This window comes from Diospyros lotus, chromosome 11 (genome assembly GCF_014633365.1).
Source record: "Diospyros lotus cultivar Yz01 chromosome 11, ASM1463336v1, whole genome shotgun sequence".
Taxonomy (NCBI): Eukaryota; Viridiplantae; Streptophyta; class Magnoliopsida; order Ericales; family Ebenaceae; genus Diospyros; species Diospyros lotus.
The window spans coordinates 29,271,993-29,416,171 of NC_068348.1; the positions used below are offsets into that span (position 1 = coordinate 29,271,993).

Consider the following 144,179-nt stretch of genomic DNA (forward strand, 5'->3'; position numbering starts at 1 on the left):
AATCTACAAGGGTTAAGAATTCTTTATCAGAAGAAAATGATGAGAGATTTGCCCACAATAAATGACATCAAAGAAGTGTGTTGTGTTGATGTTGTTCATCTTGGCAAACAACATCAACAACTATTTCCAGTAGGAAAAGCATGGATAGCCAAAGATTTGTTGGATCTAGTACACACAAACGTCTGTGGACCAATGCGCAACAGATACTTTAGTCGTTTTATTAATGACTATACAAGAATGACATGGGTATTCTTTCTACGCGAAAGATCCTAAGTATTTGATATTTTCAAAAAATTCAAGAACTATATCGAGAAACAAAGTGGCTGCTTCATAAAGACAATAAGAAGCGATAAAGGTAAAGAATATACCTCCAAAGAATTTGACAAATTATGTGAAGATGAAGGAATTGAGCATCAACTCACAGTAGGATACGCTCCTGAACAAAATGTAGTATTGAACGGAAGAATAGAACAGTGATGGAAATAACAAAAACAATGCTAGCAGAGAAAGGTCTACCAAAGACATTCTGGGCCAAAGCAATATCTACAGTGGTCTATCTACTCAATAGATGCCCTACAAAGGTTGTACAAAACAAGACTCCAATTGAAGCCTGGAGTGGACAAATGCCATTAGCCAAGCATCTCAAAGTATTTGGAAGCATATGCTACATGCATACTCTGGAACAAAAAAGAATTAAACTAGATGAAAAATTTGAGAGATGAATCTTCTTGGACTACAGTTCTCAATCAAAAGGTTATCATGTCTACAAACTAAGAACAAAAGGTTGATTATAAGTCAAGACGTGATATTTGACGAGAATGCAACATATAATTGGGAGAAAGAAGAGGTCGAGAAGAAAAGTATTAGCATACCAGCATCATTTCAACCAAATGAAGACATGGATTCTCCAAGAGAAATAGAATCAACTCCAGCATCATCACCAAGACAACAAATTCAATCTTCTCCCGAAACAACACCAAGGAGAACCAGACTTCTCAACGATATATATGAGACATACAATCTAACTATTATCGAGCCAGAGAATTATGGAGAAACTTCAAAGCAAGAAGTCTGGGTGAAAGTAATGGAAGAAGAGATAAGAATGATTAAGAAAAATGAAACCTGGGAATTGGTGGAACTTCCAAAAGACAAAGAAGTCATTGGAGTAAAGTGGATCTATAAGACTAAACTCAATGCTGATGGGACAATACAAAAACAAAAGGCTAGACTAGTAGCAAAAGCCTACTCGCAACAATTCAAAGTTGACTACAATAAAATCTTTGCTCCAGTAGCACGCCATGACACAATAAGGGCACTATTAGCACTCATTGTTAAGAAAAAGTGGCATATTTTTCAATTTGATGTGAAATCAACATTTCTAAATGGAATCTTTAAGAAGAAATATATGTGGAGTAACCACAAGGATTTGTGATATATGGTCATGAAGACTAGAGGTGTCAAAAGGGCCGGGCGGCTCATGGGCCGCCCGGCCCAGCTCGTGACGGGCCGGGCTTTGGCCTGGCCCGTTACTGTTCAAACGGGCCAGGCTGGGCCAAAGAAATTAGGCCCACGACCCGGCCCGTGGCCTGTTGAGCCCTTCTGGGCCGGGCCCTTATTCATTTTTTTTTAATTTTGTTATTCTTTAATAATTATTGATATTGGATACTAAAAAATTTAATTTCGTAATATATATAAATAATAACCATCAATTTATTTAAAATTTTTAAGTTAATTTTTTTATATATTTAAATTATAAATAAACATTATCTTTTTTATATGTACATTATTTTTCATATCAATTCACAAGAAAAATTATAAGGCATATAGAATTTTGAAATATAAAATAATGAAATAATATTTAAAACTTAAGAATTAAGATAGAAAATATTTTAAAAAGAATAAAATTAATTTTTATATATGTATTATTTTAATATTTATATATATATTATATGTATTATTTTTAAAAAAAATATTTAAAAAAAAGAAAAAAAAAGGGCCGGGCCCGGGCCCGCTAGGCCTTGTGGGCTAACGGCCCGGCCCGGCCCTTTTAAAAAGCCTGTGGGCCAACTCGGGCCAGACCGGGCCGGCCCTTTTGACACCTATAATGAAGACAAAGTATTAAGGCTCAAGAAGACTTTATATGGATTAAAACAAACTCATTGAGCCTGTATATCAAAATTGATGACTACTTTATAAATCAAGGTTTCAGGAAAAGCAAGAGTGAACCTACACTCTATGGTAAGACCCAAGGACATGATGAAATTCTCATTGTCTCCTTCTTATATGTGGATGATCTCATCTTAGTCATCTACACAGGGAATGATGAGATGCTCAAAGAATTCAAGGAAGATATGATGAAGACATTTGAGATGATTGATTTGGGTTTAATGAAATATTTCTTGGGGATCAAGATAAAGTAAGAAGAAGAAGGAATCTTCATCTCTCAAAAGAAATATACTAAGAGCTTAATCAAGAGGTACAAGATGAATGGTTGCAAAATAGTGGCAACCCCACTAAACAACAACAAAGTATTCCAAAAAGAAATGGTGTTGAGTTAGCAGATAGCTCTCAATACAGAAGTCTCATTGGAAGCCTTCTATATCTAACAAACACAAGACCATATATCATATTTGCCACAAGTCTGCTATCAAGATACATGCAACACCCAAGTCAAGTACACTTTGGAGCAAGAAAACGGGTGCTTAGGTACTTGTAAGACATAAATGATTAAGGCATATGTTATCGACCCATTGATGACTCAAAATTAATTGGCTATATAGACAGTGATTGGGCAGGATCAACAGATGACATGAGAAGCACTTCTAGCTATCCATTCACTATGGGATTAAAAATATTTTCATGGGGATCAAAGAAACAAGTAACAGTAGCCCAATTATCAGTTGACGCAGGGTACATAGCAGCAATTGCTATAACAAGCCAAGCTATATGGCTAAAGCATATATTTGAAGACATGGGATAACTCTGAGGAACCAATCACAATCTATTGCGACAGTAAGTCAGCAATCGCAATGGGAAAGAATCCCATGTTCCACAATAAAATAAAGCACATTCGGATCAAGTATCACTTCATATGAGAAAGATCGGAGTTTTAAGAATGCATATCAAGAAGGAATGTTGAAAGTTGATGCACATTTTAGAAATTAAGAGAAGATAATTTTAAAGAGAAATCTAGAGACTTGGAGGAAACGATACAAAAGCAAAGAAAAGTCTATAAACTATTAGTTTTTTCCTCAAGTAGAAATTTAAAAATACTTAAGAAAATATCTAAGAAAAATAAAAAATTCTCTAGAAAGTTGGCGACGCAACCATTGAAACTTATAAATAGGCTTGGGGGGCCATATATAAGGCAAGCTAAAAACTACGAACCAATTCCCTCCCAAAACTTTCTACCGAAGTTCTCTACCATGTTTCTAATTTTGAAAACAAGGCTCCAACCCAACCACTGTAATATCACTTCGATCAATGCAATTAATTTTTCAATTCTAAGACCTTGAACTATTTCAATTCAATTTCTTTCCCTTCAAACATTCCCATCAATCAATAAAATTCCAATAAAATGAAAAAAAAAAAAGAAAACATATTGAAAAGCTGAACCAGTGATCTGTTTTTGGATGGTAAAATTAGTACTTAATTTGATATATTTGTTATTAGAGAGGAGAGTGATACGTAGGGGGAAGAGACTTTTTAAGGGACAGGAGGAGTGTTTAAGAGTTCGCAGGAATCAATGATCATGAACTACACTCTACTAATATGAATAAAGGGACATATTGAAGTGGCACACACGTACGTAAGTTCTAAACCAAACCAAGATACAGATCATGCATCTAGAAAATTCAAATGCCCCAAATTATTAATTTTCCCATTCCATATATACGGCCAGCTGCTTCCTTACGGTTTACGGCGCCGGCGCCTGCTCGGAGGTTCCAGCTGCAAGGGCGTCGTCCTCCATTTTCTTCGCCATAACCTGAAACCCACTTTCATACTTCTTAACCAAGTCCGCCATTTTCCACCCCGGTACCGGATCCACGGCGACAGACCACTCGATCACACACCCTTCTCCTTCTCCGGCCCCGGGCAACGGCAGGACCTTGATGGTGGAAACGTAAGACTTGAACCCAATATTGCCGTCGAGGATCTCATAGCTGATCAGCCGCTGAATGGGGTCGACGACGGTCAACCTCTCCTTGGACCAGCTGACGTCGCCGCCGTCAAAGGCGGGGATCTGGAAGCCGGCGTTGAAACGGACGCAGCCCACTTCGCCGTTGGTGCCATGGACGCCGTAGCCAGTTGGCACGCCGGGAAACCACTTGTGGATGTTGAAGAAGTCCTTCACCAGTGGCCATATTTGGCCTGCATTTGCTCGCATTAAGCTTGTTGACATCTTCCATGTCCATTTTGGTTCCATTGGAGGAGATTCCGGAGATTATTAAGCTGAGCGAGAATGGTTATTTATATATATAAACCCGTGGGTAGGATTAAAATAATAATAATAATAATAAAATAGAGACGTGTAACTTAAATATATATATATATATATATAAATAAATATAGATCATAGAGACGACTATTACACAGGAAGGGGAATCCCCAACAACAGTCTTGATCTTGTTGTCAGGTCGTGCATTTCTTATACGACCCCCGGTGTACCCCTCCCCCACCCCTTTGAACACATATTTCTAAAAGATATACATTAATTACTAAAAATATATATTTTAAACTTTATAAAAACTAAATATATATTATATTTCAAAAATATAGAGAACTACATATTTCTAACCATAAAGATATAGATAATAATATTTTCAAAAAATATACAGAAAAAATATTTTAAAATATATTTTCTTAACTTTATACATAAACTAAATACATATATATATAGTTTTTTCAAAAAAGTTATTTTTATTTATCACTATACAAATTAATAAAGAGTCGAATAAATTTTTTTTTCTCTTTTCTAGTTTTGGTAAATGAATGCTAAATATCGAAACTCTAGAAATAAAATGTAGATAAGTTTTGTGGGATGTAAAAGTTTGGTTAATTTGATGGATAATGTTATTTACACAATCATTTTGACAATCGATTGAATAATTTAATTTATTGAGATATTTTGACATCAAATATAGCGATAAATTGACCCAGACAATCAATAATTTGAATACCTACTCATTCATTCTCTCTCACTCTCTTGCACACAGTCTCCTCCCCCACGGCTGTCGCTGACATCCGCACCCATTGTTGTTGCCGGCTTCACCTTCGTTTGCCCTTTGCCTACTTTCTGTCTCTCACTTTCTCTCATAGTCTCGATACGTGCAATAGATTAAACTTGTCTTTTTTAAAATATTCTTAAAATGTAATTTATTTACAACATTACTTAATAAATAAAAATATGATATTAAAAGATATTATAGTAAAATTTAAAAAAATTATTAAATCATATTATCTATGTATGCGGGATAATTTGTGTACGGAAGGGCTAAAATATGGGGGGCATATAGGGGAGGAGATTGTATGAGAGAGAGAGAGAGAAAGAGTAGACGAGGGGTGGGTAAAGGTGAAGCCGGTGACAACAATGGGTGGAGATGTTGGCAACAATGACGGCGGAGGAGTGTGTGTGTGTGAGAGAGAGAGAGAGAGAGAATGAATAAGGAAGAATGAGAAAGGTGTAATACTCTATATTTTTGAAATATAATATATATTTAGTTTTCATAAAATAATATATATTTTTAGTAATTAGAATATATGTATATTTTTTAGAAATGTGTTGGTGGTAAGAGGAGTACTTTATATTATATATATGCTTAATAAGTCCGTATCAAACAAGATAAAAAAACATCCGAAACGAGCAAGAGATCAAGATTGTTTTCCAACAAACCAAAGTAGATATTGGCGTTCTCAAAAAAATAATGCATTAATTTAATACACTTTATCTTGTTACTTTAACAACATAATATTTTAACAACATAAGATTTAAGATAGAAGGTCTCACGACACAAGTCAAGTAATCGGATGAGTAATATGTCAGTATTAGTCTGATGAGTTACGAGTTCGATTCTCATCATGTGCAAAGACCAAAAACTTAATTTATAATTTATCTCTCTAACGTAATCGAGAGTATGATCATTAAGAGTAGCATAAGAATAACCCAAGATAGAAAAATGTTTAGGTTGCAATTAAGTGGCATCTGTCATTTGCTAAAGGTAAATATATATATATATATCTTAAAAAAATATAATTTTATTATTTTTATAATAACACAAAATAATAAAAGTACGCCACCAGAGGCAAAAGGTGTTGGTGGATATATAACATCGAAGACATAAAACGAAAAATTGTGAAGACCAACGCAAACTCAAATCGAGGGTAAAACATTTGAGACGTTGGTACACCATGCTTCATCCTTCCTCATTTGTCTTTGCCTTACCCTTAAGTGTGTTTTCAAACACAAACCAGCAGCAACCCATCAAAACACAGCACCAGTTGATTTTGGAGATTATAGAAAGCTGCTCTCACATCCATTTGCAAGAGCAAATATATATATATATATATATATATGAATATATATAGCTACAAAGTTCCCTTTTCACAGTATCCCCCACTTCATACATGCATCTTCTTTCAAGGGCGAGATTTAAAATCAAAGCCCAAGAAACAAATCATCTAATTAGTTAGATGCACCACAGCACCCCCTTCTTCAAACGCTAATAATAATAGTAATAATAATAATACCCAATTAGATGCCATGCTACCTAACATGATCTGTGCCGCAGAAAACAGAGTTTTACCACTGGCTATTAACGTTTTCAAGGTTTCCAGCATTCAATCTCTTCTCCATCCAATTAATGATGTCCTGTGCCACTTCCTCGCGCTCAGGCTCGAAGAGAAGGTCGTGCAGGAAGCCTTCGTAAAGCTTTATGTCCTTGAACTGAGAGGCGGCCTCGCTGTACAGATCCTGGGAGGCCAGTGGATCTGTTACTCTATCTGCAGTCCCATGGAGGACAAAGAATGGGATTGTCACGGACTTGAAGTTCCGCATCAGGTGGGAGGATATGCGCAAGATCTCATGCCCTGTTCGGATCCTCATCGGTCCAGTGTACACCAATGGATCAGAGTACTTGGCCAGGAGCGCTGCCGGATCCCTTGAAACTGGAATGCCCCTTTTGTTGGCACCTTTGAACTGGTACTTTGGGGCAACCAGTGAAAATAGAGGCGCCACAGCCTGCATGAACGAAGTAAACAACAGTTACTACAATGGCGCCCGTGTCAATTGTACTGATCCTAAGCAATGGAACGCAGATTTCATAAGAAAGAAAACACGCACAGATATTCTAATTGGTAATTAAAAAAAAATCAATTCCAAAACCCATGCAGGCAAATTCATTTCTCCCAGGAACCAGGATTACTGGTGACAATTGACAAATCAAATATCACTAGTGTTTTCCTTAGCATTCATACTCCAACAGGCACAATGGCACATAAACCCTAGGACAGGTGGATCCCACAACATTCAAAATTTTAACCAGCCAACACAACACGTGTGTGTGATAGAGAAAGAGATTAGCAGCGGGGATTTGAAGTGAACTTCTGAAATTAAGCTTAATATACCGAGCAAAAAAAAAAAAAAAGGAAGCTAAATATCATCAACAATACAAACTAGCTCCGAAGTCTTGTTTTGAAACTGAATTACGTCAACAGGTCAAAACAGTCCCAAGTAGAATTTCAGACAATCCTGTCATAACTCATACATGGTTTGGGGTATAAAAGACTTACACCAACTATTGGATGCGCTGGCTTAACGCGCAAAGCCGGAGATGTCAGTATGATCCCTTCAAGCATCTGGGCAATGTGTGGATAGGAAGCTGCCTGCATGAAGTAGCTCACTGTAAATATAATACCCCAATCAGAATGAATCAGTTGGAATGGTATGCATATCAGTGGATGCTCACTTTCAAAACAACAGCTCCTCCAGTTGAGTGACCAAAGAGAAAGGTTGGAATTCCAGGGTTTTCTGATTTAATCTTCTCCAAGAAAGCCCCCTGTTAAAAGAGGGAAAAACACAGAACTTATCTAACCATATAAAAAACAATAACTCATATTTAGCAGCACACAAAATCTCCAAGAAGCATATTGGGGGGTGAAAGTGTGCAGTGTGCTAGGATATGGTGTAGGAAAAAAAAGGGTCACTGAAAGAGGTAGACAAAAGGGTACTTGTGATACACAGCAGAAATAACTCAATAGAAATAGGGTAACAAACATTCTGCGCTTTTAGTTCTGCACTTTTAAGCAGGCAAGAGAAAGCTAACAAAACAAGAACTTACAGTGTCCGCAACAACATGATCAAGTGAAGGCACATATCCATGTAATCCATCACTCCCACCATGACCTACAAAAAGGGGAAGAATAATCCAATTACTAAAACATTAACTCATCCAAATGGAATGGCTGAACCACTAGCAGATGCAAAGGGAGGCTTTTTGAGTGGGGTGGGTGGCTCCCCTAGCTCTCCAATTTTTTTTATTACCTTCACTTAGCCACTCAAAAATAAATTTGTTTCAGGTTAGCCCCCCATTTTTTTTTATGTACAACCCCCAAAAAGAATTTGTTTCAGCTAATACAATTATCAAGGTTAAATATGTGTTATCATAGTTGGGAAATTGGTAGAATCACAATTTCATATTAGAATGTAAGCATATAAATCGCCCCCACCCCCAATAAGTATTTAACAATTCCAGAGTTTCCAACTAGCACAGCTTGCTGGAAATTGGATGTCTTAGTTGATATATGCAGCATAAACAGCAATACTTCCAACAAGATACCCCTAAGAGGAATGGCTGGATTGCTGATGGAACTACAATGTGGCCAAAACTTTGCATGCCTTAGTTCAAAAATTTATGCACATTTATCTTTGCATGGCCAGGGTACTAAAACTTCCCTAGCATAATTTAGTTGGTGGGCAGAACAAATAATTTTGAGTTGTTCATAACTGTACGTCCACAAGATGCAAGGTGGCATATCTCCTCAATGCTAATCAATGAGAAAGAAGTAGCTAATTTTAAACCTTTAAGGGGAGACTCAATAATGCAAATAGGTTAACCAGAAGGAGTTTAACATTGCAGCTAACACTGATAACAGCATCATACAAATATAATGATAACATAATACAAACTAAATGCAATCACATAGGGTAAAATACCTATCCAATCCATCGCATACACGCCAAAAGTGCATGAGTTTAGTTGCCTGGAAAAATCAGCATATCTTCCACTGAAAATGAACATTCACAAAACAATTGTAAGGCTCCTACATTTTACCTAAAAAAATACAAGGTTACAGAGCTTCAAATAGTAGCAGTTTGACTTCTACCATGTACTGCAGCTGCCATGTAGCTCAGTATAATAATAGGCTCAAATAAAATGAGGAAGTCAAACTGAAACCATCCATCTTACCTGTGCTCATTAAGCCCATGCATGATGACAATTATACCCCTGAAATAACAAGCACACTTTATATAAGTAGGAGTGTGACATAAAAAAAAAAAAAGTAAAAGAGGAGAAAACAAAGAAAATAAAAGGAGAACTCTTAGTTGTCTGCAAGCTGATGCATTCAAGTTATAACATAAAGAGATTATCTGAAACTTCTTCAGCCTTCAAGCATCGAAGTTTTGTGTTTGTGTGTGTGTAAAAAGAACCTCCCATAAAATTAAAGGCTCAACCTTTGACACTTCTGTTCAATTGGTATTTGAGGATTACAAACCATGGGAGAACTCCAAGACCTCCTATGCTAGCTATGGGTGTATACAGATACGTCCTCTATGTTCCTAGTTAACAATATCCTGCTTACCTAAAGAAGCAAAAATAAGCATCTTCCATCACATATTTTCTAGATAAAAGAGAAACACTAAGAAGTATCATTCTCAGTAAAAGAAGTAGCAGTTTACCTATGGGTGTCAGTACAACCAATCTTAACAAAAGCTTTACAGGATGGATTTTGCTGAAACATATGTACTCGTACTCCTCAGTGTACATCTTATTAGGTTTCTTATCAGCTCTACCTTTTCATGTCTACTTCTACATTAAAATCAAAATAGACATTCCACTTTGTTCTTTATTATCAAAGGCAAGTTATTGGTAATTGATAAGGCGTTATGATATTCCCAATGGAACAAATTGAAGCTCTTTTATGAGTACATTAGAAAATCATTTCTAAGACTATATAGTATAGAGATTGATATATACCCTGCCTCACTCCAAAAACAAATGAAATTAAGAGATGATGAAGCAAGGATGCAGACAAGAATAAGTGAACATAATAAGAGAAGAAGAAAGAACTGGGGAATAGAATAAGAAACAGAGAAAAAGTACAAGAGCAAAGAGGGAGGAAAAAATTAACAACAATCTCTGCACTTGATTGATAAATCATCCAAGTCTAAATAATTCCTACACTTGTGACGTATTACTAATTCTACATGCTCATAAATCTTTAGCAATCTAGGAATTCAAATTAAAATAGGACACAAAAACCAAAGATCCTAGCCTGCTAAATTCACAAATAAATTCAAACCTAAGATAACTAGAGCCCGCCATCTCTATTAGGTAGAGTCAATGAAATTATGAACAAGACCAGATGACTTTAAGATAGATGAAGAAAGAAATTTCTTAGGACCTGCTCAAGTTCGTTACTGTTTTCAGTTTTTTGTGTTAAATTTTCAAAATTTTGGAGCAAAAAGAAAGAGAAAATGCCAACGTTTTAAAACCAGACCACATATTGAATTGGCAAAAGGAGAGGGTCAATGGTTAATGGTAGGACCAGGGCCAAACCACAATATAATATTATTAAAGAAATAAAAATAAATAATTATATAATACTTAAATTTATTATCTAAAAATAAAAAATATATTGTAAAACAATGAAATTAATGAACATATATTTTATACCCTCCTATCAAGAGGCCCAAAAGAACCCATAATACAATGAATATACTATATGTGCATATAGAAACTCTCATTATCAGGTAATGAACCCATAACCAAAGAAAGGAGAAATGCAAATGATATATATACACATATATACATATATTTTATACCCTCCTATCAAGAGGTCCAAAAGCCAAAAGACCAGAACTGCCACCACTACTCTGCATTCCACTCTACCCTGCAACAAAAGATTTGAAATCTCTCTCTCCTCCAACAAAATTCTCTCTTAGCAATGCTTAAGGATTATCTCATGACTAGATAGGTTGTGGACACATAGGCTTGGCGGAAGGCTTGGCAAAGATGTTTACTGTTTGCTCTTTTTTGTGAAGCCCTTTGTTAAAAAAGTTTTTCTGGCCACCAGAAAGCAGAAAAAGTCAGGTAAACTAGTGCTCTCTCCATCTGGATAGTTGGCCTTGGAGCCATTCTTACCACTGACAACCCAAGAAATCAAAGGTAGGCTCTAGCAGGACTGGTGTTATAAATGCAGATGCCGCAGCAAAAGACCCCCCCTCCTCTCTGTTCTCTGCTCCACATCTACAGCAAACAGCCACCACTGCTCCTCTACAATTGTCTTCGTAGACCCTCTCTCTCTCTCCCGTAGATTGTTGTTCTCTTATTTATATAGCAGGAGGTCTTGGGTGTTTAGAGAAGTCGAAAGTTAACTGCTCCCAGATCAATTTAGCTCCTAATCATTTTGGGGTTTTAGTTGCTGGTCTGATAGATTAATGTCTTCAAGTCCACTTCCCATGAGCCAAAAAAACTAGAAGAACCTAGGATTGAAGGGGGAATCTGGTATTAATGCAGGACAGTTCATCTGGTTCACAGTTGAACCACCCAATTTTTAACAATTTGACTGGCAGTTTTTGTTTCAGGAAAAATTAACTCATTTTAAAAAAAAATGGCAAAACACAAAAACACTAACGAAAAGACCAGCATTTCCATGTTGTGCTTGTTTTAGTCTCCTCCATTTTCTGATTTTAGTTCCTTCAATAACTTTTCAAAATATATATTTTCACAAATAATTACAACTATTAAACAAAAAAAATTAATATATATAAAATAAAATTATATAAAGAAAAAATTAACATAAATAGATCTATAAAATGATATTTTGTGTTTTTAAGACAACAAAAAATATAAACAACAGGTTCAGTTTTCATTTTTTTCAACTGACAATGAAAACTAAACACAAAAATTTGAAATAATCCATAGGCTTCACGAAGACCACAAAATTGAAATAATTCATGAATGATTATTTGCCTTCATCAAGTGAAATAATTCATGAAGAGAACAATTACATATCAAACAACAAAGAAAACGGCAAATAGGCATAGAACATGGAGAATACCCAGAATCAGATGCTGTTGTCAGACAACAGTAGGGAAAATCACTGGAGTCCTAGAATAAAGAGCTCTTGACAGAAAGCAGCCAAAAGTTATGGCATGCAAAGTATATTATTTTAGACAACACTATGTGCAATTAACCACAGGACCAAGAATAATCATACTGATTACATTATTGCTATCTCAAAGTGGCCAATATAGGAAATCCAAACAGAACTGTTATAAGAATTGGCACAATGGAAACCTGATGTGAAATTATTACGGGATATCATATATGGAAGCAATTTCAATTTAAACAGAACAATTATAAATAGTTTGATTAAAATATTGAAAACTAGGATCATCATCTTCTAACCAATTAGTGGAATTAGCCAGAGTCATAATATTTACACAAATTAGATATAAAAAGCGTCTATTATTGTTGAAAAATAAGCTCCGGACCTGAAAAGATGGTAAGAAATACCAAAAATATATTTCTAAGAAGATTTTTAGTTTTTTCTTCCTTTTTTTTTTTTCCTCTAAACATTACTTGACAGTACTTGTGACTCTAAGAGAACTTCGAAACATTTTTTGCAGTTCCTTTTTTCAAAAGTTTAGATGAGCTTTTGTCTCCAAATTCGTTAATCAAAGAAAGTCTCCTTGCACATCACATCACAACAAGGCAAATGAGCCAGCGAAATATGAATAAAAAGCAGGTCTATGTTATCTGGTAAGTACGATTAAAACTAATTCAAGCAAACCATTAGGATTCAACTTAACAGATACAACAAGGAAACCAAACTCAATCACGGAAAATTTGGTATCATTTTCATTTCAACAAGCTTAGGAAAAGGTTTTACCAATTGCATCGTCCTGCTAACCGGTAGAAGAAAGGCATAAGTGAAAAAGAAGGAAACGAAAAATACTCCTAATCTACAGACTAATTCGGTTGAAGCCAAATTCAAAGGAAGTTCGTCATTATCAAGAAGCAACTAACATACACAAATTTGAACGTTTTCTTTTAAGAAAAAACTTCCTCAATTTTCCCTGGAACCAAATCAATCACAAAAAACCTACAACAATCAATTAAGTAAAGTCTCAGTCGCATCCATCGAAACCACAAGTAAATTACAGAAATTTACCAATTTGCAAAGGAAACTTACTTGACTTCACCGTTGACCGGGAACCACGAGCGGCAGAACAACGCGTTGCGCCTGACTCCATAGAAGAGCGAGGTGCTCCAATTGCACTCGGTGGCCCAATTGTCGGTCTCAGCCACCATCCGCAAACCCTCAGCGAGGGCTCGCCGCCTCAGAGTGTCCTCCTCCTCCCTCCGGACGGCAAACCTGCGCTTCACGGCGGAGGAAGGCGGCGACGGTGGCGGAGACGGAGAGGAGGTCGAGGAGAGGCGGCGGCGGGGGCGGAGGAGGAGGAGGAACCAGAGGAAGATCGATTGGATGAAGACGAGAGAGCGGCAGAGCGAGTCGTAGGAGAGGACCGATCGGCGCAGGTTCTTGAAGACGGGGATGATGCGGCCGCTGGCCCCCGAGGTCAGCTGCTCTTCCACCGGCACCGCTGCCATACGCCGCGGAGAAGGGCGGAGGACGACGACGGAGCGGGGGCGAGAGAATCTCAATTCAAAGAGAGAATACAGAGATGTAGAGGGCGAAAATGCCTAAAATATGGAAAGTAAAAGTAGACTTCGCTCTGCCCTCGGTTTCGCATTTATAGCGAGATCCGAGGGATCGTATCGTATTGTATTCTCTTATAACAGTATCAAATCAAATCACATTCCTACGTGGCCTCCTAAAATTTATTTATAAAATTCCATTCATTATTATTTATTATTAAATTACAGTTCTCACAGTAATACGAATAATATGTAGGAAGTGTGTGTTTATTTAAATTTTTTTTGTTGTTTTAATTATATTGTTAGATTTATATTTTTGAAATACTTTAACTTGTATACTTTTAATTTTTTATTATTTTAATTATATATTTATATTTAAAATTTTAAATTAATTTAATTGGTGTACTTTTCATTTCTGTTGACTCATCTTGTTTTATTTTTTTTATACATTAAAATTTAAGAATTAAATTAACTTAAAAATATAAATAAATTGAAATAATAAAAAATTTATATTATCACAAAAAAATAAGTTAAATTAATTTAAAAATAAAAATATTGAGGTGTAATAGAAATAATAAAAAATTCAAATAATCACATTAAAAAAATATAAAAATACATGAAAAAAATATGAGTTTAGCCAAATAAAAGGTAAACTCTTGTTCATCTTTCTAATTCTTCTTTATTTTTTATTACCTTGGTCACGTCTGTATAAAATCGAATTCATTCAATATTTAAAAAAATTAATAATTCTTAAATCTTTTGAGAAATCCTTCATCACTAGTCGTATCTATTTAATTAGTTCTCAATTATCATGAAATGATTATGTTAAAGTGTTTTTTTTTTTTTATCAAAAAACACCCTTATTATACCCATAATTTTTAAAAAATAATAATTAATTATGTGACATTTATATTAAAAATTCAAATATTTTACACATCATTAGTTTGATCTTTATAAAAAACTACCCCTGATAATGAACTTGTAAAATAAATTTATTTATCATAAATTTATCTACTCTACTCTTATGTGAATGATCATCTTATGTGATAAAAAACTATCCCTAATAATAATAAATTTATTTATCATAAAGTTTTGGGTGAAAATAGATTATCTTTAGTAACCTTCTCTACTCTTATGTGATAGATTACTTATAGAAATTTTATTTTAAAATTTATTTAGAATTAAATTATTTAAATTTAAATTCAAACTAACTTCAATTTGACTCTAAATTTTAAAAACAGAATAATTCATTTGTCATTTTTAAAATTTAATAATTAATTTAATTCTTAAATTAAATATAATAATTTATTTCACACATTACTTCTTATTATAATAATATATTTTATTTGAGTAACGTTTGATAAAATGAGTAAAATAAAATTATATTAAAATAAAATTAAAATATTTTTTCAATTAAGATATAAAATAGTAAAAATAAGGTTTGGAAACATTTTGAAATTTATTAAATTTTTTAAAATATATTAAAATACATAAGTGTTATTTTTTATTTATTTATAAGGAATACGATAGACTTATCTTAAGAGAGAAGAGATAAACATATATAGAAAATCTTAAATAAGAAGTTATGTAATTTTTTAAAAATATTTTTACATAAATTTAACAAATATATTAAAAATAATAAAAAAATTATAATATTTTATATATCTTATTTTTTTATCTATATTTTAATTAATAAATATATAATCGTCGTACTTAGTCCACGTGGAGAAAATAGACGAGAAGGGCGAAACTTGTTAGGGTGCGTTTGGATGGGACGTGCAATTTGGATGGATCCATCCAATCTTCGATCATATCCAGAGCCAAAGTCCCTAGTTTTTCACCAAGATTGGTCCACGTGTCAGTATACGAGCTTATCTACTTGACTTTAGAAACTGTGGCATCCCTTCCAGTCGCCCCCGGGCCCCCGTCTTGCACTTTAATGCAGAGTCCTTCCCCAATCTGTTTCTTAATTTTATATAGATTTTAGTGCATTTAAATCTGAATTAGAGGAGTGACTAGTGTCATGTATATTTAACAAATAAATAAAGAGTTACTAAATTTATTTATTTTAAAAAAAAATTCAATAAAAAAAATTAGCAAGGTTTAGCAGAAAACAGGGTTGCCTATGCCAGAGGAACTAGCATTGGGAGAAGCCAAGCCAGTGGCTACCTAAGGCAAGTTTGATTTGTTGTCTGGGAGAGTTAGGGTTTGGTCGAAAAAGGGCCTTTTGTGAAACCCATCCCCCCTTTCAAAGGAAGGAGAGCCCGAGGCAGTGCAGGCCACAGGTCTTCTTAAGTTTTTATTGGGAGCTTGGCTCGACTAAGTGGATTAGACTGGCCCCGAGAGTGATGTTGCGTGGTCCTTCAAGAGTATTGATTCCAAAGGACACTTTTAAGAAAACAATTTCTCCTTCTTTTCTATTAGAACTCTCTCTTTTCACTTCTTTCTAGTTTATATAATTTTTGAGTTAAGTAATTAGAGTGGATGTAATGAAACGTAGGTGCATGTACTTGTACAATTTTCAATTTTCAACAACCAATTGAGTGGTGCATTGCAGTTGTGTACTTTGGGGAGGACCACACGGCTAGCAACATAGATTTAATGCAATGCTGCACCAATTATTGAATTTGGCCATGCAGTGTATGTATCTATCTATGTATCCCGCAGCTTGCTGACTTGCTCTTCAAACTTGGATTTATCCCACACTCAGCAAACTTGGACCACAAGATTATAAATCACGACAAACGATATGGTTGTTCCTCTGTTGCCATTGTGAATTTTTGTAACAATTTCTATTGTTTAAAGACATACATGATTTGGTTGCTCCCATAGCATAGTTTTGCTAGCAAATGAAGTACAATCTGAATTATTATTTTTTGAACTCTCAGATTTAGTGTTCGAACCCTGATGATCATAAGAGGAAACTTACAATCCTGAAATTAAAAATCGCTTGCTGTCTTCATGTTTGTAGCGGAGTTAGGGATCGAATTGGTCGCTGAGTCATCTAATTTACATGTCCTACTGATATCATAAGGCCAAACAATTAGAACGTTTGTGACGGTGCATTAATAATATATATATATATATATATATACTTGGTTATTCTGATGAGAATAATTTGAAAGGGTCTAATCAAATGGGCTTTAAAATTCAATAGTTTGAAGTTGAGAACTAATGGAGAGGAGAGGAGAGGAGAGAAGGGCCGGCATCAGGCGTTGTTCATTGACAATAACAAGTCACTAATGGTGCGTGCAAGTTTCAGCCCCATAACACGCAATGGAAAATGACAACCCAAATAGACAGATGATGACTTCGATCGAAAGTCTAGTCTGCAGCTCATAACCAGAACGATGACTAAGTTGCAAGAAAACAAAATGCGAGACGGATATGGTACGACATGAAAATGAAAAATTAATATTTTTTTAAAAGAATAAAAAATAGAAATGCAGGAGAAATGTATATATAAAAAAATATAGAAATTTTTTTATAAATATAATTTTTAATATAAAAAATAGTTAGTTAACGAAGAAATATACATAAATTTCATAATGTATTTAAATAAATTATGAAAAAAATTAAAAATTTTAAGTTAGAGATATATTTGGTGTGTCTTAACCTCTTTATGGGTGTAAATGAGTTTCTTATATTTTTTTACTATTACGAAATAGTCTTGAAACGGTTATAAAATTATAAAAATATTTTTTTTTTGGTGTTTTTGATATTTCAGAATTGAAAACATTTTGAAAAAGTTGAAACGACACCTCCAAGACATTTCTGTGCAACATAACTTGAAAATAGTAAAAAGAGAATTTCCTAAAGGGATTGTTATTGTTTTTAGTTGATATTTAATTCTTTTGATTATTTATTGGACGGTGTAGATCGTATTTGATTAAGTTAAATTGTATTGAAGGAATTTTACAGGTGATTCATGATCACTTGAACCATGGTTAGGTGATCATGCCGGTAAGATAGCTTGGTGAGTGAACGGCGACTATCTTATATTTTCATTAATATATACGGTTGTAGGTAATGAAAATATTGATATTCTATTCGATAACCCGGCCCATTTTCACGTGGTTGGGCTTCTTTATTGCATAGTAGATGGGCCCAAGGGCCACTGTGATTAGGCCCATTTCTCTAAAAATCGTATTAGAGGTTGACATACAAATTTATCGAAAAATTGGTGGGCGGACCTGAACACACTGTGTGGGCCGTTCACTTCGAGCGGATTTGATGAAATCTATCTGTCCGAATTTTATTTAAACGCGCGTGCAGTATTTTCGAGGAGAGACGACAATTTCAAGATGAGGATATTTTTGACATTTGATATTTTTAGTCATCCCGTACGTCAACTAATTCGAACAAAGTAGAATAATCCTTTTCTCCAAAACTAATGCCAGTTATTCTCATTGAACCAATAATAATACTAAATATTATTTTAAGTCAATTGAATAGCGTTACACTTTAATTTCTCATTAAACAAACACCACTTATTCAATTTCCCTCCCTTCCTTCCTTCCAGGGCGGGAATGGGATGCCCGTGGGCCAAGTCTCTGCCCGTGACCCTTTATTCTTAAAAAGAAGCCCAATTGTCCCGATAAAGTATTTTATGCACGCGAGATATCGCGTAACTAATGTTTTAAATTAATTATACATGTTATTATATATTTGTAATTAAAAGTAAATTTAAAATATATTTAACAGAATTTATATTATTTTATAAATTTATCATGATAATAAATATGTGATAATATGTAATTAATTTAAAATATAGTGATGTAGTCTTAGGCTTGCTCAAATCCCAAACCCAACATGATTTGATTTAGGTTGTACAAAAAATGATACGAGGAAATAAAAAATAATATTTTATTAAAAAATAAAAAATATAAATGAGCAAAAACACTTAAATAAAAAAAAAATATCGAGTTAAATTTGAATTGAGCATAAAATCAAACCAATGGAGCCCATGCACATACACTCTTATATAATGAATTAAAAACGCAAAATACTTAAAATGATTGTCCTTACTTGGCTTTTGGTGCTCATGTACTCAATTATATCAGGGGAAGTAAATCGTAGATGTGAGATTTCGCCTCATTGTGTAGGGCGAAGATCGAATTCACGATCTATCGAATCAACATCGACATATTTCTTGCCTGATCGCTCGACCTAGGGACTTAAAAACACAAAATACTTTATTCATTTATGAATTGAGTAATGTTACTGTTACGAGTATTTCTCGCTCTACTCTTTATGGGTTAGACTCAATTCAATGGGCCGGCCCAATCACATAAGGTCCAGCAGACCTTGAGTTGAGCTTGTCTAAGCGAGCTCACACATTGCTGGAGCCCAAGCTCAGATCGCAGGGCCAAACAAGCTCTCAGAAATACCTCTAGCCTATTCGAGCGAACTCCCAACTATACTTCGAGCAAGCTCCTAGCGACTCCTGCAGTCCGTCGGCCTAGCCGATCAGCTCGCATAACGAGAGGGTCATATGCTAGAGAATATTAGTGGGCTAGGGGCCGCCCTGGCTGGGCCATTCAGGTCCAATTTGACCCTACCCCCTCGGCCTATTTGATCGACCCGCGTCAGTCCTGTCCTAGCCCCTTGCAACAACATCATTGCAACTGCGTCTGGATTTCTGTGCATTCACCTTACATCCCATCCTCATTAATGACAGATTCCATCCACATTAATGAGGGTCCCGTCGGCACCTTGTTGCTGCATGGGCATTTCCGCCAGCGCTGGATATTCTGTCCCACCACTTACAGATGTACAGCACGTGTTAGAGGACATCTCTCTTCCTCCCATATATCAACCAGCTTTTCCCAGAGCCTTGATATGCTTTTCCTGCCAACTTACTAATACTCTGTATTTTTATTTGCTCATGCACTTACTTGAGCATCGGAATACCTTGCAGGGATCGGCTGGCAGGTCAACAAATTGAACCAGATAGCCCATTCTCTCCCTCTCGGATTTATTACACCAGCGCGAACCGACAAATCACGGTCGACCAATTCCGAACGTCAAGAGTTACTTTGCACATCTATGTTTATACCTTATTAATCAATTACCAATATATTCCTCACTCAAATAAGAAGTGTATTAGTAAGCAATTGCTAAATTTAATTTAATGAGAAGTGTATTAAAAATTAATTAGTAGGGTATCAACTTAGGTCTCAATCTGAGTATGCAACTGGCACTACTCCTATGGATTATCCGTCTTCTTTGGGTGTGGCTGTGGCTTACATACTCGTGAATCCTGACATTAAATGCAGCGACAGTTTTCATGCAGGCCTAGAACAAGAACCCGGCCCCCATTCAATATAAGGAAGATGATATATATAAATATATATAAGTGAAGGAGAACTTAGGGTTAGGGTCATGCACCTTATCATCCTCTAAAGCTCGATCGAAACCCTAGTTCATTTCTGCAACTGAATTTCATCTGCTCATTATCATCTCTTTCGTTGACATGGCACCGAACAAGGAGAAGACTCGCACTGGTTCTCACGGCGCCGAGCCCTCAGTACTCCAGAGAACGAAATCCGAAGTCTCCCTCCAGATCGCCATGTTCGACAAGGAACCGAAGCAGAAGCAGGCGGCGGCCGTGGCCGAGGTCGAGGACGGCAAGTGCGAGTGCTGCGGCATGTCGGAGGAGTGCACTCCCGGCTACATCAGAAAGGTCCGCGGCAAGTTCTCCGGCAATATGATCTGCGGGCTGTGCGCAGAGGCTGTGACGGAGGAGATGGAGAAGAATGGCGGGAAGAGAGAAGACGCCGTGAGCAAGCATATGAATGCTTGCGCTAGGTTTAATCGGATCGGGCGGACTTGTCCGGTGCTGTTGCAGGCGGAGGGCATGAGGGAGCTCTTGAAGAAGAAGAAGAAGAGCCTCATCGGGTTGGGTGGAGATGGAGATAAAAGTGGTTTCCAGAGGAAGGGCGGCGGCATTCAGAGAAGCTCAAGCTGTATTCCGGCGATGACCAGGGGGATTACTGATTTGAAATTAGTGAACCAATAAAGCTGCATCATCATCATCATCAATTAGTGTTTAATTATTTTACTTTCGAGAGCAGTTAAGGATTGTACATACATATATATATATATATATATAATATTACGTTTGGTTTTCATGTTTAAACTTAATTGCAGGCTGGCTCCTCATTAAAATCTTGATGCTTTGTGCAAATGAATATTAAATTATTCTACTCCTTTTTCTAATAAGATTAACATTAATTAGTTTCTTAATTAATTCCCCATGAATGAAAAGAATATGCATGATTATCTACAGCTTAATTAAGCAGATGAATTGCTGATAAAATTGACACACATATATATGTCTAAATAAAATTTTTTTTTCTGAACAAAGGGTTAAAAAAAAATGCACATAAAAAGAATCTTTTACTTATAGTAAAGCTAATTTTAAATTATAAAGTATAAAAACAAAAATAAAAACATTAAAAATGACAAACGTGACATTTATCACATAGATTTGATACTAGATAAACATTTGTATCATATATATCTAGGGTTCTAATTGAATCAAGTCGAATTGAGTTTCACTAAGTTCATCCTCAATTTGATTTAGCAAAAGGTTGACAAGTTGAGCTCAAATGCTTGTTGATGAGCGGTGTGTAGACAGTTGAAAAAGGCAAATGGTAGCGGGGGGGTCATAGGTGATGGAGAAGACAAATGATTGCAAGTATCGTTTCGATCGGAGAAGGCAAATGGTCGCAACCTTAGACGGACGGCTGTAGACACAAAGCACATGTCGTCTTTGGAGAAGATAGATAGTCGCAACTGTCACCAGCTTTTCCTTTCGGCCCTTCATTGCTGACAAGTCCCTAGCATTTCTTTGATGGATTCAGTGGCGAAGCCACATGTTGGCCAGTTGGGGCCTTAGCCCTAGCTAGTTTTTTTAATTTTTTATATATATTAGTATGAATAATTATAATTTTTATAATTTGTTCAGGGCTAAAATTAGCTCTTGGGTCGGACTAAAATTCTTTCTTGGCTCCGCCACTAGATGGATTCTTTTCTTACAATTGTCCATTTTCTTACACATAGTTGTATATACTAGTTTATATTTTATATATGTACATATATATGTTGCAATAGATATGTTAAGTGTTCTCATATATATATATATATATATGTATGTGTGTGTACTTGTCATATGTCAACTCAGCAGGTAGTATTGGATTTGAATTTGGGTCGAGTTGACCTAGCATCTCAAAAAGTTTCAATCATTCAACATAGACAATGAGATATGGGACAATGACACAAATAGAGTTAAATAGTATTAAATATATTTAATTTAATTATATTATTATAATAAATTAAAATTTGGTAATTATATGTTAAATAATATATTTATAAAATTATAAATAAATATATTGATATAAACGAGTTTGTTCATAAATCACTTGCGAATTTTTAATTGATTATATTTACAAGTCTTTAATTGAGTTGATTAGTATTCACGAGATTATAAACGAATATATTCGTGAGTTTTCTCGAGTCGAGCTTTATTGAGTTCAATCTCAACTCATTTACAAATCAAGTTTTAAAGTTAGACTCAAGTTCAACTTGTTTATCTTAATGAATGAATTCGAACTAGTTTTTATCGAATTCACGAGATTATAAACGAATATATTCGTGAGTTTTCTCGAGTCGAGCTTTATTGAGTTCAATCTCAACTCATTTACAAATCAAGTTTTAAAGTTAGACTCAAGTTCAACTTGTTTATCTTAATGAATGAATTCGAACTAGTTTTTATCGAACCGAATACTGAACAGCTCGTGAACGGTTCAACTCATTTACGACTCTAAACAAATTAGTTGATAATTGAAAACATTTTCTTAATCACTGACGATGACCAATAACCGTGTAACAATACAAAATTATTTTTCAAATGATTTGATTAGACATTAACTATGTCACGAAATAAGTTATATGATAATAAAAATGTAACGGTAATGCCAAACCAAAACTTGAGATGGAGAAGCATTAATTGTTCAAACTTATGGCGAGTCTCGTACTCGTAGATTAAAATGCGTTCAAAAATGGCGGCCTTTGAATTGAAGCCACCAAGCCCAAATATCAAGTTAGAAATCTTCCATAGAGCCCAATTTGGAGATTTATTGGGCTTGGGCTGGCCTTTGCCTGATGAACGAAGCCCATTCTTGGGATTACACTCAACAACAGAGTTAATATATAGGCCCAATTTCATAACTTTAATTAATCCCTAAACAGCTGAGGCATGGAAGGTGACAGATTTGGCTCAATCGTTTGTGTTGTGTTATAATATGGTTTCTTAGATAATTTCAAGAACTTTTAGGTTAGCAGAGTTACTAGAATCATTTTTTTTTTAATTAACTTTTGTGGGCTTTGTGGTAAATTTTGCAAAAATAGTGTCTTTATAAGATAAAGATAATTAATGAATATCATATACAAAAACCACATCTAGTCAATAATAAGATAACATTTTAATTTTATTAGAATAAAAACACGTCAATACCCTTGAACTTACCTCATTTAACCATTTCTGTCCTTTAATTTGAGAGGGACTTATTGTACCTCTCAAGTTGTAAAAGAGACCTATTATACCCCTTGTTGTTCAATCAACACCACGCGTTAAATCACACCTGACTGAGAAGAGTGAGTGATTAAATGAGTCTCTCATCTATCTCCAAACCCATCCCCAACTTCTCCGTCGTCGTCATTCGTCGTCCGCACCTCTATGACCGGCTTCCATCTCATCATTGTGTATATATATATATATATATATATATGTTGTGTTAAATTGATTTTTCAAATAATTGTGTACTATATATATTTATGTATTCCTCAAAATCATATGTTAATCAAAATCATATGCACATTTAAATCAAATTTTCAAATAATTTATTATATATATGTTACTTTGTATTATATATATATATGTGTGTGTTATAATTAATCAGGTTTGTAGCAGCCCCATCTCCATCGTCGCCATAAATGTGGCTTCTTCATAGTCACCACCTTTATGTACTAATATAAAATTTTGATAAATAATTATATATAATTTATCAACATCTAATGATAAAATAATTGTATATAATGAATTTCAAGCACATGTATGTCAAGAGCAAAATTTTGAAATTTAAGAAATATAATAGATTCATTTTTACAACTTGAAGGGTACAACAGGTCCCCCCTCAAGTTGAATGACATAAATGGTTAAACGATGAGAGCTCAATCGCAAAAATATGTTTTAGCCATTTTATTATTATTCTATTATTGATGACTTGTAGGATCCATCATCCATGCATGTTTTCCATTAATGGTGATGCATGCCTGCATGATTAATGCTTTTATTTGATAGATAGGGGACCCTACAATATACACTATATATATATATAGGGTTCTCCTCCTTCCTTTGCATGATCTACACCAGCTTCATCTTTATCCCACAACATATATAAATATAAATGCCAAATGGATAGGATGTATGATAGTTTGGCTCGTGAATCTTCACAAGTCACCAACAATTACAAAAAAACAGAACCTATAAATAGCATATGTTAGTCACCAACATACATAAATATTGCGAGATATGGGAGCAAACAAGCTTATTATAGACAGTAGTGGTTCGGAAACTATACATATATATCTTCTCCAACAGTGAAGATCAGATGCAAATTGGCCAAATTACAAGTGGTGGTGCAATTGGGTCATTCATTAATTAATGGCAAGCAAAAGCAATACCACAAGCAAATATCGGTATCTGCAGGAAAGGAAGAAAACTTTAGCCTGTAAAGGGGTTCCATCGTCGGGATGGAAAGAAGTTTTCTGGGAAAAATGCACTGGTTTTCTCACCTTTTCTATTCATTTATTACTGCTTATCTATCAAGCTCACATTCTTCTCATTGAAAACCCATGCATGCATGCATGCTTATTCACCCCCCCCCCGTATAAATAGTTGCTGCGCCAGTGTGTACAGTTCCACTTTCAACCCCCAAACTGCTTCTTTCTTCTTCTTCTTCTTCCTCTTCCTCTGCACCTGAAAATGATATGCAGACCCCTTACTGAAAAAGAAAACCATCTTATTCCTCTCATGGTATGTCCTCCTTGAACTTCTCTCTCTCTCTCTCTCAATCAACTAGCTACATCTGATGTATATTAAACTCAACCCATGACTATTACTAAGTGCATCCAAGGTAAGGTGTTTTGAGACTAACGTACGTATGTTAGAATGATGATATATGAGTTTTTGCTGTTGTGAGAATATATACCAACAATCAAAAGAAAAGAGTTCAACTTAATCCTACATGCATCAATAAATGTGTGTTTGATTGCATTACCTAAAATTAAATTATAGGTAATATTACCTAGAAAACAAAAACCACATTATTCCCTTAAAAAATGAATTCCGTATAAATAAATTTTAAATACTTGTACCATGAATATTTTTTCATAGAAAAATTAAGAGTGTTTGATTGTTTTCCATAGAAAAAGTGTAATAATTACATGTTTTCTAAGAAAAATATGTACAATCAAACACACTCTAAGATCAAAGAGGTTTCGAGTCCTTCACTAAATGTGTATGGGTAAGAAAAAGTGTTTAAAAGATAAATTTTGATTAGATTAAAATATAAGACTTCAACTTCAACAAGAATATCAGGCGATAATAGAAGAAGAGTGTCATCTCTCCATCATTAGTAATTTACTTAAAAATAGCCCTGGATTCATTAGTTAGTACATGAATCCAAAGTCACCGACTTTTAAGTGAAGTACACTCTTAAAGCGTGCATACGACCTCCTCCTATACATTCATCATCACATCATCATCTTCTTTCCATTGAAGGTTTTCCTTCTCTCTTCCAACAGAATGGGCATAGGCTCCGGAAGGCTGTCTCCGCAGCCGCCGCCGTAGAAATGGACAAACTGGGAAAGGAGGAGGCGGAGGAAGCCATGGCCGCCGGAAGGAGCGAAGTTCAGCAGGCGGAATGCGAGTGCTGCGGCATGAAAGAAGACTGCACTGCAGACTACATCGCCGCAATCAAGACCTCCTTCTCCGGCAAGTGGGTCTGCGGCCTTTGCTCGGAGGCCGTGAAGGAGAGGCTGAGGCGAGCTCCCAGAACCGCCATGGAAGGGGCTCTGAGCTTTCACAGAACCGTCTGTCAAGAGTTTAACACCACAACCAGAGCCAACCCCAAGCTCTCGCTGACGTGCGCCATGAGGAAGATTGCGAGGAGAAGCTTTGAGAGCAGACATTCTAAAGGGTGTTCGTCAACCTCAAAGCTTGGTCCAACCACTAGTTGTCACCCAAGGATTGATCTTTAACGGCCATATTACCCACCACTAGTTGTCACCCAAGGCTTGAACTTTAACGGCCATATTACCCACCACTAGTTGTCACCCAAGGCTTGAACTTTAACGGCCATATTACCTACCAGAAAATATACCTAGGTAGGCTCGAAGCATGGCTGGGTTATGTGTCCAAAAAATCCAGATTCGACTGCATCATCCAACACTTTAAGATTTGGTTAATCACTCTTTGACTTTTGAGGACATGGGCTCATGCATAAATTGGGTGTACCTAAATACCTTTTCATATTACCAATTCAGGTTCATATTGGTCATGTTTCAAGATCTTGTGGGGGCAATTGAAGTTTTCCAATCTAGCATGATCGTGTCCCTACTAGTTTGCCTGTATTAATTAATTTATATGAACAAATTATTACACAAAACAAACAATTAAATGGTGTTTTTATTTTGTGAGATCGAGGTCGAGAGAGTGATAGCAGAGGAATAATTTTACCATCATCATAGAAGGCTAGGCTTGGCTTCTCATTAAGTACAACAATAATTTTTCATTAAAAAGGAAACTAAAAGAATGTGTAAATTTTGAGCCAAGAAACTCTCAACTAATATTCATGCAAGCGATTGATACATACCAGGACAGCTGATTGACAAAGACACAGGTTTGCAGGTTGTTGTTAGGGTATCGATTAATCACAGAGGAAAGTTATGTCTAGCTAAGAGAGGGAAGAAAATGAAACTTTTGTAGGTGCCATACCCAATCATATTACGTGTCTATTTATATCTTGATCGTCAATAACATTCACAAAGGATCTTTAGAGTATTATTTAGCTAATAGCAGTCTTAATGAGTAAAAAGCCCATCCAAAGGGGAAGAAACGAACAATACTCAAAAACTTAGCCAAACACATACACCACTTTCATTGTTTGTTGCATGCATTCAAGATAAAACCCCAAGCTAGCCATAAAGCCAAGCTTATAATTTACTCAAAACAGCGGCTCCTTCCATCAGCCATTCATTTCTGCATCAAAACTTGATCCATCCAAAGATAGTTCTGTGTGTTTAGTTGAGAAAAAAGACACTTTGCAAAGCAAGAGTAGAAATGTGTACAAAGACAACCATCCTCTGAACCCTTGCACAGCGTTTTTTTTTTTTTTAAAGACTCTGGTCTATCTGTTAAGAGTGCATGTTTAACATGAAAATGAAGGGGGCGTAGAAGGCTTAACGTGGAATTGAAAATAAGAATCACTTGGATTTCCTAATATGTACCAGCCACAGTTACAAACATCAGGGAAATATAGAAGATATTTTCGGACATGTAAAAGAAGCAGCAGAAGGCTTAAGATTTATAAATTAAGGATGGATCAGAAAGATGGTGCCCAGAAATACCTTGAATGTAGCTTCCTTAAACAGGGAAGAGTCTGGATCATTCCATATCACAAGGACAAAAAAGAGATGCTCTAATCTAGTTTTGTTCTAAATCCTATGTTCTTTGTCGGGAAAGTCAGACAAAAGACCAGTTGATGAACATGAAGCAGATGCAGTGAACGTTTTCTTCATCATTCAACACTTTCCAAGCTACCGCTCTCTCATAGGACACCGGCCTTCCCATACTAGATAAGCAGATCCCACCTTGAAGACAAGCAAAACCCTGCCGAGAAAAACACAGAAGGATTAAGAGGAGTAACTGATAAGTTTGTTCAGCATCTTCCAAGCAAAAAAGATCAAGTGGTTTGAATAATCCTGTGCATAGAAATTGATTTAACAAACAAATAGCAGGAGCCAAAAGTTAAGTAGGAGGAGCATAACTTTCTAGGCTAAGTCTAAGATTATGTTCTAGACTGGTGTGCATTTTGATATATGGAGTCTTTAAGTAGTCGATTATAGTCACAGGAACAAGGAGTCACAAAAGAGAAATGAGAATAATAAAACAAGAAGTTTACACGTTAGGCCAAGATGACAGTCTCCTGGTCCAAATTTTAACTCGCTAGATTAAGGTCCACATTAAGCAAGGGAAAGGTTGTGTACAAATATGACTCTCCCCATACCTTTGCAAAGCAAGGAGACTCATGCACTGCAGATGGCCTTTTTTGGTAACAAAAATCAAAGAGTTGCCTATACATATAGGTACTTAACATGTTTCTCCATTGCAGCCAACAGATGCAGACATTTTTATAGTCTTCCACAGATCAGATATTGATATAAGTAAATCCAAGAGTGATATCTTCTTGAGGTTGTATCATTCTAGAATAGAGTTTCACTCTTTGTCTAAAAAGGAGTGGTCCTGTTTTCTCCTTTTATCGGTTGAGGGATGCTTCTCCTTACTAATTGTCTTTTTTCCCCAGAATATTGTACATCCCTACACAAATTTAGGACCATCTTTGGTTATATAATCCAGCGGTATACCTTGTGTATTCTGTGTAGATTTTTAGGTTCTTTATCCAATTTTATTTATCTACCAAAGAACTTTACCCCATATTGTCTCCTATCAACATTTTGTCTAATAGAAGGCACTGCTACGTTCCAGTTTAATAAGTACATAAACATGGATTTCACAGATTCTAGTATTAGTTTCACAACAGCCATTAGTTGTGTTAGACAAGAACCAGAAGTGTACAATTATTTTTAGTGAGACACGGAAAAAAAAAAGATGACGATGATGACTATGATGATTAGTTCAAGAAGCATATCTTTCATCGGATTTCCAATACAAACATATTAAGCTTCAAGCAGTTAAGGGACTGAACCTGATGCATAATCTGTGGGAGCTCAGAGCAGAGTGTCTGCCTTCCATGGTCATCAAGAATCTTCTCTAAGGTAATGTCTTGAAGCGCTACCAGAGTTGTCTCGAGCAGATCAAGTCCTGCCTGATTTGCAAATGTAAAAACTGGCAGTGCCTGCATGAATCATCTTCAAGGTTAGAATTAAGAAGGTACATAAACATACTAAATTAAAAGGAGAATTATTTCCAAAAGAAACTCATTGAGTCAGTGGTATCCTAAATGTAGGACATCCAGTCAACGTTCTACAAAAACAAACAATAAAAATTTGTTATCAAAATAAGAAATTGAACAGCCAAAAGAATACCTTCAAAGAGCAACACATCACAGCATCTGAGTGATGCCACAGTGTCTTCAGGATCATATCACTTCCTTCATTAACAGTTTTAAGTAGCTCAGTACCTAAAAAGCACCTGTCAAGAAAACAACCGATGAAGCTAGACCACAAGAAAATCCCATTCATATGTTTCATGAACTTTTACATGCACAACCTCTGTACCTGCCTGTCAAGCATCCAAAGTGTTTCTAAAACTCAATTATCAAAAGTTCTTTCAGTAGAATTACCACTTCACTTGGAAATAGTATGGGTGGCAGGGGTGATCAATTGTTGTAAAGGCAGATGTCATCAAAACTTCAAAGAATTTAACATTGACGACCTACACAGTTTTATATAATCCTGACAACGGAATAATACTCCGAACCACTTAATGACTTCCTTTTTTCTTCCACCCCCCCCCCCCCCCCTTCTTTCCTTTTTGTAGATCCATTGAGTAATTTTTACTGACAACGGAAGATAGATTTAATCATTTAATATGACAGGAAGTGAACATTGTTTCCATTAAAAACGGACCAGCCTGTTGATATATCCATGACATAAGCAAAGATTGTCTCCATCTGGATGAGGTAGGGAAGGCACCCAGCGAATGCATCCCACATAAATTCGGAAGGACTAATCTTTATCCGACCAATTCCTTTTTAGGATATTGCTTGCTCACATAACAGCCTTATTATACTCGTATTTGTTACAGAAATCATTGGTGGAGGCAGATAACTGGTCATTTTAAACTTGTGATGTGTACCCAGAAAAAAACCAGTGTGCTCCATGCCAGAGCTATAAGGAGCTTGAACATGTTGAGACCATAGAGGAAATGCAAGGTTTTCTTTTTGCTAAGTGAGGAAGTAAGGTTGACATCACATGTTTGCAGCTAGAGTGATTAAGTACACTAGTCCTTTTTCTTTTGATAAATACACAAAGAAAGGAACTTCAGATCTAGAACTTAGATTTATCTAATCTTTCCATATTGAGTCAGATATATCTTGACTTCTCAGAATCACAGATGTAAAAATTAAATTCTCATCATGTAAAACAGTTTCTATGCACAATTTTGTAAAGGACTGAATAACAATTTCCTTGTGTAATTTTTAATGTTTGGCAAGGATGAAAGATCTCAACCATATACCATATTTGTCACTGTACACTAGCTAATTCAAGTATGAATTCTAAATGATGGCATGGATTCTAATTTTCTAACATTATCCATTCTAGTAACTTTGTCTAGACGGACAACCACCTTTAAGTTACATGGTATTATTGGTATATAATTCAAAAGCCATACCTGTAGCTAAGACAGATCCAACGAACAAGTGTATGTGCTTCTGGAGTCCCAGCGGGTGGTGGCAAACCGGCATGAGAGCCAAAGCGAGAAGGGGAGAGTGCCAATGCCACCCGTTGCACAGACGCTATGATACTTCGTACATACTGACGGGCCATAGCTGCTACACTTTCCTGAAGGTGTATCTCAAATGCAAATTGAAATGCAATTGTCATAATAGATTTTCCACTCCCACTATGACTAGAACATTCACCAGAGACTCGATTCCCAGTTGGTCCAACCTCAAGAGCAGATGCAAGATCAAGTGTACGATTTGGACTAGAGGCGCCCTACATCATTTTGAAGGAGTGCATCACGGAACTAACTTAAGATATTAAAAGCCTTAAAGAAAAAATCTTTAGCCTATGCATATAAAAGAAAAACTTACAGTCCCAGAATCAAGAGGAATGATGCGGAAACCAGATGGGAGAAGAGGTGTATCATCAGAAAACGAGGCATCAATTGGAGCAAAGATGAGTTCTGCAGAAGTGCCAATGGCACTCTCATCCATTCCATTGCAAATCTGTGGTCCAATATAACATGAGTATTTAAACATGAATGTTATCTATACATACTATGTGCTCAATAACAAACAAAAAGCTACTTGGCAAGGCCTTAAAATAACCATCCAAACCAATTTCCCAAATAGCTGTGTGACTTGTGTCAAACCGTAAGATCAAGACCTGAGTATAGTTGCACTAGCTCACACATACAATTACATAACACAGAGAACTTTCTAACAGTTAGGCTAACATTGAATATTCACTATCATGTGGCCTAAGATTCGAACAGCAGAGAAGAACAAAGAAAGGACAAAGTGCACAAACTGTAGCAGCAGTTTTTTAAACTGTTGCCAGAGTGAATCAACTCCCACCCACGCATAACAACTGTTTCCATGAATGCCTGAGATCTTAATGGCCAATGTGGATTCCAGAGAGGCGATCTTGGAATATTAGGCATTAGAACATCAATGCAGAGGAGGACTACTTACTTGCAGGAGGAAGATGTCTGCAGGTATAATCATATCATCTCGATACTGGCCAAAGTTCTCAAGCTTAATGACCTCCATGAACTGTTTAGAAGAAGTAAAGCTAAGTAAGTACAAAACAGATGTATACAATAGCTCATTAGGAAGAAATTTCTCCCCAATGCTGATGCAAAATATATACTGACAGTTTCAGCACATGCCTCTTCATGCTCAATAGTCTGAGCCAATGGAAGAATAACTTGCCCACCAAAACCTCCAACTCGAGACCCTGGCAAAGTACAAGGACTGGATTTAACAGAAGCAGCTGAATAAGCATCAATCCCACTGTCTGCCCATTCTGATCGGTGTTCGCGCAAGAACCTGAGAAGTATTGCAGGAGGCACATTCTGGAAAAGTAGGAAAAAGGGGAATCAGAAAAGCCATACAACTGGAGGAACATAAATAAGTTCAGACAGATAGAGAACATTGGCAAAGGTTTTGGTAACTGAAAGAAAAGGCTGTAGGAATCATCAGCAACAGATCAGACTAATTTCATGGTATCATTTATATGCATAGAGAAAAGTTTAGAACAATAACTGCTCATATCTAGCCTCTAGGTTCCACAGAAAATGCTTGTTTATTCTAAAAAATAACACAATTTCGAAGTAGTCTAAAGCAAATGAATAAAATATTCTTATCTAAAGATTCTAAACCTTACTTGTAAAAGCATGGATGCCTTAGCACAAAACACTGCATGGCTCACAGATTGAAATCCATTAGCAAAAGACTGATTTGTAGCCATCATTTTGCCATGAGAAGAGTTCACAAGAAGGGTGACATCATCAATCCCATCACTTTCAATCACAGACCATCCATCATCCGCAAACCCATTAACAGCTTCATTAAATCCTCTGAGCAGCAAAATTAGTATAATATGAAAAATGATTAGCCAACTGCTACATGGAACATCTCTTAACAATTAAATATAGACCTACTTGCTCAATCTGTGGCCAAGTGCACGTAGAGCAGCAGGTCTTCTCCCCCAACCAGTGACAACTGGCTGGGAAACCTCTTGTGAAATCTGCCTCAGCTGGCGTAAAGCCTGCATGAAATGAAAAAGTTATATTGGATACCATATATCCAAAATCCCAATTCTATATCCCTGTACACTTTTTGAAATGCACAGTTACAAAGCAAGGCTTAGGGAATAGTAGTACTAAATAAAAATACATGCCACTAAAAGATTATTCAGCTCTAAAAAGTTTGAATCCACAAATTAGCTGGTATATGCTAATAGCTCTTAAGAGGTTATGGATGAGAAGCAAAAAACTTTTACCGCCACCGTCGTCCTCTGAGCAAGCAAGGTTGATGACTCATATAGTGGACGCAACACTTCAGGCACACTCCATGGCTGGTTGACAGGGTCATTAACATAAAATTGTAAATTTCAGCAAGTATGTAGAAATGAGGGAGGGGGAATTAGACAAATGTAGAAATGGGGTTTACATCTAAGTCCAAATGATCAACAATGTGGATTGTAGATCCACCCCCTTCGCAGGGTCTTATCAGATAGCCGCTTGGCAGCATCTCTGCTCTCACAAGATGCTGCACTGGTGGCATACTGGGACCATTCTGAGTGTTGTTCAATGATCTTTCACAGACCTGCCAGGTAAATGGAAAATATTAAGGCAACAGAACAATAAAAAGGATTATTTGCAATATGAAGTACCAGGATCATATACCACAAGGCTTCCATTCTCCAATACAGATGAATAGCGCAATAACCAGAAGTCACGAGCTGGAGCCAAAGTAGTTGGTGCATAGAGCTAAATCAAGCACAATGAGAAAGAAGTATTATTAAGCAATTGAACAAGTGATGCTAGACCGGATATGCTAAGCACCAACCTGCATGTAAAGTAGTTCAAGGGTTCCACCATTTCCAGTGGACATAGCATTGATAACATCCACAGTTCGACAATCACGATACCAAGAAGGCCGATCCTTGAGGATCTCAGCCACCTGTAGAGTGTCACTGATTAATATTTTACACACTGAATTGTAATTCTTCCAATAGCAAGTGCAGGGTAAGGACTCACCCTTGTAGGCTCCAAACCCACAAGCCCACATGCACGTGCTGCAACTCCAGTGCAACCATGAGAAATAGCAATGATTCCAATGGAATCCGGACCAGGCTGGGCAGAACAAAAGGAGACATATGAACACTGGATGACTAATGCTACATTTGGAATGGGATTTCTTACAGACAAGGAAAATAATAAGAAAGAGAGAATCAATCACTTACATGCAATATACTTTTTATGGACAACAATATTGAGAAAATGATTTTTTTTTTTTCAAATATCTGTTCTTTTTCTGAAACAACCAAAATAAATACATAAATCAAGCTTCAATTCCTTCATTTTCTTTTCGCTATCTTTTCCCTTCACAAATCCAAGTTCCAAATATAGCCTGAGAAAATTATAGTTGAAGACAAAATTTGCAATAGAAGAACAGCAACAGAATGGAGAAACAATGTTTCAGCCAAATAAGAATTGTAGGTAGCATCCTCATGATGGATAAGTTTTAGATGTCACACAATGCAAATATTAGATGATGCTCAAGAAAGAGGGAAAAAAAAATCTTTGTTGTTTTGTATCTTATGAAAAATCAAAATTCTCTAATACCACAAGTTTTATGACAAAAGGAGGAATTTGATCCATTGGCACAAAAACATAAGTTAACTAATGCCATAAAAGATAAGACGGAAAAAAAAAAATCCTCTTCCCAGATCTGACAGGAATAAAATAAATATTAACGGGGATAAGAGTTAAAAAAACTATGGCATAAAGCAAAAGGAATTTCGTGCACAGAAAGTGGGATAGTGACTGAGATGATGCAGTTTAGATGTTGCGTAGAAGGCTAGCAAGGTTCTCTCTTTATTCTATAAATAACATATAACGACAAGGGGACGAAGCCTAACACATCAAAATGTTGAATTAAAGAGCAGTAACCTTCATCCCAGGCAATTGGACCCACTCCATAGCAGTTCCAGTGGCCTTTGAAAGAAACTCTGTTAAAGTCTCCTCTGCAATAGACAAAAGTCTAGAAAACATACAGGCACAATCCCATAAGCCATAGAGTTAATTAAGTCTAAAGAACAAGAACAGAAATGGTCCCAACAAGAAAAAGTATTCTCCACTAACCCTGCAGGACTTGCATCTTTTGGTGGATGCTGAGGAGTCAAATGGCGTTGACCACTTGTCACCACTGAGTCACAACTTGTGTCTGTGGTGGCAAGGTTTCCCTGCAACACAAAGAAAAAGAAGCCGGTATTCAAAACCTTAAATTCAAGAAAAATGAAAATAGAGTGAATCTTCAGCAGTAAGAATCTAATTATTTGACATCGCAACTCCAAATACGGTCACAAAGAGATTTCTGTAGGAAAATCACATACAAAGTTTGATTCTTATGATTCATTAAATCTTAATATCTTCCAAAAGCAAACAACTAGAAAAAGGGAAACAATTGCAATAGCTGAATTTGCATACAGGTTTTCATTTTTGGCAAGCCCTCAATCGGTTGAGGACTTAATCTACGTTATTCCAATAATTTTTCTTTACCCTATCTTTGTTAGCAACCGAATGGCACATCACCGTGAGTGAAATTAACATAAAGGGAGAAACCAGAATGAAAAGCAGTTCATTACATTCTGAGTTTGTTGGCGGAAATAGCTGTTCTCATACACCAGCTGCGACACTTGCTTTTGCAGCCTATCATTTTCCTCCATCAATAGCTTATTCATCGCCGTTAACTTTCTGTTCACAGCTTGGAGCCGCGAAGACTCTTTCCGCTGTTTCTCCCTACATCTGTGCCAATGAAGTAAACATAGCACCGAACTGAAACCCCCACCCAAAGCAACACAAATCACTGAAATATTACACGGCGTTTCGAAAATGGAGAATTCGAATTCCCCATAATACCTTCTGTTCTGAAACCAGACTTTGATCTGCTTAGGCTCAATGTTGGAGAGAATTGGGCATTCACGAATCAGCTGCTGCCGGCGAAGCGAGCTCGGTTTTGGGCATTCATGGTAGAGCCTTTCGAGAGCTTCAACCTGCTCCGGCGTGTACCTCACATACTTGCCATTGTCCATCGCCAATTTGGTGTCTTTGCAGGAAGATGTCACCACCATCATCACTACCAAAAAAAATAAAAATAAAAATCCAATTAGTAATATAGTATAGAATACAAAACTCAAGATACTAACACGAATTATAGGCGGGAGAAGCTATTTTATTACTGAATGTATCTTACACTCTCAACACATATTTGTAGTAATCACAAAAACCCTATTCCACCAAACCTGTATATTTTGAGTTTTCGATCCTACATGTAGCATTTAGAAAACCTTCAATTTCGAACAAACTCAGATCAAATGCTCAAAACCAATCAAAAATAAAACCCCTCACGATTATTTTCATCACGCACACACACATATATATCCACACACTTTGTAGCTTGCGTACGAAGATTTGAGATTTTCCAAAGACAAACAAGAAACGTAAAGCGCAGAGAGAGAGAGAGAGAGAGAGAGAGAGAGAGGCTGGCCGCCATTACCTTACTTTTCTTTGGAACCGAAAGGTGGCCGACCTTTCTGCAGGGAACTACCACGTAGCATCAAGCGAGAAATTCCGATCTTCCATATGCAATAAATAAATTAAGACGGTGAAGTGAAGCTTCTAGGTTTGTCTCAGCAGCAACAGCGTCAGGGCTTCTGCAATATGCAAAGAGAGAAAAGAAAGAAAAGAAGATCAAATACGCAGAGAAATGAAGAGGAGCAAGTTACATATATACATATATATATCTATACATACATAACAGGCTGAAAGAAGGATTATGTCTGCGTAAATGGAGGACAAAAGAAAAGAGAGAGAGAGAGAGAGAGAGAAGAAGAGACCATTTGGAGCATCAATGCATTTGATGTTTCTCTTTCTGCTCTTCTCCTGCCCTTTGATGATTCTTGCTCGCTGTTTGCTTTGCTTTCTTACAGTAGAGGCTGTTTGGTTTGGTGCTTAAAAAGCAACACAAATCTCTCTCTCTCTCTCTCTCTCTCTCTGCGCTCCTGAAGAGCGTGGAGGAGTGAACGTGAAACAACGCTTCTCCTCAATTCAAATGCCCTCCAAATTCCCAAAAAATTACGGCTTGCCTGCTTTCCCTTCATTTCTCCCCCTCTTCTTACTTTTTATTAATAATAACTAGCGGTAAAACCGTGTATCGAAATAATATAATTTAAAAATAAGAAAATAAATTTATTATTTTAAATAATTTTAATAGAATTAATAATTATAATTTTTAATTATTTATCAAAATCTAAGTTTAACTAATTATTCGCTATTCAATATGCTAATAGATAACACTTTTAATTTAATGTACTAAAAAATAATTAACACATTAACTAAATCACTTGACAAAATATTTATAAAAAAAATTATTCATTATATTATATTTATTTATAAATAAATATTATAAAATCTATAATATATTCACTAAAAGACGTTCGTTATTTTTTATTTATTATATTATAATTATAAATATAAATTAAAACTCTTAAATATGAGTGATAATAAATTTTTTTAATAATAACCAAATTTTAAAAATAAGAATTTTGATTTCTTCCATAAACTTAAAAATGTAATACCTTAAATATTAATTAGTATTAAAAAAGCCTAACATTTGACAACCTTAAATGATTATTTATGAATTTGTTAAGATATCACATTTTTAAAATTATAATATAATTATTAAAGTAATTAATAATTAATTAATCACTACATTTGATTTAATGCAAGTTTTTGAGGGAAAAAAATTCAACTATCATATTTTAATATTATATAAATATATATAGAATACAGTTATAAAGATAATATTTTAAATAAATGGATAATTTTTTATAATTTAATTAATAGTTTAAGTTGTCTGTTAATATTTCTCATAAAACCCATGCAAATTTAATACAAATTTTAGAGACAAAAAATAGCTTGGTAGATTTTTTGAGGGAACAAAAATTTGCAAACTATTATACTTTAATATAATATATTATATACTATTATATTATACGAAGATAATATAATACAATAAATATTAATTACAAATTATTAATACAAGTTTTGGGGCAAAATTTCTTTTTTTCAAGACTATTATACTTTTATATATATAAAAATTATATTACACAAATATAAGATTTTATTTAATGAATAATTTTTCGTAACTTAATTAATACTTTAAGTGTCTATTCATATTTCTGGTAAATAATATTTATTTTTGATTAATTAATAGCATTGAAAAATTCATGTAAGTTTAATACAAATTTTAGATGTAAAAAATAGTTTGGCAGATTTTTTGAGAGAATAAATATTTGCATATTATTTTACTATATATTATACTATTATACTATAATATATAATATTTATATTATATTAGATAAAGATAGAATTTTATATAAATGAATATTTTTCGGTGACTTAATTAATAATTCAAGTGTCTATTTATATTTCTCATAACTAATATTTATTTTTGATTGATTGACGGATAAATTAAATATTTAATATTCACATAATAATGTATTGGAAAACCCATGATTAGCATTGAAAAACTCGTGTATTTAAAATTTATTATTAATTTTATAATAATTAATACATATTATTTCAAAACAATTGAAATATTTAAATTATTAATGCAAATTACAAAATGTAAATTATTAATACAATAATTACTAAATACAAATCATTGGGAATAAATTTTATTACTACTTATTATTTCAAAACAATTAAAATATTTAAATTATTAATGTAAATTATTAATGCAATAAATATTAATTACAAATCATTAATACAAGTTTTGGGGATAAATTTCTTTTTTCAAGACTATCTTACTTTTATATATATAAAGATAATAATAATAATAATAATTATTATTATTATATTTAGTTTTATTATTATTATTATTATTATTATTATTAACCAACTTAACCAATTTACCTAAGAGGCGTTTGTTAAAATGAACAAGATAAGGTGGTATCAAGATAAGATTGAGATGCTTTCCGGATCAAGATATGGAATGATCAAGATAAGGTCGTGAAGCATTATAAGATTTCTATCAGACTGTTTGTTAAATTTTTTAGAATCCACTGATAATTGTATTTTTTCTTTCCATATGTTTGTTAATACATATGATAAGCACCAAGATAAGGGTTTTTTTTATTAAAATATCCTATTATCAAATTTATGATTAAAATAGTATTTTATAATTAATATGAATTGTCAAAAAAACTAAGATTAAAATTAAAAATAATATTTTATTTTTCAAATTCATGTCCAAAAATAAATTTAAAAAGAGTTGAAAATAGTTAAATAAAATATATAGAGAGAGAGAAATTTAAATTTTAAAAATCAATGAAATGAATAATGTTATTTAAATTTTAAAAATTGTCAAAACATATAATAATTTAAAAATATATTAAAAAATATTAATTATAAGAGTTAAATAAATAAAATTTTTAATAAATTCAAATCTTTAAAATGCACTAAATGGCATTAATTATCTTACAGGGGGCAGATAAGTAATTCAGCCTTATCTTGAAAGAGCAAGATAAATTTATTCGAGGGGGAGGTCGAATAAATTTATCTTAAAAGGGGGAGATAAGAGGTCACGTGAGACATTTTTCAAAAATGGTCAGATAAATTTAACAAACACGTTAAAAATACCAAACATCCAAAATGCTCTCATATCTAACATTTTCTCCCTCTAACAAACACCCCCTAATAGCTAGAGTCGGCCACCATCTTATTGTTATTGGGTCGGTCTGCGGTTGTGGGTTTACCAAGGCGGGTCAATAGCGGGTCAACTCATTTGCAATAGCTGACAAGCATATTAATGGCTGAAAACTATTAATCGGTAATTAGTGGCAGACCAAGCTGAGTGCCCGTTTCCAAGCTTTCAAACCCAAACCCACCCGCCTTTTTGAATTTTGACCCACCCCCGCCTCTTCTATTTATCGATTTTAAATTGATTTTTTTCTAATTTTAAGTAATTCTAACAAATATTTAAATTTTATTTTTAACATTTAAATAATCTGATTAGTTCATTAGTTAGTTTTAAGATTTATATATTAACACCAACACATACATATATTAAAGATGAAATTTTTTTATTGTCTCCAAATTAAAATCTTATCAAATCCCTTGATTGATTAAGATATAAGTGAGACATCCAACACACATAGCGCAACGGTAAAATATAACAACAACAACAATATATCCAGTTTTTATCCCACTATGTGGGGATAGCGCAACGGTAAAATATTAGAAGATTAATAAAAATATCAAAAGTTTGAATTTTTATGAAGATAGAGTTTTGGTGTCTTATTGACTTTCAGGAGTTTACTAGGGGAACAATCGCTTATTAAAAATCCACTTCAAGTATATATAAATTATAATCATATTTAAATTTATTTATGGGGCATTTGTTAATCAATATATAAAGTAAAAAAGTCAAAATATGGGATGGATCCTGAATTTCTATTATTTTTAATATATTTATTAAGTTTATCTGATCATTATTAAAAAAATTATTAATGACCCTCTTATCTTAATTTTTTAAGATATGTATATCTCTCGCCTCCCCTTCAAACATATTTTGATTCTTACATATAAGAAAAAAATAGCGTCTGTATCCTCTAATATATTTTAAAAAATTTAATAAATAATTTAATAAAATTTTTAAAATATTTTCTAATTTTATGTTGAATTGTGTCTTCTCTTATTTTAACGATTACTACCTTACAAAGATAAACAAGGAGAAATGTCGCTCTCCATCGGAATTAATCCGAGAAAAGTCGGAAATTTGGTTCATATAAAAAAACAAAAAAAGAAATGGGAGCTATCATTGACCGAGTCACTAACTCACGTACGTGGACGTGGGCAAGGGTGGCGTGTGGGGCACGCGAGGCGGAGCAGGGCAGAGGACAGGCGGAGTCGGGGTCGTTGCGCCATTTAGGTGGGCCCCGCACGCGTGACTGCCTATGTCTGTCCACAATCACAAGCCCCCCACCCATTGCATTTCTTTCTTGTGCTACACGATGCCCCCGACACGCCCAGCACATGCCCAAACGCCAAACCAACATATATTTCTAATTTCTCATTTTAATGACGTCATAATTTTTAATATAAAAATAAAAATTATTTATGTTATTTTATTGATATAATAATAATAATAATCAAATGTTTTAAAGAAGGTCGTGGCTTTATTTAATATATATATTAGTATGAAAATTCAGTATTATTATTATTATTATTATTATTATATTGAACAAAGAAAGAGGACAAAATGAGTGAAGCAATAATTAATGGGGGGAAGGGGGCAAAAGCGAGGGCTCTGCGGCGAATGAGGTGGAGGTGGAGGGGAACACTTGGAAGGCTTACAGCGGGACGCGTGTCCTGCTCCCCCAAACCCCACGTAAACAACCTCGTAGTTTATAATAATTTCAGAGAGGATGCTTTATTGCAACATTTAAATTTAATTTATTTTTTTTTTTTAAAATATTATTGTAAGTATTTTTAAGTTTTGAAGTGCTAAACGACGATACATACAATGGACGATAATAAAACTATGGTTTGGTTTTACAATGAATGATGACGTTTGTCGTTAACGTGCATGTGCAATTTTGGGAGTCTGGTCTTGTACGCATCCACATACGCATACGGTCGGGCCAAGGCACGCGGAGCCCCGCCCGTGGGAGGAAAAACCAAGGAATTTTTTGTTTTGTTTTTCGATGGGCCTAAGGCGTGGGCCGACAGCTATGTCATGGGGCCCACTAAAGCGGCACGAAAATAGATTACCGGCGGGGCCCACCTCGGCGGCTTCAATTCAGTGCTGCGCGTCCACACGATGGATGGACTACTTATTTTATTAATTAATTAATTAATAATAATTCGATATTATTTTAAAGTAATGAATAGATTTTAATTAATAATAGACATACCGTATTTTAAATTATTTTATTAATTAATAAAAAATAAAATACACCTTACAGGGAACATTATAGATAATACTCATGAATAAAATATTCTAAAAATGATATAATTATTAATAAATTTATTTTAAGATTAAAATAATATATGCTATAAAAAAATAAAGTATTAAAATTGAACGTTACCCCATTAAATAAATAAATGTGAAAAGACGAATATTCGGCGGCGCCACTTTAATTGATGTGATGTGATTATCAGCATCACCATCTCTCACATCACATCACATCAGAGAATGTTAAGGATGGCGATGGATTTGGTCCCACCTAATTTGTTTGAAAATTCAATTCAATTCAATTCTGTTGGGCTTACTCTCCGACGAGGAGCGTGTGATACACACGCCTCGCACAAGCCAATTCCAATTGTACGAGATATTATTTTTTAATTAACATTCTATTCCTACCTATACTTTTTTTTTCCTCATAGCCGTTTTTTAATATATTTAAAATAATTTTAAATAAAAATTTAATTTTATCCCCCATTCAACTCTTCATCAATGCTCAACCACTTACTTATCATCGCATTTTTTTTCTCATCAATCAAACTCTGTAATTCATTCCGTGTTATTTCATGTTAATTATCATAAAGTCATTTTTTCTTCACCATAATAAAGAGACCACTCATTTCATGTGATTTCATGCTCACTATTATTTAGCTATTTTCTTTTTAGTATATCAGTCAGTTAGAGTTTAGCCATAAATGACTATACTCAAATGTTGATGACATGAGTTTGATGATGAAAAGAATAATTAATCAGAAGAACATCACTACAAATCATTCAATAGACAAGTAAATACACGAGTTGTAATATCATTTGTCGTCGTTGTAGGAGACTTGCAAGTTAGGAAAGTTATAGTTCCCTAAACCCCACTCAAGGTTTAACACGGGGAGTAAAGAATTTGCAAGGGCCGTTGCCCCTCTCCTTAGAAAGGTGATTTTTGTCCCATAGTGATTGTTTGAGAGCCGATGATTTTATAAACCAAACTCAATAGTCCTTACAAAAAATTTGCGTGAATCACTTTCTTTTCTTTTTCTTTGCATATTATATGGTACAACGAACCCTTAATGAAAGACTTGTGACACAGAAAATGAATATGGCCCCTGACAAAGAAATGGGATGTTTTTGAAGGTGGTTGCCCTTCTCTGCACCAAACTAAGAAGCTAGTGATTTCATCTCTAAAAGTCAACCCCCATTTGGACATGTGCATTTTGCACACTATATGTCTGTGTGCGTGTATATATATATATATATATTGTCACATTACTGTTCATTACCTTCGCCATCACCATCGCTTCCAAGTTCCAAAATTTGTTGAGGCTGTGATGATAAATTCTCGGGGTCTTGATCAGGTGTTGAGTGAATCTGATCTAACTCCTGGCAAGGCAACCCGAATGGTCTTGAGAGAGAGAGGGGGGTCGAATAAACATTATCATTGAATTGTTTGCACCTTTCTCTTACGAAGCAATCGGCATTTGCAACTAGGGCGAAGGTCACAAGTCTTCTCATCTCATTATGCTGATCTAGTTGGATTGGCTACCTTTGAACTTCAACATTGAAATGCTTTGGACGTTGCTCAATTTTAAAATCCATTACCTAGAAACTCTGGTGAGACAAGAAGGTGACTTCGGCGATAGATGGGCAAGAAAGTGAAAGAAGGCGAGGGCGAAGGCGACAAAAGGTAGGAGGTGTGTACACAAGGTTTGGGCTATGGTTGTGCATATGTGCGATTGATGTGTGGGCAAGGGTAATTTTAAAATATAAATGATTGTAAAGAGTAATAAAAGTGCGTGTAAATAAGAATTTGAAAATTTTTATTACTTATGATAATGAAGAGCAAAAAGTATGAATGCGAATAGAATTTTTTATTTTTAGATGATCCGACTATTTTATTTAAGTAAATGGAACTTGAGTAGAGAGGATGAGGATCCCTGGTACAATGTTGATAACCCAAAAATAAGAGCATATTCACGTAAAATAAGGAAAGGAATTTAACACTTTTGAAGTGACATAATAATAATAATGAGAGAGAGCAATAATTGTTTAAAACTTTCGAGGACACACAGACAGCCTTCTATTATAAGCAAATCTCTACCAAATATACCCTGAGCGTTCTTTCTTTTTATTATTATTATTATTATTATTGCTATTATTTTGCAATTAATAACATACTTGTTCTTTCAACTTTCAAAACATTTCTCTATTCTATTTTGTTTGTAATCAATTGCTGTTTTGGAGAAATTATCAATGACGCTAAAACACTTTATCATTGGCCGAAGTCAATACTGAATTATTATTATTATTGATGATATTTTGTATCATTGACTATTAAAGATAATGGGTATACCAAGAGTTGAGTCAAGTCATTATAATATGGACCTTAATAAGATGGTTTGAGTCTATTAAGAGTGTTCACTAGTCTAAATAGACCAAAAAACGATCATTGTCAATTTCGGCATGCATCCAAATATTGGGGTCCAAGCCCATGGCCTCGTGTAAATATCTCTCACAACTTTCTTGTCCTACAATATACTGATAATAATTCTTCAAACTCCTTTTTCTTTTTTCCTGTACGAAGGGAATTTATGTTTACCATTACTTAATCGCTCAAGATGAACTTGCTAGGTACATTCAGGGTTCTTTTAGCTAATTAAAATAATGAGAGAAAGGGGAAAATCACTTTCACTTTTAAGCCATTGTTGATGGGAACAAATCTCATGGCATGGCACTTGTACGAATCTTCGCTCCTGGGACTGGGAGCCTTGTACATCATCCCCTCAGTCGGCCAAAACTTCAGACCCATGTATGCATACAAGGATCACACGATATCTCTTAATAGTCAATCAACAATTACGTGAAGAATAAAAGTTTGGTAGCCCTAATGTGTTTCTAACAAGGATGTTGGAACATCATCACACATTTAGGGTTCTTTTAGCTAATTAAAATAATTAGAGAAGGGGGAAAATCACTTTCACTTTTAGGCCATTGTTGATGGGAACAAATCTCATGGCACTTGTACGAGTCTTCGCTCCTGGGACTGGGAGCCTCATACATCATCCCTCAGTCGGACAAAACTTGAGACCCATGTATGCATACAAGGATCACACGAGATCTCTTAATAGTCAATCAACAATTACGTGAAGAGTATTAAGAGTTTGGTAGCCCTAATGTGTTTCTAACAAGGATGTTGGAACATCATCAGTGGTTCCTTCAATTGAGATCATGGAAAAAGAGAAAAAGGGTTGTTTCATCATTGGGATTGATCGCTTATTGACAAAGAAACTACAAATGGAAGAAGGGCGGTCAATGCCTGTGCCCCCAGAGACCGGAGTCTTTGCATATCCCATGTTTGGTGGGTGGGTGGGTCTTTCATGTTTTCTAGAAGCAGCCTTTTGTCACTAATAAGCTAAACAAAAGAGGCTTTGTTACTACTACGTAGTCCAACATAGATTGCACTAACGAACAAAGGCAAAGGCAAAGGCAAAAGCTGCTTGCTACATGTGGTGAGTGGACTGTGGAGATGAGAGATGTAGACCAGCTGGGACACCTTAAATCATTCACGCTTTTCCAATGGATTATCCAATTCTACGGCCCTTCTATTCTCTCTTGCCGTCGTAGGCAGACAGAAATGTACTGGTAAAGAAAAATTAAGAAAAACTTGATAAAAGTAACTGGGCGTCTCCTTAGTGCTTACCCCATCACCACTCCAATGGTGAGAGTCCGACAAAGAAAATAAAACAAAATAAAAATTACGGGAACATGTTTTTTTTTTTTTAAATTTAAAAACAGAACCAAGCTATCAAACATTATTTTTTAAAATAATGATGATGGAGTCACAATTCCCATCTCTTGGGGTCAGCAGCTCATTGCCTGCTCTGCTTTCCCCCCTTGAGCATATTCCAAGATAAATCTTAAATACCCCCCAATGTTTCCAACAATCAAACATTGATATTACGACCATGGCAGTTTGCAACATACAAGAAGTTGTAACGTAACAAAATTAAAAATAACAATCTGAAAATGAAAACTCTGTTGCATAATAATGTCCGAATCATTCACCTATTTACCATTGATGTAATTGAGAAGGTGCCAATCAAGCTCGAAATGCTGACAAATAAGTTTCTGCAAAACAAGAGATCAATTAATTATTGAAATCTCACGGCTCCATGATAAAAACTAAATTCTAACAATAACAATACCAAGCCGCGATCCCACACGGGTCAGTAAATACAAATTCTAACTCATCAATTAACCCATCTATTAACCATATCCCCCTAGAGACATTAATATCTCATTTCATGCTTAAAAATTTTCCACCGTTTTCATTTTAAATTGTCTATCTTTATATGACTACATATTCATTATAACATCCTCAATTTAATAATGCTTATGTTTTCTGCATGTTTGAACTTACTTTTTCAATTTTCCACATAAATTGAGGATAAAACCTTTTCTTTTAGAATTAAATAAATTTTACAATCACATAAAATGTTAAAAAGAATCTCTACTTTGACTATTCTATCCTAATTGAGTGAGTAGCATCCCCAATAATTTCTTGGCTTTATAACCTACTGACCTAAAATATCTAAATTAATCTTTTTCAAAATAAGTTAAATCTTCAAAGAGTTAAGATAGGGCGTAGTGCAAATCCTTGATGCAACTGAATTATAATTGGAAAATTCCTAGTATCTTCTCCATAAATTCTAGGACATGTTTCTACCCTGTAATACATGACTTCCATAACCTATATATATAAGTCCTACGACAAATTTACTACTTTTTTCAAGTCTACAAACGCAGTATGCAAATCTTTATAATCTCTATATCTTTCCAACAATCACCTCAAAAAATAGATAGCTTCAGTTATGGGTCTACCAAGCCTCAAAGCAACTTGATTTTCAGAGGCATTGGCCTCTGTTCTTAACCTTTGTTCAATCCCCCTCGTAAAGTTTCATAATATGACTCATTTGTTTGATTTTTCATAATTTTCACAACTTTGAAGATTCAAATTTATTCTTGTGATCAGAAAAATTCATGGATAAATCATACTACCATAGAGCTGATTAGCCCTAGATTTCGTTGTGATAAATGTTACAAACATAATGGACATAGTTCAATCATTATTTCAAGCTTCTCCATCACCAACAATAACTTTTATGGACATGCAAATTAATCATGAAATTTTGAGTACTTGGAGGCCAACAGCTTTTCCAAATTCTCCCATCCAAACATCCATGGACACTTCTAGAACAATTCCAAACATCATTTGACTGCACCGCTGAACAGTCAGAGTTGCAGGAGAAATGACACAGAACATAACTGGAAGTGCAATGTCTTATTTCTTTGCTTGCTTCAAAAATAAAGTCCACTTGAATGAATAAGATATAGCTCACACATGGATTAGGAGGGATCCTGTAATGTGTGCTGAGTGAAATCTCAGATGCATGTGAAAGCAACCGTTCTAGTTCCAATATGGATAACTTAGTAAGAAACAGGTATAAAATAGTTCCTCAAAAGTCTTTAATTCAATATAGAAGTCTAAAAACAATGCAACATAAATAGTCAGGATCAAGGTGATTGGTTTGAGAAGGATACCTTTGTTATAGAAGGATTAGAAATTTTTGCATGTAAGTCCATCTCAGGAAAACGTGTAACCTCCACTGCATTCTCAAATAATATATACATCGGAAGTTTGTCGTTGCTCCCTAGAAGTACCATTCTCCAGATGGATCATTCAATCAACATAACATTTTACAAAAGCAGAACTAGCATTCACACACCAAATTATCTCATGTATGAAACTAAGGCATGATTGTAGATAGTTAGAAGGTGAAACTACCTAGAGATATCCCAAACTTTTCTGAAACATTGGGGAAGAGACCAAGATCAACAATCCCAAAAGATAAATTTTTGTTTGCATATCTGTTAGCAGAAACCATTGCATGCATCAGAACAAAGACAGCTACACCAGAGAAAATTGAAAACTCATGAATAAAAGCTAAGGGCCAATGTATAATTGTTAAAACAAACGCCAAAGGATACTTTTTGCTTTCACAATACAAGCTGCTGAAAGAAAAGTTCCAATTTAGTTCCCCATGCAAAGCACTTACGTAATGGATAATTCAGGAATGAAGCGACTGGTACGAACACATGTTGTCAAAGAGGACGCACGAAATTCTACCTGTTAATTATTGGACATTTCAGTAACTTCATAGATGACACAAGAATTGTAGCATCAATCTGCATTTCAAGGTGAAGGTCGGCCATGCATTTCTGCATATTTTTCCAACTAATTTCCCATGACAATCTTATGGTTAGGCCAAATCATAGATCACTGAGCATGAGAAAGAAAGCTAAATATTGAGAATTCACCTCAAATTATTTTGAGAATTTCCTCTATATAGATTATTAAATAATTCCCAGCAACAGCGAAAATTCATGATACTTATTAAGATAAAGTTTCACAGAAGAAAGAGAAAAACACATAGTTAAGATTGTGAAGCAGAAGCACACAACTATTGCCAACAGTTATACCAGACCCCATTCGTAATCCAATACTCAGGACACAATACCTTTTGCCACTAAGACCCCTTCTTAGGCTCCTTGTATCCAAGAATGAAGTTTTCACAAGCATTCTAGTTGTAGAATGTGTCTCAGCTCATTCCTTGTATCACTCCCCCATGGCGCCCCCCCACCCCCAGAACGACGCATGCAGAGACTAAATTTAACCAACTATATAATAACATATCTTTCCCAAGAAACCCAGTTTTAATTCCTTCATCCAAAGGTCAAGTCAACAATTCATCAAATGCATAGGTGTGAAAACAATTATTATGCAGGATTCCAACAAAAGGTTGTAAATTGAATTTTCAATATTCTTACATATTAACGTGTCTACACAAGTAGCATGCAAATGAACTAATTTTATTCAGTAGATTATCCGACAATATAAATCTATGCAAGACTATTAACAGCATCCATTGATTTTAGGAAACTCTTCAAATAAAGTACTAAAAAACAAAAACATTTATACTACAAGCCCTTGATAATAGGAGTTATAAAGAAAAGTCTGTGGAACCAACCAACCAGAATCTTGATGTGTTCCCCTCTGTCAGCAAGGCTTCCAACTGCAATGGTGTCAATTGATTTGAAGTACCTACAAACAAACCCAACAAGAAAAGGCAAGAAGTTAAAAACTAGTAGTAATCACACGATCTCATCATATATATTCATTGGTGTTTCTCATAAAATGAATTTGTTGAAGATCAAATCATAAAGAAAATGATAGGAAAGTAGAAGAGGGAAACAAAAACCAAATACACATCCGTACCTAGCCCTTGGTAGGCAGGTTGCTGTGTTGAAATATATATAACTGCAAGCAGAAAGCAAACGCAAACAGATAGCGAGCTCAAAATCATCATCAGGAATAAGATGAAAAAAAATCATTATAAGAAATGTTTACCGTCTACTCACTTTAAATGACCAAATATTCTTGTTAAGTTCAAAACTACTTCCCTCAAATGTCCAGTACACACTATTGACATTAAGTGGTCAAGTAAAAATTGGTGTAGGAACACTACAAGGCAACAACTAGCTTTTACAGAAACTTGAAGCTAAAGGCATAACAAAATGCACCAGAATAACCTTCTATGTAATTGTTAATGAAAAAAAGTAACATCCTTGGTCAATGAAACTGAGTTTAAGTGATACAGAAAAGGTATTCATATTACACATAATGTCCATAAATTCTCCTAGTCAAAATATTTGAATTGACCACTACTCAGCACAGCCTACCTAGAAATGCCAACATGTACCAGAGAGCCAGGTGATAATCAATGACTGAAGCGATGCCAACGAGAAATATCTGGAAAATTAGACCTCCAATTAAAACATAAAAAAACTAAAATAAGTATCAAAATTAATGAGGGAACTAAAAGCAAAATGAGACTATGCCACGTGATATTCAACACGGAATGGTTTAAAATGAAGGTCTATCAGATGAAATGTAATCTATAGAAGGTTATTTCTTCCCCTAATAAATTGGCATACAGATTTTAGAAGTCAGCTTGGTAAATATTTCTTCCTACTGTATCAACAGACTCAATGACTTGTGATGATCAAAGCAAAAGTATGGTCTGTATTTCCCCTCAATCACACTCTTGCCATTGGTGAAAAAGCAAAGCGGTCATCCTTGGACTTAAGGGAAAAAAAAAAAAAACAAAAAGTGCCCCTTCAACTACGGTTGGTTCTAGTGAAAATGCTTCTCAACTACCTTTTGTATTATTATGAAATTTGAATATTAAGATTTTGGGGTAAATTAAAAACAAACACCCTATCATTTAAGTCCATTTTACTGACACCACTTGTGGTTTAAATTTGCTATTTCAGGTCCCTTTTTTGTTTTAATCAGCCCCTTCCATTCATCTGAAGTTTAATGGTATTAATCATAATTGTCAAAGGCACACCTAGGTGTGAGGCGCAGCTCTGTACGCCTCATCACCACTGAAGCACAACGACATGCTTGAGGTGCCACCTAGGCACAAGAGGCACGTGCATGCAAGGAACAAGGCGCAGGAGGTGTACGCCTTGTATATATGTGTTAAAACTCTATTTCTTGTCCATTTGTCATCTCAAATTTTATTTCTTGTTGATTTGATTGCATATTCTTGTATATCAGTGAGATGTGAACCTAGCGATGCAAGCCAGAGGTATACCGCATCTCCCACTAGCTAGGATACTTTGGCAGTGATGTTCACTCATTGGAGAACTACTCACATCTGTGTTCCGCTTCATTTTTCTTTCTTTCTTCTAATTTTTTTGCAATTTAGAATAAACTAATTTTTTGTTGTAATTGTTTTTCACTATGTGTTCAACTGTAATTTTGTTTCTTTCTTATAACTTCTGTTGCAATTAGAAGAAACTAATTGCTAAGAAACAAATGTTTTCATTGTGCTCTCTCCCTCTCTATCATGTAATTTCTTTTGCAATATAAAAAAAACAAATTGTTTTTCTGTAACTGTTTTTGCCGTGCGATCTGTTGTAATTTTTTTTTTTCTTTCTCGTAATAGCAAAAAAAATTGAAGAAACTAATTGTTTTTCCTGTAATTGTTTTTTGCAGTGTGTTCTGCTAAAATTTCTTCTTTCCTCTATTCTCCTTTGTAGTTAGAGGAAACTAACTGTTTTCTACAATAATATTACTTGTTATTATAGGGTTGGTTATTTGTCATTTATGATTTTAAGAGTTTGCATCTACCTCCCTATAGGTACATTTTTGTCATTTATGATTTTTCTACATATTGCATGTACCTTCTTATAGTGTATATGTATGTTATAAGCATTTTGAATAAGTATGCGCCTCATGTGCCTAAGGCTCACGCTTTGCCTTGCACCTCTTGCTTAGGCCCCAAGCACTAATTTGCACCTAAGTGAACCTCACACCTTTGACAACTATGCTATTAACAAAATTATCTAAACTACATTTTTAATCAGTCGTACTCTCTCTCTACTTTGCTCTCCTTCTCTTTCTACCTTCTTTTCAATATGAATTTGTTAGGATTAGGAGTTCTTAGAAACTCAATTCAATACTCTTAGTTTGCCAATCTCTCACCACTCCTCACCCAAAATCAACTCACAACAAAAATATATAAATTGGAAATATAAGAACAGCAAAGAAATTAAAGAAAGCAACAGTCAAACCAAACAGCAGGCGCAATCTTTATCCTGGGTCGAACTGATCAATGATCAGTCCTACATCCAGCCTTCAATTCGAGAGCAAATTCCACTAGAAACCAGAGAAACAGATTACTAGAAGCCCTCAACTCTCTATCACACAAGTTCACTGCCCTCACACAAGAGATTACAAAGACAAACTTTCTCTTTAAGCCTTTCCTCCCTCTTGGCAATCTCACTTGCATTCAGAGACAGAAAATGAGTGAATGGTGTTATGTCCGACTTCCAGCCCTCACCTCCTATTTATAAACCATAGGGGCGTTAATCACAAAGCCTATTATTTAGCCTACACAAAGACTAAAATAACCCTTATAATATAACATCTAAGTTAACTAATCTAACTAAGAAAAAAATCCAGCCGCACTCATTCTTCTAACAGATTCTATTCTTCATCTTCTAGAAAGAAATCTCCATGCAAAAACCCAACAGAATTGATGATTAAATCATTCTCTGAAGCTTTAGAAACCAAAGGTAGCATCTGAAGAACCTCTCTTGATTGTCAAAATTTGTGATTATTAATTCATTTCAATCCTAAACCTTGTTTGGATTCAAATCCATCTCAGATTTTGCATCAACATCTTTTATAACATCAAAAAGATTCACAAAGGATTCATTTGAACAAGAATGAGGCTCTCAGTTTTGAATGTTTTTTATCAAGTTAAAACAATCAAACTTTGCAGGATTTTTCTATTTCACAAAAAGAAACGTCAAGCTTTCATCTTTAATCTAAAGAAAAACCCAATACAAGCATTATAAAAAAGTTGATCTCCTGTTGATTGCCAAGTGTAGATGCAACGCACAAGGAAGGTTAGTTGAACAATATCACTTCATTGGATCAATTAATGGGAAGTTCATGTGCCACATTATTTTAGAGAAAGAAAATCTAGTACAGGGCATTTCTTTTCCTTTGTTCTTTTTTGTGTTTCTTTCTTCACCAAGTGAGGAATGTCAGGCAAGGATTCAATTGGCAATTCTCATAACAAAAGCTTCTCTACTTTTTTTGGTGGGTGGCTGTTGAGAAAGATTTTTCTTTTGGAAATGAAGATTTTGCCACAAGAAAAAATTTATATTCATGTTGTATTAAGAAAGATTTTCTTTTTGAGTTTTCTCCATTTGGTTCCCTGATTCTTCCTTCCTCCTCCTGTCACTTCCTCTCGGTTACAAAGAAAGAGAGAAAGTAATGAGAGAAAAGAAGTTGCAGAAAAAAAAAAGAGAAAGAAACAATGGTGGTGAAAAGTAGAGAGAGAAAATAGGTTTTATTAAAACTATGCAGTTTACGAAAGTTTATTGACATTGTTGAGCTCCAAACTAACGAAAGGTATTCATTTAAAGGGGAAAATAATTAAAAAAAAACACAGGGGTCCAAAATAAACCACTAGAATAACTTGTTTCTCTCTGTAGGATTCTAGCTAAAGACAAGATTCAACTTTTGCATAGCAGGGTTGGTGACTATGATGCAGGACCAAGATGAAGATGATGAAAATAAGAGAGGAAGAAATCAGAGAAGAAACAGGTGATGAAGAGAAACTAGGGGTAAAGAATAGAAGAACCAGAGAAGAGAGAGCCTAAATATTCTCAAATAATCAATTTCATTCAATCTTAATCATGTTTTTGGATGACACCCAGCGGCCACATTTATAGGCTAAAAATCCTAACCCAACTATAACTCTTTCAGAATAATTTTATCTAATATACTAAATCAATACTTTTTAAACAACAACTACAACACCAAACCTTAACCCCAATAGATGGCATCAGCTGCATGGATTCTATCTCACCAATTAGATTTATCTTTATCCATGATTACATCTTTAATAAGGACATTATACCCCATGCCATGCCTAAGAGTTTTTGACTAAGTTTGCTCTGATCTTTCTCTACATTTTTTTTGCTACAAACTTCTTTCATTCCAACAACTCTTATCACAGGCAGTTTATTGGCTTCTTCCTAATCCAATACTGCTCAAGTCAATTGTCACAAGTTATTCATCTCTTGGTCTTGGTCTTCTTCCTAATTCACTCTCCTTACAAGTGTGATTATTAAAGCAAGTCCTCTTGGTCTTATTTGTACCTCCTCATTTCACCATCATAACTCCTCTTGGTTTAGAGCTTTTCCTTTTGAACTCTTAGAACATCTTTTGTGTGTTTTGAAATAAAAGGAAAAAATTAATCACATCCACAAGATGGAAGCATCCTTTGTGTTTTTGTTTTGCTTTGATTTTTTTTTTTCAAGTTTTATTGTTTTCTTTTTCAATTTCTCTTAGATTTTTTTCTGCTTCTTTTTATTTCCAACTAATTCATACATAAATATTAAATTGAAAATATATAAGTGTCCAATTTCTCTTTTTTTCTTTTTCAACCTTTTTTTTTTGGTTTCAAGTTTCAACAAAGTTTTTCTGTCATTTTATTTTTTTCTGTTTCTTTATATATATATATATACATATTTTCTCTTTTAGTGTTAAATTGAGAATAATACTATATACGTATTCTATACATATTTTTAATATATATGCGCCTCACATGCATGAAGCCACCATGTCTGTTCCTGACTAACTTTTATTCTATAAAACCCTGACTAACTTTTCTACTTTAACTAACAATAAACATCAACATGACTTGTGAAAAAACTAAAAATAAACATTACCAAACTACCTATAAACCTCCACAAGGGGAAAATCATGGTTGCAAGACAATCCGTTGGTAAACAATTTGAAATTCAAAACAAAATTAAGTAGCATAAGGAAGTTTTAAATTAAAATTGAATAAAAGCTCGTGTGTTGATAACATTTCTTTTCTAATAGGCACAGACACTCACTGATGTATATCAAAAGATATATTTGCACGAAAAACTACAAAAACATTAAACAGAACTTGTGCTTGAATGCTGATGTGTGTCACATATATTAAGAAGACAATAGGAAAAAGACAATCAATGCATCACATATGATTGAGAAAAAATTAAACTGAGCTGCACAAATAAGGAGATCAGATATCATAAACATGTAATCTACTAAATAATAAGAAGAAAATAGGCATACTGCACATTCTTGTTCCAAGTGAATAAACCATACGAAGTAGTATTAAGAAACAGTTAAAAGGGAACCACCTTTGCGAAAAATAAAGTTTCAGCAATGAAGCCTTCCCATGTCTCTTCTTTCACCAGCTGCCACAATTGAACAAATAAATTGAAAAACGCCAAAATTAACAGCCACCTTCATAGTTCCCACCAAACGGTGTTTGATTTCACGTTTGAACTATTTGTGAACTTAAATAGAAGTGTTTTCCCAGAATATTTTAGAATTTTTTATCCACAATAAAGCATGGAAGTTCATCCAAAGGTCGTCATTTTATCTGACATGTCCCATCATTTCTCAGCAGCATTTCCAGCTCCATCATGATGCAATAGAAGCAAACGTAGAAAAAACTCGACTCTTGTTAGGTCTCAATTTACCAAGTAATTACACTAATCAAAATCATCAACAGGCTACAAGTAACTTGTTTGTCAGAATGTTCCAGGCTATTTTCAACAATTCTAAACAATTACGAAATATGCAGTTCCACTCACAAAATAAGTAATACTCTAGCTATACCCGAATTTTAAATACTTCATGAACAAATTGCCGTTTGAACTCAAATGTAGCATCGCAATCGACATTCAAAACCAACAGAATAGTAAGAAGCACTCAATATCCTAAAAATAAATGATAAACATACCTTAACAACAGTTAGTACGGAAAATGCAAAAAATGCTTGGATTTCCTGAAGGAAAAAAAAAAAGAAAAGAAATATAAAGAGATTAAAGAGCATGTAAATATACATATATGTATACGTAAATATGTGTCCGTATATATCGAGAGGATGAAAGTACCCGGTGAAGAAGATGGGATGAGGAGGTGAAGGAAAGGACTTGGTAGGCGGAGACGCGGACGGGGATGTACGAGAAGAAGACGAGGAAATGGAAGAAGTAGTACGGCTCGGACGTCATTTGGTTCAGCAGTGTGATCGGATTGTAGTACTGATTATCACTGTTCATCTGATTATTCACCATTCCTGCTCTCTTGAGCAGTGATTTGATCTGGCGTAGTTGCTAGGGTTTCCGCATGCCGAATTGGAAGATTTTCTTCCGGTTCCTCGCGATTTCCTGAAAAATAATGACTCTTGACTGTGCGTCCAACACCGAAGTCCCTGTTTTCTCCGCCCAATTTGAAACGGCTGGATCATGGCAAATCAAACATGGGTTGGGCCGTCCACGGAGAAATGTGGGCCCCAAGCCCAATAAAGTAGACGTTAGAAACGGCCCAATGGAAGCTACATAATGCGTTTATCAATCACTAAATAATTATATTAATTGATTATAAATAAATAAATATTAAGTCCACTAACAAGATTAGGGGTGTGTAATCGGTTATAACCGAACTGAACCGTCCAAAAATTACGAACCGAACCGAGCCAATCAGCATATAATAACTGAACCGAACCGAACCGAACCGACTAACCCTATTAACCGAAACCCAAATCATAGTAACCGAAAACCAAACCAACCTAGAATACAAGAGACCGAACATCTGTTACTGTCGGCCATCTGGCCGACCGGTGATTCCAATGATTGAAACCGATCATTGGATTCCCCCAACCATGGTGATTCATATATCAAAAAATGACTTTGATCAGACGGTTGATTTTTTGTAAATCTAAAAATTAATTCCATAGTTAACAAACTCAAACAAGTTTCTGAAAAAATAGAAGTAGCCAAAAAATTACCGAATGGCGAGTATAGTGGTGGAAATCAGATGAGAAAGAGATCCACTCGTCGTAGACGTTGAAGTCGGCGTTGCTGTGTGACTGTGTCAGAGGTCCAAGTCAGCGTAGAGAGGAAGCATCGCATCGGCGTTGACGACGGCATTGAAGGGGGCGATGGTGCCACCGTGCAGGAGAGTCAGAGATGATGGGGGCGAGCAAACGGAAGGACCAAAGATCGGTTCAGTCCTTCCTCCTTCTGGGTCTTCTCTTCTCTCTGATATACGAAGTACGAAGCCTCGAATAGCAAGAGCCTTTGTCTTCGTCTTATCTTCTCCATCGGCGACAGCGATGGCGATGGCAACGTCTTCTCCAGCAGCCAGATCTAGGATGAAATGAAGTGGTGAGGGAGAGGGAGAGGAAGAGGAAGAGAGAGAGTGACGAAGAAAAAATGAAATGGCAGTGAGGCATGGGATGCTGCGCCCGCGTAGGGGGAGGGAGAGGGTCACGGTTCGATTTTCGCCAAGATGGGGGTTTTGCTTTATTCCACGATTCGGTTTGGTTTTGGGCTATTTTTATCAAAATAACCGAATCAAATCGAAGAGTCGATTTTTTTTAAAATAAATAATCGAAATTGAACCATATATTATGACTAATCGAACCGACGGTTCGTTTCGGTTAAATCGATTTATCCGATTTTTTGCACACCCCTAAACAAGATCGTTTTAAAATTAAAAATAATGTGTACTAAACGCATTTAATCTAAAAATAAGATACTCTATTTACACCTTAATATTATTTACTGCTCATACTTAGTAAAAAAACTGCTTTAACATAAACTTTTAAATTTTTTATATAATTTTATAATTAAGACCTAATCCAATTCAACCGGAATTTAATTACGGGAGCCCCGCCCACGTGACATGTCACTTGGGGGAACGCACGTGCGTGACTGGGCGGGCCTCCCGGCACGTGCTCTCACGTTATTACGAACTGAAAGAGGAAGACGATCTACGGAGCAGACGAAATCAACCGTCGAGGTGGCCTTTAGATTGTGCCACCTGGCGTTGAACACCGTCCACCGGATTGCCTTTAGACACGAGCCTCGCGCTCACATGCTTCACTGACACAGCCCTCCTCCTCCGTCACGTGCGCTTTGGGCTCCACGATTTAAAATAAAAGGTAAAATATCTGACAAGTAGTTAGCCTCCATTCCAAGTAACCAACCCGTTGCCTGCCCTTTTCCAGCCGTCCCTTGTAATTTAAGCATTTTAAACTAAAGGTTTATATTCCTTTTATTTAGTAAATTAAATTTTAAAGACATTCACTGTAATTTTTAAATATTAAAAATAATTCTCATAGCATATAATTTTTTCTAGCCGTCCCTTCATGTTTTATCTGGGTGATGGACACGTGTGAGGCAGCTTGGGTTTCTAACAGCGGACTCGCTCGCACTGCTACGTGGCAACGCGTGGTAAAAGGGTAAGGCGGAAAGGAAATGGCAGGGCCTGACAAGTTTAGCCCCATCCTGGCCGTCGATTATCATCTCGTCCAGCTGCAACAGACTAACAGTCACAGAATCAATAGTAATGAATAGTTCACATAAACAATTGGATGTTAACTATCATTATAATGAACAAACCAATGGGTAGCCATGCACGTGAGCCTGAGCATGCAATCTTTGTTTAACGTAGTAAGGTGGAGTTGGGTCGGGTCAGGTGAGTTATATCATTGCCGCCTCCACGTTGATCTTCAAGTTGGCGATGGACCGACGCTAAAAGGCTGATTATGTGTTAGTGACCACCCTTGAGAATAAATGTTACGTTTGATTTTATGCATAGTTATAATTAATTCACATTCGAACTATATCAATAAAATTCAACAATATTATTATATAAAGATTAGAAAAAAACTTACCCAATTAAATTGGGTGGTTTGGATTGAGTCTTGCACACATCCGGACCCATCATGACCGTGAACATTGGCTTTGGAGATGTCTCCATAAGGTAAAAATCAGATTAGATTTTAAAATTAAGGAAAAAAGGGAAATTTTTGTGAATAAGAGAAAGCGGGCATTTTCTAAAGGGTGGAAGGAATGGAATTTTCCTGGTCAAAATCCTCAATTTTAGGTGTCCGATGGCCCATTCAAAACCCTCCTCTTCCTTCTCGCTCTCTCTCTCTCTCTTCACCAAGTAATTCTCGCCATTCACTCTCACTCTCTCTCTTCTCTCTCTCTCTCTGTATTTTCTCTCTCTTCACTCTCAATCGATACTCACTCTCCTTCTCCCGTCCCCTCGTTCGACCGGCTCACAAGGAGAAGAACCCTCCCATGGAAACTCCAGCATTCTTCCAGCCAGCCCAATTCACGCCCGAGAAGCGCCACGCAGATGCCAAGCCCCCCTCCGCAGACCATTTCATCATCGAGGACCTCCTCGACTTCCCCACCGACGACTCGCCAGGCGTCGCCGACGCCGCCGACGTCCTCCCCGGAACCTCCACCGAGTCCTCCACTGTCACGGCCGTCGACAGCTGCAACTCCTCCTTCTCCGGCGGTGACCCTCCATTCTCCGGCGACATCGCCTGCCGCAGCGGCTTCCCTGACGCTCCCTTGTCTGGCGACCTCTGCGTCCCGGTAAATTGGACGTATTGATGCAAATAAATTTAGCTCAACAATAATTAGAAACGTCAGTATAAAAATTAATACGCACACATTCGGTAACTGAGTATATATGTGTCTGTGTCTGTGTGTATATATATATATATATATGCATGTGTGTTGTATGTGCAGGATGATCAGATTACTTCCATTTCCCGAATTATATATATTTTCATTATTTCCAGTTAGAAAGGAAGGTATTTAATTTCTTACTTGTTTAGCATTTTTTACATGAAATGCAGCGAAGGAATCACTTTTGAAGGCTTTTGGCTTCTTTGGGAAAGAGTAACTCACTCTTTTTCTGTTTGGTTGCTTAGAAAATGAAAGAAAAAAACGTAAGAATGATGCAGTTTATTGGTTGATCAGGTGCCAAGTTGTGTTAACTTGGTCTATCTGGTCCCGACCCATAAAAGTTCTACGTACTTCATCAAGACAAAAACAAAAATTTTCTCGACAACCAAACAGATTTGTGTAGATGTGTAAGCTATATTACTCTTTGCTAAGCCATTGGTGGTTGCTGTGTTTCCAGTACGATGACTTAGCAGAGCTTGAATGGCTTTCTAATTTCGTCGAAGAATCGTTTTCCAGCGAGGATTTGCAGAAGCTCCAGATTATATCCGGGGCGAAAATCGGACCCAGCCCGGAGCCCGAAACCCGTCAGTTCCAGCCCGAACCGAACAGGAACAGTCCGGTGTTTTCCCATGAAGTGTCGGTGCCGGGAAAAGCCCGGAGCAAACGCTCACGCGCCGCCCCCTGCGACTGGACGTCCCGGCTGTTGGCGCTCTCTCCAGCAGCGCCACCGCCGCTACCCGAACCCGACATGGTATCCAGCTCCAGCAAGAAGGCTGTGAGGGTAGCGCCGAAGAGGAAAGACGGGGGGGAGAACTCCGGCGGCGACGGGCGGAAGTGCCTGCATTGCGCCACCGAGAAGACGCCACAGTGGCGGACGGGTCCGATGGGTCCGAAGACGCTGTGCAACGCTTGCGGGGTGAGGTACAAGTCGGGCCGGCTCGTGCCCGAGTACCGACCCGCCGCCAGCCCGACGTTCATGCTAACGAAGCACTCGAATTCCCACCGGAAAGTTTTGGAGCTACGGCGGCAGAAGGAGCTGCAGAGAGCTCAGCAGCAGCAGCAGCAGCTTCTTCACCAGAGCATGATGTTCGATGTATCCAACGGCGACGACTACTTGATCCACCAGCATATCGGGCCGGACTTTCGGCAGCTGATCTGAGCCAGCCAGTTTTAGCACCGAATTCTTTAGGGAATTTTCCAAAATTTTCTCATTTGCTTAACTTTGATAGGAAAAAGGAGACTACCCAGAAAAAGAAAATTAAAAAAAAAAAAAAAACAAAAACAAAATCAAAACCGAATTTGCTTCTGTTCGCCGGAATTTGGCGCATTTTTGGACTGATTTTTCCTGAGTTATCAATAGTTTAATTTCATTGATTAGTTGAGTTCTCTCAGTTCAGTGTCGATCTATTAATGAAAACTCTGCTTAAAAGGCTTTGTTTAATTGTTCATAGCTGTCGCTCTGTTCCTTTGCTTGCATGCATGCATGGAGATCATGATGAAACCCGCATCAAATTCATGGAAGAACTTGTGGGAATGGCGATTTACAGAGAATGTTGAGAAGAAATTTAGCAGACGACCATCATGCAAAACTATATCCATTAATTAATATATACATATATATATATATACAGAGAGATAGAGAGAGAGAGAGAGAGAGAGAGATGGGATTGTTGAATTTAATGTTTACATCGTTTTCTGCAATTTGAAATCCCTTCTCTGTTTCGCGTATCTTCTTGCGATTGCCGGTCACAGCTAATGCTTCCCACATTGGACTTCGCGAGAGATGCAAGATAAAGTTGGATTATCCAATTAATAGAATAGAAATTCCTTTGATCCTAGGCGACGCTGATCCAAAGGTCTGGCTGGCTAATGGCTAATGGCTAATAGCTTATAGCTAATAGCTTATAGCTTATAATAGTGGGTGTTTGTTATTAATTTGAAATATTATTATTATTATAATAATCAAATTAATACGTACTACTCTGCAAAGCGTCTGCAGAATCTGCAGCGTTATTAATTTTGCTTGTATTATTATTATTATATATCTTTGTAATAATTGTACCGATCACTGTTTATATTATTATTATTATTATTAATTAATCACCCAACTCAGCTAATCAAGCGGATGTCACGTGCTCCTCTCGATTCTCAGCAGCTTCACGTGGACGCTAACCCCATTTTTCTCTTTCTCTGCATTTTAATTTATTCCATGGAGATAAAATCAAACAGCCCCTTAGAAGTTGCATAATTGCATTTATGTTATATTTGTTTAAACCCATTTTTAATAGATGGGCTCTCATATGCATGCATGGTTAGGGGGAAGGAATATTTCCACGTTATCTGTCTCCCAGCCTCCACCATCCATACTGACAAATGACTCGAATTTTCTGTCCTTATATTAAGCTTTTCTTGGCTGCCAAACAGGATATAAATAAAGTGAAACGCATTTGACCGAATGGGTGGGACAACTGAAGATGATGATTTTGATCGTAATGGTAATGGTAAGATTATATTTTTATAATTATTATTATTATTCTTTTGAATTTGGGTTCATGAACTTGTTCGACTGTAATGAACTAAGCTCGATTTGCCATTTATATAGAATTGAGTAAAGCCTAATATTTTTAAGATTGTGACTCTGCTTTTGCTTGTGGGCTCAACCGTTGAGCTTGATCGAATTTTAATGTTGTAAAAATATAAAATTATAAATAATTTAATTTAATTTAAATTTTTAATATTTATTTTAATAATTCTAGTACTTTAAAAATTATATAGACAATATCACCAATTTACAAAGATAATAAATAAATCTCATACACAACCATTAACATTCAAATTCAAAATATAAAATAATTTTTATAATTTTAAATATTTATAAAATTTAAAACTACTTTTAAAAATAAAATTGAAATGATTAAAAATTTTAATTTTCAAACATCTAACATCTATATTCTAAATCTAAATTCTTATTTTACACGTAAAATTTGCTTTTTTAAAAATATTTTTGTATCTTAAATATTAATTAAATAAATATTTTTAAAATTAGGTCAATCTGACAAGCTTTTGATGAGCTCAACCCATGAAGGCTCGTGAGCCCAAACTCAAGCCTGGCTCAACTCAAGAGCCCCCTGAATGAACCCAACTTAACCAACTCTAGGCAAGCTCGCGGGCTTAGCCGGGCTCTGTTTTGTTCTAGTAGGTCGAGCTTAACTTGATCCGTCTCTTTAGAATTAATGATGGGTCCAAGTTAACTTAGCACAATCCATTTAACATCATTAATTAAGGATAGAGATGAAACAAACAAATAATCAGTCCAAACATAATTATATGACAAGAGTCTCAAATATGAATAACCCCTCCTTTTGGGGCAAGAAGCAAAGGGATGGGATGGGAGACAATGTCCATATCTTATCTAATCAATATCTCCCGCACTTTCTTATGTTGCCTAGAAAAGAGGTAGCGATAGCATAGCATAGTGTAACCACGCATCACTGAGAGAGTTTCAAGTTTCAACGTTTCATGAGAACTTACCATAAACTGTTACCGGTTACAATATAATAATATCCATGGCCGGAGAAGCAAAATTTCAAATTTTCCGGCCAGCCAAGATTCCAGATTATCAAAAATTCCAACATTTATTCAACTGTTAAAGATGGACATCTGCGAAGAAGAGTGGTCGGGAGTCTCATAAACAAAATCATCCGCCTTTCTTCACTATCAGTGTCTTTCTTATCGAGGCACGCTGAGACCTAGTTCTGATAAACAAGGCCATAAGAAAAGGTTCGTCAGCTCAGCATTAGCACATAACCTAACGCGAGCGAAAGGGTAACACATAAACCCATCTGTACAAGTAAAAGAAACGAGAGACAGCTTAAAATGTAACTTTAGTTGAAAGTGTTAAGAGTTATGCCCCACAAGCCAATTATATTTACATGTAATTGATCATATTTTATATCGTGACTCTTTATTTTCAATCAATTATTATTGTAAGGCATTATGTTTTATTTGTCATTGATGATTGACTTTATTATTTCCACTCTTGACAAAGTCCATAGATCAAATAGGCTCATGGAATATGGTCGTGCATAGAAATAACGATCATGAAACATATTCCTTATAAGCCTTGATCTTAAATATTCCTAGTCATAGAGTTATTAGGATTGGACGCTAATAACTCGGATAGACTAGCATATATGATGCATGCTCAATTAGGAGAATGTCTTGTTTCATAGACATTGGTGTGTGGACACTAGTACATATATGTGGGTGCTTATTATAAGAATAAGTACACTGAACTGACCCGCTACAGAATTCCTAATGGTAATTGTTTATTGTCGAATTGGAATTTCTGTGTTCCAGTAGTGCAGATTAGTCCTTAGACTTGAGACATCATGGTAGTCTTATATTTGACTGGTTACGCTTTGGTTCTTTTTTGGATTCCAATGGAGTCATTAACAAATTATTACTGGGCGTAACCTTATGACATATGAAGGCTTGTGAATGTAGAAATAGGATTCATCACTTATCGACAAGATGAGAAGATGTCCTGTGTATTTCGATGATTTCATGATTGAGAAAATCCTTGGCCAAGGTGAGGTGGAAATCAAAAGGTGTTTTGATTTCACCTATGAAGTCATAAATCTGGAATGAATACATAGTTATTGAATGACTAGGGTTTCGTCATAAAACCATACCTTAAATTCAATCGGGACATAGATTGATGAAAGAATTTTACTGTACGGTAATTGCAATTGAAAAGGTCCGTATTTTTTCATCGTTGGCTAGGCGTTCATGGCATGTTGCTAGACGTTAACCATGATATGTAGGGTTTTAGAATTAATATGATTAATTCTAAAACTATTTATTAAAGAGTTTAATTAAGAAGCCCATGAGATGAGTTAATTATGAAGCCCATAAGTTTAATTAAAAGAGTTTAATTATTCTAAGGAGTTGGGCCTTCATATAGCCCAATAAAATTGGCCCTACATCTAGCCCAATGGTGGACCTAAGGGGTCACACACTTGGGTCGAGTCCGTTCCACAAATTAAAAGATAGATACGGCCCAATATGATTATGGGCCAGACCTAAATCGTTTAGGGTTTTTTCAGAGGCATAATTAGGGTTTTTACTCTATAAATAGGCCACTTAAGAAGTTGGAAAAATAAGGAGAAATTCGGATCTCTCATTGGAGGCGCCTAGGGTTACTAGCATTACTCAAGGCGTTCGTGGAAACGGTCGATCGTGTGGACCGACTTGGAGGAGTTCGTGTTTGCGGCTCTACGGATCAATCAAGGCAGAATCATATCTTCACGGTTGCCCGATTTCTAACAAGAAGACCAGACAGGTCTTTCCTGCATCTCCTATTTGGTTAGGTAGCGTTTGTTACCAAGATATAGGCCGACAAATGTAAAATATGAAAAATATCCCAAACAAAAATGTTTTCCATTATATTTGTTAAATTTTCTAAAAATAAATCACATGACCTCTTATCTTTAAACTTTCAAGATAAATTTATTCGTTCCCCCCTTCAAATAACTTATCTCGAACTTTACACATAAATTATCTTGATAAAACCTTATTTTACTCATTTTAACAAACACTATCTTAAGTGATTGCGTTGTCATTTGAATATAACAAAGACACTATACGGGTTAAGAAAGCAAGGTATTATCAGAAAGTAGAATGTAAACAATCAAGTTGAGTTGAAATGCACATCAACATAGAACTGTAATGGGCCACCAATCCTGGCCCATCCAAGCACATAACACAATATGAAGGCATAACGCATAAACAACCAAGCCAATGAATTCACCAGTATGATATAAAAACAATCATATGCCATGAATTGATGAGTACTAATCATGAAACTGGAGCCCATAGGAAGACACCTACTTTTATTACCTATTTACTGTAAATGTACTAGGAACATGCTTCTTCTTCTTCCTTGTTTATTTTCTTTTTTTCTGTAAGTGTTCTTCCTTTTTTATTTTCACTGTTCAGTGAACATGATGCTAGATTTTCGTCAGTGACTGTTGTTTCATGGTATCTGCTTAGCTCTGCATCTTTGTCCTTTAAAAAAAAAAAAAGAATCTGAAACAAGCATGCTCAGCTTTGGATTTGAAAAATAAATTTATTGTTGATTATGTGGCTTGACCATTATTCTGGTTTGGGAAACAATATCAATACGATTGATTGGTTGAGATGGCCTTTTCTCATTTTGTTGAGGGTAGTGGTCTGTGAGTCTTTTGATTTTGTGCTGTTGGTTTGGCTTTGGAGGATGTCTTCATCCAAGCCAATATTTTAGTGATGATTAATTGAAGTTAGTTTCCTCTGTTCTTCCAGCCCTAACATATATTTGTATTCTTCTAGTTGTGTCAAGAGTTCAACAACCATCGCAAGAAGATCCACAACCATCAATTGCTGCACCTGAAGGCTATTCTAACTATGGATGTTAAGATATAGAAATCAACAGGAGAATTAATGATAAAGATAATGAAGATGGAATAATTCAAGTGCAAGAAAACCCCTATGAGGAAAAGGAAAGGAAGAGAGCATCTGAAGTGAACCGTTTCCATCTTGTAATATTTGGATCTTCTTGTTGTCAATATTATTGTAATATTTAGGTTTGACTGTTATTTTTGAATTTTTTTAAAGTTTTAAATGAGCCTAAAATCGACAACAAGCCCATTTAGTATAAACAAACCAAGCTTGAGTCTAGAAAAACTCTCAAGGAATGAGCTCAAGCTTGAGCCTAAGCATGGCAAAATTCTTAACAAACAAGCGTCCGCCTAGCAGGGCTTGGCTTGGCTTGTTGCAGCCCTATTAACACGCAATCTCAATTCATGTCCAGCTAACATGGTTTTGATCTCAACTCACGAAAGATTACTGTTTCATTTTTTAGTTTGCGGTAATTAAGTGCCACTCTTAAACAACAAAGAAAGAGATTCTATAAGTAATTAACATTGGAGGCATAGTTGTCAAAACTGGGATTTATGTAGGATTGATGGGTCTTCTGGATTGGATCAAGGATTGTGAGATTCTAACAGGAGTGATGATACTTAAAAAAAAGGAAAAACACCTGCAATATTAAATTATGCAACAAAAAGGGAGGAAACATAACATGAAAAATAGATGAAATTTGAATTTCTAATCCACGAGAATAAAAATAAAAAACAGTAAATAATAGTAATAACTGCTCAAGGATTAAAAAACACACAATGATATCAGCATTCAGAGGAGGAAGAATTGCTGCTGTAATAACAAAGAAGAAGAGAAAGGACAAAGAAATGCTGTTGCTGCAATAGCATTTTGAAGAACTACAGGATTCAAATAAGGTTTAACCTTTTTTCCTTTTGACGTAAGGTCATAAAATTTGTTTTAATCTTTTTTTTCTTGTTATTAGGATTTAATATTATAATGCACAAGAGGCATGCACCTCATGGATGGCACCTTGCCTCAACTATGTAGAGGTGCACAACTCTCGCCTAGGTGTTCCTTTGACAACTGTGCTTGCTAGGGACTTTATTGGCAACATCATAGGCCCCCCACCCCATTAAACCCGTGATCCATATTGCTAGGTCACCAACAAGCCACATGATGTAGTGAAAGGAGCGTCTCAAGATTAGAACTATGAACTTGAGAACTTATTGACCACTATTAAGTTAATGGCATTAACCACCTGGGTTACCACCTGGGTGGTTAGCTATTCTTATTTCTATTAAGCTTAATAAACTCAAATAAGCTGTAATGCTCTCTGTTAATTGCGATTTTAACAACTCTTTTCTCTACCAAGTCAAAGACTCAATTAGACAATCCATGTAGCAACAAAAACAGTAACGCTTATTAATGTTGTTAAATTTGTTTGACTAGTAATTAAGAAAAGATGCTTTAACAATTAAATTACCAAGAAAGACATTGCCACAAGTGTCTTTACAGTTAGTACTGTCTCTACATAAATATGCTTTCAACATTTTTGCAGAAGTTATTACTTAAATTATTACATCATTAAAAATATAATTGATTTTTTTATTTCAAAAAATATCAGGCCCTATAATTTACAAGCCAAATATTATACAAATTTAAATGGAACTAATAATACAATTTTTAAATTCAATCATCTTCAAATTAGGATAGCGATGAAGAATGTGTAGATCTATTAAGAAGGAAGAATAGTAATAAGAGTTTGTAATGATGAAAAAATATAGGAATAAGAACAAGACTGAAACAAGGAATAGATAGATTGAAAGTAATGTAAGAATTCTAAATGCTGATTGGAGATAATTTTGACTAAAGATAATTTCATTTCGGCTTCTACTTATGCTTCACAACAAAAGCTCCAAAATCCTACTTCTGCTTTACAGCAGGAAAATACCTTTTTCTGTCAAAAAAAGTGATTATTAGTTTTGGCCAAAAACCAAAAAATACATATAAAAGTGCTTTAGCTCAAATAAAAGTGCTATTTTAGATACTACTGCAAGGCCAACCAAAGCATAAGACTGTACATGCAATCACCTAAAGACGTGACTGTTGCCAAAAAAAAAAAAAATGATCTTTTTACCAGAATAGTTATAGCTCTCATTAAAAAAATATTATTGCCAAAATAGCATACATTTCAAAATTTTTACTGAGTAGCACTCTCCCCTCACATGTAACCACCCACACGGGAAGGGATCTTGCGTGGCATCAGCAAAGCAAAAATGGTGATGTCACCAGGAAAAAAATTTCTCTAAGTGTGGCAAAGGACCATTCACCAGCAGTTCTTAGAAATAACCGTTTGTAAAGCCAGGGATTCTTAGAAAGAACTACTAGTGACACCAAGGATTTTTTGTCACGTGTCATTTTCCCGCACTTAGAGAATTTACCTAAGAGTCAGGATCCTCCTCTCGCGTGGCTGGTGATGTGTGCTGGAAAATGCTGTGTTGGCAATATTTTTTAAATAGATGCTATTTTGGCAAATTGTTTTAAAATGGGTGTCATTCTAGTTGAAAATTCTATAAAAGTTCTGTGACCACGGTCATAAAACATAATCCTTGATTGATTAAATCGTTTTATACTCAATAAATTTCTCTTACTACAACTCTAAACACCTTAAATAGTTGTCAATAGACTTAATACATCCAATTTTACCCAACACCAACAACATCAAATTTTTAACTCCCAGAAAACAACAACAACAACATATCCAGCCTTTATCCCACTATGTGGGGTCGGCTACATGAATTCTAGACTTCTATGTATTTCTGTCTTTTGTCATATCCTCATTTAGATCCATATATTTCATATCAAATTTTAATGTCTCTCCCAAAGCCTTCTTGGGTCTACCTCTACCTCTTTTTGTGACTAATTATTCCATTTCATCAACTCTCCTCACAGGAGCGTCTCTTAGTCTCCTTCTCACATGACCAAACCATCTTAGTCTAGTCTCTCTCATCTTTTCCTCGATTGGCACTACTCCTACCTTATTACGAATAACTTCATTTCTAATTTTATCCTTTCTTGTATGTCCGCACATCCATCTTAACATCCTCATCTTCGCTACACTCGTCTTTTGCTCATGCTGATATTTGACTGCCCAACATTTTGAGCCATACAACAAGACTGGTCTTATAGCTGTCCTATAAAATTTTCCTTTCAATTTTAATGGGATTTTATCATCACATAACACCCCCGATGTATTTCTCCATTTTAGCCAACCTGCCTTAATTCTATGTGCAACATTCTCGTGGATTTCTCCATCTTTTTGAATCACTGATCCCAAATATCGAAAATAGTCTTTTCTTTGTAAGATTTGGTCTTCTAATTTTATTATAACATCATCCACTCTTGCATTTTTACTAAATTTGCATTCCATATATTCTATTTTCTTTCTACTTAATTTAAATCCCTTAGATTCTAAATTGTTTCTCCACAACTCAAGCTTAGTGTTCACTCCTTCTTTTGTTTCATCCACCAACACTATGTCGTCTGCAAATAGCATACACCATGGCACATCTGTCTAAATATCTTTAGTGAGTTCATCCATTACTAAGGCAAATAAGTATGAACTTAGTGCAAAACCTTGATGCAGTCCTATTGTAGTTGTAAATGGTTCAGTATCCCCTCCGCATGTTCTGACCCTTGTCTCTACACCATGATACATGTCCTTAAGGGCTTGTATATAGGCTATTTTGACTCTTTTCTTCTCTAAAACCCTCCATAATACTTCTCTAGGGACCCTATCATAGGCCTTTTCTAGATCTATAAACACCATATGTAGGTCCTTTTGATGATCTCGATACCTTTCCATTAGACGCCTCAGTAAATATATAGTTTCCACTGTTGACCTACCAGATATGAAACCAAACTGATTTTCTGACACCTTTGTTTCCTTTCTGAGCCTCTGCTCTATTACTCTCTCCCAGAGTTTCATGGTATGACTCATTAATTTAATTCCTCTGTAATTTTCACAGTTTTGAACATCTCCTTTGTTCTTGTATATAGGAACCAAAGTACTCTTCCTCCACTCATCTGGCATCTTTTTTGATTTAAGGATGGCGTTAAATAGTTGTGTTAGCCAGGAGATGCCCTCTTCTCCCATGCATTTCCATGCTTCTATTGGTATATTATCTGGTCCCACTGCCTTATGATTTTTCATCTTTTTTAAAGCTTGCCTTATTTCATTTGAACTTATGCGTCGATAGAATGTGTAGCTCACATTCCCTTCGGAGTTACTAAGATGTCCCAAACTAACTCTTGTGTCACCACCATCATTGAATAATTTTGTGAAATACTCCTTCCATCTCTCCTTAATCGCTCCCTCATTTACTAAAACAAGAGAGAGAATCAAATGAACCTATGAAATTAATCTGATGGGATCATGAAATGCAGAACCAAATGACAGATGACACCAATCATTGAGCTCAAGGACCGCTTCTAGCTCAAAGAATAGCCTAATTCACGTTAGACAAATACACAACACGTAAATCAGTGAATGATTTGAGAAACGGAAACAAAAGTTCTACAGATAAAACTAATATGATTGAAAAAAAAACAGTGGACATAAAAGAAGTATCAATTAAATCAAGAATTCGGGGGGGAGGAAAAAAAAAGTTGCTTACAGATACCATACAAATTATCAAACTCCTGGGTTTGCACTGCAGAGCATACCCTGAGACAACGACCTCGAACCCTTGGAGTCGATGCCGAGGCACGAGGTGAGCCGAGACGACGAGACGGCCGTGTGGAGCGGAAGCAGAGACTGGAGAGAAGCCATTCGCCAAACCGACCTGAAATTCAACACACAAGGTCAAAAATCAAACCTAATCGAAGAACTGAACTGGGTTCAGAGAAGGGTTTTAGGGTTTTGCCTGGGGAGTGTGGGAGATGAGAGGGGGGAGCGAAGACAAGGCAAGGAAGTAGGTTTGTGTCTGGCGATAGATGTGGGTGCGGAACTGGGCGATCTGAGAAGGCGGAGAGCTGGTGTGGATATGGTGCGACAGCGAGAGGCCATTGGAGATGGTGAATTTGGAGTGAACAATTAGGGTTCAGTGAAGAGAGGCTTAAGAACGAGGTCACCCTTCACACTCCCCCAGGGTTTTAGTTGGGGGTTTTACTTTCCGGGAAAAAATTGTAAAATAAATAGGTGTGTTTGATAGAAATAAAAAATAAGAGTAAAATCTCAATTATATGAAATTTCAATTCTCACATCAGTTCTAGAAATTTTAATTTTTTAATTTAAAAAAAAAATTGAATTAAAATAAAATTTAAATTCCATGAAATTGAAAAGTTGTTTGATAGAATTTTTTAAAATTTAAATAAAATTCGAATTCTATCCTCATTTTCCACCCCTATCAAATATACCCTTTAAAATGAAATACTAAAAAAAAGTTTCTTTTAATCCAGAGTTTTCTTTTATAATTTTAAAAATATTAATAAAATAAAACTGACATAAACTCTTCAGATAATTTATCATATACGTTCCAAATTTTGGCTTATCACAATATCATAAGATTGAATCTGCCCCATACAATTATTAATAATTTACTTATATTCGTGGGGTCAAGATTTAAGTTTCAACCCGCAACTCATTTGTTTGATCTATTCATCCTAAAGTGTGGTAGATCTTAAATTTTGAACACAATTGATTAAAGACTCATTGTATTTCTTACATTAAAAAGAATAAATAAATAAAACTGACATAAAACTTATTTTACTTTTATCCCATAAATTTATGACATTTTTTTGTTTTGGATGAACAGAAACATTAGTTATATTGACAATTTGAGGATTATTTGTCAATTCCTATAACATTTCCCATGTCACAAAGCTGCAAGGGTGTTGCTGTTGCCAGCACCCAATACCAGGGGAGGGAACGCTATGATCTGCCCTGAATCTTCTTCTACATTCATGATACAACAAATGGCGACGGGATGGGGAGGCAATGGCAACAAGCGAGAGACACAGTGCAGATCATAGCGTTCCTTCTGAACCAAAGAATTATTCCAAGCTAAAGTGCCTGTTTTATTTGAGATTGACAAGCAAAAACAGAAACATAAGTTTCTCATCCATGGCCTCTGCTCAACAGTGGCATGAAGTAGTTTTACAGAATCACAAGTTCAAATTCTCTAATTCCTAATTCTACACCCAGCAACTCCTCCATCCTGCCTTTGTCTTTGCACCCAAAAGAGGGATTGCCAACAAGTAGTCATAAGTCATTCAATTTAGACTGAGCCTTGACTTGGGAATCAATGGTCAAGCCTACAATGTGCCCTCGTCTCAGAGAATTAATCAGTCAAGCTTCGAATGTACCCCATTCCTCGTCTCAGAGAATTAATCAGTCAAAATCTGAACATTGCTTGATCCTGAAAAATCATGGGGTTCTCGTTTAGTCTCCTTTTGCAAATGGGCCATCTTGCAGATTCAGGCACATGGATTTCTAGGGGTTTGGATATTGCATGGGAACCAGAACACTTGATCCTCCATTCCTCTAGAGGTGAATGTTCCTCAAACTTAGTTTTGCCTTGTTGGTTCCAAAGTATGATATCAATTATAAGATTCTTATAAAATATAAGACCATTGATAGAAATGACTGAGCAACTAGAATTTGTGAAGTCGACCCCATATAATACTAATGAGATTAAGATCTGATATGTTGTTATATTGTTTCTTATCCGATATTCGCATAGTCTTGCACAAAAAGTATCATTGAGTTCCATGGGTGTTATCTTTTCTAATTATTAAAATAGGTAAGATCTGCGTTTTTATTATGATTTCTGCATAAAGCAGTGAAGCTAAGAATTATGGAACATAGCTCAGCTGAACACTATCCCATATAGCATAGTGAATTACTCAATTCAATAATGTCCCATCAATTCAGCAAAGATTGCCATGCTAATTTAAACAATTTAGCATCAATCAGTGGAAGCAATCTATTGCTGAATTGATGGGACTGTTAAAACACCATTAAAACTGAAATTTGCAAGTAATTTGAGAAACCGGGATGATTGTGTATAGAAGCCAAAGATGATATAATCATACCAGGTCCAACAGCAATAATGTCTTTGATCCAGCCAAAGCCTGTGCGGGAGCTAATTAGGATAAGATAGATGATGGCTTCTCACAATAAAAAGATCAACGAGCAAGCAAACATCTTTAACCACCAATCGTCTTGCAACTTTGGTTAGAATTTACCTAATCATGAGGTCAAGAACAGACAGTACACATCACCACATATGGATGCTGCTTCAATATTGATTGGTTTTCGATTTAATTTCAGCTACTTTTCATTCATAATTTGTTTTCTTCCACCCTCAATCTTGGATTCTTTCTGTTCATTTGGCTTGATATCTGTGAGGTTAAAGATTATCTAACCATTCATTTAGTACAACAATTTACATATACAGTAGTATCAAAGAAATACTCTCCTATAGAGATCCCTAGTGGGAGTTTATGCCTATTAGGATTTGGACGCTAGAGAAAGGGTAGGCAGCCACAATGCTGCTATCACCAAAAAAAAAAAAAAAAAAGTACTAGGCATAACATTTTGGCCTATGATGTTTCCCCTTGAATGGAAAATCTCAAGTAATATGATTTTCTATATTCAATTTTTTGAGCAACAATGTGAATCTATATGAGAGATGAAGGAAGGAATGAAGATAAGGCATGAAAATGGATCTTCATCTGTATTTGACTGTAAATTTGGATAAGAAACAGTTGGATTTAAGAACACTTAGAACTAATTTAGATACAAGGTGACAAAAAGATGCCATTAGAGATGGTGATTAGGGTTATGTGAACATTGATTTACAAAGGAATTTTTATTTACCAAAAACATTTCTTGTTCTTTGGGGTGAAATTATAAAATAAGTCACAATGTATTTTATTTTTTTAGGTAAAATTGATGATTGTATTTTAAAAATAATTAAACATGCAATTATATTTTAATTTTTTAAACTAATTAGTCGTTATATTTTAAAAAGACATAAATGGCAATTATGTAAGGTTATTTGAATTCGAATTTGAGAATATTAAGAGCTCTAGTTTGAGTTCAACAGGACAACCAAAGGCCATTGGAGATGGCAATTTTGGATTGAAGGATCAAGGTTTTGTAAACATCAACTTATAAAGGAGTTTTCAGGCATTACAATTAGCATTAATAGTAAGGTTTTCTTTTTGGAAAAATCTTCAAGAGTTATCAAAAGAATATTTTTTAGGGTAAAGTGCCAGAACTACAGGGAAAAATCCAAATTACACAGAATTTTCTTTATTAGTGATGGTAGCCCAACTCTAAAGATTCACGACTCTTTCACGTCTACTGTCATTCCAAGCCACATGACATGCTTGATATTGTGGTCCTTTTAAAGCACATTGCTTTTTATTAAAAATTAAAAAAAAATACATTTGATTAAGAACAAACTTTTCACATTGACAAGCACAAACAGAAGCCGCAATGTCTCATCCATTGGCTTTGCTCAACAGTGGCATGAAGTAATTGAACAGAATCACAAGTTCAAATCCTCTAATTCCCAATTGTACAGAAAAACAACTTTTCTACTCTCCTTATTGTCTCTGCAGCCAAAGAAGAGACTATCAACAAGTAGTTATTCAACTCAGGCAGTTCTGAGGAAAGGAAAGTGAAAACAAATAGAGAAAACTAAATCCCCATCTAAGATAGAAGTACCAGGGCATTGACTCAGTTACCGTATTCACAGCCCTGTCAGGGACACCTTTTACATTATCCTGATGTGCTAGAAGAAAGTAAATTCTCCTCTAGGTACAAGTACCAGAGCATCGATCCCTGATCATGGCCGGAAGAAGAGCTTTGAAGTGCATAGAACCATGACTTGGGAGAATTCATCAGTGAAGCTTTAAATGTGCCCAACGCCATCAGAGCAATCGTAGTTTTCCTGTCACCGAATCTACAGAAGCCTTGCTTCCTGCTCAAAAGTAGATGACATGCTTTGCTTAATATTAGTTCCATATAAAGTTATATTATAAATCATGAAAAAAATGAAAATGTGGATTTGGCATGCTAACTCTAGAACTTCAGATTTATTAGACTATTGAATACTGTGCAAGAAGTTTTCACCGTGCATTGAATTGTGCAAACTACATTGAAATAATTTTATTTTTCGCCAAAATAGAAGCACATTTAAGATTATTTCATTACATAGATGTGATATAATAAAATTTAATTCCAGTGGTCCTTAACCAGAACCTTACAAGATCCCAACGCTTCTAGATCCCAAAATGTCACAGGGTTCTCTTTTAGTCCTTTTCCAAATGAGCCATCTTGCAAATTCAGCCACATGGATTTCTAGGGGTTTGGATATTGCTTGGGAACCAAAACACTTGATCCTCCATTCTGACCATTCCTCTAGAAGTGAATGGGTCCTTGTATTTACTTTTGTATTGGTGTTTCCTAGGTGTGATGCGAGTTATTAAGAGCCTTGCTAAAGATATGGGCATTTATAGAAGTGACTGACAAACTAGAATTTTATATAGCCAACCCCACACGGTAGTGGGATTAAAGTTTGATATGTTATTATTGTTGTTTACTACCCGGTGGCACTTGCATGGTCTCCCATGGAAAGCATCACTGAGATTCACAATTGCTATCATTTCTAATTGCTAAAAAAGGTAAGATGCATGTTTTTACACGCAAAGGAAAAGCAATCAAAATGGCTGTTTTAAGCAGAGCATCCAAGCCTGCATGATCCACTTCAACAAAATTCTGTTCTAAAGGTTAATGGCCTGTTCAGTTGTAGAAAACATTTTCTGCTTTCCAACTCCAATTTTTCTATTGAATAATTGAATTTCCCATTAGAAAATAGAAAACTCAGTTTTCTAATTTTTCAACTTTATAATATGAATTAGAAAACATCATAAAACATCATAAAACATCATTTTTTATGTTCTCTAAATTTTTTGAAAATAAATGCTATGACTTTTTGAAAATAAATGATATGACATTTAGTTATAAAATTAAAGTATAAAACTAGAAAATGTTTTCTGAAATTGAATGGGACCTAAGCTTATCACACACGAAAGTTATCAGGACACTTCTATTATGGTTTCTCCATAAAGCAGTAAAGATATGAATTACACAACATAACTCAGCTAGAAACCATCTGGTAGAGCACTGTAAATTACTCAATTCAATAATGGAAGCAATTAATAGCAGAATTAATGGGACTGCTAAAACACTGTTAAAACTGGACTTTGCAAGTAATTTGAGAAACGGGGAAGATTTTGTATAGAAGCAAAAAAGATGATAAGCATACCAGGTCCAATAGCAAGTACTGTCTTTGACCCAGACGAAACCTGTGCAGAAACTAATTGCCATTAGATAGATGAAGGCTTCTCAGAATATAGAAAATCAATCAAGAGAAAAGCAAAAAAGAAAATATCAATGAGTAAACAAACATCATTAACAACTAATCATCTTGCAACTTTTGTTAGAATCTACCTAATTATAAATAAAAAACGGATGGTACAAATCATCATGTAAGAAGCCGCTTCAACATCAATTGGTTTTCAATTCAAATTTATTTATTTTTCATTTTTGACTTTATTAGATAGAATAGAATTGATGCTTCATATTTTTCTTTTCCAAGCTCAATCATAGATTCTCTCTGTCAATTTGGCTGGATATCTGTGAACTAAAGATGAGAGAATATGCCCTTTCCTGTCTTTTCCATGAGGTTAGAGATTATCTAATCATTCAGATAATTTAATATAATAATTTCCATATATTGTAGAATCAAAGAAAAACTCTCTTACAGAGATTCTGGTGGGAGCTTATGCCAATTAGTATTTGGCAATCAGAGAAGACAATAACAATGCTGTTGTCACAAACAAAATTTGTACTAGGTATATGTAAAATAGAGCAAGGAAAATTTCGTATATATTTCTGTGTAAAGAGAGGATAGATTTATACAGGTTTTGGTTTCCTAAACTTAGCCAATCCAGATCGTAAATCAAGCCAATCAAGATCCTACAATCAAGCTTCTTGATTGATGCTTGATATCTTACAGACGGCTACAGCTTTATATTAATTTACAGTTTTAATCTTTCCATATTTACAACAGTATATTATTTTGGCCTATGATGTTTCATCTTTAAGTGGCAAAACTAAAAGCAATAAAATTTTATAGATTCAATTTTGTGTGCAACAGTGTGAATCTATCCTCACCCTTCTTGATGACCATCTCATTCAGTCATCTTCCCCTCTGCCTCTATCTTAGAAACACAAATATGCCTATGATGGTTGAAAAAATAAACTAAAGAAAAAAAAAAAAAAAATCTCTATTTGTATGCATGTAGGCCCTCAATGTGGGAAAGTAGTTCCAAATTGCACTTTCATAAGGAAGAATATCATTTCATGGTCATAAAATCTTCTTCCCAAGGCTAAATACTCATCAAATAAGCAAACGTATGCATGTGCTTATATATGAGTATGTGCACAGAACACATGCACAAAAAATTAAGGCAGCTGAATGTTTGAAACATAGAAGAGGTAAATTTCAAAAGTTACTATGGCTCAAACTCAAACTCAAACTCTCAAGGATTGCACATCTAGATGACCATTCAATTGATTTAAATTTTATGTTCTCCTTAGTTATTAAATGTTCAATTGTATGTTGTTCCAAATTTATATCTTAGTAGCATACCTGAGTGCGACCTGCATCTGCAACAACAAAAGCTGGAAGGCCAATGCTCTCAGCTGCTTGTTTCAGCTTATTCCTGATTGAGAGGCTACAGGTTAACCACTAAGAGCAAAGATGAACTTTTCAGATTTAATGATGCAAATCCGCGCACATTTAACAAAGAACTAGTTACTGTGAGATGCTTGCTCACATTTCTTGTTGATTCTTGCATGTGACCACTATTTTTGGTTGCCCACACAGCTCCCATTGTCTCAAAAGGGACCGGTTACTGCAATATATAAAACAGCTTAATAAGGTTGTGTAAAGATGTGGCTGATATGACATCTCCATAGTGATAATCATATAACAACTATAATCATGAGAATGATGAAAAATTGTCAGACAGTGACTGTTGCTCCCTTTCGTTTAAAATGATATACAACATGAAGCAGTTTCTGTTGGATTGTATTTGACGGCGAGGCTATAACTACGACACTTATTACTTATCTTTATCTCTCTATTAATGTAATTGCATTAATGCATGGGATATGATAGGTTGCACAAATTGCATTTTTTTTTTTAAATTATGAATAAAAGTAACATATTGAGGCACATGTTTTTTACCGTCACTTGAGTTCTAAATGTTGTTTGCAGCCTTTAGTGAACATGAAAAATTCACTTGGTTGACTAATGGTTTAAGACTTCAATCTCAAAGCAAGTAAATCAAATTTCAAGCTCCGCAAGGAAATAGCTCAATAATAATCACTAGTTAGTAGGGAAAGCACATATTTTCCTGAATATTTTTGAATTAATTAACAAGATCTTCTAATGCACAAAGATTATAAAATGTCCAAATCAAGCAATAAAATTTATAATTGTAAAGCAGTCGGTCTCAAAGATATAACTGGTAAGTGATAAACAACAACAACAACATATCCAGCCTTTATCCCACTATGTGAGGTCGGCTACATGAATTCTAGACTTCCATGTATTTCTATCTTTTGTCATATCTTCATTGAGATCCATACACTTCATATCAAACTTTAATGTCTCCCTCAAAGTCTTCTCAGGTTTGTCTCTACCTCATTTTTTGATTAATTGTTCCATTTCATCAACTCTCCTCACAGGAATGTCTCTTGGTCTCCTTCTCACATGACCAAACCATCTTAATCTAGTCTCTCTCATCTTCTCCTCTATTGGCACTACTCCTATCTTATTACGAATAACTTCATTTCTAATTTTATCTTTTCTTTTATGGCCGCACATCCATCTTAACATCCTCGTCTCCGCTACACTCGTCTTTTGCTCATGTTGGAATTTGACTGTCCAACATTTTGAACTGTACAACAAAACTGGTCTTATAGCTGTCCTATAACTGGTAAGTGATAAAATTAAATTAAATGCTTTATGTGTTTACAGCATCTGTAAAATCTATAGGAAGCACTACCTTGGTTGGTCTCACAAAATTAAGTCAACGGTGAAGAAGTCTATTGATGTTTCTGTTTTGCAAATAGAGTTTTTTTGTAACCAAATGATAGAGAGATGGACAGCATCAAGTTTCATGAAAGCAACTACTTGTGGAATATGAAAGAAATTAAGAAGGTAAGGTAAGGAAGAAGGCCTTGCTTCATTGTTCTACCTCTGCATCAGCTCTGAATACATTCCAGTGGCAGCATCTGCAAGTTCAAAAGACATAAACAACACATGTAAGCATTAAAGCAATAAATAAAACCTTAAAAAAAAAGCCCATCAACAAGAGTTAGATATATCTTACGAGCACATTGAGATGCAATCTTTCCAGCTCCCATCTTTAGATCTTGTCTAACTACCAAAACCTGCCATTATCAGTTCCCATGTCAATTAGAAACCAGGCAACTTTTCATAATTCAGCATGCATATATCTCTCAAATCAAACTAACATCAGTGACATCCATACCTACTCTCATTTTCTTGCTTACAGGACTGTGAGCGAAAATGAATAGAAGATAGTTATCTTGTCAGTTAACATTCAAAAAAAGGCCTCATAAGTAACCACATACCAATCAATTCAGGTTTCTTCTTCCAATTAACAAGCAAATTAAAATAGAAATTATGATCTTCTCCCTGAACCTTGCCTCTAGAAATTACTATTGATGACAACATTCAAGAACCAATGAAACTACATACTGAAATGGAACAGAATGTAAAATATTTTCTCCTCATTGGGGAAAGTATGGAATGGAAAGTAATGTAAAGTACAGTAACATGTTTCTCTTTGTTTGGGAGAGCAATGGAAATGGATGGGATGGAAGAATTTTGAACAACAATTGACCAGTAATACGCTCTTGATGGAAAGATAGAGAGTGTTATTAAGTGAAGGGAAAATTTCAAGATTTGGAAAACATTAAGGTTAATATAGTCAATGCACAAAAATGTCAAGCTCGTGGGGTGTATGTACTATTGTGAGGAAGCATTGTAGCAGATTATTTTTCAGAAGTTGGTGGTGAGCAATTTGTTACAGTTAGGACCAACTTACTTCAGTTACATCATGTAACTTAATGTTTGATTAGCTGTATAAAAAGCTAATCCAACTTGTATTGAGATCATAACAACAATTTCAATACAATTCTCTAATTCTCTCTGTTCCTATCTCTGTTTTCTCTCTATTTCTCTCTCTCTCTCTACATTCTTATTGCTTCTGAATACCTAGATTCAAGACCTAGGCCTTGACATTTCTGGTATCAGAGCAGTCGATTCTTGGACTGCTGGACTAGACGGCTCTTGGAATTGCTGGATTGAGATTCTGGTAAGATTTCCGATAGAATTCCAACCAACAATCAAGTATTAGTAACAAACAACTTTCCAGCCAAGAACAAGATCACCCAGGGCATTCGAGAGGCCCTCTCTCTCCCAAATTCCTACAGAAAAACAGCCTGCCCACCTCTCTACCCCCCACCCCTTACATATTCCTCCCTCTACCCCTTAACCGAATTCTGTTATGCCATAGCTGGGCTGTTACACCAGCAATACCCCATTCTACCCCTTACGCACATGGCTGGTTGTTATGCCAACCAACTTATTTACTCCTCTGCCCTTGATTGCTGCCCCTTAGACCTTCTTTGATAAGTCAAGTGAATCGGGGGCCTATCATTACTCCCTCCCCCAACTTTCACCTTGTCCTCAAGGTGGAAAGATGGAAATTGCTACTGAATCACTGAGTAAGGCTCCCAAGCGGCTTCCAATGGTGGAAGGCCCTTCCATTGGATCAACACTTCTGCTCCTTTCATGTTCTTGCTAGCACCCGACCGCACTCCTAGCACTGCTGAAGGTTCCACCACCATTTCCAGGTCGTCATTAAGCTGTTGGGGCAGCTCTATAGTAGCTCTCACTGCACCCTTAGCCTCCCGTAGTTGGGACACATGAAATGTAGGGTGGATTTGACAATGTGGTGGCAGTTTTAGTTTGTAAGCTATCGGACCTACCTCAATTTCAATCTCAAACGGGCCATAATAACGAGCAGCCAGCTTCTCATTTGCACGAGCAGCCAAGGACCTTCATCGGTACGGCCTTAGTTTCAAATAAACCAAGTCTCCTACCTGAAACTTCACCTCTCTTCTTCCCTTATCTACTCTTTTCTTCATTACTGCCTGTGCCCTCAATAGTTGTGCCTTCAGTTCATTTAGGATCACGTCCCTCTCAATCATCTGCTGCTCCACCATTGAAACAGGGGTAGTTCCCTTCTCAAACCGTAATAAGGGAGGTGGTTCCCGCCCATACACCACTTGAAAAGGAGTTAACTTGGCAGCTGTGTGAAAGGAGGTATTGTACCATAATTCAGCCCAAGGTAACCAAGTGAACCATGCCTTTGGTTTGGAGGAAGCAAAACATCTTAAGTAGGTCTCCAAAGTCCGGTTGAGTACCTCGGTTTGCCCATTCGTCTATGGATGATAAGCTGTACTCCTTTTGAGTTTGGTGCCCTGTAGCTGAAAAATCTCCTCCCAAAATCTGCTCATAAAATTTTTATCTCTATCCGACACAATGGACTTAGGAACTCCATGGAGCCTCACCACTTCTTTGATGAAAGTTCCAGCCACATCCCCAGCTGTAAATGAATGTTTAAGGCCAATAAAATGCCCATACTTGCTGAGTCGATCCACCACGACCAAGATCGAATCCACCTTGTTCGATTTTGGTAGCCCTTCAATAAAATCCATGGCAATGTCGTCCCAAATTTGGTTAGGAACTGGTAGTGGCTGTAACAATCCCCCCGGTGACAATGTTATGTATTTGTTTTGTTGACAAGTCGTACACTCACTTACATACCGATGCACATCCTTCTTCATACCCGGCCAATAGACATTCGCCGATACCCTTTTGTAAGTTTTTAAAAATCCCGAATGTCCTCCCACACTCCCATCATGCCCTTCATGGAGTATCAACGGAATTAGTGCGGATCCCTTGGGTAAGTAAAGTCGTCCTTTGTAGACGAGATGCTTGTCCCCCAACTGAAAATTAGGATGGGAGGAGAGGTCAGCTCGTAACTCCTGGATCAATTTTTGCAGCCCTGAATCAGCGTTTACCTCGCTTACCACCTGCTCCAATTGGACCACCCCAGGCACTGTAAAAGCCATCAAAGCTGCTGTGTGACAGATTCTTGACAGCCCATCAGCTGCCTTATTCTCCATCCCAGCCCGATAATGTATCTCAAATTGGTATCCCATCAGCTTTACCATCCATTTCAAATATTCAAGACTTACCTCCCGCTGCTCCATCAAGTACTTGAGGCTTTTTTGATCCATTCTAATAAAAAAAAATTTGCCTAACAAGCAGTGCCTCCACTTTTGCACTGCAAACACTATGACCATGAGTTCCCTTTCATAAACTGATTTCTTCCTTCCCAACTGACTAAACCCTTGGGTGAAATAAGCGATCGGCCTTTGTTCTTGCATCAAAACAGCCCCCATACCATGCCCCGAGGCATCAGCTTCAATGATGAAGGGCTTCTCAAAATCGGGCAAGGCTAAAACGGGTAAGGATACCATTTTAGCCTTAAGTTGTTGGAAGGCCTGTTCAGCAACCACATCCCAAAAAAGGTTGTTCTTTTTCAATCGATCTGTTAGAGGCCGAGCCAGCTTACCATAGTCTCTCACGAAGCGTCTATAGTACCCCGTAAGCCCAAGAAACCCCCTCAATTCCTTTACCATTGTTGGAGTAGGCCAATCTATCATTGCTTGCACCTTGTTACTATCAGCTGAAACTCCCAAATAGGAAATAACATGGCCCAAATACTCAATTTCCAGCTGCCCAAACACACACTTCTTGCTGTTGGCCACCAGTTGGTTGTCCGCTAACACCTTTAACACACATCTTAGGTGTTGTTCATGCTGTTCCAAACTGCTGCTATACACCAAGATATCATCGAAAAACACCAACACAAAACGCCTCAAATAATTCCTGAAAATTTCATTCATCAACGCTTGGAACGTAGCCGGGGCGTTCATCAATCCAAAAGGCATCACTAAGAACTCGTAATGCCCTTCATGAGTCCTAAATGCTGTCTTTGGAACATCCTCAGGCCTAACCCGAATCTGGTGGTAACCAGATTTTAAGTCAAGTAACTCATCTATCACTGGAATGGGAAATTTGTTTGGAACCATTACCTTGTTTAAGGCCCTATAATCGACACAAAAGCGCCACCCTCCATCCTTCTTCTTAACCAATAATACTGGGCTGGAAAATGGACTGGAGCTGGGTTGGATGATTCCCGCGGCCAACATTTCACCTACTAACTTCTCAATCTCATTCTTTTGTAAATAAGGACAACGGTAAGGTCTTACACTCACCGGTGAGGATCCCAGAAGTAGGTTTATGGCATGGTCCCTTTCCCTACTAGGTGGCAGCCCCTCCACAGCAGTAAACACCCTTCCATATTCAGCCAATGCCCCTTTCAGCAATTCTGGAATTGCTCTCTGATTTCTTCAATTTCAGCTGCCATTGCCCCCAAGTCCAGCAACATCCCTTTCCCCTTCTCCTTGAATGCTTTTACCATAGCTTTTAAAGATACCAATGTCTTGCTCAAGCTAGGATCCCCCTGCAAGGTTACAGCCATGCCCCCTACTTGAAACTTCATGGTGAGAGTTTTCCAATCCACATTCATCTTTCCCACCGTTGCTAGCCATCTCATTCCCAGAATAACATCCGAGCTTCCCAACTCCAAGGGCAAGAAATCTTCCACAATCTGCAAATTTTGGAGCTGAAGCTTCACTCCTTTTCAAATACCAGCCCCTTGAACTGCCACTCCCGTACCCAAAATCACACCGTACCCTGTTGTTTCCTCCCTGATTAGCCCCAACAGCTGCACCAAATCTGTTGCAATGAAGTTGTGGGTGGCTCCTCCGTCGATGAGCACCACCACCGGCTGCCCCTCTATATCTCCTTTAAGCTTCATAGTTTGTGGCGTGGTTAATCCAACTACCGAATTCATGGAGAGCTCAATGACCTCCCCACTTTGCCCAGGCTCTCTTGTGATTTCTTCCAACAGTTCTCCCTCATCTACCTCTTCATCGTATATTATAAGCACTTGCAGCTCCTTGTTTCGGCACCTATGGCCTATAGTATACTTCTCATCGCACCTAAAGCATAGGCCCTTATCTCTTTTTGCCTTCCACTCAGCTTCGCTAAGCCGCTTGAAGGGTGGGTTGTTCCCTCTCCCCATGGCTTGTGGTCGATAAGAATTAGGACTGACCATCGTTTGTTTTTGGGGCTGCTGGAAGGGTGGTAGAATTCCCCCTCGCTGATAAGTTTGAGCTGGGTTCAGCATGGCCTGTCCCTTGTTCGACCCTGAACCACCCAGGCCACCTCGGACCACCCGATTCCGCTCTTCTATGCGTTGGGTTAAGTCCATCATTTGCTCTAAGCCTCTCGGCCTCAACACCCTCAACTCGGCTTTGATATCAAGTTGCAGTCCATTGATGAAATGCCCCTCTAGCATGGCTTCTGGCAGGTTTTCAAGGGGCGATGCCAATGCCTCAAAGCATTAGCGGTACTCCTTGACAGTTCCTTTCTGCCGGAGGGCGAGAAAACGCTCTTCGATTGAGCCTTCTTGGGTGGGTCAAAAGCGGTTCCTTATCAGGAACTTGAAGTCCTCCCAGCTCCTAACCCTTCGCCGCTTCTCCTCCCATTGAAACCACGAGAGCGCAACACCCTCCAAGCACAACATTGTCGTGTCCATCTTCTCTTCTTCAGTCAGCCCATTCACTGCGAAGTATCTATCGGCTCGGAATATCCAGCTATCGGGGTCTTCACCTTCGAAAAGGGGCATCTCCAGCCGTCGGCCTCGGCCCTCCGGACGCCACCCCCCTCGAAACCCCCTGCCTCCACTCATCTCACCCCGATTTCCGGTGTCGCTTCTGAATCTTGGGCGAATTCCGGAGGCTGGCCTCCCAGCTTCTCCTTGTTCTTCCTCTCCCTCTCCTGTTCTTCCCATCTCGTTCTCAACCAAGCGAACTGTTCCAGCAAGTCCGCTACATTCTTCTCCACCGATTCAACACTCCATTGCATGCCATCCATCCTGCCTTCCAACTCACCCACTCGGTCAGTCAGGTTCACCATTAGGATCGGTGATGCTCTGATACCAAAATGGTAAGATTTCCGATAGAATTCCAACCAACAATCAAGTATTAGTAACAAACAACTTTCCAGCCAAGAACAAGATCACCCAGGGCATTTGAGAGGCCCTCTCTCTCCCAAGTTCCTACAGAAAAACAGCCTGCCCACCTCTCTACCCCCCCACCCCTTACATATTCCTCCCTCTACCCCTTAACCGAATTCTGTTATGCCATAGCTGGGCTGTTACACCAGCGATACCCCATTCTACCCCTTACGCACATGGCTGGTTGTTATGCCAGCCAACTTATTTACTCCTCTGCCCTTGATTGCTGCCCCTTAGACCTTCTTTGATAAGTCAAGTGAATCGGGGGCCTATCAGATTCATGGCAGATGACAATCATATGAAGCAGTTGGAGGTGCAGGTTAATCAGGTTACTTCCTCGGTGAGTAACCTGCAGACTCGAATGGAAGTGCTGGGGGTTGGTTTGAATAGGAATCAAGAAGGAATCCAGTTGTTAGAAAATAAATTGGATGCCTCGATGGAAGGACTTGCAAAGGGACTTTATGGATTCCTTGGACCGAGGTCCTGACAAGGAAATTTCTCCTCTTGAGAAGGAAATTAGGGTTAGAAAGAAGGGAAAAAGGGGGAACAGAACGAGAGTGAGAGACGAACAGGGAGTTGCGAGAGGGAAAAATGAGAGAGAGAACAGAGTACTAATTTTGATTATGAAATTCGCTACCTCCATTATTGAATAGGAAGCTCTTATACAGCCCCTTTCCTGCCAATCCTTGGAGGTTATAACCTTAACTGCCTACTAACTGCTTACTACACCCTCCTAACTACCTACTAACTGCTTATCTGCCTACCATTACAATCTACAGCATTTACCCGTCTACTGTTACAACCATAGGAAACAAAATACAATTTTACCCCAGGTTCCACGTAGGGTCCTGACATTCCCACTGAAAGAAAATGCAGATCCTATACTGGAAGGTAATGGACTTAACCCTAGACAGTCTAGATTCCCTGTGATAAGAGATCGAAAATACACACGAGAGAGAAAATATTGCAGATAGGATGTTTGATAGAAGGCTGGAGAACAACACTGTTAATAATCCATATAATCAGAGTAATGTTCCTATGCCGAAGCTAGAGATTCCTATGTTCGATGGCAAGAACCCTATGTGGTGGGTGAGCAGATGTCAAAAATTCCTTCAATTCTATAATATATCAGATCCTCAGAAGGTTAATTTGGCTTCTGCTTATTTGAATGATGTTGCTGATTCCTGGAATCAGGGATGGGGGAGGCATAGAGTATTCTTTCAATTCTATAATATATCAGATCCTCAGAAGGTTAATTTGGCTTCTGCTTATTTGAATGATGTTGCTGATTCCTGGAATCAGGGATGGGGGAGGCATAGAGTGGAGTGTGTATGGAAGGATTTTGTGGAGGAGTTCTGTGAGAGGTTTGGGGGTAAAAACATGAATGACATTATTGAAGAGTTTAACAAGCTGAAACAGGTTGGATCAGTGCTGAAGTATCAAACAAAATTTGAGGAACTAAAATCCTTGATGATTATTGCTAATCATTCCTTGTCTGAAGCCTATTTTGTTTCTAGTTTCATTAGTGGGCATGGTGAAGAACTTAGGCCGAAGGTGAAGATGTTGCAACTTGCAACAGTTAAGCAGGCCGCAGAAAAGGCCAAGTTACAAGAATTGTTGGTAGAGGCTCTTTTCAAGAAGCACAAAGTTCTTTATAAAGGAAACAGGCCTGGCAGTGTACAACCCTTATTCACTACCAGAAATGTTAATTCTGGAACAAATAAGATGAATTCATTTCCAAAGCTTCCTCAAGGCCAATTATCCTCAAACTCCTACCAGCCTAATGCTGTAAAATCTTCCAGTTCAGAGCAAAGGAGACAAGCAGGCCTTTTTTATAGTGTGGAGAAAAATATGCTCCAGGGCATCAGTGTAAGCAACAACTGTTGCAATTAGAGGACATGGATGAGGAGTAGGAAGAAATAACAGAGGAAACCAAAGCTGCGGCTGAAAACCTACCTGAAGATGAAGATGGGGAGATCCTGTTACATGCCTTAAAAGGGTGTTCTACTAATAAAATCATAAAGGTGGAAGGGGCAGAAACAGCAGAGAAAAAAAAAAAAAAATTAATGGTGTTGATCAACAGTGGTAGTACACAGTTTTCTTGATGAAAGCATTGCCAAGGACTTGCATTGCAAATTAAAGAACACATTTCCTTTATCAGTCATTGTGGAAAATGGAAATAAGATGTATAGTAAATCCAAATGTGTTGATTTCCGACGGGAAATGCAAGGACAAGAGATTATTACAGATCTGCGGCTACTAAAGTTGGGAAGTTGTGATATAGTTTTAGGAGTTGATTGGATGCAAACAAACAGTCCTATAACATTCGACTTTAATGAGCTGGAAGTTACCTTTGAGAAGGATGGGAAGAAATTGACTCTAATAGGCAGCCTTGATAAGGGAGCTTGCAAATTGATTTCTGGGAAGAAAATACAGAAATTCCTTAAGAATAAAATAACTCAAGAGGCTCAAATGTTTTCAATACAGGCTATGGAAGTAGGTGGATCAGAAGAGACTGAATTTCTGGAGTATAGGAACTCACCGACTGCTTACAGCAACGTGATCCAATCCTTACCAGAGGTACAACATTCAGACCCTTTGCATTTACTTCTGATTGAATTTGAGGACTTGTTTGTAGAGCCCACAACCTTACCCCCACAGCGACCATATGACCATGCCATACCCCTTAAACCAAATGTTGAAACCTATCAATATTCGTTCTTATGAATACCCCCTCAATTCAGAAAACTGAAATTGAAAAATTAGTCAAAGAAATGCTTGCTAATTCAATAATCCAGTCTAGCCATAGCCCATTTTCATCCCCGGTCCTTCTCATAAAAAAGAAAGACGGTACTTGGAGGTTTTGCATCAATTACCACCAACTAAATGCCATTAACATCAAAGACAAATTTCCAATACCAATCATAGAGGACCTTCTTGATGAATTAAGGGGAGCCACAATCTTTACCAATCTTGATCTAAGGGCAGGACACCATCAAATAAGAATGAAACCAGGGGACATTTCTAAAACTGCATTCTGAACCCACCAAGGCCTCTATGAATTTAAAGTCATGCTCTTCGGCCTAACCAATGCTCCCCCCACCACTTTTCAAGCCCTTATGAATCATGTTTTCAGTCCATACTTGAGAGACTTCATACTTGTGTTCTTTGATGATATCCTTGTATATGGTAGAACTTTTATTCAGCATCTTAACCACCTACGGGCCACATTTGAAGTTCTCGATTCAATTAATTGTATGTAAAGAAGTCCAAAATGTCATGCACCAAGGTTTAACCTAGGGTTTGTAAGGGAATTTGGAAGAAATCGGGGAAGAGAGAATAAAAAGGGAGGGAGAAATGAGAAGAATGGAGGGAGATCAGGGAGAACAGAGAGAAAGGGAGAGAAGAGCAGAAAGATGCGAGAGAGAAATTAGGGAGAGAATTGAAGAGAGAGAAACATTCAATCAGTGATTACTCCATATTCCCCAAAAGATCCTCTTGAGTAGCTTATATAGATACTCTTACCGTTAGTGCTCTCAGTTATAATTTGTAACTGAAAGTATTACAACTTTCCATCCTAAAACAGAAATGTTATTGGAAAAAAATATAAGTTGTAAAAGAAAAATACAAAACAATAATTGCAGCATGCTTTAATGACCATTATACCCTAGGGTCATGACACAAAAGTACCTTTGCAGTGGAGTATTTGGGACACATAATTTTGTGTGAGAGTGAGTACAGATTTGAAGAAGATTGCAGCTATGGTTGAATGACCTAGATCAACTTCGATTAAGGCATTACATGGGTTTTTTGGGCTGACTGGTTATTACAGGCACAGGGGTGGATCCAGGGAGCAGGTGGGCAGTGGGCTGTGCGGGGTGGGCCTGCAAAGAGCTAGAAAGGGTGAGCAAAGAGCTATGGTGCATATATATATATTGATGTCTAAGTTGAGGCTGACACGAACTGAAGCCCAGTCCAACCCTCCCTTGGATCTGCCCCTATATAGACAATTTATTCAGCATTATGGGCTTATAAGCAAACCATTTACTGAGTTGCTTAAGAAAGATGAGTTTCAATGGAATCCCCAAGTAGAGGCAGCCTTTCTTGAATTAAAAAGAGTTATGACACAGGCCCCTGTCTTGGCTTTGCCAGGCTTCACAATGCCCTTTATTCTTGAAACTGATTCTAGTGACAAGGGAGTGGGTGGCAGTTTTGATGCAAGAAGGCAAGCCCTTAGCCTTCATTAGTCAGGCTTTTGCACCTAAGCATTTGGGACTTAGTGTATGTGATAAAGAATTGATAGCAGTTTTGGTAGCTGTGGAGAAATGGCAACATTATTTGGAGAGCAGTCAGTTCATAATTCAAATTGATCATGAGTCTCAAATTTCTCCTTCAACAGCGACTCCATACTCAGCTGCAATGAAAGGGATGTCAAAGTTGTTGGGCCTTGACTATATCATTTAATACCACCAAGGTAAACAAAATTTGGCAGCTGATGCATTGTCTCGAAGGTTTGAGGACAATATTTGTGCTGTTATTTCTTCAGTAGTTCTGGACTAGATGCAAGAAGTGTCTATGGAACTACTGTTTGGGCACAAGAACTCTTGGTTCAACTGTCAATCAGTCCGAACAGAAACCAGGTTATATTCTGACAAATGGATTACTACAATTTCAGGGATGAGTAGTGGTGGGGGATAATGACCAGCTCAAGAGTCAAATATTGCAATCTTTGCATGGTTCACCCTGGGGGGTCATTCGGGCATAAGATTGTCATGAACCTAGGGTTCATAATAGGGTTGGAATTGACAATCGGAAGGATCCGATTGAATAGAACTGAAACAGAATGATTCAAGAGGGAAATGAGACAGAAATGAGGGAGAGTAGTAGAGAGAAATGAGAGGGAGATTGGGAGAGAAATCTAGAGAGAGAAATGAGATCTTTGTTTATCAATTCAAGCATAATCTTCCATCCTCAGCTGTGGCTTATATATAGCCTAACAGCCTCCCACTTGCACCCATGTGCATTGTAACAAACAGCCCAACTGCCTATTAGCTAAAGACAAAGTCCTATAACAGAAAAAACAGAAGGAAATGTAAATTCCTACTATTATATTTACTAATCTATCCTTGGGTAATCCCTAGGGTCATGACAATCATCCTCAGTTGCAGTGGTGGATCAGTATTTGCAGACTCGCCAATAACTGTTGCAACTCATTGAGCGTGAGCTGGCCATTGCTCAAAACCAGATGAAGCTGTATGCAGATAAGAAAAGAAGTGAACAGGAGTTCTCTGTAGAAGATTTGGTCTATCTTAACCTATAGTTTGCAGCTCCCACCTGACACTAACATGCATCTGGTTTTCCATTGTCTCTTGAAGAAGACCATTGGTTCCAATGCTCTCTCTCATCCTACTTTGCCTCCTCTAACAACTGATGGGGACTTTAAGGTGGAACCATTGATAATATTGGATAAAAGAGTGAATTACAAGAATAATCTTCCTCTTACACAAGTACTTGTCCAATGGTCTCATTTGCATCTGGACAATAATACCTGGGAGTACTCGCCTGATCTGCTCGCTCAATTTCCCCATGCTGCCCAGCTTCTTTGCTTTTCTTGAGGACAAGAAAATTTTTAAGGAGGGGGGAGATGTCAAGCTCATGGGGTGTATGTACTATTGTGAGGAAGCATTGTAGCATATTATTTTTCAGAAGTTGGCAGCTAGCGGTTTGTTACTGTGAGCACCAACTTGCTTCAGTTACATGATGTAACTGACTGTTTTATTGGCTGTATAAAAAGATAATCCAACTTGTATTGAGATGATAACAACAATTTCAACACAATCCTCTAATTCTCTCTCTGTTCCTATCTCTTTATTTCTCTGTGTTTCTATCTCTGCTCCTCTCTCTCTACACTCTTCTTGCTTCCGAATACCTAGATTCAAGACCTAGGTCTTGACAAAAATTAAAATTCTCCATCCATTTCCATTCCATCCACTCCCACAATTCGGTGAAAACAATTCCATTCCATTATTATTGTTTCACCCGCACGAGGAGAACATCCTTCATCCATTTTCATTCCCCCCCCCCCCCCTCCCTCCCCAGATGCACTATTAGGACTGCCACTTTTAGAAAGGGATTAGATTCCCCACGAAGCTCAAATCTTTAGTTCTTTACTAATTCCAAAGATGAAATTTACCTACCACTCTGAACTCCAATATAGATTAAGGAAAACTCTAAGCGACCTAAGGATACCCATATCCTTAGCTACCAATCATTCACATGTTTGGTATTTCAATAGTACCCCATAGGGGTACTGATAACTGCAACCTTTTGACTGTTGGATTAGTGATGCTTGATCCTAACCCTTAGATTGTATTAAATGGAAACTTATTCAACCGTGTAGCATTAAAGACATAAAAACTCATTAAAAATTTGCCGATAAATATCTAATTATATTGATAATTGGGAAAAGGATAAGTATAAAAAAAAGTCATCTATACTATTCACCTTATATGTCTTTTGAAACCCTTGCTCTCCTTAATTCCTCAACCATACTTTTTCCTCTGTGCAATGTGAAATGAGAACATTTCTACTCAACACAAGAACCTTGGCCTTCTAGAGTTGTGGTAACAAGAATCTTTCCAAGTTGCAGTAAAATCAATGATATCCAGTAAGGTGCATCTCAGGTTTGTAATTCCATTATCCTTTCAGATGCTTATCCATCTAATACTCAATTTAAGTTTATCACCTGCCACATGTTGCATTTGCATGGTTTCTCTTCCTAACTTCAGTAGAGTGCCATATGGTATAGACTATAAAGGACAAATCAGATAAGAGAAGGGTGAGAGGGATGCATAGATAAGGGAGAGGGTGCGTAGACCATATCAGATTATCAGTTATCTTCATTTACCACCATCTCATGAAACTTTTCCATATCAAAATGGCTAGAGCGATAATGATTCAATAGAGATAACCAATTTCCTAAGGGCTTCAGTTAATTATGCTCCGAATAGTGTGCAACAGTTTTTCTTTGCCCCGTCACAGAACAACGAAACAGTGGGCACAACCGGTAGAAAATTCAGATCTTCCTCTCATACTTCTCTCTAGTGGAATAAGCTGTCAGATTGCAAATGAATTTAAAATCTGGTTGGCTAAAGGCTCACTTGTCCTAAGAAGTCTAAATAAGGGGCTGCCTAGCCGAGGGATTGAAAACAAAAGTAAAAATAACGGCTAACGTCCTCTTCTAACTTTATGGAGTTAATTTTTCAAGGAGCACATAGTGACGGGCGTTCATGGTTGCCAGTAGTGTGAAGATGGTGGCTATCTATAGTGAGATAAATAGAGGGAATGCATGTAAAATAAGAAAGGGAAATGACTATGGAAAGAACGCGAGTTCTAGCATGATAGTGCGCAAAGATATCAAAGCTTCAACAACCAATTGTGGACAATTGTTTAACCAATATGCTAATTGGTGACAATGTCAATCATAGGGATCTATACTACAAAAAGGCCACTGGATCAATAACTCGAAAGAAAACAAATCATAGATCAAGGTCCTTTGGGAACAAAAAGCAATTTCCCTGGAAATTGAAAACATATAAAAGATATATTCAAACAGACCATCTTCAGCTCTTCATCACTGGTACCCGAGGCCAGCACCTGCTGCTGATGCTTGCCCGGCAAGAGATTGCTTTTTCTGGAGCCAGTTTTTGTGGGTTTCGACAAGTCCAAGAACAACCCAAGAATGAAACCGATGAATAGGCCCGGAATGAAGTTCTCCGGCTTGAAACTCGGAGCAAACCACTCCCTTTCCTGTCTCTGCTGGTGATGGTACCAAACATCTAGTTGGTGAATGCAAAATCAAGAAAATCCAGAAACAAGGAGAAGGAATGGGAAATAAGAAGTGTTTAGAACTGAAAGAAGGAGATGAAAGATACCTTCTTTGATGACCGATGAGGGTTTCTGAATGAACTCGACATTGGGAAGGAGAAGGCGGCTTTGGATTGGCGAGCAGTGACGCTGAGCCGCTGTGGTAGGCGGAGGAGTTGATCGGTTATTATTACGTGGCAAGCACAGAAGGCACAATACGACGACGTCTAGCAGATTTAATTTGTTCCAGCTGTTGAGTGCCGTTCCAAACCATCCGCCAGCCTCTATCGTTTGATGATTTAGATAGAAGTACGTACGGTGACTCATGTTTGATGATTTAGATAGAAGTAAGTATTGTCACAAATTAGTCCAATCGTTTGTGAGTATCATGATATTTAATTGGATAAAAGTTTATTTAAATTTATTTATTAAGTTAAATAATTTGAATTTAAATTTAATTTATAAATAAATTAAAACTAAATTTGATAAAATTCAGCTTATTAATTTCGTTAATTAGTTCAATTAGAGATTTAGGAGCATGTCTGATTATAAATTTACAATTAGCTCTTGAAAACATACTTATTTATAAATATATTATTTAACATAAATATATAAAAACATTATAATTAAGTCATATGTATTTATTAGATTGAATGGGATCGTTTTTCTAAAAAACTCTAGTTGTTTTTTTTGTCTGTTTCTCTCTTATTTTTTCTTTTTTTTCATTACTTGTTGCTTTTATTCTTTAAGAGGCACAAGAACAATGCCTTCACCTTCAAATTTGTTCCTTAGTGGCTTTTACTTCCCATTTTATTCTCTTTCTAGCATTGAGTAAAGATTATTGATGACTTTTTTATATTTTTACTGGTTGTGACCGACACTGTTGTCTATCTTTTTCGATTGACTAGGGTGTGATCTTTGTGTTTATGACCATTCATTTTATTTGATGAAAGTGACCGCTCGCTATTCATTTTCTTTCTAATTGATTCGTCTTTTCTAATCAAATATTTATAACACCAACTCATTTGAGGCCTACAATTATCTATAACTCCAAATCTTTATAGAACTTTTTTATTAGCTGAAGTCAAGTCCATATACTTACTAAGTTAAACTTGAATTTAACGAAACTTAATTTAATTGTAACTCTAAAAATATGACTTTTAATTAATTTTTGAAATAATTAAGAATCATTTTATTTATATTATTATATAAAATAAATATTTATTTTTTATTATAGAATATTATTAATAAAGTATATTTTAAAATTATTTTACAACGTGCACCATTCCTCATCTCAAGCCAAGCCAATTTATATCCCAAATATACCTTAAGTGCAATGACAGAGCATCATTTGGAATCATTGGACTGGCTGTCCTCGTGGAGAGATGGCGTCTAGATTCTCATCACGTATTCCCCTAGTCGTTATTGATGCTGTTTGTTATAGCTTAAAAATTGTAATTTTTAATTTTTAATTTTTAATTTTAAAAAAATAGATATATAGTGTTTATTTTAATTTTTAGAATTTTAACTTATGTCTTATACTAGTTTTTAGAAGGGGTAGAAGTTGACTTTTTCAAAACTGGGGTACCCCAACTTCTACAACTTCTGATTAAACAGTTACATTTTTTTGACAATTTTACCCCTATTTTTAACAAATAATTACTCTTCTGTCAAAGTAATTAAAGGTTTCTCTTCTCTACTGCCATCTCCATTTTCAAATCTCTTATTCTCTCTCGACATTTCATTTTCTCTCTATACACTAATTAATTTTTTTATAACACTTGAAACTTATACATATACACTAATTAATTTTTAAATTATCATTCTATAACTATTAAGAGTATTATGGACAATTATACAAAAATAAGTTATTTTACAACTTATGGTATCAAACACCACAACTATTTAATTACAACTTCTAATAAGTTGTAACAAACAAGTTCACAACTTATTATAAGTTTTAAAAACTGCAGTCTAAGAAGTTAGAAACTATAATTTCTTTAATTAAACTGTAACAAACGGGGCCATTAGCATCTAGAGCGTGTTTGGGGGAGGGTTTGACTCTCATTTAATTATATAATTTATTTAATTACACATTTATTAAAAATTAAAATTTTTAAATATTAATTTAACAATATTTTTAAAAAATTCTCTTATTTTTTTAAAAATAAATCCGTTGGTTAAATATTTTATAATTTTGCCCTCTAAAAATTTTAATATTTTAATTTTTTTATCTCTATTATCACTATTTTTTCATCTCATTATTATTGTTGCTATTTTTATTTTCTCTATTTCGACCATCACCTACTATTCCATCACCATCTCTTCTTTCAACACCTTCATTATTATCTCAAACTTCCATCGCGACATCACTGTCTTCAACCCATTGTTGCCATTGTCATCTCATCATTTTTCTTTCTCTTTATATATATTTAATATATATTAATATCTGATCATATATATTTAATATTTTTATAAATTAAATCTAAATTTTAACGTATAACATTGTATTAATATATATTTAATATTTTTATAAATTAAATCTAAATTTTAAGATATAACATTTATTAATATATTTTTTAATAATTTTATATAATTTTAACATTTTTATCATTTACAATTTATTTTTATTAATAATTAATATTTTTATCAATTTTAGTTATATTATTCAATAATATATAATTTTATATTTTTATTAAGTTTTGATAATTTATTAATTTTTTAAATTAAATATATAATTATATAAATAATAACTTAAAATATATTTATTAAAACGCATTTATCAAGTCAAAGATTAACCATTTAAAACTTTACACGAAAGGCTTAAAAAGCCATCTTAAAAAAGGGTAAGCCAAACAGCCTCTTCATCGCCTACATCCACTGGTCAAGTCAATTCATCATGACAAGTAGTCAATGACGCAATACAATCGCCATTTTAGCCGAATTCGCTCTTATCCGCTCCTCTCTCTCTCTCTCTCTCTCTCTCTCTAATTTGATAGTGATATTAGAGTCCGATTCCTTTGTCTCGCCTGAAAAAATGGAGGACGCCGGAGCTGCTCTAGATTCCCGCACCTTGTCCAACAAAATCGTCGCAATTTCCGCCGGAGAAGCTCACACTCTCGCTCTCACCGGTAAATTTCAATTCAAACTCACAGAATATTGTATAGGAACACTCTGAATTATTCATTGTTTATGGGCTTGTTAATTTGATTGTTTATGGCGGTGGAATACACGTAGGGGAAGGAGATGTGTATGCTTGGGGGAGAGGGACGCTGGGCCGGCTGGGAACTGGTTCGGAGGAAGATTCGCTGTTTCCGGTCCGGATCCACGTTAGGGATAGAAACCGGCGGGTCAAATTTGTTGAAGTCGCTGCTGGCGCTTATCACAGTCTCGCACTTGCAGGTCAATCAATTTGCTGGATCCATTTTCCTTGCCTATTTAGACACTTACTTTACCCTGTCTAGTTAGTTTATTAATAATCTCTTTGATTGGTAATTTCTTGATGGCTGATTGTTTGTAATATCTTCAAATAGTAGATTTTCTTGTCTTGCCCCCAAATTTGAGCACATTACAACTTCTCATATCCAAGTACTCTGGTGAAGTCTGTGACTGATCACACTGACTTCAATTCCATTGAAGTCTCTGCTTCTTTCACAATAAAGTCATATTTCAGAGTCACTGGCTTCTCAGTTCTGCAGTATACCGCGGTGTCGGTGCTGCAGTTTCAATGAAGTTGTGTTTCGTCCATAGTAAACTTGTATACATTAGCCACTGATTTCTCAATCCATTAGTGAAGTCATGTTTCGTAAACAGAACTTCTCGCATAACTTGAATTTTGCATGCACAATTTGTAGAGATCATGGGTTTTGGAAATAACGCTTTGGGTTTGTAAAATAAGTACTCGAAATATATATTTTGTATTGTAATTCAAAAAAGAAATATGAATTTTGTAATTTAAGAAGGCACTTTCTCTATATGTTGAATGTATAATTCATGATCACATATAGTGCATTGGAGCATTATGGAAGAAGCAGAGATAAGAAGAAGACATCATACTAGTACAACTGCTATTTTTTTTTTTTTTTTCAGCATGTCCAAAATGGGTCTTCGTGATGATGAGGTAGGCAGATCAGAATGAACTCCTAAGTCTATATGAAGCACTAAAGCAGGTAACATTGGAACATGAATTGTTTCTTGTTCAAATTACATTTGGGAAAAATTCTGATACATTCACCAAATTTTCAACATAGATGAGCCTGTCATGAGAATAGATGGATCATTTGTCCCTCACATAAGTCGTTTTCATCTAAAATTCTCCACGCGCATGGAGTAATTCTTTCAAAACTTCAAGCATTGAAGGTTTTACTCCTTATGATAACTGGTCCCAAGTTCAGATGAGTGAGTGTTATATTAGGTCACCAGAAGTCAGTGTAAAATTTGTTAACTCTTTTAACATAAATTCTAGTTGTAAGTATATCTTCATAGGGTGTGACTCTTTTAGTGACACGTACTACTAGAATGCAGGAAAAAAATGCATTAGGGTTGCTTTGTCAATGTCTGGAGGTACTGCTAAATTTGTAAAGATTCTCTCATTTTATGAACAAACATGAGTAACAAAATTAATTAGGATTAGATAATGGAATAGTAAAACTTTGATAGAAAAATCTATGAAAGTGGTAAATGTGATGGTTAAAAAATCATCAATATTAGTTGTCTTCAAAAAATGCAGTAGGTAGCAAGAAGGCTAAAATATTGAATGATTAAAACATAAACTTTGCTACTTAGAAGAAAAATTGAAGAGAAATAAAAAGAGGATTATTTTGGATGACTTCAAAATTAGGTAGTGTACGTGATGATATTGAAAGATAGGATTATCACAACTAAAGTTCTAGAGGAAAAGACTGATGTTGTTAGTGTATATGCAATCCAAGTCAAATTGAAAAAAGAAGTAAAACTAAAATTTTGGGAGAATTTAGAAGAATTATTATTGCAAGAAATACCAAGACAAAAAAAGATTGTTATAGGAGGTGATTTGACTGGTTATGCGTGTGGAGAAGTGAATTGATATAAAAATTTGCCCAAAGGTTATAGTTTTGGTGAAATTAATAATGAGAGAGAAACTATTTTATATTTTGTCAAGTCATGTGATCTACTGAGGCGCCTAATGGAAATGTATCGGGATCATCAGAAGGACCTACATATGGTATTTATAGATCTAGAAAAAACCTATGATAGGGTCCCTAGAGAAGTATTATGGAGGGTTTTAGAGAAGAAAGGAGTCCGAATAGCCTATATACAAGCCCTTAAGGACATGTATCATGGTGCAGAGACAAGGGTCAGAACATGCGGAGGGGATATTGAACCGTTTAAAATTACAATAGGATTGCATCAAGGTTCTGCACTAAGTCTATACTTATTTGCTTTAGTAATGGATGAACTCACTAAAGATATTCAGACAGATGTGCCATGGTGTATGCTATTTGTAGACGACATAGTGTTAGTGGATGAAACAAAAGAAGGAGTGAACACTAAGCTTGAGTTATGGAGAAACAATTTAGAATCTAAGGGATTTAAATTAAGCAGAAAGAAAACAGAATATATGGAATGTAAATTTAGTAAGAATGCAAGAGTGGAGGATGTTATAATAAAATTGGAAGACCAAATCTTACAAAGAAAAGACCATTTTCGATATTTGGGATCAGTAATTCAAAAAGATGGAGAAATTCACGAGGATGTCACACATAGAATTAAGGCAGGTTGGCTAAAATGGAGAAATGCATCGGGGGTGTTATGTGATGATAAAATCCCATTAAAATTGAAAGGAAAATTCTATAGGATAGCTATAAGACCAGTTTTGTTGTACGGCTCAGAATGTTGGGCAGTCAAATACCAACATGAGCAAAAGACGAGTGTAGCGGAGATGAGGATGTTAAGATGGATGTGCGGCCATACAAGAAAAGATAAAATTAGAAATGAAGTTATTCGTAATAAGATAGGAGTAGTGCCAATAGAGGAGAAGATGAGAGAGGCTAGACTAAGATAATTTGGTCATGTGAGAAGGAGACCAAGAGACGCTCCTGTGAGGAGAGTTGATGAAATGGAACAATTAATCAAAAAAAGAGGTAGAGGCAGACCTAAGAAGACTTTAAGGGAAACATTAAAGTTTGATATGAAGTGTATGGATCTCAATGAAGATATGACAAAAGATAGAAATACATAGAAGTCTAGAATTCATGTAGCCGACCTCACATAGTGGGATAAAGGCTGAATATGTTGTTGTTGTTGTTGTTGTTTATGTGATCTTATCATACTGCCTGGTGGGTTTAAGGCTTGGTATGTTGTTATATGATCTTATCATGACTACTTTTCAAGAGCTGAGATATGAACTTTTGGTCACATATAAAAATGGTTTAGACTATCCAAATAAAATTCTTTCTTATATGGTAAAAGAATAATTTTATTGTGATTTTGAATGTATATTAAACTTTTGTTCGTTTTGTCTGCCATTATAATAGTGTTCCAAAGGAAGGAGTTTGCTTTTCACCAAATAAATTCCCTGTTAACTATGGTATAAACTGATGGAATCAACCTTGAAGGTGTTTTCTTCCATTTCATGGATGGTGTAGTGAATTTTACGACCAAGTAAATTTATACAATTACCAGATATCAAAATTTCTGATATCTGGTAGTTGTATAACTTTATTGATTGCTTTCTTCCAAGTAAAATTTCTGAAGCATCTTGAAATCATTTAATTGGAGTTTGATCTAAAACTTTATTAGTTTTGTCCGCCATCATAAAAGAGTTCTAGAGGAAGGAGTTCCTTTTTGTCCAAATAAATTTCCTGGTAATTAAGATACAAACTGATGGAATCAACCTTGAAGTGTTCTTGTCATGAATTTCTTTCGAATTTGATGACCAAGTAAAATTGTACAACTACCAGATAACAAAAGATATGTTTAGTGGGAGAACAATGTTAGTTTTTCTCACTCACATTCTTATTATTGTCAGTAGCAACTAAGAAATGAAATTTCAGTTAATTGGGATCTGGAAGTGATTTCTGACAATTCTGACTTGACTTTTCTTTTGTTCCTCAATGCAGATGATGGATCAGTTTGGGCCTGGGGTCACAATACTTGTATCCAATACAAGCTGTTTTCTGCTTTTATATGGATCACAATAACATGTTAATAAGTTATGATTTATTTTATCCTATTTCTTTATATTGTGTCTCCTGGCTTGCTAATTTGAAATTTCTGTTCATCCTTGACTGTCACATGGATGGCCAACTTGGTCTCAATGGAGAGCATGCTTTAGTTCCCCGCTTAATATATCAATTCTTTGAGTTGGGCTCTCCTGGCGCTTTTACAGATGAATCAGAAACATCCAGTAGAACACCGTTAAAGGTATGACTATCCTCATTATCTGTTATGCCTAAAAAGAAAGAACCTGGCCAACCTCAGGTTTTGATCAGCTTAACATTGCCTTTTTAATGTACCTGTTTTTTATTTGACCTTCTATCTCAGGTTTCTTCTATCAAAGCTGGAGGAATGATGTCGCTGGCCATTGATAATGTTGGAGCCCTCTGGATCTGGGGTAACTGCCCTCAGCAAAGTAGCTCCAGTGAGGGGGGCTTCTCTCTTGTAAGCAGTTTCATACCAATACCTGTTTGGAATTTCCATGGACACACTGTTGTCAAGGTTGCTTGTGGAAACGAGCATGTTGTGGCCTTAGTTAGTGCTGGAGAAACATACAAAGGCAGTGATCTTATATGCTATTCTTGGGGTAACAATAACCATGGCCAATTAGGCCTCGGAGATACAGATAGCAGGTTGCAGCCTGAAATCATTGAGAAATTTAGCCAGGGTTCCCCTTGGGAAGTTTATGCAGTAGCATGCGGGGCCTTCCACACAGCTTTACTTGCTCTTGATAACAGATCAAGTGACACAACAACAAGTGTGTGCTGGACATTTGGACTTGGGGATAATGGGCAGCTTGGTCTTGGAACCACCAGAAATGCTTTGTTGCCCAAGCCAGTAGAAGGATTGCTGCAAAATGTGTTTCTAATTTCTGTTGACTGTGGCTTATTTCACACTAGCGTTGTTTCATCAGCTGGAGACGTGTGGTCATGGGGTATGGAGAAGGGCCTTGGCTTATGCCCTGATGCTAGATTTACCGGAACTGATGCAGGGGATGCCCTTTCTCCCCTACTTATTCGATGTAATGGGCCATATGGACCTAAATTTCCGGGGACAGTTCAGGTTGCATGTGGGGCTGCCCACACCGTTCTTGTTGCTAATGATGGATATAAGCTTTGGTCGTGGGGTAGGGGAAGGAGTGGTGTACTTGGGAATGGTAGGACTACAGATTGTTATGCTCCATCTATTGCGTTGTGGCCACCACTAATAGAGGATTTCGAGGAAGGGGGGCTTGACCATGTTGATGGAGTTAAGAATAACCAAGGTAAAGGCCCCGCAAGAATCAAAGAGATGGAGAAAAGATTGTCCATGGCGACGGAGGAGACGAGGCTCCTTCGCTCAAAACTCTCCATGATGGAAAAGTATGCTAGCCTTCTCCATGGTTCAATTTTTGGAAAGCCTTTTGAAGAGCAGGACATGCCTACGTTCTTATTGCAAAACTCGGGTACCTTTGACATAGCAAAGGAATGGGAGAGCATGTTGGAGTCCTCTGATCGTGATAGGCTCACTCGCCTGGAGTTGTTTTACCGAAACCTTTTGACAGGCGTAAAAGATAAGTTATTGAAGAAGAGGATTCAAGAGATGGTTAAAGAGTGTCTTGATACTTGAACTGAAGAAAACTACTAAACAAAATATATAGTGGTCCTGGACCCATTGCATTATAAATAAAATAAATTTGACTCTACCAATATATATATATATTTTTTTCTGTAAGTTTTGTCTTTACTAACATTTTCTATGAATTGATTTAGGGGTGAGATTTGTTTTTTTTTTTTTTAATTCTGTTTTGTTCTGTTTGTCGTTTTTAGGTTTCACAAGTGTTTGGCGACAGTAATTTTACTTTAAAGGGATGTGTGTAATAAGAATGTGAATAAAAAATCAAATAGTTTATTTATTTTTTCGTAAAATTTATCTATCATTTTATAAATATTAATACTGAGTGATACATATTCATTTCTTGGTTTCTTTATAAATCTCATTGATTTGTTTGATATGCATGTTATGGATAATCTTCAACGATACAATTATTCACTTGGCTAAATAATAGTATAATAATATTTTTAACACATAAAAACTCTTCATTTTGCAAAGATTTAGACAAGACATTCAATTTAACTATAATTCTTATAATTTATCTAGGTTACTCTGGAGATCGATAAAAATATAAGTCGTCACACCCAACTAACCTTTTTTTTACTGAAATAAAAAAAAAAATAGAAGAGAAAGTGATAATCCTTTGAAAATAGTAAGGAAGGCTGGTACAATTTTCAAAAAGTTGAAATAATAAATGTATTTTATTAAACCTAAGGGAGACAAATGCAATTTGCTCAAACAGAATCGCGGAACAGATGAACACCGCGCCGTCTTTGTAACTCGCACGTGCAACTGATGTTACAGACCGTAATGTATGGATGTTCTTACTCAATCTTTTTCTCTTGGTCCTGGGGTTTTCTGATTTGAGAAAATCAGTGTTGAGCGTTCAAGTCTCTGCTGACAATCTGTTGGGCCAAGCAAACAGGGGAAGAACAAAATAGAGTTGAAACAATGGTTTCTTCTCTCTCCTCCGCTAGAGCTCTCGGAGCATTCATCCCAAGATTCTCGATTGGCTTCTCCTTCCAACGCTCCAAATCTTTTGCTCTATACAGTAAAATTTATCTCCCTGTATATGTTTTATCTGTTGCCATCAATCTAATGTTCGTTCAGAATTTCTTAAGATGCGAGTATGGGATTGTGGATTCAGGTACAGTTTTAATAAGCGGCAACCTATCATCTTCATCATCGTATTCGGCTTCTTCGTCGGTACAATCATACGAACGCCCGTCTTTCAGACCAGCTAGAAAGATTTGGACTTTCTCTCCCCTCTCTATGGGCAGGCGTTCCTGCAAGATTGCCGGTAGAAAGGTATCCTTCCACTCCCTCAATCTGAGACAAACCATGAAAATTTTTGTAGTTCTGTTCAACTTTTGTAATTTGGAGAGTTGTACGGAGCTCCTATCGCGCTGGTCTTCTTGTGGAAGAGGTAGGCTTGAACGTTAATTTTGAACTCCTCGTGTTTGATGAAAAGCCTGATTCAGTTCTGGTTTCGTAGATGTAGAGTGTGGCGTTGGTTTGTTGCCTCCGCCACTAACTTGGAATATTTGTTGGTGCTGTAACTTGGAATTATGTTGTGTAGTGTAGTATCACGTTTTCGGGCATTGCTGCTGCAACAGGATTGTGTATTCTTAACCGTTGTATGCGACAAATTGGTGAATTTGTATTCACTTCTAGTTTTTGCACAAATGAAGTTTCATGAAGTTAGGCTCAATGGAGATAACTAATCCTCTCGTGAGGGTTTCATCATCATCACTATCTACTGCACCTTATCCTAATCTTCCGATGAGGGCTACTCTTAAAAAAAAAAATGGCAATGACAAACAGCATGTCCGAGTTTCTCTTTTTTTTGTACGTGCAATCATAACTCTTGCTTTTGTTAGTAGAGCCATTCTAGTTTAAACTTTCATATGGGGTAACAGTGAAAACAGAGAATCACAAAGAACTTTTTTTCATGTTCTGCCTGAAATTTTCATATTTTACAAGCATGCGTCAAATGCAGGGGGCTCAAGATGCAAAGAAGGCAAAGCTGTATGCAAAAATTGGAAAGGAAGTTGTATCTGCGTAAGTTGCTCTTTACCTTCTCATCAGTGGCTAGGGCTGAAATATTAGTTTTCATCTTGTCCTTTTCATAGGAAGTCCTGTTCTCAAGCACTTTTTTTTTAAAGTTGTCTCTTACAAGCAAGATATGCTTTTAACAATTGGCCTCATGACTACATACTATTTGATCATTGATGTTGATGCAATTCAATTTTTCAACAATCAAGCGTCAAGAAAGGTGGTCCTAATCCTGTGTCAAATACGGCTCTTGCTTCTGTACTTGAGAAGGCAAAGGAGCTTGATGTGCCAAAGGAAATTGTAGAGCGCAACATAAAGAGAGCTTCTGAAAAGGGACAAGAAGCATACATTGAGAAATTCTATGAGGTAGATCTAATCTCATTGCTAACTTCAATTTGACAGAAGCAGCATTTTTTTTTCTCAGTAAAATGTTCTCAGCTCGATCATTTTGATATTGTGTGGGGGTGTATTTTGGATCTTATTATAAGTGCTTGCACATTCAGGCTTATGGTTTTGGTGGAGTGGGTATAATAGTTGAGGTTTTAACGGATAACACAAACAGATCAGTGGCAGCTATCAGAGAGGTGGTGAAAGACTGTGGTGGGAAGATGGCAGACCGAGGGTCTATTATGTTTAAGTTTAGACGTGCTCGGGTTGTAAATTTAAAAGTCATGGATGCTGACAGAGACCAGCTTCTTGCCATTGCTTTAGATGCTGGTGCTGATGATGTCATTGAACCTCAAGTGTATGAGGATGACACTGAAGAAGATATGTCTGAAAGGTACCTGCTAACTATCTACTTCTGCAGATTATCTCATCTCACTGTTTCATTGCTAATTTATTTTTATATGCTTCTGATTCTCTTTTTGAAATTGTGTTATGTTCCTCATTGGTGTTTTTCTCCATTGCACAAAGGTTTTAATCATTTATTGGTTTTTTGTCCATAGATACTATAAAGTTGTGAGTTCAGCAGAAAATTATGGAGCAATATTATCAAAGCTACATGAGGAAGGAATAACTTTTGAACCTGATAATGGAATGGAACTACTTCCTATTAGCCCAATTGAGGTATGACACTAACACAAATTGGATGTCTATGGCATATTTCTTGCACCATTAATGGGTTTACTTAACCATAATGGTCCAATATCTTAAAATTTTATCGTAAGTTAAAAGGGTGTTGGTGATGGGGTAACTGAGAGAAGCCTATTAGGATCCTTGTGGCTTGTACATTGGTAAGAGAGGGAGGGAGGAAAATTTTGGCTATCCTTATGCCGAATCAATATTTTCACTGCCCAGCAGGTTAACGGTTGAAGACTTACTGCCAAAATGTGTGATCTTTATTAATCTTGAAATCATACAGTTAATTTATTATTGTATTCTGTACTTGATTGGCAAGGGCGCTGAAATTTGCTCATGTTTCTATAGGAGTATAATTAAGGTTTTTTTTCTTTATTTTTTCCTTAAGTGAAAACATCTCAGTTATGTCAAGTTTTGGAAAACTTGTGATTAGTGCACTCCAAATTATATGGCTTAGTTGCTAGCGCAGTTATGTTCACCATTAACAATCAAATATTTTCTACTAGGCAGTAATCTACTTTTCTGTCTCTTCTGTTTTGTCAAGATGTTCACTTTTTATTTATATCTTTAGTTTGGATAAGTATCACTCTATCTCGAGAGAATAGGTATCACCTGTGCTATCAGATAAGCAAGACAGACCTAGTGTCCTATTGCCCAGTGGTCAGCTATGTATAGAGGCATAGACTGCCAAGGTATTTCCTGAAAATCTTTTAGTTACATTCATTTCATGTGGACTTCATATTTTGTGTTACATGCATTACTGAACAAATATTTCACTTAAAAGCAAATGAATCAAACCTGTCCTGTGTTTGATTGTAGGTCAAACTTTTTTTGTTTTTTTGTTCTTGTTGATTTGTGTGTAATGCTAATATAAAATGTGCAAACTTTTAAGGACAACCCAGTTTGTCTCCATGGGTTTAAATGCATTATGAACTTTGAACACGTGGTCCAAATTTGATAACAAGGTTAAAATGCAAAATGGTTTAAACAAGAGATTGGGGTTTGTGATTATCATCATGTCTGATTGTATGCATATATGTATCTACTATATAGAAGTTTAGTGTCCACGTCCTGGTTTTAAAAATTGACTGAAGTTATGAATTTTTTTCTTTTCTGTTATCCTGTCAAGTCCTTGTTAGATGAATACTTGGAAAACTCAAAATATGTTAAGACATATTCCCATATCTTGCTAAAAGTTGGAGACATGTATATTCAAAGTCATTATATATCCATTGTGGGTCTGCCGTAGATGTTACAACATAGAACACCATTAGGATGTACGTGTCTGAGTGCATCTTTTTCCCAGCATATAGATTTAGAATCGATGGGGCTATGTGCTGCAACCTTAGAGAAAAAGCTACTGCTTTTAGATTCTATGCATGCATGTTGAAGTGCATATATCAAACCCTGTTCTTCTGCTATTGATGGGCTGGGCCTAATTTGCTGCTATAGTTGCTTAGATTATTAACATGTAGATTGACTGCAGTATACTAAATATCATCGTCATCTCCCAAGCTTTGAGTAGGGTTGGTTACATGAATTTTAGCTCTCTAATTATTTTTGTCTATAATTAGTGATGGAAGATCTGACAAGATTTATTCTGGCTATGAGCTACCTAACAGAACCTCCTTCCTTATTTGGGCTTGGGTTTGAGTGTAAACTGGAAAAATACCTTCTACACTTCTTGTGTTGAGGGTGTACAGTATACACAATCTACAGGCAGAGTTGACTGCAGTATACTAAACCACAAGAAAATATAAGGGCATGTTTGACATCACTCGTTTTTAGTTTTTATTTCCAATATTTTGGAAACAAAAACAGGAAATGGTCATTAATTGCTTATTTCCTTTTTAACAAAAATTCAATATGTTTGAAAAAAATGAAAACCTTGAAAAAGGTTTTCCCATATTTTCCTTTTCCTTTTCATTTTCTTCTCCTTCCCTTTCCTCTCCACTGTTGGTTAGGGGCATACGTTTGGATAATTTGGTTGGTGATGGAGGAGTTTGGTGAGAACCAAATAGAAATATAGAAAAGCTGATTAACTAATTTAATCATTTTAATCGAAATGGCCAGATTAACCAAAATTTATCAAAATAACAGAATTATAAATTAATTAAAATAATGGGTGTTCATATGGTTGAAAACATTAAATTTAACCCCCCAAAAAGAAGCGCATTCCATAACTTGTTACAGCAATAAAACTGTTCTATAACATGTGTGTATATTCATTTAAAGCATAAGGTATACTAAATAATCAAATTATAATTTCATAAATAACATATGAAACCTAGGCATATCTTTGTAAAATAATCATATATATTCGGTCATTTTGGTTAAAAATTGAAATAATAATCACAAACTGAACCAAACTGAATTAACTGAAATTAATCGGTTTGGTTTAGATTTTGATTTTAACTGAATAATGCTCACCCTTACCACTGGTGACCTTAGTCACTGGACTCCCAGACAAGGTTTGGAAGTGGCCTTGCTGGACTCTGGTGACTCCATTAGCAGTGGGAAGGAGGAAAAGAGAAAATAGAAAATAGAAAATAAAAAAAACTAAAAACAATCCAACATTACCCAACATGTTAAGTTTTCATTTTTTAAAATAAAAATAAAAACTGAATACACAAAAAAGAAAGAAAGAAAAATGAAACTATGAACTGAAAACTTAAAACTGGAAGTTCTGTCTAATGCCCCCTAAATAACTTTTACTGGTGCTAAACTACCACTATGGGCATAGAAAGTGGCCCCCAAAACTTGAAGTCAATCACTTACCGGCTACAGTCTCTTCCTTGTAAATCAAATCATAAGATTTGATCATCTTGTTTCTTCTGAAGAGGCTTTGTATGGTTTGATTTAGACATCAATTTAGAATTCTTTGTACACTTAGCAGGCGGGGATTATTGAACCTGTAGTGAATGTACTCATTTCTCTTTCAAATTTTTTTCCTATTAACTATTGGCATTAGATAAACAACATGCTCGGACATGTTTCTAGGAAAATCCAGGCTGCTGAAGTTTTGTTGAGGGAAGGCTCTTCTTTGGCCAGGGGCCTCATGCCAAATGTTATGGTCCTCAAAGATGAAAGGCAGTGACCTTCTCCTTGCTCCCCATTAAGCTTACATATCGTTCCATTTTGGAAGGTCAAAATTCTGAATGTTAGGCTATGTGATCAGGATCTCATCTAAATACTTTCACTCCATGGCAACTTATAATCACTCTGCACAACCATTTTAATATGAGTCAGTTCTTTTTGATAGCGAAGCCCATCATATATCCTAATACACTTTCAAGCTTCTTTAGCTTTCTACATACATGTAGAGAAGATTTGAATCTTGAGTACCCATTTTCTGCATAAAACAATTGACATTGTTGTGTTGGTGGGTCTCAGGTTGACGACGAAGCGGTGGATTTGAACAAGGAACTCATGTCCAAGTTACTTGAACTTGATGATGTTGATGCTGTATATACAGACCAGAAGTGAGTAAAGAGACTTCTGGTAACCATTAACTACTAAATGAGGTTCCTGAAGCCATACATGATATTTGTTGCATCAGTGGGTTTAGAGTCTTAGCTGGGATCTTTTAGTCTTTGCTGTCTACTATATGGTCTCTCATTAGGGCACTATTTTACCCTGCATTCAGTTGATTGATACACCAGCAAAAGCAGATATTTTTTCCCTTTTTTTCTTTCTTGGGGTTGATAGTTGTGAGGCTTGTTTTCATTGAGTCTTTAATTATTTTTTCTAAGAAAAGGATAAGAAAGAGCTGATTAAGGTATGCAGCTCTTTATACGGGATCTAAACAACTCCTATTCTTGTTCAAATATCTTGAGATTTTTTCAGTTGTCATTTCTTATTACTTCTTTACTGTTGCCTGTAAGAAAATGTTATATTGTTGTCCTTGTAACTTGTACTTGGAGTTGGTCCCTCTTCGTGTTGTGATGCCCATCTGGAATGGAGCCGCTACAAAATGAAAATTTGTTATTTTTTTTCATATTATATATGTAAAATAACTTATGACAAACATAAAATATGACAATGGCATTATGATTGTAACACCTAGGAATTTTTGAGGCTATAAATGGGATTTTATGAGGGATATAAGTAGAATTTTTAGAAGAATAGGACTATAGGGTACATTATCACAGTTTTAAGTGATTGAATTAATTGAATGGAGTATTTCGGACCCTAGATATTTAAGGAAAATAGAATAATACTGACGAGTGATTCGAGACCCGATTTTAGGTGTTAAAAGAAACAGAATCGAAAATGATTTTTGGTACAGTTGTGAATTGGATTGAAAAATTGAATTATCGTAGGAACTTTTGAAAAATCAATAGAATTTTGAGGACAGTTTCGATTTTGCTTAAAAATTAACCCTGAAGTAGTTTTGGAATGAAATAAGGGTCTCGTAAAGGTGCAGTGGTAAAATAGTACTTATCGAATAATTTTAAATTATTAATTTTAAAATTTTAGTATTTTAATCTAAATAAAATTAATACTTGAGAATATAATTGTAATTATGCAATTCTTAAATAGAATTTTTAGTGAATAATTTTCATAATAATATAATATATAGATATACTATATATATATATATATATATAACAGTGAGCGTGAGGATGAGAATCTGTGAGTGCACATTGAAATTGCAAGCACATGGAATGAATATTGAATTTGGAGTGGAAAGCAATATATAGATATAATATTCATATATATACGTGTGTATGTGTGCGCGCGCAGTGTGTGCATGACTAGTCCAAGTTCCTTCATATAATATATATATTTATGTGTGAGAAGTGTGTGTGAAAGCCAAGTTCTTTGGCCAGGATGATACAATTATAGTATGTATATATATATGAAGTGGTCGTCAAGGCAGCTATTGGAGTTCAATTTGATTGTTATCTCTTGCACATGGAGAGAATAATTACAAAGTACAATAGGCTATAAGAAATTACACGATAATTGAGATATATAATGATCGATTCTTGGTGCACTCAAATTGCCTATAAATAGTTGAAAAGGCTTAAAAAAAAATGAGAGAGAAAGGAAGGACACACAGAGTAAGAATATGTGCAGAAGAAATATAGAGAAAAATTTTAGAAATTTATTTGAAGTTTGTAGTTCGAAATTTAACATTAAAAAGTTTGACATCGGAGTCGAGGTTAAACTTGAATTTTGAAGCATTCTGAATTACATTTAAGTTGAGTGTTTTACTGAAAAGCTTGATTTTGACTTATGAGTGTTCCTACTTTAAACTTGATTTTGTTGTGAGTGTTCACCCCAAAACTTGATTTATTGTAAGTGTTTCTACCCCTAAAACTTAGTTTGTTCTACCTAAATGTGTTATGATTTTATGCAAAATGATTTTGTTACATGCGAACGATTTAATCGGTGACGATTGATTTCATGTGGGAGGTTTGTCCCAAAACGTTTTATACATATGCATTGAATTTTGTGCGATAGATTATGTACATGAAATGTTGTTTATATGGTGCATTGAGTTATAAAATGTGGCATTGTCATGCGTTTTGTGTTGTTTATATAGAATGTCAGCCTGAAATGTTGTCTAGATAGTGTAGTCGTAATTCTTCAAGGGTATTGCCAGAATAATGTATAGGGATATCTTGTGCTGGTATGCATATGTGCATACCGGGATAATCGCCTAAGTTTCCATGTCGAGTCGTATGGGTAGGAAAGTTGCACTAGGACGACTGGTGGTCCATATGGGATTTGAGTTGGGATTGAGTAATGGTTCCTGAACACTTTTGAGTGGGAACGTAATCCCTGACGTAATTATGGTAAGCCGGGTTCTTGCGTTAATGTGACTCTTCTGGGCCGGGAGTAGTAACGATTGTTCCTGAGGTGTTGGGGAGATGTGTTGACCTTGCCTCTCTTAAGCTAGGATCATGTTGTGTCAATGTGGTGATAATGCCTTTAGAGAGATTGCTCTTTCCCCGTGGTAGGGTTAAGCGTTGTGTGAGATTTTCTTGAGTTAGGGCTTGCTGGGTTGTGTTTGTTTATTTCATGTCTTGCATTATTTCATGAAAACGTATTTTTAAACTCCCATTTAGATGATTTATCATCTAATATGAACTATGTCCCTGGAATATTCAAATGTTCCAGGTGAATGCAGCGGTGCGAAAGAGAAAGGGATTGCCGATGAGTGACGGCGATTAGTGGATAGTTTATAATATGTCGTTTTCAATTATGTTGTTTATTTTGATGATGTCATGTAAAACGTTGGTTCGATTTTATATTATGAATAAAGTGATTTCAGCTATATTCTATTGAGGTTTTGATCTAATTTCCATATTTGAGGTAGTTTATCTGTCTTAGTTTATTAATGATTTTAAGTTGATATACTAAGAAGGTGTAACGAGATTGTTGGGGAACGATTTTTGTGTTGAGTTTTCGTTGGAAAAAAATATTTCTTCGGAATCTTATGTTACCTAACACCTTAGGAGAGTGGGGTGTTACAATCGTAATATAAATATATTTGACAATTTTTTTTTACACAGTAAATGTGTATTTTTCCTTTGTACTACGTATACCCTATCGATCTATGCTTAACTCTGATTTATTGATGTTAAAAAAAAATATTGTTATATACATGTGACATTGTACATAAAATAACTGATTTGATTTAATTTCAATCTTCATGGAAATTATTCGCCTCATCTTTCTGAAATTGTCATTCATCTTTTAGTGGCGATATTAATGCTCTCAAAAGTAATTAATGTTAACATATTAGAGTGTTGAAAAGCACAGAAATACCCTTCTCCTAAAGTGGAAAATATTGCTGGGAGAAGAGCACAAGTAGGGTACTTTTGTCTTTTTAAATATTCTTTCAAGCATATTTCCTTTTGTACGTGCTAATATCACCACCAAAATTAAAAAAAACCCATCTAATTAACATTATGGCTTTCTTAGAGACGGACTGGACAGGGAGAGCTATTTTGTTCACTCCTTTAACAGGATGACCATCGTCCTCACTATTTTTGTGAGAGTGAAAAGTAACGAAACAGTATGAGAAAATTTTTGATTGTCGTTCTATTATTTTTTACCCTCAAAAAACAATAAGGATGATGATCACCCCGTGAAAGGGGGCGAACAAAATCGAGCCATTTTTACTTAAACGTCTTATAGTTGTTACCCATAAGAAAGAGAAAAGAAAGAGCAAACCATGGGATTACATCATTGTTGCTTCATCATGATGTACACAGCAAGCAAATGTTAACCGCCAAAGTTGTAATTAACATACATTACTAGAATGATTAGGATAAAGAAGCTGCTAATTAAGCGGCGCCCATAATTAAGATGCTAATCATTACCAAACAGTGGTACCGATCATATATATATATATATATATACATATGCACACTTTAAATATTATACAACAAACACAATGATTGAATTAACAGTAACACACCCCCAGCTAATTAATGGAAAATTCTGGTGCAATAATAGCCAGCTTTAGCAACAACTCAATATACCTAGCTAGCCTGCCCTTCACGATGATAATATATATAAGATACATATATATATACAGATATATATATATATGTTCTTAGTTAATTGCTTGGAACCCAGCAACCATGCAGCCCATATGGAAGGCCATAAGGGAACTCGGCTCTAGCTATTTCTTCAAATGTCGATCCATCTAATAACAAAGCATATCCTTCTCCATTCTTGTCACTAATCATCGAGATCACAACCCCTGCAAACCATGCACGTATACGTCGTTAGGAGTAATACCCTCTCTCTGATCTATATATAGACAACTGCTTAGCAAATCATCGATTTTGTTTTCTTTTTTCTTTTTCATTGCAAAATTTCAACTCAACAGAGGTAAAGACAAAGCCACCTAGAAATTACTCACCGTCGTCTTCCTCTGTTGCGCCTGGTCTGGGCACGAAGAGTGGCTCCGAGGGCACGGAACCCTCGTCGTACCAGTTCTTTGCCTTCTTCTCGAATAAATCAAGCTGTGGCATATATAGTTGATGAATAATGAATCTCTCCTCCATCGTTCAAAGATCGATGACAAAAAAGAAGAAAAAAGAACAAAGCTCAAGCCCCAGTTGAGATGAGCGACTTTTCTTACCTTTGTTAGGGTGTTGGGGAAATTGCAAGGGCGATGGGCACCACAAGCATAGGCATATCTATATTTCTTGCCCAAATAGGCGGGGTTGATGCTACACATGTCCATTCCCCTCCCATGTTCGTCTGGATCTAATGCTGCCTCCAGCTTCCCGTATGGACTCCCATCCAAGGGTATTACGAATCGGCCAACCCTGTAACATGCCACGAGTATTTTTAATACTAAGGATACAATTATAAATAGGGAAGTAACTGATAAAGATATTTTTAGAATTCATATTTGTAATCTATCTGCACTAATTGATGAGATTAGTCGACTTTGTATTGTTGTGTGACGTTTATATATACTGCGTACCTTGCATCTGGCAAGACATCTTGGCCAAAGAATGACCGGAGATTCTGCAGCCTGAGTTTGTCGAGGATGGTCGTGTCGGCGTTGTGCTCGCAGCAGTCGGCGACGATGGCCGTCACTCTCCCGTCTTCGTCTTGCTCCTCGTATGCATTGATGAAATGGAAGGTCACGTACAGAGGAACTTCCACAGTCGCCACCTTTGGACGGAGAACAAAATGTAAATTTTACGTAAAGGCCAATCGCTTTGTCTAATATTAAGGTCAAACAATAACACTTTTATTATTTAATTTGCCGATCTAATATTCTTGATTACACCTTGTAATTAGCTGATGCAATTGGAGCCAAACAAATCATGCCCTTATTACAAAAACATGCCCATCACACATATATATTGCTAACAAATAATTAATCCGTCTAAGCACAACTTTGCTTTGAAATGCCACTTAATATATATATGTATATGTATGTATATCATGACCTAATCCCATATTTTATAACCTTTACTAGTAGATTACAAGTATAGTAATCCAATACTATTAAGTTGGAAGTTTGTTAATGAATATTCTATCATGTAGATTTTTTATTAAACCTGATATAATCACCTTGGGCTAACAATAAGAGAGAGAGAGAGAGAGGACTCACAATATTGCCACTGGCCTTGCACATAACATGCACGAACCCTTTGTTCTTAGGGTGCCACTCAAACTTGTAAAGTGGTGTGGGCTCAGCCTTGAGCAAGTTTTGGGCACAGTACCTCAATGGCATCTCCGGCACCACTACGTAGTGTTCCGTCACAGGAAAAGAATGCACCCACCCTGGCGCCGGTCCCCCTCTACAATTCACCCTCCCGATCACCTTCCTCTCGTTCGTCCCGGGTTCCATCCTCACCACCAAGTACCCGGGCTTCACCAAGTCCGGCAACAGCGTCAAAAACTCGGTATCAGTGACGATCGGATGGGCAGAGTGAATCAGGCCTCCCAAATTGTCACTATACTCAAACTTCCCTATCGTTTCCAACGTGTTTGGATCAATCACTATTGACCCTTTGATGGTCTCCGTCAGGCAAACCACCCTGCCGTCCCCTAGCTTCACGACGCCAGTGTTGGCGTTATCGGTTAACGATGCCCCGGAAAATAGGTTGGCCAGGTCTCCGATGTAGGACAGGAAGCTGTCCGGCTTGGGTACCTCGGAGAACTCGCGGTAGCAGAGCTTGTTGTTCCTCTTGGCCGCCTTATAGGCCTCGGACTCGATTTGCCGGTGACCCATTACTAGCCTGCCGCCGGCGAAGTGAAGCCTGACCAGGGTGGCGTAGCCGTCGAAGAGGTGCCGGAAGTTGTAGTCACCGAGGTGCCACAGTCCCGGGCCATTCCTTAGATATGTTCCATTCTGCAAGAAACATGGAAGAAGACATTATAAATTAAATTTGTAGAATTTTTTGTACAACGATTCTGTGAATGTTCTTTCTTAATGCAAACCATACATACCTTATAATCTACATCTTTAAATATTTTCGTGTGGAAAAAAATTAATAAAAGTTAAAGCAATAGAAAATGTAATTGGAATGAGAGCTACACGTGGATAGAATCTCAAAAACTTAATCCTCGACCCACTTACACATATAAAAGAATTTTTCTCGTCGTTTCTGATTATTTGTGCGAGTCCATGCAGACATAGGAACAAGTTAATTATATTATTCATGTTTAACTACTGACATAATCACACACGATTAAACTAATTTCTTAATTAGGTTCACGGATTATCTGCCTTCGTTGGAATATTATCAGATTATTCTGTGAATCTTGAAAATTTTCTATGTATATTATATATATATATACATATTCTTGTGACATAATATTTTCATATTTATTAATTTGTACGCTGCCTATTTGGTTCGCTTAGTCATCATCGTCATTTTCAACAGGTATAGGAAAAACCAATGAGAAGGAACAACAAAAGTTCTTATTTTCTGGGAAAATAATGATCACTTTTCCTCGATAAGAAATCGTGAAACTCTAGTAACCGAAATTATACAAGAAGAAAGAAGATGAAGGTGAGGAGAAGATTTGTTATAGTACGTATATATATACACAATCACATATCTGATATATATATACATATATATATTTATAACCAAGAAATCACACGAACTTACCAGCCAGAGAGGGATTTCGCCTTGGACGGCGAGCTCCCCCTCCCATCTCTCCTGCCGGACGCTTGTCCACGCTCTCAGCCTCCGGCCACCGGCGTCAGTTTCTTTCCGGGGTGGCGGAACAGAGACTGCCGGCAATTTGCTGGCGACGCCAGGGATGGTTAGGTCCCGGGACCTGTGTTTTTGAGACAAAAAGGACTTCCCGAAGATAGCATCATCTCTGGCATTCCTCAGCCAATCGGAAAACGGCGGCAGAACGTTGGTCCTGGTGGCTGAGAATGCTAGGGAAGCCATAGAGAGAGTGACTAGCTAGCTAGACCTAGATGGTATCGACCAAGATTCCAAGACTTGTCTTGTGGTAGAGTTGGGAGTTGGATGGTGTATTTATAGGATCTTAGAAATGGTGTATTTATAGGAGAAGGAAAAGGAAAAGAAAATAATTGAGCGTAGTCAGGTATCTGGTTGTTGGAATTCTAGCACACTAGAAGACAGCGGAATATGATCAAGGATACCACAATTTAACTATGTGAAAACCACTATCTTAGCCAATAGGTGATTGCCACCATCACTATGTTAAGAGACTATGCATGTGATATATATGTATATATGTGTGTGTGTGTGTGTGTGTGTGTGTGTGTGTGGATACACGTATTCATAGGAAATTTAATTAATTACCATCCAGAGAGGTTTAAACTGCAAGCTATATATGTTGATAATGATATGGGACAGCTTGGTAGCGTTTTTGGGTAACATGATATAATGCGATAAATTAATTTTTCTTTTTATGGGTACACACATTTGGTATTAATTAGTATTAGTGCTTTAGAGGTTTTGAGTTTTAAATTTGGTGGGTCATAGTTATTCCTCGATTAAATTTAAGTTTCAAGTGGTATAATCTTTTTTTTTCCTTTTTTTTAGGTAGAACATATCATTATATAAATCATAAACTCAAATAAGGTAGAAGCACGAAGATTTATCTCAAATTGGAAAAACAAGGCCATATTAATGGCTGACATAATACATAATAAAAACGGATTAAATAGATATCAAAAACCAAACAACTGGGCCACGAAACATATATAGAACAAAACAAGGGCCCTAATGGCCCAAAACAAGTAGCCCTTAACTAGACAACACAAAATGAAACCTAAGTAGATATCCCACTCCAACTACCCTCAACCAACAAAAGCAACGTTGCTCTGACCACCATTCGCCGTCGATCGCCCCTCATCACAGAAGAAAGCCGCCTCTGAAATGATTTGAATACCTCTATCGTCGCCGCCAGCCATTCCCCCCGGCGATCATCGACTGAGAGCCGTCTATCGCGCTATCTCTGATGTACTCCAGCTTTGCATCCTTTTCTTCTAAGCCAAGAAACGTCCCATTTAGGTTAAATAGGACACAAAAACAAGTAGAAGAAGGGGACCTGGATTGGCGAGAGATGAAGACCTTCGTCTGATTGTGTACAGGAACCAGATGGAAAATTGTTGTTGCAGACGAGGAGACAAGGGCAACGTACTAAAATTTGTTGCACCCACCCTCTCCGAAGCCCAAGGACTCGGTTCGCTTGAGGCCTTCGGCTTCTAACAATGGGATCATGGCCGGACATGCTCGCCTGACAATGGACACGCCCAGAAATGGAGGACCTTGGAGCCCTCTCTAGGGATCAGCGACTTGTTTAGCATATCTAATCAAGTGGTATAATCTTGTGCGTAGCCTCATTGGTTGGCCGAAGTGATATTGCGAATCGCAAGTGGGGGGCCTACTTTGTGGGCTTTGAGGTGGTAAAATTTTGTCCCAATTCTGTCTCCATCGCTCTGTCTTTGTACTTTAAAAAAAAAAAAATTATTTTTACTGTTTGAATATCTTAAAACATTTTAAAATATTCTACAGATACTTAATTATAAAATTTTTGACCATAATAGCTCTTAATTAAAAAACACCTGTCAATTATGAACACGAGTGGTCAATTATGCACAAGAAAGGTATCTTCCATTTAGATTCTATAGAAATAGAAATGAAAAACGAATATGATATAAAAAATATAAAGAAAAAATATTTTTCAAAAAATTAATAAACAAAATCCCGTAAATAAAAATAATAATTTTTTTTATAAATATAATTTTTAATCAATCAAACATGTCATACCAAAACCCAGAAATTATTTAGATCCCGTGAACCCAACGCCAGAGAAACACCCATCAGATTACTTACAAACATATATACATTCATGAATATACTCACACACAACTATATATATATACATATATACATTCACATAATCATAGCTATATATTACATTACATACATTCACATAATATATATACATACATAATACATTCACAATCTATTTAAAAAAGAGTTAAGAACATGAATATATACATATACAGAAGATGGCCGGTTGTTGGTTGTTAGGCACTCATGAAAGAGCCAAGAGTTGCAGTAGCTGGTTCAAGCTGGATGAAACCTCTATGGAAAGACAGAATGACGGACGAGAATGAAAAGATGGAAGGATAATGATGGCCACAACCACAATAGACCTTTCAGGTTTTTGCAAAATAAAGGAAAGAAGAGATACCGGGTAAAAATTTTCAGTTAAAAATGGAAGAAGTTTCGTCTCTAATGTGATTGAAGTTAACGTGATCGCTAGGACCAAAAATTTGTTTTTTAATATGATCTGAAATATTTTTAAAATTACAAAAATTGCTCGAAAAAATTTATTTTAATGTTTCTTAGTGTTTCAATCCAAGAAATGTTTTGAAAATGTTAAAATAATATTGTTTCGACGTTTCTGCATTAGAGTCCAGCATCGCACTATTCATGTTTTGAGGGGTTCTAAGGAAATAAAATAAAAAGATATGAAAAAATGATTGGTGAAAAGTGGTAAAAAAATGATCTTCTTGAAAATAAAATGATGCAAAATGAAAAATGTTAGGTAATATAATTAAAGCTTGATATGGAGTAAATTTACTAGAAATTTGTTAATTAAGAAGCTTTCAAAAAAAAATAAAAAATAAAGAGTATTATTTTATTAGAACTGTCATAATAAAGAAGTAAGAATAATAATTTATGAGTCGACTCAATTGATCGATGGAGGAATTGTATCTTTTATTTTGGTCCTTTTCTTTCAATTTTTTTTTATAAAAGCACTTTTATTAAAAATAACATTTTTATTCGGCTTACCACATGGCCAAACAAGCTCTTCAATAATTTATATATTGAATTGTTATTATGATTTTTTTTGCTAAATGAATTATTATTATGTTAGTTGAATAGAGTTATTTAAAAAAAAAATCAGTAAAAAATCTTGTTTGCTTATCTCGTGATATTTATCTCCAATTTTTGATAAATTTTATCTAAAATTGGAGTATAGTTTATATCTTTATAACCAATCTTTATAGGGTAAATTAAACTTAATTAGGACTCTTGATATTTGTCAAAATGACAAGGACACATTTCATATTAATTTTGAGAAATGACAAATATTTCCCCGTTATTTAAAAATAAGGTAAAATAGTTGTTTTACTCTGAGAATCATTTAAACTGTTTGTTTCTCTCCCTCCTTTCTAGTATGACAACATGGCTGATCAAATTTACGTTAGAGAACAACCGCTAGAGAACAGAAATGAATAGTTATTAAAGAACAACAGTAGTTGTTTTGTTCGAGAGAGAGAGAGAGAGAGAGACAGAGTTGAGGGAAAGAAAACAAAATGAAATAAAGTGATTTAGGCCAACATATCAGACCACCACTAGTGGTCAAATTGGAACTCAATGGTGCCAGGGTTCAATTTGATAAACATCAGCGTTTGCTGGGGTTCGATAAAACTAGATAATTTTAATCACACTAAAGCAATATTGTTGGGATTCATTGCATTGAAACTTGACACTATTAGGGTTTGTTGATGGAAAATGAATCGTACATCTTCCATCAAATAACCCCAACATCATTTGGTCAACAAGAGTTTGAGAAAGAGAGAGATAAATATATTTATCTTTTTCATCATCTTCTTTTCTTCATCTCTATCATCTTTGCCCTGTTGACCTCCAACCACATCCAATTGCACCATTTCTACCTCATTGCAATACCTCTCACATTGGGGTTTTAATTAGAAAAGCTTCCCGCAATATATATGATCTCTTTGAAACCTCATCATTTGGTGATTGCCAATTTGGTTGTCGCTTAAACTTTGTCTAGATTTTAGAGAAACTCCATGCAATGGGGTATTTCTGAAACTCATATGGATTTAAGGAAAGGAAAAAGAAAAAAGAGAATATGAACTTGTATGGATAAAAATCAAGAGTATTTTGTTATTTTGAAAGTTTTAAGGGTGTAAAATGAATCTAAACAGGAAAATGAAGTGAGCCTCAAAGAGTTAAATGGATGGGTTTGTAATTTTTCAAACGTTATAAGGTGTTTGTATCTTATCAAATTTTGTGGATGCTGATGTAATTTATCCATCTTTACAAATAGATTGTTAGCGGTGACAATTAAAATATACAATATATATATATATTTTATTCACATATCTTGGTTCCAAATAAAACTAACTGAGTTGGACCACCAAAACACAGCCATTTATTTAATCACCATCCTTTGATTGGACAATATTAAGCTCTACTTAGAAAGTGTGTTCACTGACAAGATGGGGTGCAATAGTTGATTTAACCTGTACTTAGCATTCAAGAGGATCCACGATGACGTTGACAAATTGATCGATCAAAGTGTGTAGACGGATTCATCCATTAAGCATATAAAATTCTCATTTTAATTACATTATCACTATTCTTGCTGTAATCGGAGAAAAATGAAACAAGCTGAGATATTCAAACCCACCAATTGCTTTCTTCCTTCTAGAGATTCAATGTTTTACCGTCACCAAAATCGTCTCTTTTGTTTGGTGGAATGCTCTTGTTCCCATAGATGGAGTTGGAGGTTTTGTCTTTTTCTTTTCTTTTAATGCTAAGTGGAGGTTGTGTATTTAATCACTTGTAACTTTCCTCTCCAATTCATTTTTAGTTTGAATACGACCTATAATTTGTAAGTAATATCTTAATTTGTCGATCTATAATTTATAAGTAATATCTTAATTTATCGTTTTAACGTCTGTTACACATTATTTTAATGAATTCATGTAATCCTGTTTATCGAGGAAAAAGAAACTATATGTTTCTTCTATTTGTTTGTCGCTAATAACGAAGTATTACAATTCTCCATAAAACCCATAAAAGGCAAATGCATCTAGGGACGATGAGGAGGGTAACAAGACATAATCACTAATACAACTAACGAGCCAACATAAAATGTGCAAATAAACCCAACCCAAGCTCAAATATTGGAAGACCTAAAGAAAGGCCTCTACCCTTACAACACCCACGTGAATACCATAGGACGCCCAAAAACCTACCGCTGTTGTCTGTTGCTGTCAACAGTCAAGCCCCCCCTTCCCTTGTAACACCATCGCCAACCTCCCCACGCTATTCGTTAGCAACACCAGCAATCACATAGGACACCAACCCCCATGCGGAACTAGGGACTGGTCGCCATAACACCATCAACACTAGGATCGTACGACGTGTTCATGGACAGGCATTCGAGCTTCACCGAAGAAGATAATGGCGAGAGAAGCGGTAGGAATAGGGAATCAAAAAATAAGGGGCTAACACGGAGGATGTGGGAAGAAACAGGGGAAAGGCCTCCGGGCCTATGAATCACCCTATTGAAAGTGGATTTGGATTGCCAACGACGAGGATACCGATAAGGTAACGACAATGGCTACAAAATTGACCTCAAGAAACCCTAACCTCTGAAACTTTGCTTGCTTGTGCAGAGAGAGTGTGTACTGCTATGCATAAGCAAATAAGCATGGAAAAATGGTTGCCTTTTTATTATTTTCGGGATAAAGTGAAGTACTTCTAAAAATATAAGTGTAAATTTGAAAAAAAAAAAATCAAGTGCTTAGAAAGAATCTAAATATAAGCGTAAATATAAGTTTAATAGTATAATACTTCAAATTAAGAAAGAACCTAAACCCTAAACCAAGAAAATATATAGTATTTTCTTTGTTTAGGGTTTAGGATTTGGAATTTACTTTTAAATCCTAAACCCTAAAATGGTTACTTCAGGACATTTTGCAATAACAACTCATTACCCACAACTCTAGTACTTTTCATTTTGAGTTTGTGACAGAATAACATTATTATTTGAAAGCTTATTAATAAAAAAGCAAACTAATTAATCTTGCTATATATTTAAAAATAAGATTATTAAGTATTGATAAGATGATTTACATTTCTATGGAGGTGACCTTTCAAGCACTTGCACGAAATACAAAATATAAACACATATATAACATATGGAGTTATATGAATTAAGAAATAAATACCATTTAGCTTTTTACTTTTCTATTCTCTCTTTTTTTTTTATTGTCTATTAGTTAAAGTTTGAAAAATAATTTTTCATTCGAGTGGGATATTGAACGACCCCAATCAACTTTACCTGACACATACACAGGTGTCCAGAGAAAGGGCCAAATGGGTTTTTCACCCCTAATTCAGGTTGAATATCAAAAGTTTAAGTTTATATTGTTTGGCCAGCTGGGTCCTTCTCAATTAATATATTCTTCACTCATCACCAAGGTGGCATCAGTGTAGTTGCGAAGGAAGTCTTTTTCTCTTCTTTTAAATTAAGGGATTGGTGCAGGGCATAAATCCCACCAAACTAAGATCCACAAATGTATAAGTTGGGATTAGAGTGATAAATTTATTTTTTAGAATTTTTATATTCGCATTTAAAGTAATTTATTATTATTATTATTATTATTAATAGTTTCACCTTTGTCTTTTCTCTAAAAAATATCTTTATTATAAAAAAAATGTTTGTTTTGAGGCGATGAGATCGAACTGTCAAAAGTGTCAAGTCATTTAAATAAATTTTTTAATTTGTGTAACGTCACTTTTTAAATAATGGTGGAGAATGGACCACGTATGCTTTGCAGAATATGACAAACGAATCATTGCACAGCATGTCCTTGCTTTGCTTCTGTTAAATAAACTTTGGAGATTGGAGATCCCTTACACACTACGAACTGGGTCGAATGAATTAATTGCTTTTGTTGGAAATATAAACTTTATTAATATATAGCATACTAGAAGCCTACAATTAATGGGGAAGTGACAAGTCTAAGTTCTCACATAATAAAAAAGATTTTGTTAATCACTGCTTTTAAGATTTTTTTAATACATATTTTTTTAATATTTAGATATTTTTATTAATTAATAAAATATTTTAAAATATATTACATTTATTATCAATTAATAAAAGTATTTAATCCTTTAAACAAAGTATATTAAATATTCTCTAATAAATGCTCTCAAGACATTCACCAACAAAACCCAATAATAGAGTGAATAAGTTTCTTATGAAAATATTTTTCATCCTTCAATAATGTGTTGTTTTATTTATTTTTATAAAAAATAACACACAAATTATATACTTAGGTTGAGTTTGGTTATGCTCTTTGGCATGTCTATGAAGATGCGCTCGCCTTCCTTTATTGTCTTCACTGTGCTTCGCAACACAGGCTGCCAGTTTTGTCCTACGTTTCAAACACAGTGATTGCCTCAAACTGGCCTGAAGATTCCCATGGCCATACACGTTTCTCCATTCATTGGCTGGTTGTGGCTGTACTATATATATATATATATACATAAACAGATCTCTAGGTTTAGGGTTTATGTTGTTCATAATGAAGGAATGGGACAATCTAGAGGACTATGAGATTCCTGGTGCTTCATTTTTACTTGGAATTGCATATTTTCTTCAAATGGGTTCTTCGTTTTGTGCATATAAGATCCACTTATATGTCATATATATATATATATTTTTAAATCCATATATATAGTTAATCCTTCAGGGTTTTCTAGTTGGAGATCTAGAAGGAATAGAATGTTCTGAGATGATTTTTACGGCCCCCAATTCATCAAATATCTATAAAAATTATAAGATCAAACAAAGAAGATCACTTTTAAATAACACTACAAACTCTAGACCAGTATAACTAAGACGGATAAGAGTTGAAAAGCAAAAGTCGGCAAATTAATAGTAAGATCTAAAATGAGGCAAACACAATAATTAAGGGCAAGATTATATACATATGGCTGTCCCTGAGGGGACAACTACTCATGAAATTATGGTTTTGGAGTACTAATTGGGAGCACTTATAATTGATTGGAAGACCAAACGTAGAGTTAGGGTTGCTTCTAAGATTTTTTCAGTTTGCTTTATTCGAGCTTTTGCTTGTTAAATATATGACAATAGAAAGCAGGTACAGAACAGTATTCTATTATTCAAGAAGACAAAATATGTTATATGCTAATATTATATATTCAGAATTTAATACAAGAAAAATACGATAAATTAAATTCCTGTTTTACAAGCTTTTGAGGAGAATCACATTTGTACACCGTCTCTCCTGGTCTTTATCTTTTAATAAAAACATTATTTTTATAACTCGAAACTTAACTTGTGATCTTTCTATAAAAAAGAAGCAATCCTCTATTAAAGTTAAGCCTCAGCTCACACAAAAATTTCAATATTCATTCGAAAAAAAAAGTTCATGATAACAGCTTGTATATCATTACAAAAACATTATTGTCACACGTTGTTTTAGTGGCATGAAATTTTCTATAATTTTCGTAAGAATATCACGTTATACTGGTCATCGATCTTTGTCCTTTATTTGCTTGGCTGGGTGGTGCTTTTGCCTAGTTGTTCTTTTTCTTATTTGCTATATACTTCAAGCATGACTTTTGTTCTTTGTAGTTGGCTGGGTGAGGCTCTTGTTGTTTTCTTAAATAAAATTTGCCCTTTTTTTCTTGGAAATAAAAGCATTGTTATAATTTTCTTTTGAAAATAGTAGATACTGTAATCAAAGCATAAAATGAAGATGCAGTTGGTTCACATCCTTCTTTATATAAGTAATTAGTTTTATTCAATCATTAAAGCAATATATAGGTAAGGTAGATAATTTTCTATTCTCAACATGGATCTTCAGTGCTTAGAAAGTTGAAATCTCTGCAAAAAATTGTTCCACGTGGGTGTATACTAATTTTTCGAAGAACTTAAGGTGACAACTAAGTTAACCGACAAGGGTGAAATCAAGAATTCTTTGGCTTTGTTTTGCTTTTAGCCTTATAAAACAAGTGATATCGACCTAACGGCCACACTAGGTCGGTCTAGCTAGCTTTGTTTTGCTTTTAGCCTTATAAAACAAGTGATGGACCTAACTGCCACACTAGGTCGGTCTAAAAAATATTTCCCAAATTAAACAATATTGGCCTTTCAAAATGTAGAAGGGCAATCAAAATAAATATTTGTGATGGTTTGTTGTGACTTTTTTTGTTTTTGAGATGAAAGAAGTGATGCCAGAATGAATGGAGAGTGCCAAAGTACGAATATAATGGCCTGCTGGTACATGGATGAATGAAGGAAGTGATGGCAGTAATATCAAATGTACATGAATGATAAGTGCCAAAGTACGAATATAGTTAATGGGGATCCTCACCTTGCAGAATACAATATATGCAGCATGCTTTAATGCTTTCTTTCTTTCTTTCTTTCAAACCCAAAATCATATATTATATATTTATATGTATCTTTTTAATTTCTATTGGGAAGATGCATCTTTCTATTACAAGTATTCGCAATTTATTTCGAATTCTTCAAAATGTAACACTCCTATTTGATTCACACAACACCTTTTTCTTGTTTTAACACCACTGATGCTGTGTGAATCTTTTGCACCAATGAGTTTAACTTGTCTAGACTTTCCATTCAACTTGGTTTTTCCCTTGTAATCTTTGATCACTTGAGTGTTTATGCAAGATGAAGAAGCTAGAATTGCTCGGAACACACATCCAAAACTACTTTCTAATGCTAATTAACTCAGATGATGATCAACAATTGACAGAGAAAAATTCTTCCAATAACACTTAGAATCTTCCCATCGATCATCAATTCCACTATGTTTTATGAACTTCTTTATATTATACTTGTTAATCATGGATACCCAAAAATACAATTAAGAGAGCCGGAACAAAACAGGAGAGGTGCGGCCAAGCAGCAGCAGCACTGGTAGTACAAGCTCTTGTTGCGTTGTTGGGGTTGGGGGCCACCTTAATGCAAAGGGCAATGATAGTGTTTTCCATGAATGGTACACACTGACTGAGCATATAATTAATTCGCATAATAATTTGGGACCTTCATATTCTCGTCCATACTCCTTTTGGAAAGTGGCTGGACAAAGGGTCTACTGGTGCCACAAAATATTGCCAAATTTAATGGAGGAAATAGATTGGTAACAAGTGGAGGCCAGGGTCCACGTGTCTCCCACCCAGTTCACTTTTCCATGTCAAAAGCCCTCTTAATTAAATTAAATTAATATATATATGTATGTATGTATGTATCGATGGAAATGGCAAACAAAGCTCTTCATTTCAAATTGCTTTTTTCATATGAACAATGAACTTTTAATCATTAAAATGGCCATCATGGAAGAAAGAAAGTGTACAAATGGGATCCGAGTTATGGGTCCTCTCTTCTCTTCCTCTCTGTCAACCAAAATAACACGATTTTTTTGGGTATGCTTCATGTGTGTGTGTGTATATATATATTCTAAATATAACTATTATTACAACATTGTCGAGGTGTTGGGGAAGATATTTATATATACATTATTGAGAAATACAGAGAAAATGGTTTTGCTTTTTAGTGACAACAGATTGATTTCATCCTTAATTACCTACATTAATTAATGAGGCAGTACATATATTATTAATATTAATGAGGTAGATCATCATGACAAATATATAATCAAGCAAGACGAACATTTTCATGCACTAATTCAAGACATTCATAATGGTTTGACCTCTTCGATATAACACAATTGACAGGTCAAGTTAAAGTGACACCATAGGATTCTGCTAGAAAAGTCGATTCTAACTATTTAATTGATTGGGCACTCATGTATACATCGATCTGTTCAAATTAATTCAAATCAGATAAAACTAAGGTTATGGATTGAATTAAGGAAAATGACGTACGTACTTTCGATTATGTAGAAATTTAAGAAACTAATCTATCGATGGATCGGATTCAATGTACAAGAAGGTGCCTTAAGCTGTATATACACAACAAGAAGACCCCATCATGGAAATCAAAGAAAAAGTAATAATGATAGATGATGATGAAATGATGAAAAACGAACGTTATTAAGGAAATTAAGAGGATGGTTTAGGACCCACATCCTCCCAAGTGCCTTTCAGTCAAGGTCATGTGAGTATACATATATAAATATATAACGGTCCTAATTGATTGTGGTTGTGTCCTTTGATGCCTGTGTTGATTCCTACAAGTACCAACCAACAAGTAGTCATGGAATATTTCTTTGAATGTGGCAGACAAAATTAGGGTTTCCCCTACAAAGGGTGCATGACACTTAGCTTAATACTAATTCGATCCCAGGATTAAGCACAATTAATTAGTGGAATGTCCAAAACGGTCATTAGCAACATGGGACGGTGGTGGTGCCGGCTCACTTGTCCATTGACAAGTCGTTCCATTAGTCGCTTGAATTTGGTCATCATGTGTGATGATTAACACACGATGGTATAATTCAAGCATCGCCATTAATTGCATTGATTAAGACTTTGATTTGTACGTAGTCGTAATTAGCTAGCATGTACTGTTCAAGCTAATTAATTAATTAAGTCAAGAAAGCGGCGCCTTAAGGCTTAATTTCCTTAATCGAATCAAAGTGGCCACATATATATATATATATATATAGGATCCAAATTACGGGAACTATATACAAAAAGAGTGCCAATGCTTGTGAAATAAATTCCCAGTGAGATGCTCTTAATTACAAAACAAAATTAATCAAGCCAGCCTAGCTAGGCATGCTGTTGAATCTTTTGCTTCCTTCCAAAATTTTATTATTTCTTAATGTTTTCTAGGGTATGTTCATGGACCTGATGAAGGTGAAAATTATATCGATTGTTTGCTCTAATAATTTCGATTCATTAGGTGTATGAACTGATAAGAAGTTGCCACTATAAGGGACACAATATATATATATAAGAAAAACAATGCTTAATTATATGCCAATTGGGTTGTGCTTCACATAAGCTCCCATTTATCAGGGAATCCTTGAAGATAATGCATCCAAATTTAATTAAACATAAGAGTAATTAGTTGCTGAGAATTATCTCAAAAATAGTTTTTTATTGTAATTCAATTGATCAAGAAGAAGAAACAAAATTAAAACATTTGTGCCATGCTGCACAGAATTTTTTAATCCATTCACTATTAAAAAAGGAAAAAAAAAAAAAACCATTACTAATACGGTAAAAATTGTGTTTTCAAATGAAAATTTTGGGGTTTTTGGGCCAAAGCTCAAAGAGGTAACCCAGACAAGTTGAGGTGGAATTCCAGATGAGTTTGTGATCTGGGCCTGAGGCCCATCATGATCCGGGTTAGGGTTTCAGATTTGTGATTTGGGCCTGAGGCCTTCATTTTTGGGCCTCGTGAGAAAGAGAGAAAACAAGGGTTCAGGACACGTCATTACTATCAAAAGTTTGGGTTTCTGTTTGAGCCCAATTGATTTACAGGCTCGTCCAGAGATTCCAAACCAAGCCATTGGTTCAAAGAATAAGGCCGTTTGAGTTTGTATCTGTTATAGGTTTTTTTTTTTTTTTTTTAAATCTTGTTTCTAAAATTTAAAAAATCAACACATGAGGATATTATTTAATTTTGTGGCATGTCTTCAAAAAAATGAAATACCCTAAAAAGCATAGGTGTTTCTGTGTTGGTATCAATTCTTTTTTTTCATTTTCATTCAATTATGATCACATTAAAGACCCATATGTACTAATTTGTTTGTTTCCCCAGTTGAGAAATTAGGTTGCATCAGAGTGTATAAATTTTGCTGAAGATGGCAACGACAGCCATCCATTCAAAATGAAAGGCTTCCACGAGCATTTGCTGGGCTTCATCATTCACCATTCTGAGCTAGGCCTACATATGTTACATGTTGTGTGAGGTTGCTTTCATTGTCTCCCTCCACAGGTCGCTTTACCATCGACATTACATTTACAAGAGAGATGCACGCAGCAGGCAGCGGCAGAAGCAGCTTTTGATTTTCCACCTACTCAAGCCCTTATGTCGCAGCTCGGAATCTCTTTGTAATTTAAATTTGGCATTTGAAATGGATATAATTTGCTCTTTCTTTCCTTTTTCCAAAAAGCAGGAAAGTCATTCCATGGAGGAAGAAGTTCTCTTTCAATCATCATCCCTCTAGTCAAGACCTGAGATATTAAGTTCTGGGACACATTTATGATGATGTATGTGGGCTCCCATGGATGGGGAGCGTCATCCTCTTCACCCTATCCTGTCTCCCACAGATGACAGATTTACTGCCTCACGTATAGCCTTTCATATGCATTTCCGTAAAACTTGCTGACACTCTACCCAAAATGGCAAAATCAATCCTTTTCATCTCTCAAGCTCAGAACCTACTACAAACAGACAAATATCAACAGTCGTTAATCTTCTTCTTCTTCTTCTTCTTCTTCCATAAGAGAAAAAAAAAAAATTGGGAAGCACGTGGCAGCTGAAAGGTTTGGTTGGCCGGCGTCGAGACGAGGAGTGGGAGGTAAGAGCGACCAGACGACGGACGTTAACGTCACCGGGAAGCTGGCAGGGGCGACCGGGATTGATCTGATGGTGAACAGCCCACCGTTGGAATCGTGTGGACTGGGGGACACATCCTATCAAACAAATCCAGCCGTACGATCCTGTTCCTGGCCCACCTGTCGCAACCTGCCGTGCTCGGCTGTCCGTTTCCCACTGCCCCGCCCGCCGGAAGATAACGACGGGAATTGGGTTTGAATTTGTTGGTGAATGCAGTCGGCAACAAATTCGTTCTTCAATCGGTCTTAATGTATTATGATAATTTGTAATTTGGTGATTAATGGGTTGTTTAGAACTAAGTATTCAGAATGCATTAGTGACTATTAAACCAAAAAAAAATAAAAAAAATACCAAACAACGACTGGTTGGAGAAGGAGGAGGATTTGGAATAAGGAACCAATGACCCGACCCAATCAACAATACCTTATTTGGGAGAAGGATATATCAAAATTTGACCCGAGTTAGTAAGCATTTTCACCTAGTTTATTGTCTTGATCTCTTGGACATAACCCAATAGAAGGGTTGGTTAATTTTTTTGGTCCAATTTAACCCATTTTCTATTTAAATTTTGGTTTTTATGCTTTGTCATTCATCTGGTTGTGCTGATGGTGACTGACTTTGACCCAATTTTGATATTGGACGATCTAAATATCATTTACTTGAGCTTTCTTAATTTAATTAGTTGCTAGTATTTTTTTTTTCTTTTTATTTAAGAAAAAATGATGATTTGCGATTTCATATTAAAGTTTATCTAAAAATAATTGAAATCAAACCACAAACCATTCTATGTGAGTAATAAGTAAAAATAGTGATTTTGAAATCAGGTTAAGTTTAGGTGAATATTGCATAGTCGATTAATTTAGTTTATCTTTGGCCAAAAGCATATTTTTTCTCCTAAACTTTTATATATATAAATTCTCTTAACCTTAATTTTTTTATAATTTCAAATATGCCCTTAACTCATACAAAATCATTCATTTAAATACTTAACAAACAAATAATATGCACGCACACTAATGTTGCAGTTTTTTGTCGTTTTCTCAGCTCCCCATCTTTCTTTCTCTATCTTCGACGTCTCCCCTTTCTCTGACGTCTCCTCAACTTTTTCTCTCTCTTCATTGACATTTCCTCAACTTCCTAACTCTTTCTTTGGATTCTCCTCAACCCTATCTCTTTTTCTAGTTTTGTTTCCTATCTCTCTGACTTCTTCTGCGTCTCCTTTGATTGTGTCTCTTTCTATGATGTCTCTTCTAGCATTTCCCATCTCTCTCTGGTATCTCTTCAACTCCCCCCATCTTTCTCTTCACTGTCACTTGATTTTGAGGACGAGAAAAAAGATGATATATCTAGAGAGTCTGAGCAACTTTGGCTCTGGCTTTTTCCTTTTTCATCTTCTTTTTTATATCATCTTCTTTACTCATAGTTATTTTAATTGCCTGAGTAAAAGCTTTGTAGCTTTGTCGAATAGAGAGAAAGAGTTGAGAAGACATTGCTAAAAAAATAGATGAAACTTAGGAGACGTTGCTAAAGAGAAAGATAAGACACCGTTAAAGAGAAAAAGAAGATACAATTAGAGAGAAAGGGGGAACAAGGGAGCTGTAGAGATGCTAGAAAGATAGGGGGAGAGTTAAGGAGACGTTAAAAAATTGCTTACTATTAATTTTTGATTTTTTTCAAATATCGAAAAAAATCTTGTAATTTTATTATTTACTAATTTTAACAAAAATTTAAAAACGTGCTAAAAAACGATGTTATTTATGAATAAAATATGTTAGGAAAAGATAAAGAAATAATTTTTAAATAACATATTATTATTAATTGATTTGGTGTAAAGGTGAAAATGATGCTTAGCTGCAACGCAGTATGGGTAGTGACTGCGATATTTGGAGCTAACATTTTAAGAATACTCTTTTTTTTTTTTCTCCTTCTCTTTCATATGAAACAGTTTATAAGATAGATTTTTTTTTTTTTTTTCAAACAAAAAGAAAGGTTGGAGTGGGCCTAACTCTAAGAGAAGAGTTAAGAGTCCTTTTCCTTTGGGTTTGGTAAAAAAAAAAAAGATTTTTGCTTTATTCTTGTCGTATTTGCATGCAAAATAATACTCATTTTGACAAACAACAATGTGTTAGACAAGCTTGCATCATATATGTTGGGGATGCACTTAGGGTCAGCGTAAGTAATAAGTCACTAAATCTTACATCTAGGACCCTTAAAAAAGGAAGAGACCATAAAAAATGACACATCAAGAGAAGAAAGGGAGATCTCAAAGAAAATTTCGGAAAGATGAGACTTCAAAGAATAAGAGAGATGTCTGAAGAAGGAGACGGTGGACGCATACGAAAAATGCCACCAAGAGCCGAGAGACCAAGAGACGCAATTGCTAGCGGGAGGAAGGAGACCATGAGCGAGAGATGACAGACGCACAATCGTTGGTTAGGCGACGATGACATTGCTTAGTACTCTGCGCAAGACGACGAGAGAGAGAGAAAGAGCTAAAGTCAGTTATGCCGTTGCCGTCTATTGCCTAAGACCCCACCAACTCTTAAGCCAACAATGGATGTAATTGGGTTTGTTTTTTTTTTATGTGGTTTTTGCTTTTATAATATCATCTTTAAACCATGGTTAAAGAGTATATCAGAAGTCTCCACCATAATCCTTGTCTAATCTTCACCATTATGGGCTTAATCTTCATGATTAAGGAAGTTTATAATCTTGTTAATGCCCCCCCTAATTACAGAGCTGATCCCAAGGAATATTACAACTGCATGACGCGTGTTTAGCATCACCCTTTGATTAAAAGGTAAACTATATATGCTCTCATAAAAGTCAAAAAGAGATATGGATATTGTAGCTAGCCCTTGAGAGATTAACAATATTATCAGGAATTTGTTGGCTTAATTAATTTGCAGAAGCAACCACAAAGTGTTCTTATTCGTTTATACTTACTTTTGAGACAATAATTATCCTATCCTCTCTTAAAGAAGGCTTGAAGTAATTAAATGACCCCACAAATTAATTTTAATTAAGGAATCCAATCAATTCCCTCGAATGAAATTAGGATCCCTTCTTCCCCCACTTCACACCTCTTCTAATCAAACAACGAGTAACTCAATCACTATTCTTTTTTTATTTTCAGTTGTAAACAACATCCACTAGTGAATTCTCATCTCCACTTAGAAGCATTGTGTTGACAACTAACATAAAAACTGCTTAATTAAATAGCAACAATAATATAAAGAAGTATACAATAACTTTTTATTTTTCTTTTAATTTACGTACTATTATGAACGTTCACATTGTTCGGTTCCACGATATTAACAGAGAGATAAATCAAGAATCCAACAACTAAATTTCGATCACAGGTACACCCACAAACATAAAGAAGAAATACCTATCTTTATATCGCTCCGACCGCTGGGCCTTGGGAGGTTTTATTTTATCTGATAGAAGTGAATGTTGCTCAAAGAGGATCATAAAGTGACTCAACCAGGATTTGATATCAATATTTAATCTTTCATCATATTTATATATCTCCTTAGCCTGAGATCATCGTCTTTAATTAATCAAATGTTGTTCTTGAGGTGCCCACAAATCAAACAACATGGCATTATTCTTAATTCTATAATTTTAATTAGCATGGTGGATACACGAACATTCTTTCATTAGGGTCTTATTAAAATTCATAAATATATATATATATGTAAGTTTGTGTCTTTTGCTACCCAAATAGTCAATGGCCCTACGCCAAAGATATAAAGGTGATTAGCTAGCTTGATTCATAATAGATTATCATTGCATAACTTGCCACAAATGAGCCATCTGATAACTAGTTTTTCAATGAAGAATCTTAGTGACAACCATCCACAATCATTCAAAAAGATTGGGCCAGATTAAAAAATAACCTACTGGTGTTATAGACTTGTCTATATTTGAAACCCACCCTTTATCTTTCTACATATTTTATATATTAATTAATTAATGGTGCCTGTCATTTGGTGACAATAATGTATATATAATCATTCTACATTGTTTTATTTAGGCTCAAAGCTTCAACCGAAAGCAATTGTTTTGGTCTATATGTCTACTTATAGACTTTTAGTGTAGTTGGTATGGCAAAATATTGTACATGTACAGGAATAAGATATTTTTAATTACAAAGTGTGAGAATTTGTCACACTTTCCCATTTGATCCCGTTGCATTATCTCTCATTTTTATGGATTAGAAGGGCCCATCTTGTTTTATATTTATTTCGACTCTAATTTCATTAAAATTCAAATTCAAATTCAAATATCTCACCTCTTTTTTTATTATTTTCATGAAAACAAAAATAAAATTCAATTATTATAAAATATACGTACCTGTTCTAGTACTGTTTCACATACACACATTTTAAAAAGGGCAAATTATGAAAATAACTCAAATCTTTTCGTAAATTTATAATTTTATCTAATTCTTTTAATTTTATCAATTAGATTGAAATTGGTTCAATTGGATATCATTTTATTTAGCACATAAAATTGATTTAGAGAAAATGTGTTCAAACTAACTTGACATGCCAGATATCATATAATAATAATAATATTTGTGAGATTTACGTGTTCACATAAGTAAATATATATATATATATATATATTGGCAAAGACGAATTGATTGTCGTCGGTGGCGATTATGGCAAAAGGCAATTGGTGGTAAAAATATGTTCCAGTGGCAGAAGGTGTAGAGACTGTCGTTGGCGATGGCGGGGAAGGCAAAGAAGAGATGGAGCTGTCGGTCGGGGAAGATGAATTGATTGAACATATAGTTAGTTATCGTGACTAAAGAAAGAGACGAATGGTCGAAGGCATCGCCAACTAGGAAGATTATGATTAGAGAAGACGAAGTAAGAGGTATAGTCGACAAAAGAAGATCAATGGTCAGTTATTGTAACACCCCGCCTCGCCAGGCGTGTCACTATAAGGGTATTTTCGAGAATTTTTTTTTTTTAAAGTAACATCATCACGTGCGGTGCTTCATGAACAACCTTCACATGCACACACAAGATCCCGAAAGCTCCAGTCTTGCCCGTTTAACTTAACAAGATCAATAATCTTAACAACTAAACGAGACATATCATAATGCAGCGGATACAATAACATCAAACACCGTGATTCTTACATAGTATTTTCATAACAAAATACATGATACAGATAACCAAATGATAACAGCGTTATCGTACAACTATCCATACACAAGCTGAAATACATACTAAAACCCCAAAAGGTTACAATGACTATCAATCTAAGCACCATTGACCTTCAACCTGGTCATGTCCTTGCCCTCGTAGTAGTCCTGACTGGAACATTGAACGTTCCAGGGGCATAACCTAGGTTAGATGACAAAGCATCTAAGTGACGGCATGAAACAGTTTACAAAATGCATGAAAGACATACGAGCATGGCATTTACAGACAAAACGACACATGCAAACACGTCTATCTTGAGAAATCTCCCTGACATACTCAACCTCCCGTGGAAAACACCTTCTACACACTGTTGGGGTTGACCTTGCCGCGACATACTTAATCTCTCAAGTGTCCTACCATGTCACTCGTTCACCAGGATTAACCTTGTCCCATTCTCAAGAAGACCCCATCCCGTCTCATACGGACCCCATAACGACACGAAAATCAATACTCCGATGATATGAAAATCACACGCTATGCACCGACTCTTTTGCAAGTAAAAAAAAAATAGTTGATGTAATATACCACATGATCAATATGCAAATGATGCCATATATACATGAATAAAACGCATAAGCAATCTTTCAAGTGCCCTACCGTGTCACTCGCTCACTAAGACATATCCAAAACAAAGGTAAAATCGGAGTCAAACCACTCACCTCGAACATATTCGGACTGCCTCGATCCTCGCACACAGCCTCGATTTGCGTGCTAAATCACAAACCTTTGAATTTATACTCAACCTCGAGCCATAATATTCCGTAAACACCTTATTCAATTAAAGAAACATTAGAATCCATTTTCCTCAATTTTTCCATAAATTTTCTCTATTTTCTCCCAATTTTTCCCTTGATAATTCCAAAATAATTATCTCTTCAAACATTTTTCCAAATATTTCAATACAATAAATCCTAAAATAATTAAATAAAAATACTGAAAGAAAAATATCAAAATTGCCCCTACCCACGCGCCTTGTGCGTGGCTGTGCGTGAAGGCTGGCACGTGCAGCCACGAGCCACCATCTTCCTCGTTTCTCCGATCGCCGGCGGTTGCTCCGATGGCCATAAAAAGGAAATCGCCTTGAAGTCAATCCTAACCGCACCACTTTAAGGCCGAAAAGCCATCGAAAAACACCTGAAAGGGCAGTTGCAAGTCCAACGTCGCGGCCCGCCTTGATTTTTTCGGCCATATTCGAATTAGCTTAAAATGTACATGAAACCACACCAAATTATCCAGAAACGTTCTCCTTGATGCGAGGATCAATAGCCCCTTATCCATTCTCATCGATTCATCCTCAATTGTGAGCAATATGAGTGTCAAGTTTCGGCCAAAACCTAGGTATTTATAGACGATTTTTCAGCCGTTTTTCATCCAATCAGAGGCCAAGGCTTGGTCCCCAAGCATCCATTGGCCGTATGCGACCTTCCCTAGGTCCTCCCCGGCCATCCCATCACCAGAAATGACCTCCACGTGTGGTGGCAGTGCGGCGACTGTTTTCTGCTATTGCGTTCACATTATGCAATTTTCATTTATTACACTTTGGCCCTCAGTTTTCTTCAAATGACATTTCTACCCTCTTCATAAACCCCTGATAAATCCAACTATATCATTAAGGCCCACAAGCTTTGTACATCTCATTTCACCCTTGGGACTTCTGAAAAATTACAGTTTTGATCTCCCTCGGGCAAAATTAGAAAATTGCACTTAGGCCCGGCTGGTCGATTTAACCTTAAATCCGTTCGATTCAATCCAAAATCACTTAAGAGTTGTTCTATACATAAAATATTAGTCCTTGACGCGCTCCATTGAATTTTCAGATGATCCCTACGTCGATTCGATTTTCTCAACCCAATTAACAGTTGTACCGAAAACTGTTCCTGATCTAATTTCTTTCACCACTAAAAATCATAACTCGTCGATGCTACACCATTTTCCTTGGCTATCTAAGGTCCGAGGTACTCCCTTCGACTAATTCGGTCGTCCAAAGCTGCGATAGTGTACCCTATAGCCTCATTTTTCCAAAAATTCTATTTATGCTCTTCATTAAATATTATTTATGACCTCAAATCATTCCTGGGTATTACAGTCATGATGATTGAAGAAACATGACAATAATTGCGATGATAAAAAATGACGACTGATGCAGTTGATGTTGACTGGGCAAGGTTGAAAGCAACTGCAAGGGGCTGACGACAGTCGACGATGCTTAAGAGTTGTAGATGATGAAAGGATAATGTAACACTCCATTTTTTCAAATGCGTGTCACTATAATAGGATTTATTTTTTCTTTCATTATAAATGAATTCTTCAATATAAAATCCTCATATACATACATAATTCCATATGATGATCTAAGGAATGATAACTTAAACACTTGCGGAAGTTAGAATCGAAACATGAAGGATATCATAATTTCATAAAAATACAAAATATACATTACTGTTCTCAATAACCAATTACAATATCTGATAGGCGAAAAACATATAAAACTACTTCAAACATAGGAAACATCGTGAATTGAAACTAAACTAAGCTTCATCCATTCTTTTTTCCAACTAACAGCTCAATTCACCTAGAATGTGGAATATTCCAAGGACAAAGTCCAAATTAGAAGATGAAACTTTTAAGTGAGGGTTAACAATTTCATGAATGAATGATACATGGACATAAATAAATACACACCCTAGTGCAACTTTAACCTATATTCTAGCCCCAGAACAAAACCCTAACCAATCACTCTCGAGAAATCCATCCCCAGTATGGGAGACTCATGCAGTATCCAGCAACACTTGTTAGGGAAATGCGACTACACTACAAGGGTAATATCCCACCCCATTACAAGTATCGATATGCCAATAATATCATGCCAAATGAAATATCTCAATTATCGATTCAATAAAACATGTATAGATATGACAAGAGATGCACATAAATTGCATATAATTTGACAACTCTTGTAAAAATCATACTTAATTTAGAGAAAACATATCATGTATAAATTTTTGAAAAAAATCATTCACCTTGACTTAACTTTTAAAGCCTCCTCGATATGCGTGGCTTAACATTGAAATGCGTGCCCAAATAATTTCCTAGGCAAAATTTTCGGAATATCAATAAAACAAAATTTCTTAATTTTTCAATTTTTTTTTAAAAAAAATCACTTTTTTTTTTAATTTTTTCCCTTATTTTTCTATTTTCCTTACCTTCCATGCGCTACCCACACGCTCGCGACCACTTGCTTAGCGCATGCTTTCACGCACTCGAGTCGATCATCTTCTCATGACTCTTTTTCATCGCTGGTGGTATGGTTTTACTTGTTTTTCTTGATTTCTCCTCATTTTTTTGCTTACTCGACTTTTCGAACCCTATGGAACCATTCTTAACTTGAAGTACAATTGACCGGGGTAACCCAAATCGGCCATTTATAGTTCGCTTTCGGCAAAGCTCACGTTTTTCCAGCTATATCTCAAAACCCCATGAAATTGACACCAAATTGCTCTAAAATTTTTAGAAATGACCCTCAGTGCATCAAGAACAAAAGCCTTATAACCAATTCTCATAATTTTTCCAAAAATCACCGATTTAAACCCAAGTTTGAATGAAGAAATCCTCGGCCATACCTGACTATTTATAGCCATTTTCAGCCACACCTTTACTAATCACGGCCATGCTTTGCGCCGTAATGCCTCGACCTAGGCCATGAAGGCCCTAGGTAGTCCTGATCGGCTGAGATATGGCCTTCCTAATGGTGGTCGTTTTGCAACTAATAGCCATGGCAGGTTTCACACCTGCCTGGCTGTTTGGACCCTCAATTTTTGCCTGTTTGCACTTTGGTCTTGCTTTTTTGAGCCTTCAAGTTTCTCAAGTTTGCACTTCAACCCCACAACTTTGAAAATTTACATTTTAGCGCCCAAAATTTGAGAAAATTTCACTTACGCCCCAATAAAAATTATACTCAAGTTTTCAAGAAACTTTCAAGTATTACAGATAATGTGCAAACTCAACTTACTTTTTTTCTTTTTCTTTTTTTACTTTATGTGTATATATGTGTCTTATAAGTATTATTGTTATATAATACCTATCACATCAAATCCATATAGGCCATGCATTCTCTCAAAATTAATTTTACATATTAGATAAAATTATAATTAATTGAACCAATTTAAACCTAATTACAAAAATTAAAAGGATTAGATAAAATTATAAATTCACAAAAAAATGAGTTATTTAACTTATTTTCATAATTTGTCCTTTTAAAAATTATTATTATTAAGTGTTAGCAACCTAAAATTTTATATATCCATATAATATATATATTCTATGTCGACTAATGAAAGTGAGATGTGACAAATAATAAAATTGTTTAATCGGACATATGGTTCTCCTCATGGTTTTTGTCCATTTGCATTGTTATTTATTTAGTGTACTTTTTTTTTGCCTTTTGTGTTGAAAAGACATGCTTCTGGTTTTGGTTCCGATCCAAATAACAACAAATTCTTTTAAGAAAAGAATCAAAAGGACACAAAATAAACTCCAAACATGCAGAAGAAAACAAGGGCCCTTGTGGACCAGCTAGCCCATCATCTCCTTAATTAATTTCTCACATCTCTCTCTGTCCTTCTAGCTTCACAAATTAAACAACCTTACACTAAGGTTTTGCTGCCCAAAATTGCTAGCTCACAAGCAGCTTCATTCCCCTCCCCTAAGCACAAAAAGATGAACCACCAACTCTTCTTGTTTTCTGAGTTCTAGTTCATCAAAGCCTCGAATCTCCCGTCACGACACATTCTCATATCGATGATCTAATAAAGGGTTTTAGTTATATTATTACTTGATGGGAACGTGTTAAAAACTATTTTAAAATTAATTTAGATTAAATTGAGATACAGGTGTCGACACTAACACAGGTCCTTCTCCGAGACGCTTGGGCATAATTAGTTCATCTTTAGCCATCCTTTTTCTGTCTCAAGCTTTGACTTCTTGATGCTTCAGGTCCATTTTTCTTGACAGTATTTGAGAGTTCTCCGCAACTGGTTTTGATTTAATTTCTTGAATTATGCTCTGCAAAGTTAAGACATCTCCTTCCACACATTTTCCCATGAAAACTCCCCTAAATAACAGAAAACACAGCTGGCTTCATCGCCATAAATATTATCTACACTCCAATCTTATGGAATTATATATGATTAAATAGATTGGAAAATATCTTACAAATGAGTACTGATGTACAACTTAAAATGACAGGTCGAGTGAGTAAAATGCTCTCTGTCTTTATTAGGTCATGCCACCTGAAAATGATAACAGTAGAAGCTTCATCTATTATGTCCGCAATTTTGGCCCACCATTTCAAGTTGAATGTCATTGTTTTAAGATGAAATTTACTCGGAGCTTTCACCACCGACTTCAAAACCTTCATCAATTAAAGTGATTTCCATCCTTATAACATCGTTATCATCCCATCAATAGATATATATATATATATGTATCTGTGTATATATGCATCATTGAGCATATAGTACTTGAGATAGTTGCCTTTGTTTGACTTTGAAATGTCCAAAGAGGAAATTAAAGAATGCCATGCATGAACCCTGATGTCGACGAGGCCATTTTTGAGGTATTGAAACTGAAAAGGCACTTTGCATGAATAATATATATATATATATATATATTTATATGCGTGTGTGTGTGTGTGTGGTGGTGCCGACACAGCCGCAGTTGTTGAAGAAGAAGATCATCCTTGACCAATTAGAAGCCACCAACATTAATTTTAAGATAATTGATGAAATTGTTCATCTGAGACATGGCGCTAGCTAGCTTGTTCTCATCATCAAAACGGAAGTACTGTTATTTGGGATTACATGTTTGAAAAACAAGATGAAATGGTTTGTCGACAGTACCCAAAATTATAGTTAATGTCAACTCTCCGACATAAATTTAAGTTGTTGGGATTTCATGGATGTAGCCACAGTCCGTTTGGCTGATAGGAAAATGCTGACAACTTTTTCCTTCTTCTTTTCTCATCTTTCTTGCAAAAGCACATCGCCTTTATATATATTTTGTGCAGTAATTAATGTTCTCATGAATCTGGCTCCTTAGAATGAATGAGCAATTTATTTTTCTGTTACAAATTATAATGTCGAATTATTTTAAATAAGTTTTATTTTGGTATAAAATATATATATGTCCAGACCATAAAATTGTCATCGTTTCATAACTAAATAAATAATCAGTCCCATATCTGTACTATACATACAATTTAATTTGCATAATAGAAGCCTTATTTATATATCATTAATTATGATCCCTGAACTATGTTATTTTGCGTAAAAATGCTTATAATTGACAGTAATTATATGTCACGACTCAGAAGCCGTAAGAAGAACAGTATCTGATTATTATTATTAAATTAAACGAATAAAGTGTACGTCTTTAGGATATCATATGTAGTAACTGGCTCGGAATTAATTAATTAAATTAAACCTGAAGGACACGTGGCGGCAAGCGGGCCTGCCGACAGTCGCCATCCGCCCAATCTTAAATATCGAAATTTTTTCTCAACTTTTCCCGTTTCCTCTTCTTTCCTTCCTTCTTTCGGACCACAGAGAAAGACACTGATAACGACACCCACCTGTCTCTCTCTGTCTCTCTGTGCTTCTTTAGACTTCCCTCACTTTCCTTCCTCTGTCAATCAATTCAAAGGATGGATTATTAATATAAGAAATATATTACATAACGTGAAAGGTATATTTTATAATAACAAAATTTCTAATAACATGCAAGTCGTTTGAGATACATTATTATCATCACTCACTGGAAAGAGATGAGTTACGAAGCCATGGGCAAAAGCCAAAAGCTGTGTCAACTTTGACAATGCAAGCAGCCAAGTGTGTATATATATATATATATATCATCACACGTGTCTAAAGATCTTGATCTTGATCTAAAGTCTAATTATATTAATTAAGAGAGTTGAAATACAAGTGTGGCCAAAGATTTCAGGAGTGCAAGTGCAGTTTTATTGAAAAAAAAATTCGAAAAGTTTATATTCATTATCATTATGTTATGAGGAATGTATTGTTTCATAATGATAGTTTAAATTCAGATGTTTCTCTTCCTCTTTTATTTTTTTATGAGGCTCTAAATATACCTCACCTTAAACTATAGATATTTTGAAATTTTTTAAATAAAATTCTTACCTACAAAAAAAATCCAATTAATTAGTACATAAATTCCACTCCTATGACCATCAAGTCCACTCCTTGATGGGTTTAGGGATTTACCCATTTTTCAAAATTATTTTAATTGCAATGGCTAATTAGGGTTTGTTTAATAAATTAAATATATAGAAATGAACTAGAAAAACAACTATTGTACTTATATAGTACGTAATAACTTTTGACTTAGTTATGGCTTGGTCTGGGAATGATTGTACTGCTTGATTTATACAGTTTTACTATTCTTTTCAAATCTCATCTCATATTTTCTTTTATTACATATATAATTAAGTGAATCCTACAGTACTTACAATATGAAATAACGTTTCACTTTTTATGGCACGTTTGGTTGAAGCTAGGAAGCAGTGTTACTTTGATTGTGATGTTATCTTTTATTTGATTTAATTTGCGATTAAGTTTAACTAATTCTAAGACAAAATAATCTTAATTATTATTATAATGGTTGGATAAATTGATCCCACCCACCACGAAGATCATTTGGTCTCGGCGCAAGTTTTGAGACAAGTGGTGGCTTCATGGCTAATTTGCCCCTTTATTACAAGAGCCTCGACTACACTTTCTGTCTTCATCATCAAATTTTGTTATATTGTGTAATTGAATAATTTAAAAATTGTCCCCAAACCATCTTCTAGTCAAATCTATTAATTTCTATGACCAATTTATCCACTCCGTCACTATAATGAGACTCAATTCCACAATTATGACTAAATTTGACAATTACAAAAGGTGGGCTTTTAAAAACTTTTGAGTGGGTTGGTGCAACCATAATCATTTTGTTAGGGGCTAATTTATCTATTTCTCTTCTTTTTTTTTTTCTCGAACTTGCCACCAAACACTTAAGAACGTGTGCACACCAGATGAGATTTTTTGTCCTATAAAAATGAAAAGAACATAATTTTGATATGTAATTTTATTCTTTCTTTATAAAAAAAAACTTATTTTCATTATAGTTCGACAAAATTATTATATTTTCACACTCACTTCAGTGGAACGTCTCTTAGACAAAAAAACAAAATAAAACCCCTTAGGCACAAGCTCAAGAGTTTGATACATCTTTAAGTTATATATGTATTTTCTTGTCCTACTTGCATATGGAAACAAAAGGCTTTGACCCTTAATAAAGCATCTTGAGGATAAACGTAATCATGATTGGGGTAGATGTGATGGGTTAGGCTTAATTTCATGGGAAACAAACAACGTTGGGCGTGATTACTATGCTTTGCTCAAAGCTAATTATCACTTGGCCATGTAGTGGAAAACAGCCTTGAAAAGGGCGTTCTTCAAGTTGGCAGACTGGCAGTCATTAATCAATCATCATCAAGAATCTTATTACTGTTTTTAGCCATGGAATGATTAGGTCTGTTCCATAACCCCTCTCTCTCAGCCTGATTTCTGCAATTAGGAGACAAAGGGTTATGATTATATATATTGCTGATGATTGGAAGAACTTTGATCCCCCAAAAAGTAGATGTCATTTCTGTTTCTGCTTCCCTTTCGAAAGTGCACCAATATTAAAGAGTAAACATGTCTTGTTGAGATGAATTGACAAAACAGCAACTATATTTAACACACAAATCAACGACAGGTTAAACCCCTCCATTGTAATAACGTTGTTACATTAATTATATTTATATAATTAAGTTGATCACTAATTAAAGTAGTTCTAATGACATATGTCTCGGATTCAAGTCTCTCTTGGGAGAAAAACAACCTTTCTCTTCCCTTAAAACCTAATTGGTTGCTTAGTTTGATAGTTGTTTTGAGTTAAAGGGTAAAGAGATAATAATATTACATGCTATCACATTGAAATTTACTAAAAGATATTGTCATTTTCTTATCTTCCTTCATGTAGACATCTCTTAGAATTCGAACCGATCAATTAAAAGAAAAATAAAAGGATAATGTTAAACTGTTGAATTTGTGATGCCTCTCAACTTGCATAATTGGGATCGATGGGATGGGCCATAGGAAGGGGATGGCCATGCATATGGATTAAAATAAAAGATATTGTCATTTTCCCATGGATTAGTAGGTTACAGATGGCATGCATGCTTGCTTTAAAGATTCGATTCCCTTTAATGGTGTTTATATTGGCAGAGTAAAATTATGGAAAGAGAGGTGAAAAATAAAACACAATTATTTACTAATTAATTACATGAATCTTTATATTCATTACAGGCTCCAATTTGGAAAGTATATAAAGTGTGATATGGTCAGAAGAATGTCTTATTCAGCATTAAATAAAAGAAAGTTGAGGTAAAGAACATGTGCACGGGAAGTAATTGCAAAATTAAGAACAATATTGAAAGGTGTGCCTCTTCTTTAATCAAGTAAAGAACCCTTTGGGTTACAGACTTATATAATGTCATAAGCAATTGTGACATTTTAGAGATTAAATGTAATTTTTTTTAAATTTAGTGTTGAATAATAAACTTATTAAGAAGTTAAAAAATAAGTGTAAGTATTTTGAACTTGATATTGATTCGAGGACCAGACTAAATCTTTTTATATATATGAACTGTTGAATGTCATATCCAAGAGAAGATAAATGATTCCAAGTGCTGAGACCTCAAATCAAAGGGGCATTTAATGCCATAGGGGACCATATTTCTATGATATGGGGTCTTCCATTGACAAGCTCTACCTATTTATTGTGGGGACTGATTACTGACCTCTGCAATTTAAGCAACTTAACTAATTAGAGGGTTTGGGGTTGGGGGGTGTTGATATGATGGCTCTTGTGTGTCTATTTGAACTCACAGGTGGTGGCTACAAAAACGAAATGAAAATGAATTGAATGAATGACCTTTCAAACCAAGGTCATTACTCTTGGGGCACATA

The 144,179-nt window shown here is 35.7% G+C and overlaps 11 protein-coding genes and 1 long non-coding RNA gene across 16 annotated transcripts; 4 read left to right on the forward strand and 8 right to left on the reverse strand.

Moving 5' to 3' along the window:
* Window positions 1–3,630: 3,630 nt before the first annotated feature.
* LOC127813501 (lachrymatory-factor synthase-like) lies at window positions 3,631–4,446 on the reverse strand. The gene has a single exon (XM_052354502.1). It carries the CDS (start codon window positions 4,424–4,426, stop codon window positions 3,917–3,919), a length of 510 nt encoding a protein of 169 aa, XP_052210462.1. The 5' UTR covers window positions 4,427–4,446; the 3' UTR covers window positions 3,631–3,916.
* Window positions 4,447–6,511: 2,065 nt separating this feature from the next.
* LOC127813182 (uncharacterized) lies at window positions 6,512–14,026 on the reverse strand. Its single transcript, XM_052353998.1, has 7 exons — window positions 13,477–14,026; window positions 9,465–9,503; window positions 9,212–9,282; window positions 8,337–8,401; window positions 7,965–8,054; window positions 7,789–7,881; window positions 6,512–7,237 (listed from the first exon to the last, which is right to left on the reverse strand). The coding sequence occupies exons 1-7, from the start codon at window positions 13,893–13,895 to the stop codon at window positions 6,800–6,802; spliced, it is 1,215 nt and encodes a 404-aa protein (XP_052209958.1). The 5' UTR covers window positions 13,896–14,026; the 3' UTR covers window positions 6,512–6,799.
* Window positions 14,027–20,301: 6,275 nt separating this feature from the next.
* LOC127813506 (uncharacterized) lies at window positions 20,302–21,126 on the forward strand. The gene has a single exon (XM_052354506.1). The coding sequence runs from the start codon at window positions 20,419–20,421 to the stop codon at window positions 20,962–20,964; it is 546 nt and encodes a 181-aa protein (XP_052210466.1). The 5' UTR covers window positions 20,302–20,418; the 3' UTR covers window positions 20,965–21,126.
* Window positions 21,127–27,478: 6,352 nt separating this feature from the next.
* On the reverse strand, window positions 27,479–36,770 carry LOC127813560 (homeobox-leucine zipper protein ATHB-15). Of its 2 annotated transcripts, XM_052354581.1 has the most exons (20): window positions 36,606–36,770; window positions 36,266–36,422; window positions 35,629–35,845; window positions 35,355–35,514; window positions 34,852–34,952; window positions 34,660–34,750; window positions 33,745–33,840; window positions 33,554–33,667; window positions 33,391–33,474; window positions 33,155–33,310; window positions 32,985–33,059; window positions 32,644–32,750; window positions 32,367–32,559; window positions 31,870–32,055; window positions 31,673–31,753; window positions 31,070–31,204; window positions 30,646–30,971; window positions 29,337–29,442; window positions 28,997–29,146; window positions 27,479–27,900 (listed from the first exon to the last, which is right to left on the reverse strand). In XM_052354581.1, exons 3-20 carry the CDS (start codon window positions 35,841–35,843, stop codon window positions 27,754–27,756), a joined length of 2,523 nt encoding a protein of 840 aa, XP_052210541.1. In that variant the 5' UTR covers window positions 35,844–35,845; window positions 36,266–36,422; window positions 36,606–36,770; the 3' UTR covers window positions 27,479–27,753. The 2 variants fall into 2 exon arrangements, with proteins under 2 accessions (XP_052210541.1, XP_052210542.1); XM_052354582.1 differs by lacking the exons at window positions 36,266–36,422; window positions 36,606–36,770 and adding an exon at window positions 36,012–36,122.
* Window positions 36,771–45,657: 8,887 nt separating this feature from the next.
* Window positions 45,658–55,643, reverse strand: LOC127813390 (uncharacterized). Its single transcript, XM_052354337.1, has 10 exons — window positions 55,328–55,643; window positions 55,174–55,218; window positions 54,566–54,622; window positions 49,526–49,595; window positions 49,062–49,103; window positions 48,814–48,887; window positions 47,842–47,912; window positions 47,571–47,653; window positions 47,327–47,436; window positions 45,658–45,853 (listed from the first exon to the last, which is right to left on the reverse strand). Exons 1-10 carry the CDS (start codon window positions 55,505–55,507, stop codon window positions 45,791–45,793), a joined length of 795 nt encoding a protein of 264 aa, XP_052210297.1. The 5' UTR covers window positions 55,508–55,643; the 3' UTR covers window positions 45,658–45,790.
* Window positions 55,644–58,302: 2,659 nt separating this feature from the next.
* Window positions 58,303–60,313, forward strand: LOC127812630 (GATA transcription factor 12-like). The gene is made up of 2 exons (XM_052353092.1): window positions 58,303–58,828; window positions 59,382–60,313. The coding sequence occupies exons 1-2, from the start codon at window positions 58,526–58,528 to the stop codon at window positions 60,081–60,083; spliced, it is 1,005 nt and encodes a 334-aa protein (XP_052209052.1). The 5' UTR covers window positions 58,303–58,525; the 3' UTR covers window positions 60,084–60,313.
* A 1,910-nt stretch (window positions 60,314–62,223) lies between these two features.
* Window positions 62,224–70,514, reverse strand: LOC127813642 (protein NONRESPONDING TO OXYLIPINS 2, mitochondrial). The gene is made up of 3 exons (XM_052354710.1): window positions 70,270–70,514; window positions 70,070–70,188; window positions 62,224–62,679 (listed from the first exon to the last, which is right to left on the reverse strand). Exons 1-3 carry the CDS (start codon window positions 70,410–70,412, stop codon window positions 62,654–62,656), a joined length of 288 nt encoding a protein of 95 aa, XP_052210670.1. The 5' UTR covers window positions 70,413–70,514; the 3' UTR covers window positions 62,224–62,653.
* A 3,312-nt stretch (window positions 70,515–73,826) lies between these two features.
* Window positions 73,827–92,835, reverse strand: LOC127812668 (uncharacterized). Of its 3 annotated transcripts, XR_008025976.1 has the most exons (9): window positions 92,674–92,835; window positions 92,357–92,557; window positions 78,824–78,884; window positions 78,689–78,725; window positions 77,261–77,338; window positions 77,074–77,146; window positions 75,685–75,724; window positions 74,102–74,337; window positions 73,827–73,969 (listed from the first exon to the last, which is right to left on the reverse strand). XR_008025976.1 is itself a non-coding variant. In XM_052353165.1 (8 exons), exons 1-8 carry the CDS (start codon window positions 92,713–92,715, stop codon window positions 74,288–74,290), a joined length of 582 nt encoding a protein of 193 aa, XP_052209125.1. In that variant the 5' UTR covers window positions 92,716–92,835; the 3' UTR covers window positions 73,827–74,287. The 3 variants fall into 3 exon arrangements, 2 of the variants coding, with proteins under 2 accessions (XP_052209125.1, XP_052209126.1); XM_052353165.1 differs by having other exon boundaries at window positions 73,827–74,337; XM_052353166.1 differs by having other exon boundaries at window positions 73,827–74,337; window positions 92,357–92,554; window positions 92,674–92,825.
* Window positions 92,836–95,482: 2,647 nt separating this feature from the next.
* LOC127812666 (ultraviolet-B receptor UVR8) lies at window positions 95,483–101,569 on the forward strand. Of its 2 annotated transcripts, XM_052353162.1 has the most exons (5): window positions 95,483–95,736; window positions 95,843–96,007; window positions 99,706–99,741; window positions 99,885–100,009; window positions 100,130–101,569. In XM_052353162.1, exons 1-5 carry the CDS (start codon window positions 95,643–95,645, stop codon window positions 101,408–101,410), a joined length of 1,701 nt encoding a protein of 566 aa, XP_052209122.1. In that variant the 5' UTR covers window positions 95,483–95,642; the 3' UTR covers window positions 101,411–101,569. The 2 variants fall into 2 exon arrangements, with proteins under 2 accessions (XP_052209122.1, XP_052209123.1); XM_052353163.1 differs by lacking the exons at window positions 95,483–95,736; window positions 95,843–96,007 and having other exon boundaries at window positions 99,725–99,740; window positions 99,882–100,009.
* Window positions 101,570–102,199: 630 nt separating this feature from the next.
* LOC127812667 (probable transcriptional regulatory protein At2g25830) lies at window positions 102,200–108,382 on the forward strand. Its single transcript, XM_052353164.1, has 7 exons — window positions 102,200–102,446; window positions 102,543–102,703; window positions 103,395–103,456; window positions 103,660–103,816; window positions 103,954–104,231; window positions 104,398–104,518; window positions 107,924–108,382. Exons 1-7 carry the CDS (start codon window positions 102,347–102,349, stop codon window positions 108,014–108,016), a joined length of 972 nt encoding a protein of 323 aa, XP_052209124.1. The 5' UTR covers window positions 102,200–102,346; the 3' UTR covers window positions 108,017–108,382.
* A 3,535-nt stretch (window positions 108,383–111,917) lies between these two features.
* LOC127813530 (carotenoid cleavage dioxygenase 8 homolog B, chloroplastic) lies at window positions 111,918–115,490 on the reverse strand. The gene is made up of 6 exons (XM_052354541.1): window positions 115,138–115,490; window positions 113,628–114,371; window positions 112,989–113,182; window positions 112,638–112,827; window positions 112,416–112,518; window positions 111,918–112,253 (listed from the first exon to the last, which is right to left on the reverse strand). The coding sequence occupies exons 1-6, from the start codon at window positions 115,426–115,428 to the stop codon at window positions 112,108–112,110; spliced, it is 1,668 nt and encodes a 555-aa protein (XP_052210501.1). The 5' UTR covers window positions 115,429–115,490; the 3' UTR covers window positions 111,918–112,107.
* Window positions 115,491–116,097: 607 nt separating this feature from the next.
* LOC127813579 (uncharacterized) lies at window positions 116,098–117,113 on the reverse strand. Its single transcript, XR_008026149.1, has 2 exons — window positions 116,584–117,113; window positions 116,098–116,498 (listed from the first exon to the last, which is right to left on the reverse strand). It is a non-coding gene; the product is annotated as an uncharacterized LOC127813579 (long non-coding RNA).
* Between the last annotated feature and the right edge of the window lie 27,066 nt (window positions 117,114–144,179).

Excerpts from the sequence above, each read along its gene's own strand:
- LOC127813501 (XM_052354502.1), bottom strand. The coding sequence starts at position 4,426 with ATGGAACCAAAATGGACATGGAAGATGTCAACAAGCTTAATGCGAGCA.
- LOC127813560 (XM_052354581.1), bottom strand. The coding sequence starts at position 35,843 with ATGATGGTGGTGACATCTTCCTGCAAAGACACCAAATTGGCGATGGAC. Across the intron at positions 33,311-33,390 it reads TGGAGAATGGAAGCCTTGTG|GTCTGTGAAAGATCATTGAA; the intron begins GTATATGATCCT and ends TTTACCTGGCAG. Across the intron at positions 32,751-32,984 it reads CTCAGAGGACGACGGTGGCG|GCTTTACGCCAGCTGAGGCA; the intron begins GTAAAAGTTTTT and ends CATTTCATGCAG.
- LOC127813182 (XM_052353998.1), bottom strand. The coding sequence starts at position 13,895 with ATGGCAGCGGTGCCGGTGGAAGAGCAGCTGACCTCGGGGGCCAGCGGC. Across the intron at positions 8,402-9,211 it reads GTATGCGATGGATTGGATAG|GTCATGGTGGGAGTGATGGA; the intron begins GTATTTTACCCT and ends CCCTTTTTGTAG. Across the intron at positions 8,055-8,336 it reads ATCATGTTGTTGCGGACACT|GGGGCTTTCTTGGAGAAGAT; the intron begins GTAAGTTCTTGT and ends CTCTTTTAACAG.
- LOC127812630 (XM_052353092.1), top strand. The coding sequence starts at position 58,526 with ATGGAAACTCCAGCATTCTTCCAGCCAGCCCAATTCACGCCCGAGAAG. Across the intron at positions 58,829-59,381 it reads CTGGCGACCTCTGCGTCCCG|TACGATGACTTAGCAGAGCT; the intron begins GTAAATTGGACG and ends CTGTGTTTCCAG.
- LOC127813642 (XM_052354710.1), bottom strand. The coding sequence starts at position 70,412 with ATGGCCTCTCGCTGTCGCACCATATCCACACCAGCTCTCCGCCTTCTC. Across the intron at positions 70,189-70,269 it reads TCATCTCCCACACTCCCCAG|GTCGGTTTGGCGAATGGCTT; the intron begins GCAAAACCCTAA and ends GTTGAATTTCAG. Across the intron at positions 62,680-70,069 it reads TTCGAGGTCGTTGTCTCAGG|AACTAGGTCTCAGCGTGCCT; the intron begins GTATGCTCTGCA and ends CTTGTTTATCAG.
- LOC127813530 (XM_052354541.1), bottom strand. The coding sequence starts at position 115,428 with ATGGCTTCCCTAGCATTCTCAGCCACCAGGACCAACGTTCTGCCGCCG. Across the intron at positions 112,828-112,988 it reads GATGTCTTGCCAGATGCAAG|GGTTGGCCGATTCGTAATAC; the intron begins GTACGCAGTATA and ends GGCATGTTACAG. Across the intron at positions 112,519-112,637 it reads TCCCCAACACCCTAACAAAG|CTTGATTTATTCGAGAAGAA; the intron begins GTAAGAAAAGTC and ends TATATGCCACAG.
- LOC127813390 (XM_052354337.1), bottom strand. The coding sequence starts at position 55,507 with ATGGTGAATAATCAGATGAACAGTGATAATCAGTACTACAATCCGATC. Across the intron at positions 49,104-49,525 it reads GTACATGTTGGCATTTCTAG|TTATATATATTTCAACACAG; the intron begins GTAGGCTGTGCT and ends TTCTGCTTGCAG. Across the intron at positions 47,913-48,813 it reads ACACATCAAGATTCTGGTTG|GTAGAATTTCGTGCGTCCTC; the intron begins GTTGGTTCCACA and ends AATAATTAACAG.
- LOC127812667 (XM_052353164.1), top strand. The coding sequence starts at position 102,347 with ATGGTTTCTTCTCTCTCCTCCGCTAGAGCTCTCGGAGCATTCATCCCA. Across the intron at positions 102,704-103,394 it reads GCAAGATTGCCGGTAGAAAG|GGGGCTCAAGATGCAAAGAA; the intron begins GTATCCTTCCAC and ends CGTCAAATGCAG. Across the intron at positions 104,232-104,397 it reads GAAGAAGATATGTCTGAAAG|ATACTATAAAGTTGTGAGTT; the intron begins GTACCTGCTAAC and ends TTTTGTCCATAG.
- LOC127812666 (XM_052353162.1), top strand. The coding sequence starts at position 95,643 with ATGGAGGACGCCGGAGCTGCTCTAGATTCCCGCACCTTGTCCAACAAA. Across the intron at positions 96,008-99,705 it reads TCACAGTCTCGCACTTGCAG|ATGATGGATCAGTTTGGGCC; the intron begins GTCAATCAATTT and ends TCCTCAATGCAG. Across the intron at positions 99,742-99,884 it reads GGCCTGGGGTCACAATACTT|ATGGCCAACTTGGTCTCAAT; the intron begins GTATCCAATACA and ends ACTGTCACATGG.
- LOC127813506 (XM_052354506.1), top strand. The coding sequence starts at position 20,419 with ATGGCACCGAACAAGGAGAAGACTCGCACTGGTTCTCACGGCGCCGAG.
- LOC127812668 (XM_052353165.1), bottom strand. The coding sequence starts at position 92,715 with ATGTCGAGTTCATTCAGAAACCCTCATCGGTCATCAAAGAAG. Across the intron at positions 78,885-92,356 it reads GTGATGAAGAGCTGAAGATG|GTTTTGGTAGTTAGACAAGA; the intron begins GTCTGTTTGAAT and ends TGATAATGGCAG. Across the intron at positions 78,726-78,823 it reads GATTGCATCTCAATGTGCTC|ATGCTGCCACTGGAATGTAT; the intron begins GTAAGATATATC and ends TTGAACTTGCAG.